The sequence below is a fragment of the Gorilla gorilla genome, chromosome 11 (assembly GCF_029281585.2).
Source record: "Gorilla gorilla gorilla isolate KB3781 chromosome 11, NHGRI_mGorGor1-v2.1_pri, whole genome shotgun sequence".
NCBI lineage: Eukaryota > Metazoa > Chordata > Mammalia > Primates > Hominidae > Gorilla > Gorilla gorilla.
In genome coordinates this window covers 133,766,381-133,888,276 of record NC_073235.2, presented here as the reverse complement: position 1 = coordinate 133,888,276, position 121,896 = coordinate 133,766,381, and the positions used below count along the sequence as shown (strand labels likewise).

Here is a 121,896-nt window from a genome sequence, read left to right as displayed (position 1 = left end):
TGCCCAGGCTGGTCTCAAACTCCTTGGCTCAAGCAATCTGCCCACCTTGGCCTTCCAAAGTGCTGGGATTATAGGCATGAGCCACCCTGCCTGGCCTACCCAGCTAATTTTTCAATTTTTTGTAGAGATGGGGGTCTCACCATGTTGCCCTGGCTGATTAGACCCCATATTAAACAACAACCCACAACCACAACAAAACTGTAGAGAATTCTTGGGGGTGATGAGCAAGGTTTGATTTTTTTCCCTTCCATTATTTTCATGGTCTATAATTTAAGAATAGTTTGACTTTTTCATCAATATGAAAGTCGTGCATACTCATCCTAGCAAATCAAGACTCTGGCTCTTGGGATTTAGGCATTTCATGGTGTGGGGAGGATTAGATACATTTATTAAAAACCCAGGCTGAAAAACAAATGTCTTGTCCATCTGGAGATCTTATATTTATTTGAAAACCAAGTTCTGTGAAAGAGCACACTCAACAGTCATATATCTTCTCTTCAACCAAAGACTTGGAGACAGGGTTCTTCAGGTCAGCGCAGAGGCAACGATACATGCATTGAATAGCAGGTCTCAGCATGAATTTCCTCATAAGCATTCCCAATATGAGCCTGGACAATCTTCTTCAGATAAGCAAGTGAGATCCTGGGAAAGGGAAGAAAGAACAGTAGTAGCTAGGGTCATTCTTAATTTCAAGACATTCTTTTTTTTCTCTTTACTATTAACTGTTGAAATCTAAAACTAGGCCCCAACCCTGCCTCTGAAGTCCTAATATACCAGTTTGTGCCACGACAGATTATAGTTTCCAAACCCTAATGGACTGAATATTTTACCCCTTTGAAAACTAACAAGATTCCAGTTTCCAGCTATAAACCTCTAAGCCATTTTGTAATTAACTGCCTCGAAAGCTGTAATCAAGGGTTTTCCATGAGGTATTGCCAAAGGCTTGATGGGAGCTAACGTGAGTCACCTCAATTCTCAGACAGACTGAGTGATCATGATAGCCTACGCTGTACTGTGCAAGTTGGGTAAAGCTTAGGAAACTATCAAGGCTGAAAGATAATTTTCAAAAGTAAGTTTAGAAAATAGGAAGGTTAGTATAAATCTGCCTTTCTCTAAGGCCCAAACTAATAGTAACAGTCTTCCTGAGGTATAAATATATTTTCCTACTAATGGCAGGTTTCTACCTTAATATTTATCTGAGATTTCTGCAAATCTTTCCTAAATTGCTAGTCAGTATCTAACACACAGCATGCTAGATTTGCAACCAGACCTTTAAATATAACAAATGATACTGTCCTTATTTTTTTTAAAGAGTAGAATGAATTGGCCGGGCGTGGTGGCTCACACCTGTAATCCCAGCACTTTGGGAGGCTGAGGTGGGCGGATCAGCTGAGGTCCAGAACTTGAGACCAGCCTGACCAACATGGAGAAACCCTGTCACTACTAAAAATACAAAATCAGCCGGGTGTGGTGGCGCATGCCTGTAATCCCAGCTACTCGAAAGGCTGAGGCAGGAGAATCGCCTGAACCCAGGAGGCGGAGGTTGCGGTGAGCCAAGTTTGCGCCATTGCACTCCTGTCAAGAGCAACAAGAGCGAAACTCCGTCTCAAAAAAAAAAAAAAATTGTCTGAAAACGTGTTTGTGCTTGGGTGGAATTAGGAAACCTCGATTATGTCTCACAATGTCTTCAAATATGTGATGAACACTCAAAAGAAAATGGGGAAATGAAGAACGACAATTTCATGAAATTAGATTACTCCAAACTTTCCCATCTAAAGACCTCTTTCAACACTGTTAAGACACTGATATAGTAAATGATCTTTGTCAATGGACACAGCCTTGTGGTTAGTCTAACTGACCTCAAAGTCCCTATAAGCACTATGTCTTATACACAGTAGATGTTCAATAGCACCACCATAGAATAAATGAATGTTAAGGCTTCTATGCCAAAAATACTGTCGAAGGAGATGGGGAGAGAGAAAAATCAGTGAGAAGCCTATATTTGTGCTACTCAAAAGTGTCACCTATGGGCCAATGCCAGTCCACAACTATAACTGATCCACAACAAGGAGCTTACATCAGAATGTAAATCAACTCTATCACTAAGCAAACTGCAGTTCAGCTGACGTTTTGGGGAAGACTTTCTTGATGAAAGAAGCGTTGAGCAGACAGATTCTGGAGTAAGCTTCCTATCTCCTTATGGACCTATAAAAATAGTTTGCAGACCAGCCACTTTGAATAACATTAGTAGAGTACGAGTCAAAGAGGAAAGAAAAAGAAATTTGTGGTTATATATGCAGAAAAAGGTTGAAACGGGGAAGTTTTAATACTGTTTAGGTAAATAAGGATTAAACACAAAAGGAAGGAAAAAAGTGAGATGATGTCCTTGCAAAAAACACTTGTGAAGTATTGACAAAGAAGTTTCCCTTCATAATTTTGTTGCACACGCACCTCTGGTCCTTAATCATCAATATACTCAAATGGTTCTGGGGGTTCTGGCTCTTGTTCCTCCTCCTCGATTTTTGGGCCATGTGCTGCCACAGGTTCCACCAGCTCCTCAATGTCTTCACTGGTATCCTTCAGAATGATGATGCCTCCAATAGAGAGCTGAAAACACAGGGGCGTGCAGAAGCATACACTCATATTTCAAGCGTGCTCCACAATCTAGAGTAAATACTTGTTAAATGGTACTTTAAAACTACTTAAATGATTTGGAAGTGAAAAACTGGAGTAGAACTTTACTGGGATAAAGATAACTGTGATCTATATGAAGTATTTGCAAACTTAACCCAGTAGCTCTAGATGGTATAACATGTGATGCTGTTCTACTTGGATGATGCATCCCAATTTAAGAATAGTTATTTCCCAGCCATGGCCTTGACTACCAGCCTCAGTCTCACTGCAGGAAGAATGTTTACTGTCCAAATATAGTATCCTAATTCCTTCCTACTCAAGATATGGTCCTGGGCCAGAAGCATCATTATCATCTGGAGCTTGTTAAAAATGCAGAAAAGCTGGCCCCACCCTAGATCTGCAGAATCTGCATTCTAACAAGATCCCAGTCAATCTGATGCACACTGAAGTTTGAGAAGCAGTCTAATGCATACTGTATGATTTGTGAGATGATAATCATTTTGAACACGAGAGTGTAAAAATTAAAAGACAGTTTTTTCTCCAGCAATTTCGGAATGATGGAGAGAATAACACAGATAGCCCAGATACCTGGGGGTTTTTCACTTTAATCTATAAATCCACGTGATGCAAGCCGATGAAAAAATACATGGGAAACAAAAGGGAAGTAGACTGTAGCAGCAATTCTATTAAGCCCTCTCCCAAACATATTACAGAAGGTAAATTCAAACACTAAACTATTCACCCCTCTCTGGTGTGCTAATCTTATTCTATTTGCTTGCCTGTGTCAAAGGAAATGGAAAGCTGCTCTATGTAATTAAATCAGTCAACAGTGGCAGGGCACATCTGGAAAAAGCATATTTCTACCAAAGCACATTACTGGGAAGGAAAAGAAGCACAAGTACATTAGTTAAATGATTCACATATGTATAAGCATCTCTGCAGTTCAACCTAATCCAATTTTTACTCATCAGAACTCTGCCCTGCCGTGCTATAAAACTGGTGTGCTTCGTGAACTCCAAACTATTTCCCTTCTCCCGACACACACATAGCTATACGTTTTTCTACAACCCCTTCCCTTAAAAAGTTTGCTTTCCTTGAAGAGGATCCATTTTATGAATGGACCCTGCCCTTACTGCCAATACTCCCAGAATGGAGCATAGGGCCACTGTCCTAATCCTCCATAGCCTAAAAGTTTACTTGAACCTAATGGACCAAATGGAGATGAATCTCCTACCAAACAGAAGAAAATATCCACGTTCACATGAGGACTTTCTATTTTTTGGAAAATGTGGATCCAGGTTATGCTATTTCATGCTTAACTGGAATGAAATAATCCAACTTAATCAAAGGAAGGCCTCATCATACAAAAACAACAGTAACACACACACACAAAAATTCCCAAAACTAATAATCCAAATCAACACATGGAAAGGGCTGTTTATAGCTATACATGGTCTAGGTTTGTTAATGCTTTATACGTTGGTGGGAAAGTTCACACCCTCTATGCAGAAGATACATGATTTTCTGTTCTCTGGGGAGGCTGATTACAACTGTAGATACAGGCAATGAAACACTTCCTCTTGCCTCATGGCGGACAGGAAGCAGGGTAGGAATGTTACTTGTTTCCAAAACTACAGCTGCCTCTTTCAAATGCAGTGTCTGAGGAAGGGTCCCATGACCTTGCCACCGAGGGTAGGGGAGTGAGTCACTGCACATACACAGAGGCAGTGTTTTCTTTTTTAAAATGAGATATAGTAACATAAAATTCATTCTCTCAAAGCGTACAATTTAGTACATTCACAAACTTGTGCAGCTATTAATACTTCTGCTATCTAATTCAAAAATATCTGCATCAACCTAAAGAAACTGTGGGCCCATTAGCAGCCACTCTCCATTCTCCCCTTCCCCTGTCCTTGGTAACCAGCAATCTAACTCGTCTCCATAGATTTGCCTTTTCTGAACGTTTCACATAAAGGGAACCATACCATATGCAGTCTTTTACGTCTGGCTTCTTTTACTTAAGATAATGTTTTCAAGGTTCACACACACTGTAGCATATATCAGTAAGTCTTTCCTTTTTATGGTCAAATAATATTCCATTATTATCTCACATTATTCATTCATCAGTTGATAAGACATTTAAGTTGTTTCCGTGTTATGGCTATTATGAATCATGCTGATATGAGCATTAGTGTGTAAGCTTTTGTGTGGGCACAGCTTTCTCTTCTCTTAGGTATGGAATGGAATTGCCGGGTCATATGATAAGACTACATTTAACTTTTTGAGGAACTGCCAAACTCTTTTTTTCCACTGTGGCTGTAACTTTACTTTCCCACTATTACTCTATGAGGGTTCCAATTTCTGCATATTCTTGTCTGTGCGGTCTTTTTGATTACAGCCATCCTGGTGGGTAGAATGTGGTATCTTCTTATGGTTTTGTGTTTCTTTTTAAATTAAGAGATGGGGTCTTGCTATGTTGCCTAAGCTGGTGTCCAGTGGCTGTTCATAGGCACAATCATATTGCACTACAGCCTCGAGCTACTGGGCTCAAGCAATCCTCCTGCCTTGGCCTCCCATGCAGCTGGGACTGTAAGTGGGAACCACTGCACCTGTTATGGTTTTGATTTGCATTTCCTAATGAGTAATGATGTTGAGCATCTTTTCATGTGCTTATTTGCCCATCTGTACATCTTCTTTGGAGAAATGTCTATTCAAATCATTTGCCTGTTTTAAAATTAGGTTGTCTTCTTATTGTTGAGTTGGAGGAGCTCTTCGTATGTTCTATATGTAACTGTCTTATCAGATAAATGATTTGAAAATATTTTCTCCTATAAAGTTTGTATTCCCTGATTTGTGTGTCCACTAAAGTCAATGCTCATTTAACTTAGTAGTCAGCTAACAACTGGACAGGAATTTCCTTAAACACTTTGGAACACAAAGTCTCCCACTCTTTGAAGGAGTGTGTGTGTGTGTGTAGGGCTATACCTTCAACAGGATTCCTCATTTCTTCCTTGCACAGACATAGGCAGTCTTTTAATTCATAGGTGGACCAACTGTTATAGCTATCTCTGACTTAATTTGAGCAAAGGCTTAGCAATCATCTAGTTTTCTACTGTGGTGTACAGTGTGCTCATATGGCCTCATGGCATTGAGCACGTGCCTCACTGTCTTAGTTCATAATTATCAAAAACACTAGTTATTTCACATGCTTAGAGTATGCTCTAGTTGTGTCCTAATACATCCATTCTGGATTCCCATGCTACTGGCAAGATAAGTTTACAGACACAGTTAGAATACGTTCTCTGTAAAACCGCCACCAAGATGAACCAGGTTGCAGATCAGACAGTGACTGCATTAAAGGTATCCATTGATGATTCTGTCCATTCATTTAACACTACACAGCAACTACTACAGATCAGGCAGTGCTACAGATTAGCATTTACCATTGTTTTAGGTGCTTTACATGTAACAACCTATTTAATCTCCACAACATCAACAGGAGGTAGGTAGCATTACCGTATCAGTTTTACAGATGAGGAAACTGAAATACAAAGATTAAATGACTTGTCTTAGTCACACAGCTAACAGTAAAAATAAAAACCCAGTTATGCCAAATTCCAGCTCTAAACCACTACATACACTATCTTGCATCCCTTGGCTTTATCTCTTCTAGCTGATAAATTAGTCAGGTAAGACCCCGACTCACAGTTATAGGTAGGAGTTGCCTTTGACCCACCATCAGGTTGATAAGAATAAGTTTACTCTTGTATAAGGATAAGGATCTAGAAATCGAATCTCTGACATTTTAGACAGATCTAGCATCTGGATGTCTTGGATGGGTCTACTGATGGCGCTCTAGTTATCTACAAGAACCTGGAAGATAAAGGCAGTATCACACTCATATTTCTGATAAGCATTTGTTTTTAACATGAAGCATTCTGTCTTGGAATAAATTAAATTCCATGAAGATCCTTTTCTAACTAAAATGCAATGCATTTATGACAATGGTGTAATGAAATAGAAAAAAAAAAAAAAGACAATGGTGTAATTACCATAGTAATCAATACTTATTGAGCAGTCCCAAGTCTTGTTCTCAGTGCTTGTTCAATCTGTGCCTCATTTCTGAGTCAGGGATGGTAATCTCTGTTTTATAATAAAGAAAACTGAGGCAGAGAGAGATTTAGTACCTGGCCTAAGGTCACTTAGCCTGAGCAGTATACTCAAGATTCAAATCCTGTATGCTTGGCTGTAGAGCCTATATTCCTAATCAAATTGCTGTATTAGGAACTCCTACGTCGTATGTCTGTGGTAGAAGACGGGAGTTTGTAGGGTTACACAGGGAAAAGAAAAATTCTCCCAAATCTATATGAAATGGAAAAGAACATTCTCTCTTTTGTTAAATAATTTCTTAGAACTAGTGAGCTTGCTCCAATGCTTTGGAGATTTACCATTCTCTATCAATATTCTATTGTCCTGTGGATTAATATCCCACTGGTATATACAGCTAAGAGTCACTGGTAACTTACTGGTTTGAAAGGCTGGTATCTACAGGTCTCCGGCATGGTTAGGACCTTAAGCTGGGCAGGCATAACTCGGGCTGGGTTATCCAATAACTGGAAGTTTGGCTCAGGTTCTTTTTTCTTCTCTTTTTCTTCCTTTTTCTCTGCCTCATCCTATAAAATAAAATTTAAAAAAAGTTCAATAGAAGTTCATTTCTGTTCCACAGAACTGATTAACATCTGAAGTTTACTGAGCAGCTATAAGGTACAAGAGGTAGTGGTCGATAGTAATGGAAGTACAACTAAAGTGCTATCAGACTCAGAGGAGGGAAAAGTAACTCTGCTTAGGAATGAGAATGGTATTTGACTTGGTTTCAAAGGATAAAAAGCTTTTTCTACCAGCAGAGATCAGAAAAAGGTCTACCTAAACAAGTGATAATCCCTTTGCTTGAAAGGGTTTTTCTTTCTCCTACCTCATCATCTTGTCTGTGAAAAACCTACTTTGCCCTTCAAAACCTATTTTAGTTGTCATTTGCTCCAGGAACTTTTTACTGATTTGTACCCTTCTATTCTTCCCACAAATGGATATATTTTCTAGAGTCTCTTTCAAGTACAGTCTGATGATTCTACATGCTGGGAACAGGATAATTACTTGAAGGAAGCCAAGAGCAAGGTAGAATAATATTCAACTAAGGAAGAATCTCGACCATGACAGAGACAGAGATACTTCAATCCATATGACCACCAAGTTATACCTACCACTTCCATTTTCTCCTCCTCCTTTTTTTCCTTTTCTTTTTCCTTCTTTTTAGCCTTGGCAGTTATAGATAATACAGCAGTAGAAACCTGGGGAAATGAGCAGGGTAAATTGTTGTAATCCCTTACTGACATACAAACATGCAAGCCCTAGAGAACTCAGTCCTACAACACTATTCTATTTCCTAGCTGTATTACATATATATATATATATATATATATATATATATATATATATATATATATAAATCAAAGAATAAATGGGAAAACTAAGCAGGACATTTACTGAAATAATTTACTACTCTTGTCATCAAGTGAATCTTTAGTTCTTGGAGGCTTGTGTCCAATATAACTCTTCCCTTTTTTTGATCTGTAGCCTACCTTGGATATGAATTTGCTCTCATGTACTTCCAAGATTGAGATTTGGGTGCTATAGCCTTTTTGCTTTACGGGAAAGCAATGGAAAGTAGAACAATTTCCTTCAGCACTGGTTGTAGATATCCTCTCTGGACTACATGTCTTACAATGCTAACACACAGTGGGTGAGTGGTTAGCCTATATTATTCTCCTTCATGGGTCTTGCTGAAAACAAAGGTGAAAAGCTGGGCAATACTGGTGTAAAAGCTGACTTTGTTTCAGACCCAAAGGAGGGTCTGAAACATAGCTGATGAAACAAGATGCTGTCAAGGCTATTCCTTAACTGCTACCCTCAAATTTGGTTAATTATCCTTACTTATACACAAAATTTACAGCAAATAATCAACAACTGGCCAATATGAAAATTATCATGAGAGAAAGAGCCATTTTCCTATATATAAGGTATCAAAAAAAGTATAATTTTACTGAGTAAAACTTTATGGGCAAGTACAACTCTTTAATGTATTATTCTTTAATACAGGAGTGTCCTCATACACAGTTGGTAGGAGTATAAAGTGATTATGTCCATTTTGAAAGGCAAATTAGTTAATAACTATGAACATAATGTGCATTACTTTTGATCAAGTAACCTGACATCCAGGATTCTAACCTACAGATATACTCACACAGTGCACAAATACATGTGTATAAAGACTTTCAATTCCAGGCTCACTTGTGTAGGGCTAACAAATGAGAAATAACCTTAAATGAATATCAAAGAAAAAACTGGTAAAACAAACAGTACTACACATAGTAAAGGCATTGGTTTGCAGCTCTGGGAAAAAATGAGATCTGTATACATTGAAAGTTTTAAAAATAAAAAAAATATAGTTAATGTGAAAACAAGATGCAGAAAGTATGTAGAGAATAATTTTATTCGTGGTATAAAAAGTACTGACATGTGCAGAGAAAACCTTCAGAGGGATTCAGAAGTTGTGACTCCTGTGACATGAGACTTGGACGACCAAGAGACAAAAAGGACTTTCACTTCATATTCTTGTGTAATGTCAAATGTTAGCATAAGAAGTGTTACTTTTAAAACATAAAACATAGTTAAAGAAAAAGTAAAATACTCAGTGGCTCCTATATTTAAGTACAAGTGCTGCTAAAAGGAACAAAGAACCTACCTTTTCCTTTTCTTTTTCTTTTGGTACTTCCAGAGGGGCAGGATATGCAAATGTGGATGGTTTACAGTTCGATTTATACTGAACTTTCGGCATCTGAAGAAATTCCATTAAAATAACATTGGCTTTAAGTACTCTGTGCTCTCCACAGGCATACGGATACAAAAGGAGACCAAAGTTTTAATGCTATATGTTCAACTATGTTATGACTCCTCTCTGAAAGCCATGTCTACTTTTACTGATTTAGTTTTTAGGTTCTTTACAGAATTACCTGCAGTTCTCTATACTTTTCTTAATCTCTGTGCCTTTGAATGGGCATCCCTTTATCTTTATGAACAAACCAACCTGCTTCAATGGGTAAGTCCTATTCATGGTGTGAGCATCAGATCAACTGTTCTCTCCTTTGTAAAGCATTTGATGGTCTATCCTGCAAACAAACTGCCATTTCCCTTCTTTGTACCAGACAAGTAACTTACACTAGCCTGAATACAATTTCCACACCATATATAATCATGCCTTGTAAGAGTGTAACATGAGCCTAATAGAAAGTCAGCTTCACATTACCTAGTGACCAGTTTTAAAGTTCTTTGGTCTGAATTTTTCCTTTCTTTCTTTTTTTTTTTGAGACGGAGTTTCGCTCTGTCGCCCAGGCTCTGGAGTGCAGTGGCGCAAACTCAGCTCACTGCAAGCTCCGCCTCCCGGGTTCACGCCATTCTCCTGCCTCAGCCTCCCGAGTAGCTGGGACTACAGGTGCCCGCCACCATGCCCGGCTAATTTTTTTTGTATTTTTAGTAGAGACGGGGTTTCACTGTGTTAGCCAGGATGGTCTCAATCTCCTGACCTCGTGATCCACCCGCCTCGGCCTCCTTTCTTTCTTTCTTTCTTTTTTTTTGAGACAGAGTTTCACTCTGTTGCTCAGACTGGAGTGCAGTGGTGCAATCTCAGGTCACTGCAACCTCTGACTCCTGGGTTCAAGCGATTCTCCTGCCTCAGCCTCCCAAGTAGCTGGGACTACAGATGTGCACAACCACACCCAGCCTGAATTTTTCTCTATTTACCCAAACTGCATTGATGGAGGATGATAATAAATACCACCATAAGGACAAAGAACCTTATCTCCTCCATCCCATTTTCATTACAAAGAGTAAAAACAGCAGTCATAAAATTGTTTGGCAGAGAATAAAATAGGTTATACAGGATGTTTAATTACAATGTTAAAAGTTGGGGATTGGGAAACCAGGGGATTCTTGTTCTGACAATAAAGCTGCTCAATATTTACAAATGTGAGCAGTTTTAATACCGAAACATTTAACGAAGGATAACTGGCTGTACAGCTATACTGAAAAATCAATACAAAGAAATATTCTATTTTTACCAGTCAGTTTTAAGCCTAAAACTTTTCCACTCTGAAAATTGAGTAGAACATTTCAACAGTGATGACCAGATGTAAGAGTTATTTAAGGGTCAAAAAGCCTTTTGACTTTTAAAGAACAAGAAGATGAATCATCAAGTCACAGGACTAAGAAAGACCTAAACACAAACTCCATTAAAAAAATATGACCACAAATGTGATGACAGGGCATGCAGTGCCTTAAATTTCTGACTTAAGTCAGCAGTTACATTCCATCAGATTCCCTAGCTCCTCACAGTTGGTCTTGTTTCCTGCTTCTACCAAAGGGTCATCCTCCTATTTTGCTTTTTCCCTTTAGTAATAATTCTTTCTTCCATCAACCACTCGAGTATCAGATAACTCTGGAAGATTTAGTTTAGGTTTGCATTCTTCCTTGCCCAGATTACTGCAATAGCATTGTAATGAGTTTCCACTGATACCAGAAAGATCTTTCTAAATGGAAATCTCATGTTCATTTATCATTTGAAATCCTTCGACAGTTCCCAGGCTTTAGTATTAAATAAAATTCATCAGAGTGGTATATAAAGCCTCTTCATATGTTTATATTTAGCCCCCTCTCTCACCATTCTTTCTCAACTAATTACTTGAAGTTACACAGCTAGTAAGGAGATATGATTTTCAAAACTTTCAATGACACACTCCATTCAAAAAGGTGACGATTCAACTTGAAGGGAAAATGTTATTATAAGATGTTAACTCATCTTTAAAATTTAATGGAAATCCTTGCAAGTGGGCGGTAAATATGAATAAGATATGGTGAACAGGAAATACTACAAAGCTGAGGTCTCACAGACATACCTTTAAGTCCTTGTTAAGGCCAATGACACAGGTAGGGGTATAAGCCAATGACAGGAAGTGTGAAAGAGGAAACCAGAACCAAAACTGGGTAAATACAAGGACGCCAACCACAGAAGGCATATGAGTATGCCCAGTCCTGGACTGCAAGGAGATTGTGACATTATGACCACCTGTAGAAAAAGACAGAAACCATGAACAATAATAGTATTGTCCTATTATTATAGTAGGACAATAATAACGATATCTTTCTTTCTTTCTTTCTTTTTTTTTTTTTTAAAGAGATAGGGTCTCACTGTTACCCAAGCTCGGGTGACAGAGTGAAACACTGCACCCAAGTGCAGCGGCACGATCATGGCTCACTGCAGCCTCGACCTCCTGGCCTTAGGGGATCCTCCTCTTTTAGCCTCCCGAGTAGCTAGGACTACATGTGCGCGCCGCCACACCTGGCTGATTTTTAAATTTTTTGTAGAGACGAGGGTCTCACTATGTTGCCCAGGCTAGTCTCAAACTCCTAGCCTCATATGATCCTCCCGACTCAGCCTCCCAAAGTCTTGGGATTATAAGCATGTGAGGCACTACACCCAGGCAATAATAAAGATTTCTAAGTGCTGCAGTAGGGAAACATCTGGTGATGATTTTAAAAGCACAATTCATATGTGCAGTCTAATATGCAGTCCTTGGAATTAGTGAGTTATCCAGGCTCTCCAAAATTGGAAGTGTACTTTTAACTGGATTTAGCACACATCTAGACTTACTTTCTCTATAGGCAGGCGTTTTTCAAAAACTAGGCCTGAAGGGTATCAAAACTGTGATGCTAAATTAAGTATTAATGTGCATTATATATTGGCTTTTCATGTGCTAATAAAAAGCAAAGTTTTAGTATATACTTTTTGCACACCATAGCAGAGGCAAGCATAGATAGTTTGCTTAGTTTTACTCTTTCTGCTTCAATCATATGCAAATACATATTTATAATATACTTACACATTTATAAAAATTTATATAAAACAGTAAAGAATATGTTCTGACTCTTGGTCTTTTAGGTGCTAAGCAGCATAAACATTATTAGAATTTTGAGAAATATCCCTTACAAATTATGAAGATTTATATGCAGCTATATAAAAATCTACGAAAGCATTGAGCATTACCCTACGAATTATTAAGCCACTTAAATTGGTGGGAGGAGCTCTGACATTAACTAGCCCTGTAACCATGGACAAAACACTTTATTTCTAATTCCTTTTCTCCCATTAGCAAAATGAGGGGTTGAATTTGAACACTTGAACGAGAGCACTACCACTTACAAAAGAAAACTTAACCTCTAACCCTTGATTCAACTGAAATTTTTCTAAGGAAACACAATATGTAAAGGAATGAATTCAGAGCTGCTTCTGTTTAATCAGAAGTTTGGACTGCTGGGAGAATATATGGCCTGGAACCAGGGGTCCCCAAATCCTGGGGCTGCAGACCTGTCCATGGCCTGTTAGGAACCAGGCTGCAGAGCAGGAGGTGAGCTGAGGGCAAGTGAGCATTACCACCTGAGCTCTGCCTCCTGTCAAATCAGCAGTGGCATTAGATTCTCATAGGAATGTGAACCTTATTGTGAACCACGCATGCGAGGGATCTAGGCTGAACGCTCCTTATGAGAATCTAATGCCTACTGAACTGAGGTGGAAAAGTTTCATCCTGAAACCATCCCACCCCCGTCGTAGAAAAAAAAATTGTCTTCCATGAAACCTGTCCCTGGTGTCAAAAAGGTTGTGGACTGCTGCCCTAGACTATTCCTCTACAGAGTGCAGATAAAGTTTGAAAGCCAGTGAACTAGAGCTAAGATCCAAGCCATCAGTTGGGGAAAGCTGGTGAGCCCTTGTAAGGCTGAGATTCTAGGAGGCTATGAGGGATTACCAACTCAAATGCCTTTAGGAACAAGTCAAGTAAACAAATAAGGAATAAGTGGGCTGGGAGCAGTGGGGACTGAAGCAAACTGTAAAGTACATGTCCTATTTAAAGGGAGCTTGTTACTGGAGGTGTAGGTCCAGGATTACTAGGTCATTTTGTTTTTAAAACTGAAGCAAACTGGAAAACACATGTTCTATTTAAAGGGAACATCTTACTACAGTGTAGGTCCAGGGTCACTAGGTCATTTTGTTTTTAAAAGTAGACTATGGATTTTGTCCAAAATCTTGCAAATTTTGTTAGGCAGGCAAAACAAAATACACCATTATCAGATTTGGCCCATGCGCTAAATGGTAACAGAGTTAGTGCTGGATCACAGAACTCTGAAATGCAAGAATCTTCATTTAAATAATATATCCTATAAAAATGGGGCTTGTCTGTGCCTAATTAGGGTCTTAATTGGAATTCCAATGCGGATTCCTGTTGCTTACATTTCTCTTCTCTTGATCTCAGTGTTTTATAGGCATCTTCACATTTTGCTTGGAGTCAAGAACCAAACACTGACTTGACTTGACTAAACCAAGCAGCATTTTAATTTTTATAAGAATCAGGGTTCTACTATTCAACCAAATAATCTAGATTTTCTCAATACTCCACTATAGGTATTTAAATTTTTCATCTGAAAAAAAGGCCAGATATACTTTAATCTTGTTTTTCCAACAGAAATGAATTATATACATTTATTGTCCACTTGTACTCTTCCCTACGCTAACCCCCATTCACTGAATGCTAACTATATGTTGAGGATTGCGAATAACATACTGGAAAAGATCCTAAGGAGACTCCAGTCTCACAAAGAAGACAGATAATTCGATAATTAAAATAAGATATGAAAGTATTATGATAGCTATAAACCTGGGTGCTAGTGGGAACATTTCACTAAGACATAGTAACTAACCTGGGATGGAGGCTGGGGAGGGCAGAAGAGAGGAAAACGATGCCTAGCTAACATGCTATTTGATCTAACTTTGAAGCTGAATTTCCTTTTAGTTCAATGAAATCTATCTTCTTCGGACTTAGAAGCTAAATTAGCCTTTTGTTCTAACATTCTGAGATTTAATAAATAAGGTAGAGTTTATCATATTGATAATTTGCAGTTTAACAAACTTCAATCAACTTCTTTATCTTCGGCTTTTCTCCCGGAAGAGACCGAATCACTGAGTGAGTTCTCATAAACTTCAACTTCATTCCTTCCCTTGAAGTTGCCCTCTCTAGATTTTTCTCTACTACCACTAATTTTCTCTTTTCTTTGTTTTGAGATGGAGTCTCATTCTGTCGTCCAGGCTGCAGTGCGGTGGCACAATCTCAGCTCACTGCAACCTTCACCTCCAGGCTCAAGCAATTCTCGTGCTTCAGCCTCCTGAATACCTGGGAATACAGGCATGCACCACCACGCCCAGCTAATGTTTGTATTTTTAGTAGAGACAGGGTCTCACCATGTTGGTCAGGCTGGTCTCAAACTCCTGACCTCAAATGATCCACCCACCTCGGCCTCCCAAAATGCTGGGATTACAGGTGTGAGCCACTAAGCCAGGCCTACTACCACTAATTTTACTGAGAGAAGATCAAGACTGCAAATTTTTCTAACACAGTTGCAGCACAGTGTTCTACGAGGATAGGATATTAAAAAGTGAAAAAGGACGTGAGATTAATTCTATGCTCATAACAGTGAACACTACAGTATAGAACTTTTATGTAGGGTCAGGTGTGGTGGCTCACACCTGTAATCCCAGCACTTTGGGAGGCTGAGGTGGGTGGATTGCCTGAGATCAGGAGTTCGCGACCAGCCTAGGCAACACGGTGAAACCCAGTCTCCACTAAAATACAAAAAATTTGCCGGGCGTGGCGGTGTGCACCTGTAGTCCCAGCTACAGGAGGGACTGAGGCAGGAGAATTGCTTGAACCTGGGAGGTGGAGGTTGCAGTGAGCCGAGATCATGCCACTGCACTCCAGGCTGGGTGACAGAGTTGGCGCCCCCCGCCAAAAAAAGAACTTTTATGTAATAAATGTCTAAAGCAAAAATTGTTATAAATAAAGAGAAACAGAAAGAAGCACCAAAACTTGATTGGTCCACAAGACAAACAGATAAAGTAAAAAAGCCCCAAACGAAAAAAGAAGATATATAAAAAAAAAAAAGAAAAGAAAAAGAAAAGAGAAACAGAGGCTGAAAGAGGAAGGAAGAGAACACAGTGAGATGACTTGTAGTAAATCTGGCAGAGAAGAGGCGAAACATAGAATTATCCTCCCCTAATTCTTTTTTCTTAATATATAATTTTATATTTTTAATTAAAAATTTATTTTTCTTTTTTTGTATTGCTCCTTGCAGAGCAGGGCTACCCTACAGGTAGTGTGCCCAGAGCAGTCTCCCCCAATTCTTAACAAGTAACCCTAATATAGTAAAAACCAGCAAAAAACTGTGGTAGTGGTGAACAAGTGAAGGGGTGTAGTCTAAAATCATACACTTTAAAAAGTGGCAGCTAAAAGAGAAAAAAAAGATTACAGAGCAGTAAAATGTTATCCCTAAATGTTGTTTTAAATACTCACCACCAAAAGAAGTAATCTGAAAAGGCTACATAATGTATTATTCAAACTATATGAAAATCTGGAAAAGGCAAAACTAAAACTGTGGGGACAGTTCAATTAGGATAAGTAGTAAGTTCAGGAGATCTATAGTACAGCATGATGACTACAGCTAATAATAATGTACTGTATATTTGAAAACTGCTTAAGGAGATCTTAAATTTTCTCATAACAAAAAATGATAAGTATGTAAGGTGACAGATATGTTAATTAGCTTGATTTAACTATTTTACTATATATATATATCTCAAAGCACCATGTACACTGTATGTACAATTTCTATTTGTCAACCATACCTTAATAAAATAAATAAAAATAAGTTTTTTAAGAAGAAAAAGAATGAAAAAGGGGATATCACTACAGATTCCACAGACATTGAAAAAGTAAGAGGATATTATAAAAAAACTTTCAATAAATTCGAAACTTTATTAAAACAAAATAAAACTATGGAGACAGTAAAAAGGTCAGGGACTTGTGGGGAGGGCAAGGAGGGATAAATAGGTTAAGCACAGGGAATTTTAGGGTAATGAAACTATTTTGTATCATACTGTTATGGTAGACACATGTCATTAAAGATCTGTCAAAACCCATAAAATGTACAACATAAAGAGTGAACTTTAATGTAAACTAGGGACTTTAGTTAATAATAATGTGTCAATATTGGCTCATTGATTGTAAGCAAATATACCACACTAACACAAGATGCCAATAACAGGGGAAATTGGAGGGGCAAAGGGGACATATGGAAACTCTGCATTTCTTCCTCAATTTTTTCTGTAAATCTAAAAAATTTTAAAAGCCCAATTAAAAAAACTTAATTACTGATAAAATCCAGCCAATTAAGTGTCTAGACTTAGTACAGATAACCTAAGAATGAAAAAGCTGCAATAAAAGAAATGGGCACTGAATCCATTTAAATATGAAACTAAGACCATACAATTGTAAGAATTATGATTTCTGAAGACAATGTAAATATCACAAACTGTTGACAACATAAACATAATATTAAAATATTGGAAGGTAGTGAAGAGTGAGAAGGGAGAAACTATGGAAACCTACATATGTAGCTTGTAAATGGGAGGGAATCAATACCATCTAGAATTGAAATGGTTTACTTTACCTAAAATATTTATAGAATTTTTTTATCTATAAACAGCTGCAAGGAAATATTTTTTAAATTAAAAAGAAAGAGAAAAGTAAACTATGCCTCAGTATTAAAATTTTAACCAGAAAACTCTCAACTTCTTGGAAAATAAAAACCAACCAAACAAAAAACTCCATTAGACAAATAGGTTAAAAGAGAGGAACATTTGCCTCAAAAATTTAGAAAAGAACACCAAAGTTATAAAACAGCAAATAATAAAGATAAGATCAAAAATAAAGAATTTACAAAAAAAGAACAAAGTACATAAATAGAGAAATTACTGGCAAACCTAATAAAGAAAAAAGGATTAATCAAATTAGAAAGGAGATATGGATTTTTTTTAAAGAAAGAGGCCATATGAGGGAGATTATCTAAAATTATAAAAGGACTCTGAAAACTGTGGTATGATTAAAACACTCTCAGCAAGTAGAAAACCCAAAAAGATTAAAAACAAAAATTTATGACAGTTATCAAATTAATAGCAGCTTATTTTCCTCATCTCCTTCACTACAAATATACACACATTCCTGGTTGACTGAGGAAACAATGACTGCAACAAATAAGGCTAACAGTGTTTTTCTTAGAATCCAATGGCTAATAAATGTGAAAAAAAAATGCTCCCTTAATACTAGAACTGCTATAAAAACCTTGAGATGTTATTCCTCACCTTTCAAATTAGCAAAAATAAAAAGGATTATATTCACATGGATAGGGTACATCAAGAAAAAGAATCACATAGTTGAACAATGAAGTATGTATCTGCTCTTCTCCTCTTATCCTATTGAGAGGTCACCAATAATAACGTTAAGGCATATGTCAAATCAACTCCAAGTCTAAGGAACTAAAGCACACCACTCTATCTTTTGAAACAGACTATGGTGTTATGGTGGATGGTGAGAATTCTGGAGCCAGATGGGCACAGTGTGCTCTGCACGCATTTATTAGGTAAATATTCAACTTACCTTATTTTATAAGTGATCTGGCTGCCAGAATTTATTTAAAATATGTTTTCCTCAAAAATGATTCAATGTCAACTTGTTTAAAATTCATATAATACTAAGAAAATTAAAGGAAAAATAAATTGGCTGGGCACAGTGGTTCACAGCTATAATCCCAGCACTTTGGAAGGTTGAGGTGGGAACACTGCTCGAGTCCAGGAGTTCAAGACAAGCCTGAGCAACATAGTGAGATCCTATCTCTACAAGAAGTTTAAACAATTAGTTGGGTGTGGTGACATATGCTTGTAGTCTCAGCTACTGGGGAGGCTGAGGCAAGAGGATTGCCTGAGCCCAGGAGGTTAAGGCTGCAGCAAGCCATGCTCGCGCCACTGCACTCCGGCCTGGGTGACAGAGTGAGACTCTGTCTTAAAAGAAAAATAACAAAAAACCAACCAACAGTCACTTTACTAAGTGACAGGCACTGTCACCACTGTCACTGTCACCCAGACTGGAGTGCAGTGGAGCAATCTCGGTTCACTGCAACCTCAGCCTCTCAGGTTCAAGTGATTCTCCTGCCTCAGCCTCCTGAGTAGCTGGGATTACAGGTGCATGCCACCACACTCCTGGCTAATTTTTTTGTATTTTTAGTAGAGACAGGGTTTCACCTTGTTGGCCAGGCTGGTCTTGAACTCCTGACCTCAGGTAATCCACCTGCCTTGGCCTCCCAAAGTGCTGGGATTACAGACGTGAGCCACCGTGCCTGGCCAACAGCCTGTACTTTTTTTTTGTTTTTTTGTTTTTGGAGACCGAGTTTTGCTCTTGTTGCCCCGGCTGGAGTGCAATGGCGCGATCTCGACTCCCTGCAACCTCCACTTCCTGGGTTCAAGTGATACTCCTGCCTCAGCCTCCCAAGTGGCTAGGATTACAGGTATGTGCCACCACGCCCAGCTAATTTTATATTTTTAGTAGAGACGGGGTTTCTCCATGTTGGTCAGGCTGGTCTCGAACTCCCAACCTCAGGTGATCCACCCACCTCGGCCTCCCAAAGTGCTGGGATTATAGGCATGAACCATCGCGCCCGGCCTGTACTCTTAAATGTACATGATCTCTATGAACTGCAGGCTCCAAATTTTCTCCAGGAATAATGTGCCTCAGACTCAATTTCCATTATGTCATATAGTTAGAGCAGATAGTTATTTTATTAGATTTAGTTTAAATAAATAAATCTTGAAGACTTAAAAACATTTACCTGCATCCAGTATGCCCTGGGCCAGAATAGCGCCAAACTTGGCCATGACATCATCATGCTTATCATTAATGACTTTGGAATACAGCTGTCTGAACTGATTCACCTGAAGGAGCAAGAGAAAGAATTATAGTCTAAGTCTACTCATTTGCGGTACCATTTTAGAACAGGGAATAATATTGCTCCAATGATAATGAGTTAGTTCTGAGTTTCATAATGCTCAAGAGAGGGATATGGACCAGACTTGAAGGCAGAGCAGTTCCGTGGTTGCAATCACGGGTGTTATGACTTTTTAGTGTGGGAGCACCAGCTCTGTCTTGAATCCTCATTCCACAGTGGATGTTTCAAGGTCAAAGGAATGTTGAATGTGATTTCATACATTACCACTGTTAGTCAGCAGGCCTAAAAAGTCCAAGCAAACACTAAGGCTTTCATTGCATTTTGAATTATAGCTATTCTGTTTACCACCAACCTTGAGGGTTTCCTAAAAAGCATAGTCCTTCAGTTCCACCTTAAAGTAAATTACCCTTCACCAAAGCTGTGTGAGGTATCTTTTGCATTAAGTATATTCACATAAAGTAAAGATTTCCATTATCTACTCACATTAATTTTCTGAGGACTTGTCAGAATGTGTACTCGTACCAAAAGGAGCGTATCGGAATGGAAAATGTGCTGACTCACTTAAGGTGGGATTACTGGTAATTCTTTATCCTTTCTGCATTTTCTAAAATTAATATGTATTATTTTTATGATTAGAACATATATTTATAAAATATATTCTGTATGAATAATTAATATTCCTTAAATCTGTTTGGGTGACAATAAGTAAACTATTTTATGCTTCTTCTATGTCTTACACTTCTCTGTTTTCCCAACAGTGCTTTTCAAATGGTAGGCACCCAGGAAGAAGTCGGCTTGTTCAAGAAGCACATAATCATGGAGCTCCCCAAATCTGCCAAAAGCAGAAAATATCAAATTTGAGTTTCCTAATATAATGACTTTATCTGCATTACATATTCTTTCAGAATCTTTTCCCCCTTTTCATTTGTCTTGGTCTGGGAGGCCACAATGTGATACAGTGGCAGAATAATAGAATCACACAACCCTGGCTTATAAGCTGTTCTTATAAGCTGTTTGGGTAAGTTACTACCTTTTATGAACCTCAGTATCTTCATCTCTACAGGGATGTTAGCACCTACCTTACATGGCTATTATAGGATTATATGAGGTAACATATACATCGTGTAATGTATAAAGGGCATTTCATAGTTCAATAAGCATGACTGTTTTACCATATGGGGGAAGAATCCTACCAATCCCTCCTATTATCTCTGCAATCTAAATGCTACTAACAAAATAATATTCCTTGAACATGGTTCTCATTTTTTATTCACAGGCAGCAACAGAATATAGTGGGGAAACAATGAACTAACTCTGCCACTACCCAGCACACAACCACTTAAGTCACTTACTTCTCAGGATTTCTTTAACTATAAAACCTAGCATGATTAAATCATCACTAAATTTCCCCTCTACTTAAAAAAATCCTCATCTGGCCGGGTGAGGTGGGTCATGACTGTAATCCCAGCACTTTGGGGGAGGCCGAGGCAGGTGAATCACCTGAGGTCAGGAGTTTGAGACCAGCCTGCCCAATATGGCGAAGCCCCATCTCTACTAAAAATACAAAAAATGAGCTGGGCATGGTGGCAGGCGCCTATAATCCCAGCTACTCAGGAGGCTGAGGCAGGAGAATCGCTTGAACCCGGGAGGCAAAGGTTGCAGTGAACCGAGATCGTGCCACTGCACTCCAGCCTGGGCGAAAAGAGCAAAACTCCATCTCAAAAAAAAAAAAAAAAATTCTCATGTTTGACGCTTTTATTCTGGTTCGACAAGTCAAGTTCCTTTGATTCCGAACTTATTTTAGATGAACATTTACATTACCTTATACAGTATGGAAATTTTATGTGCTAAAGGCTTAAGAAATATTTCACAAAATTATAAAAAGAAACACAGAACAAAGCACTGAATGTACATTATAGGGAAAATTTAAATTTAAAATTGTACCCAAAACAATAGAAAAGCATTCAGTAAAACTGACAAAGGGATAAAAAAATCAGTCCAACTATACAATAGGCTTATCTAACTAATATTAAATAGAATGCTTTAAAAAGCTAGTTTTAAAATTTTTTTCTCACATTTTATTTCTTATGTATCAGTAACTTAATTTTCATTATTGTAATTCTTGGTAAAGAATTATTTTAGTAGATTAGGACATACATTAAATTTCGAAGTCAGCTTTGAGACCATCTGGTCTACTCCCTCTATTCACATCTAGTTACAGATATGAAGACTAAAAAGACAAGCAAAACAATTGGTTTGCTTGCTATCACAAGCAATTAATGGTAATCAGGGTGAGGATTAAGATTTTCTAACTCAATTTCATTGTTATGAATAGTATGGTCTCCCCCCACCAAAAAAAAAAACAAAAAGTAGAATTTCCAGGAGAAAAATCATATTAGCTTTCCATTTTATATCACAACAATCTCACAAAAAAAAACAATTAAAATTTTATGCAACGCTGTGATCCATGCATTGTACTATGTAGGAGTATTTAAAATCTACCTTCTCAAAAAGCTGCATTTTTAACATTCATCATGTTTTTACTTGTATACCCTATACTGCTGGAAAAAAGCCCACTCTTAGATATCAGGGAGAAAGCAATAAAGTTCCTTAGAGTTGTTTCTGTTGGTACTTATCATCTGAGTGTGACTCCTCCTTTCTATTTTTCTATCTTCCTGGTTATGGAAATGTAGCTGTACATCAAGGATCAGTTTTGGAGGTGTTTTCTGTCTGTGAAATTATATTTGTGCTTATGACTTCAAATATATGTCTGTAATTCCTTCCATGAAATCCTTGAGGTGAGATGTATTTTGGAATTCAGAATTTAGAAGGCTAACATGATACATATCCATATATTACAATACTCCCAATGTAGTACTGCTCAATATATTATGATATCCCATAATCAAATAAATTATTTCTGAAGTAGCACAATATATGAATATTTATACTAAGTAGGATAAATGATAATGAATTAATAATTGCATCCAAATGAGTCTTTAAAAACAAACCTCTGAGTTTTCAGAGCTTTCTGGATTCTGTAATGGTAGATAAAGGGCTATAAACACACACACACATATATATATGTCTATATATGTCTATATATATGTCTCTCTCTCTATATGTCTATATATGTGTATATATATCTGTATATATCTATATAGATATATATACTTTTTTTTTTTCCCTCCTTGAGACAGCCTCACTGTGTCGCCCAAGCTGGAGTGCAGTGGTGTGATATCGGCTCACTGCAACCTCCGCCTCCCAGGTTCAAGTGATTCTCCTGCCTCAGCCTCCCAAGTAGCTGGAACTACAGGCATCCGCCACCACACTCAGCTAATTTTTTTTGTATTTTTAGTAGAGACGGGGTTTCACTATGTTGTCCATGCTGGTCTTGAACTCCTGACTGCGTGATCCACCCACCTTGGCCTCCCAAAGTGCTGTGATTATAGGCGTGAGCCACTGCACCTGGCCTATATAATTTTTTTTATGGCTAGTTCCCAAATCTCTGTATTTAGCGTCTAATTTTTTTCCTATGCTCCCATGTTGTTTCCAATGACATGCTGTCATGTCAAACTCAATATGCCTGAAATGAATATTATCTGTATTCTTCCTTCAAAATATTCTTGTTGATGCTATCATGACTTCCCCATTATCAGGATCCCAAATGAGTTTTCAGCTCCCTCCTCAATTTTATCAGCATTAATTTGCTTATAGTAGTTTCTGTAGCCTTTTTCTTTTTTATTACCACTAACACTGTAAGAGTCCAAGTCCCTATCTTAAAATGACAGTGTGGTAATAGACTACTGCTTACAAATGTGTTATGCTATAAAATCATATATACAGTGATTTATTTTAGAACTGCAGGAGCTTAATTCTACTTCCAAAGAGGGTACTTGTCAATGATAGGAGAAGCTTTCCTGTACCAGGCCTTAGGCCAAGTAATATTGGTAATAGGAACACCAGATTCTATATTTACAGTGTAATATTTTGATGTGAGTTTATACATGATACTTAATATGTACATGTTCAAGTAACTGTTAATGGTGATTTTTCTGTTTGTTTTTTAGAGATAGGGTCTTGGGATGTTGTTCAGGCTGGCCTTGAACTCCCAGGCTCAAGCGAGTCTCCTGCCTCAGCCACTGTGCCCATCTTAATGGTGGATTTCATTTAACAAGAAAAACAAAAGATAGATAATTTAATAAAGAGGAGAGTTGGGTTTTTAGAGCAAAATAGCTCCAAGGACCTAAAAAAGAACATTACCCTTGTTAAATGTGAACCTTTGATCCAGGGATGTGTGCATGTTCCTGGGTTTATGTTTGTGAGCATGAGCTAGCGAGAAACTGAGAGAAGCAAAGCAAAGATGTACTGGAGATAGTTCAACTAAGAGGGCAACGTGTGGAGCTAAGTGTTAGGGATGTGACATATATTAATGGTTACATAAGACACTTCCCTAGGAAATTTCCATTGTGAATTTCACAAAATATCTGAGAAATTTCTCTTTTGAATTCCTTTGAGAGGGGTTTATAACTCTTGATGAAATTCACATTTGATCTTTATTTTTGAGCCATTTCCACTTTATTTCATGGACTGGTTTTGCAATCTTGCAATTAAGATTCTGTAGCCTTGAGAATCTACTCCTCTTCAGAGTTTCTCAACAGATTTTTCTTTTTGGCAACATGCTGTATACCATCCCCAAAATATCAATTTTGTCTTGTTGGCAATTATCAGATAAAGGAAAGATGATATAAACTGTAGTCTATGAAATTCTTTATCACTTGCTTATTAACAGAAAACAACGAAATTAACTTTAAGAATTCTTAAGCTGAGTAACAACTTCGCTCTAAAGAGTAGTGTTTCCTGAAAGAATTTTTGAGTTTCACATGTCAATTTTGCTTTTTTAGTCAGTGGTATATACACTTACATTTATCTACCCAGTTTATATTAATGGCAAAGGCTACTAGCTGTGACTTCACTTTGACATTTTAATCAGTGTCTAAGATTCCGATACAACCTGAAGATGGGAGTGTGCCCCATGTATCTGCACCAGGTAAGACTTGGTTCAACAACAGTTCCTGGAATGATTATCCAGCTCCTAAAGGACTCTGCCATTTTTGGAACAGAGATTATAATTGTAAAATCAATGAAATCCTACAGCAGAGGATGGGAAGACAGAACATTTGTCTTGCTGACAATACAAGTAACATGAAAGCAACATGTGGGGTCAAAGTGAATGTCTATGTATTACTGTTAGAGGAGGTGCATTCCATGACCAAAATTTGTTTCTTTAATGACACTACTCAGTTGGATAACCTCCAAAAGCTCAGTTGAAGATCAAAAGCAGAAATAAAATATGTAAAAGCTACTCATATGATAGCTGCTATATTTAAAAACAAAAAGAAATGTGGTGTTTGGAAAGATGTTTATGTTCTAGAAGGTGTAGTATATTAAGTAATACGTTGTAAAAACAGGATGAGAAGTCAGATTCTATCTTTGTAATAATACAATTTTTGAAAGTCCTGAAAATGATTTTGAGACAGAAATAGAAGCACTAAATAAATGAAGCAAAGATGACAGCAACTGTTTAGAACTTGAAATTTTTTAAATAAAGCTCCATAAAATTAGAATAATCAATGAGTTCTGGAAATTTTTCTTTTCTCTACCTCCTCAAATCTACTTTGCTGAAAATGAGGGTGGTGTGCTATTATTTGCTCGATGAGGCATAAGACACAATGCCAACAGTTTTTTCTGTTGTCAATTTTTTGACTACTTCCCATTATATGAGCAGGATTAATTAATACATGGATACTAAAGTCCCTAGCTTTAAGAATTAGAAGATCTGAAATTGTTGTGTAAGCTACACATGTCTATTTAGTATATCAAGCATGCTAATTTTAGTACATGTATTAAAAATAAGATACATGCATTTTCTGTTTCTTAGTAGAATGAGAAGTTTTGGCTGAAATGACAAGATACATTAGATATCAAACACTAACAACCTGAGGACTGAGAGATTATCATGAGATAATTTTATTTTATTTTTTGAGACAGGGTCTTGCTCTGTCACCCAGGCTGGAGTGCAGTGGCACAACCACAGCTCACTGCAGCCTTGGCCTCCTGGGCTTAAGTGATTCTCCCACCTCAGCTCCCAAATAGCTGGGACTACAGGCACATGCCACCATGCCCAGCTAATTCCGTTTTAATTCTTTGTAGTGATGGGGCCTCCCCCATGTTGCCTAGGCTAGCCTTGAACTCCTGAGCTCAAGTGATCCTCCCACCTCAGCCTCCGGGAGTACTGGGATTATAGGAATGAACCACCATGCTGGGCTCATCAGGGAATTTTAAGACAGGTGTCTCAAAACTATCATGGAGTCACCCACAAGGTGGGTGTGGATCGTGGAGGATATGTGAAGAGCATCTCTTTGGGGCAAGCTGGGTTGTGAGTCTTTCCCCCTCACTCCAAGTTTACAGAATAGGGGTTCAGAGGGTCCACTTGGAGTGTCCAATATGATCAGGGGCTGCTGTGCACTGAGACATTAGCTATTAGCTGAGGTACTAGCACTGACATCCTATTATATTCCTATCCAGAAGGGCAAAATGTACAAGAGTGTTTCTGTGGAGCAGATGTGGGTCAAGTGGAAAAGAAAGCTGTCTTGGAGCCATTTGGAACTCCACCCAAAAAGATCACCTAGAAGGGCAATGACATTCCAAAAGAGAATGTGGATGTACTCATTTCTAAACTAAGATGGTATGTACGATACAAAGTGACTGCAGGCTTTTTAAAAATTACCTTAGAAGGATAGATCAAAAAAGTCATGGACTACCTAAGTTTGCATCCTGTATTATCAGAGGAAAAAGTTATCCCACTGAATACATTTTAAAAGGACAGTGAAAGGCAAAAAAAGAGTTCATTTTACGGTTTTAACACCCCAAGAGTTCTAATTTTTCAAGCACGGTTATATACTTAAATTAACAAAGGGACCATTAAGTCTGTAAAAAATACATTTAAAGAGCATTACATATTTAAAGTTTCCCCATTCTCTTATACTCTAAAATGCTCTCTTTACTTTTACTTTACTTTCAGTGTTTACCATATTTGAACTAAAAAATGTCCTCAAAAGACGATAAGTTACTAAAGAAAAGACCAAACCATCTCTCTTCCAGGGAATTTCTTTGTTTGCTCACCTTTGGACAAGTGATTTCAGTCTGCTGGATCATGATGAGAGCTGAAGCTATGAGTGCCCCTTGCCTCACGTAGTTCACGGGGTCGTTTGTCATTGGTTCTAGCAAATTAATGGCTTCCTGAAAGAATTTAAAAAAACACACAACTTTTAAATAAAGTTGATATGGCTGAACTTTCAATTTATATTCACATGCCATGTAACAACATTCTGGGAAGTGACACACTGCATATATGATGGTAGTCCCATTATAAGGGAGTTGAAAAATTCCTATTGCTTAAGTGACTTATTGATGATACTGGCCCTGGGTAGGCCTAGTATAATGTATGTGTGTCTTAGTTTTTTACAAAAAAGTTTAAAAAATATAAATAAATCATTTTGAAAACAGAAAAAACCTTACAGAACATAAAGAAAAAATATTTTTGTACAGTGGTACAATTTTTTTTTTTTTTTTTGAGATGGAGCTTCACTCTTGTCACCCAGACTGGAGTGCAATGGCGCGATCTTGGCTCACTGCAACCCCTGCCTCCTGGGTTTAAGAAATTCTCCTGACTCAGCCTCCAGAGTAGTTGGGATTACGAGTGCATGCTACCACTCCCGGCTAATTTTTGTATTTTTAGTAGAGATGGGTTTCACCACGTTGGCCAGGCTGGTCTCCACCTCCTGACCTCAGGTGATCCACCCACCTCAGCCTCCCAAAGTGCTGTGATTATAGGCGTGAGCCACTGCGCCCGCCCAGGTTTGTGTTTTAAACCAAGTGTTATTACAAGAGTCAAAAAATTAAAAATAATTAAAAATTTATGAAAAAAGATAAGCTAAGATCAATTATTGAAGAAAAAAATGTATACATTTAGTAGCCAAAGTGTACAGTGTTTATAAGGTCTATTATAGTGACAATAGTGTCCTACGCCCTCACATTCACTCAACACTCACTCACTGACTCACCCAGAGCAAGTTCCAGTCCTACAAGTTCCATTCAGGGTTAAGTGCCCTATATAGTTGTATGATTTTTTATCTTTTATACTGTATTTTTACCATAACTGCCTATTCAGTACAGTAACATGACGTACAGGTATGTATTCTGGAAGCAACAGACCATAACTATCTATGTTTGTGTAAGTATACTCTGTGATGTTTGTACATTCACGGAACTGCCATTTCTCAGAACACATCCCTGTTCTTAAATGATGCACAACTATATCTACTGCCACTCTAAGTCAATAATTTCATCCAACAGTGTAGTAAGAAGTTAATTAACAACTACGTGAATGGAATAGTTTAGAACTGGTTATGCTTTACTTAAATTTCAATATAACTGAGGGTAAGTGAAAAGGAAGCTTTAGAACCTGAGTGCTCTTGTCTTGAGGTAAGAGGTCATAAAAAATTAAGAGAAAATGGGATTAACATTTGATAAACACCTATTACTTTTCAGACACAGTACTAGGGATTTTATGTATTATGCTATATAACCCTCTTACTCCTAAAACAAACAAAATCCAGCACAAAACAATCTTTATAAACAAAGAAACTGAGAGTTAGAAAGGTTAAATAACTTGCCCAAAGTCGAGTAAGTACTGATAGCAAACCCAGGCCAGTCTGAATCCAAAATTTGTATAATTCAACCTCTGTCAGGCTGGGTGGGCATGGTGGCTTGTGCCTGTAATCCCAGCACTTTGTGAGGCCAAAGTGGGTGGATTAATTGAGGCCAGGAGTTTGAGACCAGCCTGGCCAACATGGTAAAACCCCTTCTCTACTAAAAATACAAAAATTAGCTGGGCGTGGTGGCGGATGCCTGTAATCCCAGCACTTTGGGAGGCCAAGGAGGGTGGATCATCTGAGGTCAGGAGATCGTGACCAGCCTGGCCAACATGGTGAAACCCTGTCTCTACCAAAAATACATAAAAAAAAAAAATTAGCTGGGCGTGGTGGCGGGCGCCTGAAGTCCTAGCTACTCGGGAGGCTGAGGCTGGAGAATCGCTTGAACCCAGGAGGCAGAGGTTGCAGTGAGCCAGGATAGTGCCATTGCACTCCGGCCTGGGCAACAAGAGTGAAACTCTGTCTCCAAAAAAAAAAAAAAAAAAAAAAAAAAAAGGAAACAAACCTCTTTCAAATATTAGCGTAAGGTTGGGTGCGATGGCTCATGCCTGTAATCCCAACACTCTGAGAGGCAAGGTGGGAGGACTACTTGATCCCAAGAGTTCAAGACTAGCCTGTGCAACATAGTTGACCCTGTCTCTAATATAAAAAAGAAAAAAGAAAAATAGTAATAAACAAATATTAGAGTAAGGTAACATCTCAGATGATTTTATAAGACCTAATTTTAAAAATTAAATCAAGACAAAAAAATAAACAAACAAAAACCCAAAATTTTCCAAACAAAATATTTTACTAGCTAGTAGAATAGCAAAACAAATGAAATCATAGACTAGAATTGATTTCATGGTTGCACTTCCTAAGACCACAAGTGATGAAATTTTCCAAAATATTTATCAGTATTTCCCCAATATCCTATTCTTCAGAATATCAGTTCTATGAAAAAAGAAGTCCTTTATTAAATAAGTTTGGGAGTTCAGGCATACTGTACATATATCATCTTCTCTTGCAGATACAAAATATATGTATACACTGTATCAAAGGTTCTAGGAATATACATATCATAACAAAAGTTCTAGGATGCCTTATTATAAACCACTCAACTGTTGTTTATACCAGCATTTGTCCAATGTATTTGATCAAAAACTCTTTTGCCCCATATAACTTCTATTCACACTCTGCAGGACTTTTGGGAAGAGCCACTTTAAAACACAATGTCCCCGGTTGGGCACGGTGGCTCACGCCTGTAATCCCAGCACTTTGGGAGGCCGAGGCGGGTGGATCACGAGGTCAGGAGTCCGAGACCAGCCTGTCCAACATGGTGAAACCCCGTCTCTACTAAAGATACAAAAATTAGCTGGGCGTGGTGGTGGGCACCTGTAATCCCAGGTACTGGGGAGGCTGAGGCAGGAGAATCACTTGAACCCAGGAGGTGGAGGTTCCAGTGAGCCGAGATAGCGCCACTGCACTCTAGCCTGGGCAACAGAGCAAGACTCTGTCTTCAAACCAAACCAAACCAAACCAAACCAAACCAAACCAAACCCACAACGTTCCTTTAATCTGTCATTGAGATTAGAGTTAAAAAAAAAATACAAAACAACAAGAAAAACAAACAAAAAACCCCACAACATCCCTTACAAGGTCCTTAGGTAGGTATAAATCTGGGACGAAAAGAGTAATAGGCTTGTAAGATTATCAGATATTTCTTAATTTGGTAGGATGTTTCTCAAGTATCCTTCATTCCAAGACCAAGGAAAAGAATAAACTGAATCCTTTGTTGGAAAGTGACTTTGGATTCCTCTACATGTAAACTTAACATATATGTATTAAAATTAGAGCTATTAACAGATAATACACACAGCAGATATGGGTATCCTTTCTCCCTACATTACTGAAAAATGTAATGACACTGTGCACAGGGAGTATGTTTTTCAAACATATTGTCAATATTCTTTATGAAGTAGTCATGATAAAAATATAACCAAATTTCCATTTTAGAAGGTAAAAGACAGTAACTCGGCCTTTGAGGTACATAATACAACCCCAATGGTGTATTTTAGAATAAACAGATGTTTCAGGTTTTTAAGAAATAATAAAAAAAAAAATCCCAAACCAGTTAGATAGGTACTGATACCTAGATCACATAAATTATCTAGAAATAAATGCTTGTTTAGTATGAGTAATAAAAAAATTTTTCATTGAATTAACTTGTCAGATGCTGTGTTTCAAAGAACATTTGCTCCTAGATATCATATTAAGTTCAGAATAATCTGAAAAGAAAAAAGAATCTAATTTACATTTAACTTATGAGGCCTGACATAAATGTCAACTTAAGACTCGAGGGGGGAAATACTTAGTAAAACATACAACTATATTCTTCCTTTGTTTACAGAACAGATGTGTTGTAGAAAAAAAATAAGGCCAATTTCTATAAATACATTCGATATACCCAATGACATCTCTAGTAAAACTGAAGATACATTCTCATGTAAGAAATTCTTCCCCCCAAATAAATTAAAACATAAATAAATTAATTAAAAATAAAAAAACTGGCCGGGCACAGTGGCTCATGCCTATAATCCCAGCACTTTGGGAAGCTGAGGCGGGTGGACAACCTGAGGTCAGGAGTTCGAGACCAGCCTGGCCAACATGGTGAAACCCCACCTCTACTAAAAATACAAAAATTAGCCGGGTGTGGTGGCACATGCCTGTAATCCCAGCTACTCAGGAAGCTGAGGCAGGAGAATCGTTTGAACCCAGGAGGCGGAGGTTGCAGTGAGCCGAGATTGCACCACTGCAGTCCAGCCTGGGTGACAGAGTGAGACGCCATCTCAAAATAAATAAATAAATAAATAAATAAAAACAAAAATAAAAAAACAAAACTCTGTAATGACAGAGATGATGTCCAACTTGGTCACCATCACATCCTTTAATGATCTTGCCATCCATCATTCATGCAACAAACAAAGCTTTAATTTTAGGTTACAGCAGTGAACATTATATTCTCAGTGATCTTACATTTCGGCAAAGACAAACAATAAATAAGTGTAAAATATATCAGGTGGTGGTAAGTGCTGTGAAGAAAAATAAAGCCCAGGCAACACAGCAAGACCTAGTCTCTATTAAAAATAAAAAAAAAAATTAGCCTGGCATGGTGGTATGCGTTTGCAGTCCCAGCTAATTGGGAGGCTTGCTTAAGACTGGGAGATTGAGGCTGCAGTGAGCTATAATAGCCCCATTGTACTCCAGCCTGGGTGACAGTGACAAGAGTGAGACACTGTCTCAAAAAAAAAAAAAAAAAAAAGTAAACCAGGGTAAGCAGACAGAATAGGATGAAATACTGGAAAGGAGGGATGTCTCTTTACAAATTTTTACACAATTGTTGCCATGTGTAGTGAAAAATAGCTTTTTTTTTTTTTCTTTTGAGACAGAGTCCCACTCTTGTCGCCCAGGCTGGAGTGCAGTGGACCATCTCCACTCACTGCAACCTCTGCCTCCTGGGTTCAAGCAATTCTGCCTCAGCCTCCCGAGTATCTGGGATTACAGGCACCTGCCACCACACTAATTTTTTGCATTTTTAGTAGAGACAGGGTCTTGCCATGTTAGGCAGGCTGGTCTTGAACTCCTGACTTCAGGTGATCCGCCGGCCTCGGCATCCCGAAGTGCTGGGATTACAGGTGTGAGCCACCGCACCTAGCAGGTTAATTTTTGTATTTTTAGTAGAGAAGGGGTTTCACCAAGTTACCCAGGCTGGTCTCAAACTCCTGATCTCAGGTGATCCACCCGCCTCGGTCGCCCAGAGTGCTGGGATTACAGGTGTAAGCCACCACACCTGGCCTTTTTTTTGAGACGGAGTTTCACCCTTGTCCCCCAGGCTAAAGTGCAAGGGCATGATCTTGGCTTACTGGAACCTCCACCTCCTGGGTTCAAGCAATTCTCCTGCCTCAGCTGCCCGAGTAGCTGGCATTACAGGTGCGTGCCACCAGGCCTGGCTAATTTTTGTATTTTTAGTAGAGTTGGGGTTTTGCCATGTTGCCCAGGCTGGTCTTGAACTCCTGACCTCAGGTTATCCAACCGCCTGGGCCTCCCAAAGTGCTGTGATTACAGGTGTGAGCCACTGCACCTGGCCAAAAATAGCTATTTTTATTCCCAGCCTCAATAATCTTTCATGTGACTAGAAAAACTTATTTGTACACAATACCAATACTCTTTTTTTTTTTTTTTTTTTTTTGAGACGGAGTCTTGCTCTGTCACCCAGGCTGAAGTGCAATAGCGGGATTTTGGCTCACTGCAACTTCTGCCTCCTGGGTTCAAGCAATTCTCCTGCCTCAGCCTCCTGAGTGGCTGGGGTTACAGGCGTGTGCCACCATGCCTGTCTAATTTTTGTATTTTTAGTAGAGATGGGGTTTCACACCATGATGGTCAGGCTGATCTCAAACTCCTGACCTCGTGATCTGCCCACCTTGGCCTCCCAAAGTGCTGGGATTACAGGTGTGAGCCACAGCGCCTGGCCCACAATACCAATATTCTTTATTGGAAAAAAATTCAAGGAATCTAAAATTTTTAGATTCCTGGAATCAGTCCATAAACTTACAACTATGTTTTGTTTTGAGTTTGGACAACAGATGATAAAAAAAGTGACTCCTTTCTCTCTGATGTAAAGGCACTGGGAGCAAAGCCTTGCTCTCAGTCTTATACATACACACTTTGTTAAAAGGTTCACTTCTGGGAGGTGGCCAAGGTTTGTGCATATGTGCTATGAGAGGCAAAGTGTCATGATTATGTCACTGCTGTGAATTATGAATACTTGTTATTTATGCAATAGCACATTTCTTTATGAATCTCATGATGAATTATGTTTTCAAATCATCACCTTACCCCATTCAACTCTTTTTTTATAACTTTTGAGGGCTTAACAAATACCAGGTTACCTATTAAGGTTAGATATGAGAAAACAGGTAAATAGCACATCGGTGATTTGCTTAAAACAGAAATGTTATCAAATCAGCCAATTTTGGTGGCTTCGGATGAGAACCTTGTTTTCCAGAATACTAATTATACAAATTAAACATGTAACATAATCATATAAAATAACCGGAGTAGTTATTTAACAACAACAAAAACTATTTTATTTTCTTCTTCTTCTTCTTTTTTTTTTTTTTTTTTTTAAGAAATCAATGGGCCAGGCACAGTGGCTCATGCCTGTAATCTCAGCACTGTGGGAGGCTGAGGCAGGAGGATCACTTGATCCCAGGAGTGTGAGACCAGCCTGGGCAACATAGTGAGACCCCTTCTCCACAAAAAATAAAAAAATTAGCTGAGTGTGTTGGCAGTGGGCAGTGTTCCTGCCACTGTACTTCAGCCCAAGCAACAAAGCAAGACTCAAAAGAAAAAAGCAAGACTCAAAAAAAAAAAAAAAGAAAGAAAAAAAGCCTGGTGCGGTGGCTCATGCCTGTAATCCCAGCACTGTGGGAGGCCAAGGCGGGTGGATCACCTGAGGTCAGGAGTTCGAGACCAGCCTGGCCAACATGGTGAGACTGCGCCACTGCACTCCAGCCTGGATGAAAGAGTGAAATTCCGTTTCAAAACCAATAAACAAACAAAAAAAAACAAAAACAAAAAACCCAGAAATCAATGATTTCAAAATGAAATTCAAAAGCACTGTTTCAGTTACAGCTATCCATGTAATGTGACGATTTATTCTTAAGCAGCTTTGGGCAATCCAGCATCGCAGAATGAGGGAGTACTGGGAAGCTTTGTATGGCAAGTTTAGTCTTACAGATCATACTGCACTTGTATTTTTACAGCTGTTACATAAATTCTGCGGCGAGGGAAAACAGTCTGGCGCCAAGAAAGAACTGACCCCATTGGCTGTGGGCTTTACCTTGTTTCCTGTACCAGCACAGCATATCCCCAAGGCCATTGCAGCTCCGTAGCGCACATGAGGGTTGTAACTCTCTGACAACAAAGAGACAACACTTGGGCACTGTTCAGGGGTTCTGATAAGAAACAGAAAGCGAAGCCACTGTTATAGGTAATGTATTTTAAGTTAAGACAGAAAAGTTTTAACCAAGTTGTTTTTGAAAAAGTTATAGGAAACAATGAGCATTTAAAACATAAACTGCAGAATTAAAAATCTTTCATAGAGTTCTAATTATTGATAGAAGAAATCTGATCTTCAATATTCAGAGAATATATGTACAGAAAGGGGACTCCTTTCTCAGTATAAGTGAGTCCTCAGCCATAGGTCTAGATTCCAGTTATTCTCTGGTACCTCCTCCATGGCAGGAACAGCCATGTGGGGGGGTAGCACACTGCTCTACATCTATTTTCCTATTTCTTGGTTACTTTGCATTTTGTTCCAGAAGACAAAAGTCATTTATAGTAATTCCTGGACATTTCCTAAGTTACATGAAAGATTTAAATCCCCCAGTATCACTTTAGTTGAATAATAAACTGATAAAGAAGCCTTGATAATGAAGAAATTCTGACTTCTGCATTTTTGCTTTAGCAATTATTTTTGTGTTGGTAAGAAGAGAAATTATTTTTCATTCTCTCCATATTTGCAACAAGATAAAAAATAGGACAAACTTGACTAATGGTATACCTGACCCCATCTTTTAAAAGATGATCCTGGCTGGCACAGTGGCTATCCTTGAAGAGCAGCAGGACTAGGGTAATAACTAGAAGAGAATGTAAGAAGAGCTTCTGGAAGGCTGGTAATGTTATGATCTTGAATTGGGTACTGGTTACACAGGTGTATGCAGTTGTGAAAATTCATCAAGCTGTGGGCTAATGATTTTGTGCATGTTTTTTAATGTATATTAAACTTCAATAAAAAGATTTTTCTGCAGCCATGAAGAATGAAATCATGTTTTTTTGCAGCAACATGGATGCAGATGGAGGCCATTATCCTAAGTGAATTAAGGCAGGAACAGAAAACCAAATACTGCATGTTCTCACTTATAAGTGAGAGCTAAACACTGGGTATTCATGGACATAAAGAAGGCAACAACAAACACTGGGAACTGGAGGGAGGAGGGAAGGGTGCTGGGTTGAAAAACTATTGGGTACTGTGCATAATACTTGGGTGACGGGATCTACTGTCCCACAAACTTTAGCATCACACTATATACCCACATAACAAACCTGCAAATGTACCCCCAGAATCTAAGATAAAAGTTGAAATTACAAAAAAAAGAAAGAAAAAAAAGAAACTAGGCTCTTTCCTAGACTTTGAAGCTGCATATACAGCTCTAGATTTTTCACCATCGCCAAACATTTACTGAGACAAAACCAACACACACAAGAATGTGTATTAAAGGCGGGCACAGTGGCTCATGCCTGTAATCCCAGCACTTTGGGAGGCTGAGGTGGGCAGATCAGTTGAGGTCAGGAGTTTGAGACCAGATGGCCAACATGGTGAAACCTCCTCTCTACTAAAAATACAAAAATTAGCCAGGCATGGTGGTAGGCAACTGCAATCCCAGCTACTTGGGAGGCTGAAGCAGGAGAATCCCTTGAACCCGGGAGGCAGAGGTTGCAGTGAGACAATATTGCACCACTGTACTCCAGCCTGGGTGAGACAGCGAGACTCCATCTCAAGGAAAAAAAAAAAAAAAAAAAAAATATATATATATATATATAAAATATAATATATAAAATATATATTATATATAATATATTATACATAAAAATATATATTTATATATTATATAATTATATATGGTATATAAATATATAACACAATATATATTATTTATATATTATAATTATATAATATGATATATATTATATATATAAAAGTGGCAAAGCGGCATAAACTACCTAAGATATGAATGCTAAGGAGAAAAAAATGTCACAGAAAGAGGTAACAGCGGTCAGGAGACGAATTCACAGAGAATGCAGACATAAAGTGACTTGGGAAGTATTGGAAGAATTGGACAAATGATGAAGAGGAATATAGGCATCAGGGTAAGGACAGTAAGTCAGCAAAGGTCTAGAGATTGGAATTCACCTGGCTTGTCTAATTTGAACACAGTCAGTGTTTTTGTAGCACATGTAATAAAAAATAAAAGTGGAGAGGCAATTAAGAGCAAAATGATACAGTGTCTTGAATGTCAGGTTTAGCAATTTGCATTTTATTTTGCAGATAAATGGAATGATGATTTAGAAAGATTAAGGAGATACCTGTGAACAAGACAGGTTAAAAGCACGAAGGTGGAAAAATCAGCAAGAAAACTATTTCAGTAATTCAAATCAATAAAATAAAATTCATAAACTATTGGCCCAAGGGCCCAATCTGGCCCGTAGCAGATGTTATTTGGCCTACATACTTTAAAAAAATTCAAAATAAGTTGTCAACATTTAAGATGGGAATATTTCACATTAAAACCCGAATTTCCAACTTCTCCAGAAAGGCTGTTTCAAGACCTTCATAGTTCCTAGGGCCCAGGCACTGAGTTTTGAGGTCCTGCCCTACTTTCTTTTAAAAATACTAAAGTGAACCGAAATCCTACACTGAATATAATTTATATGTAACTGTATAGAAGTTGACTTGCATTTAATTAATTGACATTTTAGGGTTTTCAGACATTTAATTAAAACATTTATTTATTAAAAAGGCATTTTAAAAAAAGACTATCCTGTTATGAATGAAAACAATTACCACAAACCAACTCAAATCTATAATTCTATGTTGGAACTGTCCTCTAGCCTCAAACTCCAGAGAGTGGTGAATTCAAATTTCAAAGGAGTAGAACGAAGTTTATGAAAACTGTAACTGTTAAAATGAAATTTTGCAATAAGGAAAGGTTAGATTATTTTTCCCTACAATAGAGTCCATCACTCTTTCTTGAGAATGTTCTCAGTTTGCCTAAACTTCCTTGTATGAACAATTTGGAAATAGTACTAATTGTCACTAGTATTATTAGAAACAGTATGGGAAAAACAGTATGGTGGTGTGAAAAAAGCAATATATTAGAAAACTAAAGATTAGGTCCTAGTTCTAGTTTTGCTAAATTTGTTAGTTATGTGACATTAGACAAATCACTTGGGTTTTCTCCTTTATAATTAGAGATAGATTTTCTTGACTGTTTTCCAGGAATAACAAAAACCAGATGAGCAAGTAACTGAAAATATAGTAATAACATATATGCTATCCGTTATTATGTACTGAGAAAAATAACAGTAAGTTATATAAGAGGGAACCATGAAGTCTAAAACTCATGTTCTAGTTCCTGTTTTGTCTCTAAACAGTTGGGCCAATTTAGACAATGTTCAATCAACCAAACATTCCAGGGTCCTTTCCTCATCTGAAAAGAGGAAGAATGGGACTAGAAGTTCTGTAAGTCTGTTCCAACTTTACAATTCTACAGCATTTAAAAATGAACCAATTATTATAGGTTTAAATCAATGCCTATTATTATAGGACAACTTTTCTTCAATGAGTAACATTCCAATGAAATAAAAATAAAATTTAAAATGATATTACACCAAAGAGGCTATTGAAAAGTTATTCTAAAACTTGTAGTTGAAACTACCATTTAACTTCTATTTTCACTCCTATCAGGCTAAGAACTTAAAGCTCTTTCCATAATTTGACACCCAAATCGTCTAACAAACTCACTCAAGTGTTTTGCCACCTAATTAATTACCAATAAAACCACTCTAGACTGCACAAGGGCTGAGACTATATTTTCTGTCTCCCATAATTTGTTAGCACAGTGCCAGGTACTATAGGTAAAATAATTTTTATTACTTAATAAGAGACAAAGAGAGTTAAACTAAATTTACATTTAGAGACTTAGACAGCAAGTATTTTCTACTAAGTTCAAGGCCTAATGGTTAAGCACTAGGAGATACACCAAGCTCTTTCCTGTTCCACTTTTGCTTTCTCCCTTAAATTTATAATTCAGCTAGATAATCAAAACCAGGGAAAACTGACATACCTGTGAGTATTTCTTTCTAAGGCTAATTGAGTCTTGAATGGGCACAATTCTGATAGCAGAGGGATAAATGTTGTTGGAAAGGAATGAACACTGGAATGTGAGAAACAAGCTTGAGGAAAAGTAGGTAGAAAAACCATACTGATTTTGTGTAGAGGAATAATGAAGATAACACTAGAAATAAAAAATCAGGACTACTAGCATAATAACCACTTGGGTGCATGGCAGGAATCAGAGCTTTCTGAAGAACCCTCTCTATCTTTCTTAAGACCTGGTGGCTGGGTCTAGTCAGTCATATTTATTGAGTGATTATTATACACGACACAGTAGGTTTAGGCAATAACAAACATTTGGAAAAACTGGGTCTTGGTTTAGGCTCGCTCAGGACTTAGTTATGTGACTATCCGCCAGTTGTCTGATACAGCGGTTCTAAATCTTTTTTGGATCAGAGTCTCCTTCCTCCTGCCCCTCTAAACACACAGATAACACAGAATTTTGGGAGTCGAATCTTTAAATGTAACATGAGGGAATGTATCCCAAGTCTTTAAAACCTAGTTTATACAATTATCATGTAAAGAAAATGAAGAACAACTTTGTTGCTCTTTAGTATTACTATACTTCTGGTTCATCAGAAGGTATAATATAATAGGCAGCAGTAAGTAAAAACTTTGCTTTAATCCTAAGTACGTAATTCAATTTTTAATGAAAAAAGTTGTAATTTTCTGCTTTAAAAAATGAAACGCACACCAAAATAAGCTAACTACATTCTAATTTGTTGTTTCAATAAAATTTCTTGGTTTGTAACTAACAGTCATCTTGCCAGTGTTACTATTTGTACAAGCCTTCCACAGAGCAGGAATTGTGCAAGGGCATATGCATAAGTCACTGCCATATCATTGGACCATAAACTGCACATATGAATTCCTTTCTTTCAACACACTGGCTTTTAAATACTATTTCTTTATGAATATTTTGTGCAACCTCAACATTAAATCACTAATAAATCAAGATGCTTTCAAGAATATGGTGTCTTTCTTTTCCCCCTCTAATCCATCTTTACTAAAGGAGGAAAAACAGCAACATACATAGATAGGCAGAAACACTATTATAAATGGGGCTATCACAGAGGGAATTCTTCCCCCCTGACCCCAGTAAAAGCAGTCCCCTATCCCCAATACCATAAATTATGCAATCAAATTTTTCACATTTAGACACATCAAGGGGGTCAGCTTATCCAAAGTGCAATGGACAAACTGTGCCCTGGGAAAACCACCTTTGTGGCTATGTGCCTATAATGCTAGGTAAGAATTCAGAGGGAATTTTTGAGGCTTTAAGCCTCAGGATAGTCCCTTAGTAGAATTATGAATTTATAATTCTCATTAGGTAAGTGCCACAGTGTTAGAGGATTAACTCAATACACAGCAATTAAGAATATATCTGCCCCCGTTGCTTGAGTCCAGGATTTCGTGACTAGCCTGGCTAACATGGTGAAACCCCGTCTCTACAAAAACTACAAAAATTAGCCAGGTGTGGTGGCGCGCATCTGTGGTCTCAGCTACTCAGGAGGCTGGGCGACAGAGTGAGACACTGTCTCAAAAAAAGAATGTATCTGTCTCTATTTAATTCCCTTGTACTCTCTAACAACAGATTCCAAATAATCTGAGTAGTAACCTGAAATTCTAAGTGCCTACTGGAAATCTTTAACCAAGTATACCACAAACCTCAATCAACATTTAAAAACCCACAAAGAAAGGAATAAAAAAGGGCATCCCTCTCCAAGTTGCTTCTCTTCCCACCATGACAATTCATTAACATACCTAGGAAACTCGTATCTTTAATCATTCTGTTCCCTCACTCTCCACATATAATCTGCCGCCAAGTCAAGAGAACCCCTTAAATCTTATTTCTGTTTCCAATTGCCTTGTTTCAGTTCCTATCACCTCTCACTGGAAATAACACAGTGATTCCTTAAAGGATCTCTTTTCTTGACCTCTCTTCCATTTGCTGTGGTAGAGAGAACAGAGGCTTAGAATCAGAAAGACCTGGATTCCAATTCTAGTGCTGCCATTTATTAGCAGGGTGACAATCACTAAATTTCTCTGAGCCTTAATTGCCTTATCCATAAAACAATACCTGCTCCTCCTTATGTATGCTGCGGAGAGTTGGTGGAGTGGTAGGGTCAAATACTATACTATCATCATTGAAATCTAGATGCATAACCAGAAACTGGCTTTGGATCAGAACCAGAAATTTGGCTACTAATATTTGATGTCCAAAGGTTTATCAAAATATAAAACAAGCTGAATATTAAACCTAGAAAGCTGGTTATATTTAGGGTTCAGACCTCCAGAATTTCATCATCAACTTGTTAGGGAACTAATGGCATGCAGAATATTTATCAATTTGCCCCTTGGCTGCAAGGGCAGGATACTCCAGGGAAAACTGACTCACAGGAAAGAGCTTATCCTAAAATCTGTCAACATTTCATTTATTTTGTCATTTTTACTTGTTATAAAAGAGTAAATAAAAGATAACATATGTACTATTCTTCAACCAACCACAAAACTCAAGTTCTTTTCTTTAGTAGAAAACTTTTCTGAAAGGGGATAGAAGTTAGACTTAAGTTTTGCTTCCCAAAAGGCACTAACAATTCCATGAGGTTTAGAAAAAATTTTGCCTGAGAACATAAATACCAGGAGCCTAATGCAGAACTTTACCTAGTTGATTGCAATAAAGACTGAAATAGGCTGTGAAGGCTATAAACTCAAAAGTATATAAAAAACCTGACAGTGTCTCAATCTAACAACAGTTCCAACTCTGACACATTCTTTAGAAAAAACAAGTGTTAAGACAAGGAATGACAAATTCTTTATTAAATTAGTTTAGACATTCAATCTTTTCAAGAGTACAGTAAAACCATAATATTCTTATATGTTTATTTCAATGTTTCAGCAGGCAACTCTAAAAGGACAAAAAACTTTCTAAGCAATGATTGGAATGCAAACATTCACTGAAAGCAAAACTCCTGCACATTAATCTTTATATATACACACAGAGATATATGATATAAACTTTTAAAGGAACAGTTAATAAATGATAAAATTGTGTCACCATTTTGTAACATATAATGAATAGATCGCAGCATGATTATTAACAACTGCTAACATCATGAAAATGGAAATAACTGTGTGTACCGCCAGCCCCACCACCCTAAAAAAAATTTGAATGTGATCAAGCTTCTAGATTAAACTGTCAATTTACAGGAAATGTGAAGGACCAAACAACACATTAAACTACATGTAAAGATGCACTCAGCAAAATTCATACCATGGGAAACAAAACAGAGATAACAACCGGTTTCTTCAACAAATAAACTGCAAGGAGGAAGAAAAGAAAGAAAAAGAGGGCAAGGCAAGAGATGAAGAGGGAACCTACAGGTTAAAAGAAAATACATTAAATCATTAGTAACAATCCACTAGGCTTTCTTTCAGTTATTTTCAAGAATTCTGACATTCCCTAAATCTTTCTTCAGTATAAACTTTTGCCTTCTAGATAACATCACGAAATAATTCCTCCAGTTTGTTATAATACCTTGGATCAGCATTTATAACAAAGTATTTAAATGATTAATCCTTAATCAGCAATAAAGCTTATTTCTATGTCTCCATAAACATATTTAGAAAAACTGGCCAAGCACAGTAGCTCATGCCTGTAATCCCAGCATTCTGGGAGGTCGAGGCAGGAGGACTGATTGCATGAACCCTGGAGTTCAAAAGACCAGCCTTGGCATTCCCGCGAAACCCCACCTCTACAAAAAATACAAAAATTAGCCGGGGATGGAGGTGCATGCCTGTAGTCCCAGCTACTCGGGAGGATCACTTGAGCCCAGGAAGTCAAGTCTGCAGTGAGCTGAGATCACACCACTGCACTACAGCCTGGGCAACAGAGTGATGCCTTGTCTCAAAAAACAAAACAAAACAAAACAAAACAATGTATTTAGAAAACTAAATGTTGAGAAATGGTCAAATCACAGGAAAAACACTGGACTTTATTTTAGGGGAGGGCAGTGGAGAGGAAAGAAATCAATACTTGGTAGACCATTTTATTAGCACAGAATGTGTTACCTATAACTTAGCTCTTTCACATGTTTTGATATGTTATTTAAAAGTATATTTACAGAAAAAAGTATATTTACTTAGACAATTATAAATTTGCCAGCTAGCTGCATGTGTACTCAACGGCAGAGCTACATGTTGTGGGAATCTGAGGAACTTTTCTTGTTCTCCTTTATTTTATTCTTTGGCTAGTTCATACAACTTGTAATAATAATAAAAGAAACAACAGTGCCATTGGCCGGGTGTGGTGGCTCACCTGAGGTCAGGAGTTTGAGACCAGCCTGGCCAACACAGTGAAGCCCGTCTCTACTAAAAATATAAAAATTAGCTGGGCGTGCTGGTGGGCGCCTCTAATCCCAGCTGCTTGGGAGGCTGAGACAGGAGAACTGTTTAAACCCGGGAGACAGAGGTTGTAGTGAGCTGACACAGCGCCACTGCACTCCAGCCTGGGTGACAGAGTGAGACTCCGTCTCGAAAACAAACAAACAGTGCCATTACAGGTAAAAAACAAAAAAGTAGGGGAAATATATTATGCTTTTTTGAATTTTGCGGCATAAAACATTTTCAGGGAAAAAGCTGAGAAAGAAAACAATTTTCTTTCCCAAACATACTTTTGTTCTTCATACCTCCATATTCTAACCTACTGCTATTTGTAGCTTTTAACTCTATCAGTTTAGTATATAGTGAATACGTATAACTTACCACAAGGAAAAGCAAAAAACAAAACCACACAGACTGTGCCATAAATGTTACAAATTCAGTGAAAGAGAATTTATTTGTTGTCATCTTCCCGGACTTCAGAAAACTAAAAATTAGTATACTTTTAGGCAAGCTTTTGGTACATTTCCAAAAAGACTAATACTTTTCAGGTGCTGCTAAAATGGGCGAGGGAGGGAATTTTAAAGATGTAAGAAGAGTCACAAGCCTTATTCAAAGAAATTGCTGTGTCACCATAATAAATAGAGCTCTTAAAAATCTCAGATTGCATTCCTGGACCTACAGAAATCTGTAATATTCAAAGTTGCAGCATTATTAGCACACTTGTTTTCATTTCTAATCAGCAAACTAAGAAAAGTTGCAGTATGAGTGAGCTGCCATCAACTTACTGCTATTTATTGAGAACTTTATTGGTATTTCTTTGATTTTTATAATAATCAACATAAATGTACTTTGATTCTCAAAAAGTTTTAATCACTTCTGAGATTTAAACAAGTATTCTAATGATAAAAGTCTATTTCTAATAGCTGATTACTGTGATTACTGAGGACATGCAGAGTTGAGCATATCTACTCCAAAAGATATTTGGGTTATGATCATCAACTATAATTCCAGGTATAGCAGTCTTTTGATTAAAGGACAACACCATTTTATGACATCAGGTTGTACTCCAGAGTTTCGATGACAAAAAAAATCTTATTCTTTTGTTCTGGCAATAACCTGGCAAAAATTGTCTAGATCAACTTTTACACAGGAATCCAGTAAAAAACTTAACCAGGGGAGGGCTTAAAGAAGAAGGTGCTGTATTGTGGTAAGACAGCACTGTGGCATCTTAAACTGTCTGCCTACCACACCCCCACTCCTAGACTAGCTGTGACAGTAGAGATGGCAGCCTATCACACTCCTGGTATAGGCTGCTAATGCCAGAGGAAGCAACACAGACTTCATATACATATGAGATGGGATCAAGAACCTAAGTAGAAGTCAATTGTGGAAAGGAATGATAACATGATCCCAAAGAAGGATAGGATGGATGAAAAGAAAGACATTTTGAGAAGACAGTGAAGGAAGCTTGTTTTTGATTTGTCAAAGTCTTTCATTAAAATAACAGGCAGTCAGAAGAGAATGAAGGAGTCTAACGAGAACAGATTAAGTTTGAAATAGCTATTCTTATAGTTTCAGCTCTTTCACTGATCTTGTCAAAGAGAATGAACATGAGAGGAATGAATAAAAAGAAAGCTGAGAAATACTTGAACTCCACTGTAGGTCCTGTTGAAGTGAGCTAGTCTTAGCTCTACCATATCTGTACTATAGTTACCAATATACTTGTTTGCATCCTCCATAAAATTATAAATTACATCAGGACAGAAAATGTTTACCTTATTCATTAATATATCTCCATGAGCATATGGCACTTAGTAAATACTTCACAAATGAATACGTAGCAGATACAATCCCTTCATGTTAAACATTCCTTAATGGTTACTGTTTAATAGGTATTATGACTGAGAGGTAAAAAAGTGTTCTTGGCTGATATTTAAGCTGTCTTCCTAGACCTATAAAGAATATTAGACTGCCCTTTTCGGTCAAAGACAGAATCTGCTCAATAAATTAAAAAGACATCAGGGAGAAAATTCTATTGTCTTAGAAAAAAATGTGCCAATTAGGTTTTTTTGGTTATTACTGGATTAGAGGCTGAGTCTGACCTTGAAGTTACTTTAGTAAGAGTTACTTTATCTGAAGCTTTTGGGAAAGGAAATATTCTACACAAATGAAACTTCCAGATATTAAAAACTTCACTCTACCATTAAGAATCATACTTTTATATTTCTTATTATTTAGATAGAAATATTTAATAAATTCATTTCACATTTATTTGCTGAATGAACATGATCTAGCCTTTTCTTAAGTACACAGAAGTCATCACTGTGCTATCCATCATTATGCCACATAAAATGTTGTCAAAGGGCGTGGGGTGCGGTGGCTCATGCCTGTAATCCCAGCACTTTGGGAGGCTGAGGCAGGCGATCACTTGAGGTCAAGAGTTCGAGACCATCCTGGTCAACATGGCGAAACCCCGTCTCTGCTAAAAATACAAAAATTAGCCAGGCGTGGTGGCAGGCGCCTGTAATCCCAGCTACTTGGGAGGCTGAGATAGGAGAATTGCTTGAACCTGGGAGGCAGAGGTTGCAGTGAGCTGAGATTGTGCCACTGCACTCCAGCCTGGGTGACAGAGCAAGGCTCTGTCTCAAAAAACAAAACAAAAACAAACACAAAAAAAGGTACACGTCTCTACTTTGAGTAGACCTACATGTTTATACATTTAAATTCTTGTTTTTTTTTTTTTGTTGTTGTTGTTGTTCTTGTTGCTGTTTCAGTTGACCCTATTTGCTATTATCAAAGTGCTTGTCCACCTTTTAACTTGTTACTCAAATCTGGAGTAGGCAGGGAAACATGTTTATTAAAATTGTCTCACATGAATTTATCACTCAACATTCTTTTGTACTATCTACATCTACCACCATGTACAAATGTTATTTTCACTAAAGAAGGGGGAGAGGCAAAGTTTTGTGTGTGTGTATACGTCTGTGCGTGTGTGTGCGTGTATGTGTGTAAAGAGTAAAAAGATATGGAGTGGGGACTTAGAGGCTACTTTCTACTTAAAGTGCTTAGGGTTTTAGAGCACAGGTTTAGTTATTTGCTGAGACTCAACTATCCTTTTATATAATTATTTATTTATTATTATTTTGCTTTTTTCTTGATTCTCAGCTATGCTTCCCATAACTTGAGATTGCCAAATAAGTAGCTGTTCTAACTAGTTACGTTCCTTAGCCATTAAACAGACGTAAAAAAGCAAAAATAAAAAAAATCAGAGTACCAATCTTACTTTTTATAAGTTGAGGCAAAAAATGAGTGAATGTGAGTGAAAGGATTAATACAGGCAAAATACAACGACTGCATTTTTATAATATACTTAATATTTAAAAAATTTTATCTATAAACAAATCAATAAAGGCTTATTTCATACAAGTCTTTTCACTGGATATAAAATGGTGCTGCTATTTTCAATCTGACATTACTTGTTTTGCAGATCCCTACCTGCCTTCATAAGCACAGATGTCAAAGTGTAACTCACAACTAAGCAGTATTTAAAAATATTTTCTTTTCCTTTTTTTTTTTTTAATCTTGGAGACAAGATCTCATTCTGTCACCCCAAGCTGGAGAGCAGTGGTGTGATCTCGGCTCACTGCAGCCTCGACCTCCCCCAGGTTCATGCAATCCTCCTGCCTCAGGTCTCCCCTGACCCCCCAACCCTCAACCCCTCTGCCGCCGCCCAGTAGCTGGGACTACGGGTGTGAACCACCACCCCTGGCTAATTTTTGTGGGTTTTTTTGTAGAGATGGGGTTTTGCCATGTTGCCCAAGCTGGTCTCTTCTAGACTCAAGCAATCCACCTGTCTTGGTCTACCAAAGTGCTGGGATTACAGGCATGAGCCACCGCACCTTGCCTTAAAATATTTTCATATTCCTGAATAGAAATTCTGGTACATTAAAAAACATCTGATTTCTCTTGAATATTATTTCATCTAGAATTCTTTACAAGTATTTTTTCTAATATAGTAAATTTTGAGTTTTTAAAAAAGCAGCAAATACTGAATGAAATCTGAAGTGCTCAGTAGAGCTAAAATGAACTAAGTATTTTCCAATAACATTCAACATGAGCAAAGGAATACAAATTTGAAACAAGAAAAGGGCACAAATGTCATCACTGATTTATAAGTAATTAATTTTAAAATATGCATCTATAATGATCTTTGAAAAGGAAACCTTGAGAATGCTGAGGTTCTAATACTAAGCTAGTCTTATAGTTACAGAAAACTTAAATAGCATAACTATTAAGATTTAAACACCAATTTTCTGAAATAAGGCAAAAACGTAGTTTCATTACTTGTATTTTCTCCAACGTAAAATCTATGGGGAAAAAAAGCTGTGAACCACTCCTAAACCCAGAGATCATCTGTTTAAAAATAAGCAGTAAAAAAGTTTCTGCTAAAACCTATGTATACATGTAGAATTCAGGCCTTTCTGTGCTCTTCTATATAAGGTTGCAACCAGAGCAAATTAATGGTGTTCCACAGCAAAGGCACAAAAGCTAGATAAGAATCTTGTTTCACTGCTAGAAATCAGAACTGTAGAAATCACTATAGGCTTTTAAAAGGGCAGAATCTTCAAAGAATGAAACCTCTAAAATAGCTAGATTATATCTTATTTTTTCTCAAATGTGAAAACCAGCTCAGGCGTAATCCCAAACAAAACTATCTGAAGCTAAAATGATCAAGTTTATTACAGTCCCCCCAAATATTAAAGAGAGCTCTTAAAAATATAACTTGAATAAGGGCCATGAACTGGTTCAACACGCTTAACAGTGGTTTTATGAATTACAATGAATGCTGCTACTCTCTAAAAATGAATGTATCAAAGAGGAAATAACCTCCTTGGCATGCTTGCAGCTATACAACGTATTTGTTTCACTGCTTTCAACCGCCTGTGCTGGAGGCTCAGAATAAGTCAATGGGAGGAGGATTTCAGTCACAGCAGCAAGCAAGTCTAGTGAACAGATAAGATGACATGCTCGGCAAAATAACAACGAAACCAGAGGTAAGCATTTAATAAACACATGTGGAATTAATCTAAAGGTTTTTTTTTAATCTTCAAGAATTCTGCTATCATAATCTTTCATTTCTATTCAGCGGTTTAAAAATCAAAATGAAAAATTTACTAATGCTAAAGGAGAGTTTTTAAAAACGTGATTTGTACATTTGATGAACAAATACATGGTCTAATCTTCCTTTTGGTTTCCCTTTCTTCTCAAGGCAACTGGGAAGGTTAAAAAAATAAACACTACTTAAAACAAAAAAAAGAACTGGTTTGAATTTGGCAAATTTAGTGATTAAATTTAGAACACAGTTGTTGCAAAGACACACCATGAGAGATGAAATTACCAAAAACAATTATTTGGATCCTAGTAATACCTTTTTTTTTCCTTCTCTCAAACTAAAGGAAATCTAAAATAACATTTATATCAGTACTCACAAACCTGATAAGACAAAGCTAATTACATATAAGGATCCCTAGCTGGTAAAACATTTATTTAGACCCTTGTTGGGCTTTGAGTGTTTCTAGGTGGGTGGCCAGCGCATACTAAAAGTTCTATTCTGAACTATTGTGTTTCGACTTCTCTATTCTTCTGTAAGTAAAGGTAAAAAGACATTCAAGGGTAAGGAAACACCTAACTTTTTATTATAACCATTGAAAAAATTAATGTGTCTTCTGTTTCATTAACTGAGCAACGTCGGAAATACAGTATATTTGGAGAATTGGCTGCATTGTCACAAATGCACAACAGACTTACTAAGAAGGGAAGGGCTATGAAGTTCAAGTGTTTTTACCACTTTCAGAAATGAATAAAATAATGCAGTCTATGTATTTTGTATCTAGGGGGAACTCTCTGGCATGCAAGTTCAAACACGACTCTACAACTACGGCAGAAAAAGAGAGAGAGAGAAACTAAAAAATATATATATCCTATTTTTTTCACAGCTATCAGTTTCTTTCACTGAGCTTTCCTAAATTTAAGCCTCTAGAAATAATAAATACTTGGATATCTTACCTACAAACATGGACAGATGTGTGTACGCGCTCATTTTAGAGAACTTGAATTTTTTTTTTTTAAAGGAAGGTGTCAACTTTGGCTTTTGAGTGTTTGGCATGGGTACAATGCCTTAAAAAAACAGATGAGCAGCTTAGCTACTAACCATGCTGACCACTGTTCGGAACGGGATTGAATCACAGAAAAACAGCAAATGGCTCTCTCTTACAGAGTGTCTGAACTTCAAAGCACAATTCCTGAGCACATTTTGCAGAGCACCTTTGTTCACGTTATCTCTTCTAACTGGTCTGGATTACAGACAGAATCAATACCAGAGGAAATGAAACAGATTGTTGAGGAACAGGGAAATAAACTGCACTGGGCAGCTCTTCTGATACTCATGGTGATAATACCCACAATTGGTGGAAATACCCTTGTTATTCTGGCTGTTTCGCTGGAGAAAAAGCTGCAGTATGCTACTAATTACTTTCTAATGTCCTTGGCGGTGGCTGATTTGCTGGTTGGATTGTTTGTGATGCCAATTGCCCTCTTGACAATAATGTTTGGTAAGTATTTCACTTTGTTTGTGCCATCAAACCACAGAACTATGATATACTATTAGAGAATGGACACTCATTTAATCTTTACTTTTCTTGAAATAAAAGATGAACTGGGACTATTTAAAGACACAGCAAGTAAACAGTCCCTTGTTTTATATCATTCTCTATGGTTGATCATCAGTTTTAAAGAGCAAAAAATATTTTTTGTAAACTATTTTTCTCCCTCCTAAGCTATCTAATAAAATCATTTAAAAAGTCATTCAAGTTAGTGATATTTATAGATTCTGAATATATTATCTATAAATTATAGTAAATAGGCCTATACTTTAACTTTTCTACACTGATACTTTTTTTCCTCAAAGTGATAACTAGGACACTTCTGGGACAGATACGCGCTGGGTTAACGATAAGGTCTTTGAATTACTAAATCCCAATTTAAATTGCTAAACCCCAGTTTAAAATTGGAACTGTCCAAAAATTCTTATTATAGCTCTTAATAGTTTGTATATTATAAACTTGAACACAATTCCTACATATGTGTCATGTTAAGAAAAATTATGTTTAGTTGCTGAAGGAAATGGTTTGGCTCAGAGTGTCCAAAGAGATGGTCTATCGATTTAAGTTTTTTATGATATATGGGCATCTGTGTTCCTGATAGGCCTCTAAGTTGGTAAGTGGATTAAAACCTAGTTATTGCAACAATAAAAGGTATAGTTTGACACTGAAATCTTAGTTTGCTATAATAAAAAAATAGATATAAGTAGTTCCAGATTTCTGCATATCATCTCTAGTTATAAAATTTGGATAAACACAAATAATTCTGCTGATGAATTATGAGGGCTCCTAGACCCTTGGAATCAGCATTAAAAGGATATTTAACTTATTCAATGCTTGGTATAAACTGATATTCCATTCATAAACTGCCTAAGCAAAATGATTACTTGTGGCAGATATAGTTTCTTAGAATTATATTTACTTATATGAAGATAAAAATATTTTAAGTTACAGAAGTAAAATTTATTAAACTAGAATCCATATTAGAAGGTAAAAAACCCTTGCTATTCCAACTATTATACCCAGGTTTTACACATTACAATTCTATAAGTAATAACAGAAAGATATCTAAAACTATTATCAGATAGTAACAGGTTTACACCTTCCATTTTAAATCAACATTTACCTGGGCTTTAAAATAAATCAAGAAAATTATGTGGCAGGACAAGCAGTAATGAGTAAAGTTCTACTGCTTTAATTAGACTTTCTAATAATTAACAGTCTTTCTATCTCCCTGTTTTATAAATTTGTAATCTTTTAAGTAATCTAATGCTGCATGAAACCATGAAAAATAATTAAGAAATCTTACTATAATAGAGAACATAACCCTAATTCTGAATAAAGCTTAAAAGAAAGTATTATGTAGAAATATATATGCATATTTGATAAATACTGTACAGGCATATGATTCTAGCTCTCATCTCCATGTGCATAATAGTAGATTAAGATGTAAAATCCTACTCTTCAAACTGTGCTTTGCTAGGCATACAGAAAATGTCAAAATGCTTATTTCAGACTACTATAAAATTTAATACGTCATTCAATACATGAAATTGAAAGAATTATGCAGAAGTGAATTTTAGCTTTAAAATCTTTGAGTCCATAAATATCAAACATCTATTATATGCAAAGTACCATGGTAGATACTTAAATTATCAGCTAAATAGTTAAGGAATCTTAAAAGGCAAAGTACCATAGAATTAAAGTGAGCTAATAAACAAAATACAAAAACAGGTAACAAAGATAATTCCATGTATTCTATAGAAAAATAGGTATCCAGCAGCTGAAAACTTTAAGTGTACATTTAAAATGCTGGTACCCAACACATCCTTAGCAATACAAGTTAGCAGAAAACCCAACAGATGTTAACATAAAATATGTGAAATGTCTTCATATTTATGTCTTAAATAATTGATAGACATTTTAATAGTATTTCATTCTTCCAAATGTTAACTTTAAATTTATTTTTATTTATTTATTTTAATAGAGATGGAGTCTGGCAATGTTGCCTGGGCTGGCCTCAAACTCCTGGGTTCAAGTGATCCTCTGGCTTCAGCCTCTTAAGTAGCTAGGATTACAGGCACATTCCACCATGCCTGGCTCATGTTTGTTAATTTCTGATTACAAAATAAAATATTTTATAGCCCCAAACACTTTTACTATCAGAAATAAGTTGTATAGTGGGGTTTGTAGATTTTTAAAAAATGAACAAATCTGTGAACCACTATCTACTACATTATTGCATTATTTAAAGCATAATTCAATTTCTATGAAAAAATGTAGGAAAAAAACACATGTTGCCCTCTAACAAACTTCAAAGGATGAATTCATAAATTGGGAACTGCATGTATTACAAATGGAAACCTGACTTCAAATACTAAGATATTTTTATAACCTTTTGCAAGTTAATAAACACAAAGATTTTTCTAAACTAAAGCATTTATAAGAACTTCTGATAACTTTAAAAGGCAGAATTAGGGCCGGGCGCGGTGGCTCACGCCTGTAATCCCAGCACTTTGGGAGGCTGAAACGGATGAATCACCTGAGGTCAGGAGTTCGAGACCAGCCTGGCCAACATGGCGAAACCCTGTCCCTACTAAAAATACAAAAATTAGCTGGGCATGGTGGTACGCGCCTGTAGTCCCAGCTACTCGGGAGACTGAGGCAGGAGAATAGCTTGAACCCGGAAGACAGAGTTGCAGTGAGCTGAGATGGTGCCACTGCACTCCAGCCTGGGTGACGGGGTGAGGCTCTGTCTCGGGGAAAAAAAAAAAAAAAAGTAACACGGGAAAATATGGCATCTGGCCATCCACTGGGTGTTATTGGTTTATTTATAAGTTGTTTTTTTTTTTTTTTTTTTTTGCGACGGAGTCTCGTTCTGTTGCCCAGACTGCAGGGCAGTGGCATGATCTCAGTTTACTGCAACCTCCACCCACAGGTTCAAACGATTCTCCTGCCTCAGCCTCCCGAGTAGCTGGGACTACAGGCGCAGGCCACCACACCTGGCTAAGTTTTGTATTTTTAGTAGAGATGGGGTTTTGCCACGTTGGCCAGGCTGGTCTTGAACTCCTGACCTCAGGTGATCCACCTGCCTCGGCCTCCCAAAGTGTTGGGATTACAGACATGAGCCACCAAACCTGGCTATAACTTAAGTTTCAATTGATGCCTCCTGATCTATAAGTTCAAACAGTATCCGTGGTATAGTTGAAAGAGTATATAAAATGGCTGAAAGATGGCTGTTTGAAGCAAGACATCCCAGGGTCTGAATCCTGGTTCTCCTGTGTTGGATCAGGCAAGTCACTTATTATTTCAGAGTTCAATCAGTTATTATTTCAGAGCTCAATCACCTTGTCAAGCAGGGCCCAGCATCTTATAAGCACTAATAGTAACTGGTAGAGTACTGCATGCAAATTAAATATGATTTAGTTGAGATGCAAGTCTAATCAGAGATGAAACAAATGTATAGCAGTAAGAGAAAAATGGCAGTTATTCATTTATGCAGTAAAATGTTAGCCTACCCAATTCTGAAATGGAGGAGAAAAGCAATGAATTAAAGGCACTTCTTTTTGTAAAGTGGAAATTTTAAAAACCAGGAAAAAATTTTGTAAGCATTAAAATGCTTAAAACATTTAAAACACTATCATATTAGACACTGAACCCCAGGATAACTCATATGCTCAAATGTAGTGAAAAAAGGAAAAACAAAACAGAAACTTTTAAACAATAATTTGAACTGAACTATGTCTTTCTTTTCTGGAAGATAAAGACAGAAGCATTAGAATTTCTGAGATAAATGTATATTTGAAAATCATGTTCTTTTTGGACATAAGAACTACTTATGATTTGTCCTGCTGCAATAAGTTCATGAACTGAGTACCTCTGTAAACTATAGGAACAGCCCACTTGGAATGCCTTTAAAAATAGTCTTTTACATCCTCCAAAGGGAAACATTTTATGTCCCAGATTTATGGACTGATGCTAATTATTTTCCGGACAAATAGTGTAACCTGACTTTCCAAACTAAAAAGCTGTCCAAAGGTTAAGCAGGTTTCAGATAAAATAAGTCTGCCTCCTCAAGATACAGGGTTTCTAGTAAAACTCCTCAGGTTTTTGTACTAATTCAAAAGAAAGCAAAAACAAACAAAAAAATACCCAAACCAACAAAAAACCCAGGCATGCAATGCATACAGGTTATTTTCCTGTACCGTATATAAAATAAACAGCAGTTAAAATTCAACGTTAGTAAAAAACATACTTTTATGACAAATTTAATTCAAAGTTAAACAGAGTTAAACTGGTCTCAGCCCATCCTCCCTCACCCCCGGAAAGTACAGCTTAAAGTTTTAAGCTGAATCAGATGCATGCACTTTTGCTACAGCAGGTAGAAAGACAAACACTCTTATTTCATACTGATGATTTGGCTTGTTTCTATGTAGGAGTGTTTTCATGGTTGAGTTAGTTGGCTAGTTTCTGTTAAACAATAGTAATAAGCACTAACATTTATTGAGTGTTTTCTTTATGCCAGGAACTGTTCTAAACACTTCACATGTATTTAATCATCATCCATATAAACTCTATTAAAGAAATCCTATAAAACAGGTACTATTATCCCCATTTTACAGAGGACAGAGAAGCAGAGGGATAAGTAATCTGTTCAAGATTACAAAGTAAGTGGCAGAGACATGATTTAAACCCAGGAGGACTGATTCTAGAATTCACACTCTTAACCTTTATTATTCCGCTTTCTCAAATGTCAATGAGAAATCTGACCAGCCAAAACTGTCATATTTGGCATACAGAACCAACATTTATACCTTAAATAACCCCATGTAACTGTTAAGAGGATCACAGAATTTTTTCCCCCCTAGGGACAAGTTAGAACTCAGTATTCTTTTCAGTTAAAGTTATATTTCATATTAAGTGGAAAAGAATACTTGAGCGTCAACCTATACTTGTACAAATCCTTCAGATGACTGCAAGATCTCTTTTCTGTGGAAGGTATTAGACCTAGGCCCATACCTGTGAAGTTGTTGAACCTTGTCTGGGAGACAAATAAAAATTTATATAACTGAATGACAACTCCTACCATCCCTCATGTATGGCAGAATTTAAAGCAGTCTTCATTTTAACAATAAAATATTTGTGCTACTGATATTCTTTAGATAATTAAACAATTGTCTATAAGACAAGACCCATCTAGGACTTGTTTTGTTGCTTTAATATTCAGTCTGTAATTATTTCAGGCATTGACAGAAATGCTATTATTCTTTCTTAATTTTAATGAAAGAGTCTAATTTAGAGCCCCAGAATAACAGTAATTTAGTTGAAGAACCTAGTAACTTATTTCCCTCAGACTGACCCTTAGATACACATTTCTTTCTTTCCATTTAAGTATGTAACTGTTTCACTTCATTATTTCAAATTTTCAACGTCTTAAGTCTTTGTGGAAGTACATTGGACAGAATACATTATAACAAATAAATGTAATTAGAAATTCTTAAAACCAAAACTCCTAAAATAAACGTTTTGAAATAAAGTATTTCACCATGCCAACTTAACCTTTAATTTAGTTATTCTAAACAGAAATAAACTTTTCTGACTTTGAGCTAACTAAATTAATACTAACTAAAAAATGATTTTAGAATGAAAGTCTCTAGACTAGGAAAAGCCCCTTTATAAAACAAGTGTGTCTAGAACTGTTTTTAATTTCTATAAATTCTTAGATTACCCAAATCTATTAGGCATTTAAAAAAGCCTCTTTTTCTTTTTTGTGTTGTATATAAGGTTTCTATTAATTTAATGCAGTCATCTTTTTCTTTTATGTTAGTTTCATTAAAACTATCCACCAGTGTTTCACGAAACTTGAAATCAGAAAGGCTTGGAATTGTAAAGATTCATCTCTCTTAATCTTAAATTTCAGTCTCATTCTTTCTTAAAGAAAATTCTGTATCACATCTCAATATTTCTGTTAACAATAAAGCACTAACTGTAGTAAGAAAATTCTAGTGAATTTTAAGTGGGAATGAGTTTATAAATTCTGTTTAAAGTGAGGCTAACAGGGCTTCATAGGGTTACTTAAATCAGCACTAAAAAAACTTTCCTTCTTAGCCCACAATTAGGAGTATGTGGATCAGATGGTCAAATTCCAAAGACACATACTTTTTATATGAATTTTCTTATGGCTTCCTGCTTATGGCAACTAGATTTATGACTAGAATTTTCCAAACCTTAATCTTCAGAAGTATAATCCATAACTAGAATAGCTAAATAGACAGGTTTAAACAGTTAGCAAACCATTTTAAAAGATGTTACAGAGAGAGAAAGGACTTCAAGGAAGGAAATCTAAGATACAACACAATAATTACCTGCCTTTTAAATCCTTAACTGCAATCAATATCTCTGATTATAGCTCTAGACGAGTATTTTTCTACCACCCTACTTACAGTCCTAAATCTAGAACTTCAGCTCAGGATGTACCCTCATTTTTAGTAGTTTCCACTGCAAACTCTAAAATGATTCTTTTCACTATACTTAGACTGTTAGTTCGCTTTGAAGCTGCCTGTGTCCAAGGTCCTTTTCCACTAAATGACAACAAATCTGAATGCTATGGCTAAGAGTGAGAAAATCCAATTGATTAGATTTTCTCCAAACACCAGTTTCTCTGACTTAATTTATTCTGAGAGGCCTCCCATTAGTTCCTTTCCATGAGACATTCCAAGTGCCTATAACCAACCCTACAACAGGAAACTTAGGTGCATCTTTTAAGACTCAGACACAAACCTTACCAGAAAGTCTTCCAAAGCACTGCTTCTCAAATGTTAATTTGCATATGAATCACCTGGAAACCTTATTTAACTGCAGAGTCTGATACAGTAGGTCTGAGATGAGACCCAAGAGCCTGCAATATCTAAGTACCCAGGTGATGCCGATCCTCACTCTCCATCTTAAGAGCAAACTCTGAGTGGCAGTTCTAAATAACACTTTCAAATAACATTTACATTTCAATAAATAAATGCCTCCCCTCCTTACCTCTATATTCAGACTTAATTATACCTGAATTTATTCATCTGCAAGACCAATGGTAATCTCTAAGGTTCCTTCCAGCTCAATAAATCTAAAATTTACCACCTCTATCCCTTCCTACCCCCAATTCAACAAGCAGGCAAAGTTTATTTACAGTAATACACTGAAAAGTATGAATGACCCTTCCCACTTGATGCTTTAATCCCTTTTTAAGAAGCTGCTGCACATAGAACTAAGTCCCAATCATTTATTCTTTTTGAGTAAAAGTTTGTGCTGATTTTGTTATTTTGTTCCTAGGAAGAAATATTTTAATATTCTTATTCAGAATGCCACATACCAACTCTGGAAACAGAAGGCACCAAAAAGTAGATGTGTCAGCCTTGCTACCTTTTGGATACTTTGTCAAGTGCCCAAATATTTTTCACTGAAATCCTACATGACTTTAAAAAAATCTCCTACTTGATGCTTGAAAATAACAGCCAAATCTATCTAAAAACTCTGCCCCTAAATTATGCTATTTTTTTTTTTTTTGGTCTGAGATTTTAATCTCTCTCCACCCCCAGGCTCCTTAAATTTTAAACAGTTAACAATAGAAGTCTCTTGTTGTTCTGTAATCCTGAGATGATTATTCTGGTTTTCCTTCAATTATGACAATCACTTTATACCTGTCAAAGTCAGATATACCTGCAATAGCCAGAAGAAAAGTAGATTACATTTTATCAGTGGACGTATAACAATCAAATCCTAAAAGAGACTTAGATAATCTCACATGCATGACATCTGTTCTCTACAGGAGGAAACTGGATTCTAATGGAAATATTCCAGGGGGAATTCTAAAATTTTAGTTGTTTTGAAACTGTAAACATGTAAGTGGTGGGTGTAATACATAATGCATAATATATTAAATTCACATATGTATGAACATCTGTGTAAGTAAATTTATTAGAAAACTATGCAGAATATTCAATATCACATCCACACCTAAAATTTTTTTAAGGTTAATATTTCTAAAGTGCTTAAGACTATATGAAGTATGCAGTGTTTTATGAGAGTTTGTTAAATAAATTAAGTACTACGTCTAACCCTGAGATTTTCTTTTCAAATCAAAAGTCTGTACTAATTATTTTATCTCCAGTTTTTGGAGTGAATGATGAAATATAGAAGGGGAAACAATCTACTTTTCTTCCGGATAATCTGAAGCCATTCCTTTTGCAATCTTTATTTGAGAACTATTTTCTGTCAAAAAAATCACTCCACTATTTCACCAAACTAGAGTATGCTATAAACAAGGATCTTGCTGCTAGTTATCGCTAGAAGTGAGCCCAAAACCCAGGTGTCACAGAGACTCCCATTCTAATATGCTTTTTGTCATACTGTTTCCTCTACATGGTAAAATGTTTTCTTTTTATACAACAGCTACTTAAAAATAAATTTTATTTAAATACCAAGGTTAAGTTCCAGTCACAATACTACATAAATTTTAAAAAGATCACAAATGGAATCGACAAAAGAGCAAAGGTCATAATAATGCTAAAAAGTTAAACTGCTGCTGACTTAGAAAAAAGGCACAATTATTATGCAAAATAGAAAATGTATTTAAAAGTTACCATCCACAGAAATATTGAATTTAATGTTGTCTCCATTATCTGAAGTTAAACATTATGTTGTTAAAGTTATAAAATTTCAGATGAGTAACAAAAAAGACAAAAGATGTATCACCTGAAAAACTGTAGACTGAAGGTTGCCATTTTATAGAAGAAAATGTTTGTCTTGTTTTTGTTTCTTTCAGAGGCTATGTGGCCCCTCCCACTTGTTCTATGTCCTGCCTGGTTATTTCTTGACGTTCTCTTTTCAACTGCATCCATCATGCATCTCTGTGCCATTTCAGTGGATCGTTACATAGCCATCAAAAAGCCAATCCAGGCCAATCAATATAACTCACGGGCTACAGCATTCATCAAGATTACAGTGGTGTGGTTAATTTCAATAGGTATGTAGAGAATGCCAGAGTGTGGGTGGTATACAAAATCTTTGGTTCCACTTGGCTAGGAGAATACCAAGTCTGGTAGGCAATGAAACTCAGCATGAGAGGTCAAGCCAGCCTACTGATACATTAACATAAGCTCCTTATGTCACTGCATTTATCATACGGCTTCTAAACCATACTGTTGGTAAAAAGTGTGACAAGTAACAAAACTCATGTCCTCAGAAAGAACCATCTGCACAGTGTTTATTGAGATTTCTTTCTGCTTAGATTTCTATATGCAGAAAGGTTAAGTTTGAGAACAGTCTTCATATTTCCCAACAGATAATTATGGTCTAGCTAGCATTTGGAATCCTGTAATTACATTAAAATAACAAGAAATGCACCTTAAATCACATTTTAAAAGATTAATAAGAGAAAAAACAAAAATAACAACTCAAACATTTTGTAGGCAGGTATCAAAGAACACAAATTCATCTTGGAAGCCAACATTTCTGTACATATGTGTACAGATTAAAGGCAGTTAAATGTCTGCTTCAGTGGGTTTTTTTGATTTGTTTTTTCTTTTTTGGAGACAGGGTCTTGCTCTGTTACCCAGGCTAGAGTGCAATGGCACAATCATGGTTCACTGCTGCCTCGACTTCCCGGGCTCAAGCGATCCTCCCACCTCAGCCTCCCAAGTAGCTGGGACTACAGACACACCCCCCATGCCTGGCTAATTTTTGTATTTTTGGTAGAGGTGGGGTTTTGTCATGTTGCCCAGGCTGGTCTCAAACTCTTGAGCTCTGGCGATCCCCCTGCCCCAGCCTCCCAAAGTGCTGGGATTACAGGCGTGAGTCACTGCACTTAAGTGTTTTGAGTAAGTTTAATTCAAAGTTTTAAGAGAGATGCAAAGAAAACATACTGATGTTCAGAAATTATTTATAAAAGAAATCCTTTTTCTTCTAAATCGTCTTACGGCCCTGTACTCACCTATAATATTCAAAGCTATACTTCTTATCATGAAGTATGCGTAAATCATTCAAAGCTCTTATATGTTAGTATCAGAAAAACAAATAGATTTGCAAAAATTACAAAGGTTTGACCAGCAGATTCGCTTCTTCCTTGTAAAAATATTTCAGAGGCAAAAAATTAAGAGACCTGGAATACTTAAATTACTCCTCCCTAATCTGAGTAGGAGCACTGGGGCAAAAATAGCAAGAAAGCAAAACAATGAAATTGACCTTTATATTCCTGAAATGATGATATAAGGGCTTGATCTCTTTGAAAAAGTTTGGAGGTAAAAGCAAGCTGTGTTACTCCTCTGGTATGGGAAGAAAACAGGGTCAAGAAAAAGTCTATTCAGAATGAAGAGATTTAAAAACAGTGAGAAAAGGCTAGATGAGGGGGCAGATGCCGACAGAGCAGAACCAGCCCCCCAAAAGCAGCTACAGAAAGGGAATGGGAGACAATGGGTGAAAATTAAAATTTGAAGTGGAGAGGAGGAAAACTATAATAAAGTCATTTATGCCAGATGACTCACATTTGGTAAGCTCACTGCAATGAGGGAGAGGGCAAGGGAGAGTGTGAGGTATGTGTATATTGGGGTGGGGTGGGAGAGTTGGACAGAGAAAGGGAAAAAAAGTTGAAGAAATGGATCCTTAAGAATAATTAAAATATTTGAAACTGTGAAATGTGATCAAGCTAATAAGGTAAGCAGCCTGCTGGTATAAATGGCATCTAGATTAAGGCTGGATACCATCAATTTATAAATTGACCACATTTTTATTGAGTGTTTATAATGTGCTAGGTACTAAGAATACACAGATGATCAAGAAAAAGAATCTTTGCACTCAACAAAGGCGGACATATAAACAAATTACACTAACACAAAGTGATGAGTGATGCAGGAGAAAAAAGATTAAAAGGAAGACTCATGATACATAGACTTAGAAATCCACTTCTTCCTTTTATAGGTAAGAAAAAAGAAACCTAGAGGTTTTAATCAGTTGGCTTAAGAACCTTACAGCTTTTCAGCACCAAGGCCAAGATCAATGCTCTTTCACTTCATTGCACTTTGTCTTGTAGAACTGATCACAAATTAATAACTTTGAAAAAATGAAAATGCAGATGACAATAAGCTCAGTTTTGAAATTCTACAAAATGCTGAAGAGAGCTCACTCTCTTCTTTTGGATTTACAGTTATTCTAGGTAATACCTGGCAACAGAAAGTATAATAATATAACAGGGTAAGGGCATAAAAAGTACCAGTGAAAACTTTTACAGTTATTGACCAACAAGCTGGATAGGAAAGTAGTGTGAGACCTGATATTAACAGAATGTAAAAACTGAGACGAATGAAGTCTCATTAATAGAATGAGTTAATAGAATGTGAAAACTGAGATGAATGAATGAACTAGAGATAAAAACAACAGGAAACAGAAGTTCTCTAGGAGTGAGGGGTAGCAGGACAAGGAAGGGAAGTATTAGAGTTCATAATCTTAGGGATTGTTCTAAGTAGACTTGTAGATGGCTTTAGTGCAAATAATAATAATTAGAGTCAAAGAGTTCAAGAAATATAAAATTAAGGTCTTAGAAGGGTCACGAATGGGATGAAGTTGTGGAAAATGCTGGCACTGGAACAGTGGAGAGAAGACTATAGCAGGTACTGAAGCCATTGATGAAGATGAACAAATGTCATGGAGGTTAACAGAAAAGCAAGATGGAGAAGAAAGTATTAAGTAGATAAAATAAACTTCAAAAGGCAAGTGTTTTGGGGGAGAAATAAACAGTGGAATGGTGATCTGAAAGTAACAGGGTAAAGCAGGGGTCAGCAAACTTTTTCTATAAAGGGTAAGACAGCAAATATTTTGGGCTTGCAGGGCGTATATGGTTTCTGTCACAGCTCCTCCATTCTGCTGCAGTAGAACAAAAGCAGCCAGACAATATGTTATTAACAAATGGGAGTGGCAGTATGCCAATAAAACTTTAACAAAAATAGAATGTGGGCCAATGGTCCTCAAACTGTAGTATAATGACCCCTGGTGTAGAACAAGTATACAGAATCCTCTTTCTGGTAGGGTACATGAGGAAAAGTAGAGAAAGTAATGACCTCTGTTAGAAAGGGTTTGAGGAACATATTCTTGTCAATGGCTCTTTAGCTACCATAAAAAGGGTGTGTAGATGAGGGGTGCTCTTGGATTCACAAAACAACACAAGGATTCCAGAGGTTTCTAAAGATCAATTAATTCAGACATTTAAAAAATATCTGCTGTTTCAAAGGAAAAAGATTCAGGTTAACCCCCGTTATTATTTGTCTTTCTAATAAGCTACTTCACTAAGAAACATCATATTTAAATACTTCATGGTATTTAAAGATCAGAAAACTAACATGAGGTATATTTCTTTCCCAGGTCACAAAAGAACTTTTTTTTTTTTTTTTTTTTTGAGACAGAGTCTTACTTTGTCGCTGAGCGTGGAGGGCAGTGGTGTGATCTCGGCTCACTGCAACCTTGGCCTCCTAGGTTCAAGTGATTCTCCCACCTTAGCCTCCTGAGTAGCTGGGAGTACAGGCACGTGCCACCGTGCCTGGCTAATTTTCATATTTTTAGTAGAGATGGGGTTTCGCCATGTTGGCCAGGCTGGTCTCAAACTCCTGACCTCAAGTAATCCACCCCCACTTGGCCTCCCAAAGTGCTGGAATTACAGGCGTGAGCGCCACTGTGCCCAGGCTTCTACAGAAGAAGAAAGATTAAGAACTCATAATCTTTCAACATCATGATTCACACACACTCAAATTTTAAGTAGCACTTTTTAATGAACTTTAGTTTTCCCTAAGAAGTTAGACGGAAAGGATTAAAAGACATTCACACATATCAAAAGGAAAAACTGTTAAATGAAACTGTAACCTCAAAGACAAAACTGAGTAAAGATATTGAATAAATGTACTCTGAGGTGCCTCTAGATCAACTGCACTGGATAATAAGAAAAAAGCAGGTTCTCTTCTGAATTTCTCTTCCTTAATCTGAGATAGCTTAAAAAACAAAAATAGATTATGAGAAATGTAGAATAAATGAAGACATTCTCCACTGTATCATGGATATACTATAGCTTTAGGGGAGCTTTCATTATAAATCTGAAATTACTAACCAATCTCTGTTTAAAAACAGATTTGCTCACTTAGGTTCTGTTTGTCAAATCTTCACTGATGAATGCTTTGACAAATCCTGCATTGTGGGTCCCAGGAATTATAATGCACCAACAAGCATAAAGTTATAAGGATACAATCCAAAAGGATCTAATCGAAGAGTTACAGATCATAAAATCACTCAATTTATCTTGTTTTCCTCTTCCTTAGGCATTGCCATTCCAGTCCCTATTAAAGGGATAGAGACTGATGTGGACAACCCAAACAATATCACTTGTGTGCTGACAAAGGAACGTTTTGGCAATTTCATGCTCTTTGGCTCACTGGCTGCCTTCTTCACACCTCTTGCAATTATGATTGTCACCTACTTTCTCACTATCCACGCTTTACAGAAGAAGGCTTACTTAGTCAAAAACAAGCCACCTCAACGCCTAACATGGTTGACTGTGTCTACAGTTTTCCAAAGGGATGAAACACCTTGCTCGTCACCGGAAAAAGTGGCAATGCTGGATGGTTCTCGAAAGGACAAGGCTCTGCCCAACTCAGGTGATGAAACACTTATGCGAAGAACATCCACAATTGGGAAAAAGTCAGTGCAGACCATTTCCAACGAACAGAGAGCCTCAAAGGTCCTAGGGATTGTGTTTTTCCTCTTTTTGCTTATGTGGTGTCCCTTCTTTATTACAAATATAACTTTAGTTTTATGTGATTCCTGTAACCAAACTACTCTCCAAATGCTCCTGGAGATATTTGTGTGGATAGGCTATGTTTCCTCAGGAGTGAATCCTTTGGTCTACACCCTCTTCAATAAGACATTTCGGGACGCATTTGGCCGATATATCACCTGCAATTACCGGGCCACAAAGTCAGTAAAAACTCTCAGAAAACGCTCCAGTAAGATCTACTTCCGGAATCCAATGGCAGAGAACTCTAAGTTTTTCAAGAAACATGGAATTCGAAATGGGATTAATCCTGCCATGTACCAGAGTCCAATGAGGCTCCGAAGTTCAACCATTCAGTCTTCATCAATCATTCTACTAGATACACTTCTCCTCACTGAAAATGAAGGTGACAAAACTGAAGAGCAAGTTAGTTATGTATAGCAGAACTGGCAGTTGTCATCAAACATAATGATGAGTAAGAAGATGAATGAGATGTAAATGTGCCAAGAATATATTATATAAAGAATTTTATGTCATATATCAAATCATCTCTTTAACCTAAGACGTAAGTATTAAGAATATCTAATTTTCCTAATTTGGACAAGATTATTCCATGAGGAAAATAATTTTATATGGCTACAAATGAAAACAATCCAGCACTCTGGTTAAATTTTAAGGTATTCGAATGAAATAAAGTCAAATCAATAAATTTCAGGCTTTAAAAAGAACCACTGTCATCATAAAATTTATTTGGTTTCTAATTATATGCAAAGTTGTGCTAAGAATGAAATAAAACAAAACAAACATTAGCCTTGCCTTCCAGGTCTTAAATGCATAAGGCATGATACAGAACAAAAGGAACACAGAGCTAAAAATAAGTGTGATCACATCTGGAGGTGAGTTAAGATTGCCATTTATAGTCTGATTTAGTTGAATGCAGTCATAATTTTCCTTTGATCAGGAAACTGTTTTGATGGAAGGGATAGGGAGGATAGTAGCTGGATATCACACAAAATAACAAGAACTTGGAACTAGACCTGTTTGTTAAATGAATGATATTGAGCTTCTACTCAGCACAGGTAGGTCTATTGGAGAAGGAGGAAAAAGCAAATAAAATCACTCTTGGGTACCTGAACCACATTAGGTTTCTTAGAGATATTAACTAACGTGCACAAGCATGGGATCTTAATCAGGGATACAAACTTTAAGTGAGATCATGCCTGCCTATCTATGCTTGTCCAGTGACTCAAGTGAACTTCCAGCATAAAATTTTTTATTCATCCTTTCAGTATATTATTTTGCACTGTTAGATCTCAGAATGAGTCCAACCTGTGCCACTTACCAGACAGCTGATTAAATTTAGGAAAAATACTTAATTTCTTCAAGCCCCAGTATTCTCATCTGCATTTTATACAATTCTTATGAGGATGAGTACATAGAAGGCACTAAGTAAATGGTAGACAATTCAATCTACTTTTGATATATATTTTAATGCTCTTGTTATAAGTGCAAATTTAGACTAAGGGGGTCTGCTGTGAAGACAACCCATATCTTAGCTTTTCCTTTTCAGGTTCACCCATATTTGTCCCTCGACCTATGACTCTATTGCTGTCCTTCTGCAGGCAACTCAGTTTAGGATAATTGCCTCAAGAAATGTATTGGCTACGGAGAATCTCAGTGTATAAGTGAACAAGGCATATATTTTCACAGTGGCAGAATCCTTTGCTAGAATGCGGCTCTAATACATAAATCCTGGTCTATTATGATTCCTTACTGGCTATATATAATCTGCTGGGAAGAGTATATCATACACATTTAATTCCTAAATCATCAAAGCTTTAGGTATGTTTCCCTACTACTAGTCTAAGATTTTCCAGCAGCATTAGGGATGGTTATCTCACATAAGAGGCAAAATAATTTACATTCCTTAAAAAAAAATCATTCTCTATTTTGGTTTTTGGTTCTGGTCTCTAATATGATGGATTTGGCATATGTTAAGATTTATATTCTTGCCAAGGTATGTTGAGATTAAGTTTTCAGTTATCACTATGACAGTATTCCAAATTCTGTATTTTATGCATCTGAAGGCATACATAATTGTTTCAGGAAATCTATACACCAGAGTTGGCAGGCAATCACATTGCCAAAACTCTACCCATAGATAACAACCTAGATCAAAAGAACTATCTTCTCACATGCTTTGTACTGCCTCCAAATTTGTGTGCTTAAATATACGCACACCTACAGAATTAGCCACAACACCTATAAACTGTTTCATGTCAAACCCTTAAGAAAAATTTCCTTGCTTACAATTTTTTTTTTCTTTTTTTGAGACAGATTCTCACTCTGTTACCCAGGCTGGAGTGCAGTGGCGCAATCTTGGCTCACTGCAACCTCCGCCTCCTGACTTCAAGTGATTCTCGTGCCTCAGCCTCCTGAGTAGCTGGCATTACAGGTGCCCGCCCCCACACCTGGCTAACTTTTGTATTTTTAGTACAGACGGGGTTTCGCTGTGTTGGTCAGCCTGGTCTCCACTCCTGGCCCCAAGCTATCTGCCTGCCTTGGCCTCCCAAAGTGCTGGGATGACAGGTGTGAGTCACCATGTCTAGCTCTTGCTTACAATTAACCCAGAGATTTTTCTATAGTTAATGAGAGACCTTTCTACTATTTCCAGAATATTCTAGAAAGTGAAACATAACTCCAATATTGACTATTTCTGAAAAGTACAACAAAGCCACAAACTCTTACCACTTTGATGCAGAACTGGTATTTCCATTTTATGAATACTTTAAAGAGATGTATAATTTGAAAGCAAATCTCAGCAGTTAAACACCCTTATGTAACAAAAGAACTCCAGTTAATAGTCTTATCTTAGAAGAAAAGGAACAGATTATAACTATTTAGAATAATTTTGAAAAAAAAAAAAAGCTTTTTATTCCATGTTACTGCCAATTAATGGAGAGAAGAAAAACAAAGATGTAGAAAAAAAATGAAAATGACAAAAAGTAAGGAAAAGTCACAGCACCCAGACAGAAACACAAAGATACTGGGGCAAAAACAGAGAACAGTATACAGAGAATATGTATCAAACTGATATAGAATTGTGAATGGAGATGTTGTAAAGATGATCACGAATTTAGTGATAACTGGTTCACTATGAGGGTTTCTTCAAATTATAAGGATCAATGATGATGTAACATTTTTATATTCAAGGAATCACTTTGTGTGGTCTAAAAAAGTTGCACAAAGAATCTGTTGTTCACCTTGCAAGATCCGTATCTAAAAGCTTATGAATCTATACACTGAGAAACATTTAATGCCATATTATAACAGCCTAAGTCATAGCACTCTGCAAGGGACCACCAAGACTGTCTGATTTTAAGAAATGTCCATATCAGATTATCAATTTGTTCATTATAGAAACTTAATTTCAACAGATATACAAAGACCAATTCTTTTGACTTTCTTCATTTTCCTTTCCAGTGTCAAGTTAAAATAATTCAGATTCTACTCACTTCCAAATGAGTTTTCAGAAGTCAATGACATGAACAGTACTGCATAAGTTGTTATAATAATAAAATCTGCCTTTGAAAGTACTAACAATGGGCCCAACAATCACTTATTTATTAGATGTTCCACTAGAGAACATTTATTTAGATAAAAAATTAATGTACTATGTTCATTTCAATTAAGCAAGAATAGTTATCAAATTAATTTTTTACTTTTATTACAAGCATTATGAACAAATAACAATCTACAAATATCAGAAGGAAGAAATAAAATACTGTAACACCCTGGACTATCCTAAGAATAAAGGAGATAATATACATAAGAATTTTACACAAAGACAATTTTATCTTAGTTGTTGAAGTACAAATATGTGTTTACTAACATGTTTTTAGTATTCATATCCAATAAGTATACTTAAATAGAAGTTTTTAAATATTATGAAGAAATAAACTCTTAAAACATGGTATAAGACCAAATGTCCACAAATTCATTTTAAAAGGGAAATCTAAAGGGGGGAAAAAAAAGATGGAGAGCATGCTAAGACAGTAAATGATGTCACTTCAGAAAACATGTACCAGTCTTAGGAGATAGGACAGACACTTCTCAAATATTAAAGTTAATAAGGAAAATTGAGAATAAAGCTGTTTTATCACAGCCACTCAAAAAGATGGTGCTCTGACTGAAAGCAAGGTGGAGAAAGCACTGGTCTATCATGAAGCCTGTTTAGAATCTCAGTATTTAGCTTTATGACAGTGGGGAAATTTGTTAAACATTTTGGAATTCAATTTCCTTATCTTTAAAAAAAATGTGAATACTGGTTTCTTCTACTTTAAAAAATTCTCACTCTAGGGAAATGGCAGTAAACTAAAACTTAGAGAACATAGAGAGGATTTTTAATTCCAGCTCTTTAAACAGGTCAATTATATTTAATTTTCATTTATAAAATAAATTTTAGACAAAATTTTTCCAGTTCCCACTTCTTAAAGATTCGTTTTATGAAAAGAGAACCAAGAATGGTCCCTTAGAAGTAGCAAGCACATAAATAACTTATTTGACTATCCTATGTAGTAAAAAACTCAGCAAAACCCAAGCAGCTCACGGGAGACATCTGCTGCTGAAACTGGGAACTTAACCTGTGTTAGCTACAGGAAATAAAAGGGCAGACATGAATTTTGTTAACTAGAGAGCAAAGCACCATCAGGTTAAAAATGGAAGAAAAACAGTTTTATATGACCGTCAACTTCCTATGTGGCAGAATATAAACACCAAGCCACTGATTTATATTGTTATAAAATATAAAGTCACTGACAATACAAAACATTAACAACTGACAGTTAGGAAACAAAACAACCTAAGAGTCAAACATGAGTAGGATGCTTTACACAACCCAAGAGATACTAAGGGTATACCTGGAAGAATATACTTTCCATACTAAAATTATCTAGTTCTCTGATAATTCACACAAAGAACCCACTCTAGATGGCCATGACAGACCATTTTCTCATTTTTTAATTGTGTCTAATCTCTACAGCAAGACTAGGGAAAGGTTAGGGTCACAGCTTGGCTACATGATATGCTAAGATAACAGGAAGGAAACAGAAGTAATTAAATTTTATTTTGCTTCCATCTTTTCTCTCAAGGAGAATAATTTTTAGACAGAAAGACCGATCAAACACAAAACAGATAAAGAGTCTAGTTGCCTTAGATGAGTTCCAGTCACAAAGCTAAATGAATCACCTCCTAGAAATAGAACAAATTTGTGTATGTAATTATGAAACCAAATTTTGGAAGAAAAACAGAAAACTGCAAAGTACAAAAAGAATGTAAACGATGAAGTATTCCAATATTTTAAAAGAGAAAAGAAGAGATAGGGTTCAAGAAGTTCAAAGTGTGGAGTCTGTGGCAGATCTTTTGACAAAATGCAGAATAGCTTAATACGCATAGGTTTTGCCAGATCTCAGAAGAGGCCTCGAAGAACACTGGACACTTCTATGAAAAGTGTAACTTAAGAAACAATCAGGCCCAATAAGTCACATAACCCGTTTAGAGGTGCCAGACTAGTAGACTTGGGCAAATATTATGTCATAAGGATTTTGTGAAAATTGTCTAGAGTCTTTATAAAAAGTTGGCAAAATGAGAGTTAGAGGATAACACAGTGAAGACCAGTATTTGATTAACAATCATATTCAAGAAAACTGGTGTAAGAAGAAATACCATGCTATATGGGTCTGTGTTTTGTTCTGTTTCATTCAACGTTTCCATCCACGATAGGAAAAAAATATTTTACAGTTTGTAGATGGATGACTTCCTATCTGGGATATTATGGAGAAGACTGTACCTAGTTCATAATGGATGTTCAAGAAATTATGTGTTGGATTTGCATACAATTTTTTATAACAAAGATTCACTCCCAGGGAACCTGGGGTAGAAAATCTCTTCTAAAGTTTAAAAGGACATAAGAGGTATGACTCATCTAACACGCACTTTAGCAACTTACTGTGTAATTTCGTAACAAATAAGCTATAACAAATATAACAAATAAGCTATAACAAATATAACAAGCTATAACAGGCAGTATCCATATAACAGTGAGCCTTGAACAATATGGGCTTGAACTGTGTGGGCCCACTAATATGCAATTTTTTTTTCACTAAAAATTACACTGAGTGTACCTACTTCTTCTGCCTCCCCTTCTACCTCCTCCACCTCTTCCACCACTGAGACAGCAAGACCAACCTCTCCTCTTCCTCCTCCACCAACCCAATGTGAAGACAACGGGGTAAAGACCTTTCTGATGATCCGCTTGCACTTAATAGTGAAGACGAGTGTTTTCTCTTCCTTATGATTTTCTTAATAACATTTTCTTTTCTCTAGCTTGCCTTACTGTAAGAATATAGTATATAATACATATAACATAAAAATTATATGTTAATTGACTATGTATGTTATCCATAAGGCTTCTGATCAATAATAGGCTATGAGTAGCTAAGTTTTGGGGGAGTCAAAAGTTATACGTGAATTTTCGACAGTGTAAGAGTTGTGGGGTCAGTGATGCTAACTCCCGTATTGTTCAAGGGTCAACTGTATTTTAACTTTATTCTTTAATAAAATACCTCAAGGCATTGTGGGTTTGGTTCTAGACTACTACAATAAAGAGAGTATAGCAGTAAAGTGAGTCACACGAACTTTTTGGTTTCCCAGGGCATATAAAAGTTATGTTTACACTATACTATAGCCTATTAAGTGTGCAACATCATTATGTCCAAAAAAATGTATATACCTCAGTTAAAAAACATAGCCAGACCCAATGGGTGGCTCATGCCTGTAATCCCAGCACTTTGGGAGGTGGAAACAGGAGGATCTCCTAAGGCCAGAGGTCAAGATGAGCCTGGGCAACACAGTGAGACACTGTCTTCACAAAACAAACAAACCAAAATTAGCCAGGGATGGTGGTGAGTGCCTGTAGTCTCTGCTATTCTACAGTTTTGCCTCAACCCAAGCTCCATAAGCTCAGGTTTGCCTCTGAGCAATGATCACACCACTGCACTCCAGCCTGGGCAGCAGAGCAAGACCCTCTGTATTTAAAAAACAAACAACCCAACAACCTTTATAGCTAAAAAGTGCCACCGACCATCTGAGCCCTCAGTGCATATTCATCTTTATGCTGGCAGAATGTCTTCTCCTGATGTTGGTGGCTTCTGACTGGTCAGGGTGGTGGTTGCTGAAAGCTGGGATGGGTGTGGCAATTTCTTTAAACAAGACAATGAAGTCTGCCACATTAGCTTTTCCTTTCACAAAAGATTTCTCTGTAGCATAAGATGCTGTTTGATGCTATTCTACCCACAACAGAATTTCTTTCAAAAGTGTAGTCAATCCTCTCTAACTCTGCTGCTACTCTATCAACTAACTTTACTAAATATTCCCAATTCTTTGTTGTAATTTCAACTATGTTTCTTTTCATTAATTTTTTTCTACAGCCTAATCTTGGAAGTGATTGTAGGAGAATGGTCAGGGTGGTGGGAAAAGTTATAAAAATTATAGGGAAAGATGCAAACCTTTCCAGAAGGCCGGGAGGTTTTGCAAAAGCTTCAAAAGAGGATTTAGCTAAAGGCAGTTAAATTCTCTTAAGAGCAAGGGTTAGATAACAAGGGAATGTAAAGGAACTTATCTAGATAAATTTGTTTATTCCTGTCTCCAGAAACTAACCGTTGATCACTCGTGTGCAGGACTGCTCTCTACTTGGGGGTCAACAATGTTAATTACCCACAAATTGTGTTTGCCCCAAGCCTTTCTCATTAAATCTGTGCTAAACAAATGCAAGCATCTCTGGTTTATCGGGGTGGCTAACTCTCTTCAGCCCCTAGTGCCGGCAGCTCCCTAGCCTGCTCTTTCACTGGATATCCATGTCTGAGAACTTCTTCCATCCATTGCTTGGCCAGAATCTGCAGGACAGACTTGGCAGGTGGTGCCCCCGCGTGAGGAACGCTGCAACAGATTGCGAGGGAACCCTCGAAAATGAAGGTGAAGAAACTGCGCAGTCAGTAAGTCATTGGTGCCCACTGTGGATTTCCAAGTTCGAGGGGATTGTTCAGGCTAGGGTTTCATCATGGGACAACAGTTATCAGCTCAATGGCAACAGTATATAAAAGTATTGAAACAGCTGCTTAAAGCTAGCGGAGCCTTGGTTTTGCAGGCTCAATTAAGGGACCTAATGCAAACTGTTGTGTTAGATATGAGTTCTAAATTTCTTTCCAAATAATTAATATGTCAGTATGTTCAATTCTTTGCCTTCTACTTTTAAACTTAACTTCCTCATAAAGCAACCTTTTTTGATTACCTACTCCACCCTAACTCATTCCAATTACCTGCTCTATGCTGACTCATTCCAATGACCTGCTCCACCCTAACTCATTCTGATCACCTGGTCCACCCTAACTCATTCCAATTACCTGCTACCTGCTCTGCCCTGACTCCCGCCAAAGCACTCACCCCATCATTCTCTTTAAATTAGCCAATCAGAATTAGTTTAGCCTGTGCGTCTAACCCTCGCCAACAGGGGAATGACACAGCAGCAGGGGCCATGTGCGTCAGGGATAAGAACCCCTTCCCCTCCCTTGTCCAAGTGTGTGTTCACCATTGCTCCATCTGTAAGGGCACACTCTTCTATAGAAGTAACTTGCCTTGCTGAGAATTAAAAACAAAATTTTATATTTGAGTGCTATTCCTTTTGTAGCACCGAAACTTTATATGTAACAATTTGGGGGCTCGCCCACGATTGCACTCCCCTCCCGGGATGGTCTCTGGTTCTCTCTCGTGAGAAGGCTTGCCCCGCCCCCTTGTGGCGGCCTCAGGGGTGAGAAATCAAGACCCACCCAGTGCGAGGAATAACCCGAGCTCTCAGCAATGCAGAAAAAAATAAAAAATAAAAAACTGGCCAGCAACCTAGCTTAAAGGATCTTCACATACTGCAGCGATGACTCTGTGCACAGACCAAGGAAGGAGAAGCCGTGGGAGCCAGTAAAGTATTTCCTTGGTGGTCAGGACCAAGGTAAGAAAGCCGCAAGGGGGAGGGGGGCAGTGAAGTACTCCTTGGTCGGGGTGGCTTAGAGGTTAAAAAGAGGCGAGCCATCCCCATTTCGGGGGATTGAACCTCACATAAACCTCCAGTAGTAGAAAAGGCAGAAATTTCCAGTGGGGAAACTGAGCCTCACACCCCAAAAGGCAAGACATTTCCAGTGGGGAAATTGAGCCTCACCCCAAAAGGTGAGAAATTTCCAGTAAGGGAAATTGAACCTTGAACCTTACCCCAAAACCATCAAGATGGGAAATACCCCAAGCAAGACAGGGAGCAAGGGAGATAAAGATGGTAACAAAGATATCCCCCTGGATAGCTCCCTAGGTCTCATGCTAAAACACTGGAAGGATAATGAAAGGACTAAACTTAGGAAAAAGCAACAAATGATAACAATATTGCTGTTTTATTTGGACTCAGGGACCCACCTTCAAACCCTCAATCTTCTGACCAAAGTTTGGGTCGAATGAGGATGTAACGTGTCAGCTTCTAATCCGATATGTTAATGGTAAAAGTCCAGTGTCTCAGGAAGAACTGGGCTATGCCCTTTATTGGAGGCAAAGACCTGCCCTCCTTTTTCCTTTAAAAACAAATAGGGAAGAACCCAATCTGGTACCTCAAAATGAAAAGTCAGAGGAGCCAGCTCTCATGCCTAAAAATTCCAGCGCATGGGATCCCTTAGACTATCTAACCCTGTTCAGTGTCCCCAATCTTTCCGCTCAGACAGCCACTGCTGCCTCAGATCCCGTTCCAAATTCCCTCTCTACTCAACGTTATCCTTCCTCCTTATAACCCTGACTCTTAGGAATTACCATCCCATCAGCCTGTTCCCTCCCAACCTAAATACCCCTCTCTAAAAGGACTCCAGTGTGAAGTAGAACAATGTAAAAAAGATATTCAGAATTTCCCATTTCCCTCTATACCTAAGAGATCAGCCCCGACTTTCTTTCCTTTGAAAGAGGTACCACAAGGAAGGAGGGGCCATTGGCTTTGTAAATGCTCCCCTAACCAGTTCAGAAATCCAGAATTTTAAAAAGGCGCTTAAACCGCTACTGGATGACCTTTACGGAATGGGCAGACCAAATTGACCAATTCTTAGGACCTCAGTTGTACACTTGGGTCGAGTTAATGTCCATCTTGGGCATCCTCTTTTCAGGGGAAGAAAGAGAAGCTCTACTCCCGCTGGTCCCTCCCCTAGAGGAAGGGGAAGGAGAGGGGAGAACAACAGCGTAAGAGGCTGGCAGAGGCAGGGAAAGAAGAGCAGAGAGGGGAGAGAGAGAGAGAGAGAGAGAGAAGAGAAAGGGGAAAGAGAGGCAGAGAGAGAAAGAGAAGAAGAGACAGAAAAAGAGGGAGACAGAGAGAGAGAGAGACAGAGAGAGAGAGAAAGAGACAGAGAGACAGAGGGAGTCAGAGAAAGAGAGAAAACAGAAACTCAGAGAGAGAGATAGAAGTAGTAAAGAGAAAACAGTGTACCCTATTCCTTTAAAAGCCAGGATAAATTAAAAACCTATAATTGATAATTGAAGGTCTTCTCCGTGACCCTATAACACTCCAATACCACCTTGTTGTCAGTGTAAACAAGGGTGTAGCCGGAAAGCACTGAAGCCACTTACAACCTGTAGCTTTCCTATCAAAAATCCTTAACCCAGTAACCCGTGGATGGCCCAAATGCATTTAATCTGTAGTGGCAACTGCTTTGCTAGCAGAAGAAAGTAGTCCAGCACCCTGCGGGTCAGCCCCCGAGGGCCATCCAGCTTCTGTCTCCCAACACTAAGTTCACTTCATGTCTCTCACGACAGGGAGGAAACTTAGCATTCCTTGGAGACCTGAAGGGATGCAGTGAGCTTAAGAATTTTCAACAGCTTATCAATCAGTCAGCCCTTGTTCATCCCCAAGCAGATGTGTGGTGGTATTGTGGTGGACCTTTGCTGGACACTCTGCCAAATAACTGGAGTGGCACTTGTGCTTTAGTCCAATTGGCTATCCCTTTCACCCTGGCATTTCATCAACCAGAGGAAGGAAAAATAAGACACTGTAAAGCAAGAGAAGCCCCTTATGGGTCTTTCGACTCTCACATCTATTTAGACACAATTAGAGTCCCACAGGGAATATTAGATCAATTTAAAACCCAAAATCAAATAGCTGCAGGATTTGAGTCAATATTTTGGTGGGTGACAATAAAAATGTAGACTGTATAAACTACATCTATTACAACCAGCAGCGATTTATTAACTACACTAGAGATGCTGTTAAAGGAATAGCTGAACAATTAGGGGCTACTAGTCAGATGGCTTGGGAAAATAAGATAGCCTTAGGCTATCTTATTTATTAGCAGAAAGAGCAGGAGTTTGTGTCATGATTAAAACTCAATGTTGCACCTTTATCCCAAACAACACTGTTCCTAATGGAAGTATAACAAAGGCACTGCAAGGTCTGACTGCTCTATCCAATGAGTTAGCCAGCAACTCAAGGGTAAATGACCCCTTTACAGGATGGCTAGAAAAGTAGTTCAGCAAATGGAAAGGAATAATAGCCTCAATTCTTATTTCCCTTACTGCCGTAATAGGTAATTATTCTTGTTGGGTGCTGTGTCATACCATGCATCTGTAAGTTGATGCAGAGGCTCATAAAAACAGCACTTACTAAAACCTCCCTCAACTATCCTCCATCTTATCCAGAGAAGCTTCTTCTTTTGGAAAATCAAGCAAAACAACTAAGCCAAGACTTGTAAAAAAGTTTGAAAAGAAAGCTGTAAGGAAATACAAGGGGAGGGATTGTTAGATATGAGTTCTAAATTTGTTTTCAAAGAATTAATATGTCAGTATGTTCAATTCTTTGCCTTCTACTTTTAAACTTAACTTCGTCATAAAGCAACCTTTTTCGATTTCCTACTCCACCCTGACTCATTCCGATCATCTGCTCCACCCTAACTCATTCCAATTACCTGCTACCTGCTCTGCCCTGACTCCCGCCAAAGTGCTCACCCCGTCATTCTCTTTAAGTTAGCCAATCAGAATTAGTTTAGCCTGTGTGGTCTAACCCTAGCCAATAGGGAAATGACACAGCAGCAGGGGCCACGTGCGTCAGGGATAAGAACCCTTTCCCCTCCCTTGTCCAAGTGTGCGCTCACGACTACTCCATCTGTAAGGGCGCACCCTTCTATAGAAGTAACTTGCCTTGCTGAGAATTAAAAAGAAAATTTTATATTTGAGTGCTATTTCTTTTGTGGCACCGAAACTTTATATGCAACAGTTGTTTCCCATAACCCGTGGTTCCCCGAAGAAGGTACATTAGACATAGAGCTCTGGAAACCAGTTGGGAGAAATCTTAAACAACATCATGCAGAAGGGCAATGGGTCCCAGTAACATCTCTAATGTTATGGGCCTTAGTCAGGGCTGCTTTGGTCCTGCTATACACAGAAGTGCCTAAAAAGGGTAGGGAAGAGGAACCATCACCTACCTTACCAACTCCATCTCCCTCAGCCCCGCCATTAACAGAAAAAAATAACAAAAAGGAAATGGAGGTTTTGCCTGAGTCCCCTCCTCCAATAAATTGGAAAAAAGACAAGGGATATCCTACAGCTATGGGATTCTGTCTTAGGCAAGCAGCATTAGAAGGGGAGCTCTTAGCCTGCCCGGTAATGCAAGATCAACAAGGCAATCAGGTACATGAACCCATTTATTTTAAAGCTTATAAAGAGATAAGAAAAAGCATTAGAAAGAATGGAGCCGCTAGCCCATTTACAAGAGGTTTGAGGTCACTCTGCAGACCTCTTTCTAATAATGGCCACTGTTATTATTCCTCCCCTACCCTTAACATGGCTCTCTCAAGATCCAACTTGGGTAGAACAGTGGCCTTTAAAGGGAGAGAAATTACAAAGAGCCCATGAATTAGTTGAGGAGCAATTAAAAGCTGGCCATATAGAACTGTCAAAGAGCCCTCGGAATTCACCCATTTTCATCATTCCCAAAAGGTCTGGCAAATGGAGACTTCTGCATGACTTACAGGCTATTAATGCTAATTTGCAACCCATGGGGCCTCAACAGGGCCTCCCTTCCCCCGCAGCGATTCCTCAAGATTGGCCTTTAGCCGTTATTGACTTAAAAGACCGCTTTTATACTATTCCCCTTGCAGAACAGGACAGAGAAAAATTTGCATTTACCATACCAGCTATCAATAATGAAAGGTCAGCTAGCTGATTTCATTGGAAAGTGTTTCCTCAAGGCATGCTAAATAGTCCTACCATGTGTCAGTATCATGTCAATCAAGCTTTGCTCCCCAGTAGAAAAAAAGTTCCTACTTGCAAGATTATTCATTTTATGGATGATACTTTACTAGCAGCCCCAACAAAGGCATTTAAGTTTATATGCCTCTGTCATAAAGAATACACAGCTAAGAGGTTTAAACATAGCACCTAAAAATGTGCAAATGTCCTCTCCTTGGAAATATCTTGGATACATGCTAATTTCCTGGTCAATAAGACTTCAAAAGGTTAAATTAAATACTAGCAACTTATACACCTTAAATGATTATCAAAAATTATTGGGCAATATTAATTGGCTTCGTCCCACCTTGGGCATGACTACTGATAAGCTGCAAAACCTGTTTTCCATCCTAAAGGGCAATACAGCCCCAGACTCTCCCAGGTATTTAACTCCTGCAGCAAAAAGGGGAATTGAGGAAATAGAGCAAGCTATTTCTCAGAGGCAACTAAATCGCATAGACCCAAACTATTCAGTTCAATTGTTTGTTTTTCCTACTAAACACTCCCCGACAGCGTTAATAGGACAAATGGCCCCAGGGCTACGCTTCCTAGAATGGGTTTTTTGCTCACATACCTGGACTAAAACACTATCTCCCTATATCCAGCTAGTTAATAAAGTCAACTATACAAGCTGCAGACAATGCAATCAGTCGCTAGCTTATGACCCTGATGTCATAGAATTCCTTCAAGTAAAAAGCAATTCAAAGCAGTATTGCCCTTATCTGTAGACCTGCAAATAGCACTTTCTGATTATACAGGCCATATAGAGCATGCCCTTCCTGCTGACAAACTTAATTCAGTTCTTATCTCATACTCCTGTAGTTGTGCCTATAAAAGTATAAAAGTAGTTCACTCCCCCATACCCAACGCTTTAATGCTTTTTACTGACGGTTCTGGTAAAAATGGAAAAGTGGCAATTTGGTAGAAACCACATAATTCCCTTACTCATTCTGGATTTACTAGCACTCAGACAGCTAAGGTTGGAGCCTTAATACTGGCACTGGAAACTTTTTCTGCTCAGCCCATCAATATTGTTAGTGACCCTGCTTACTCTGTTTATTGCAGAACCTTGAAACAGCCCTCAAGTCCATTCTCGAGCCCACCCTGTGTGCACTTTTTCTTTGACTTCAGCAATTGCTGGATCAACGTACACATCCTATTTCTAATCACACATATTGGAGCCCACAGCTCACTGCCTGGCCCATTGGCTTATGGCAATGAACAAGCAGATCTGCAAGTCATGACATCACTGCTTGACCAAGCCACCCAATTGCACCAATTTTTCCACCAAAATTGGAGTAATTTAACTAAACAATTTAAACTCACCCAAAGGCTAGCTAAAGAAATTATCCTGCAATGCCCAGATTGCCAGCTCACAGGCACCTCCCCTTCTTCAACACGTGTTAACCCTAGAGGATGGTACCGCCCCTCCTTCAACAGGTGTTAACCCTAGAGGACTAGAACCTAATCAGTTATGGCAAACAGATGTTACTCACATCCCTAAATTTAGAAAACAAAGATATGTACATGTATCCATTGATGCCAATTCTCACTTAATTAGTGCACATACTTTTCCTGGAGAGTGCACCCAATATATTATTAAACATCTACTCTTAACTTTTGCATTTATAGGGCGGCCCACAAAAATTAAAACTGATAATGGTCTGGCTTATGCCAGCTCACAATTTCAACAATTTTGTCACACGTGGAACATCCAACATTCTACAGGCATCTCGTATAACCCCCAAGGACAGTAGAACGTACCCATTCCACTCTTAAAAATATGCTCGAAAAAACAAAAAAGGGGGAATATGGGTAAGAACCTGGCAACACTACTGGCACAAGCCTTATTTACCCTTAATTTTTAAAATTTAGATGATAAATTTCAATCAGCCATAGAAAAGCACTTTGTTAAAACCTCTCAAGACATAAAACCTGCAGTTTAATGGAAAAATGTAAATAGTAATGTATGGTGTGGTCCAAATGATTTGCTTACATGGGAAAGAGGATATGCTTGTGTTCACACCCCCTCAGGTCCTCTCTGGATTCTAGCACGACACATCAAATCATACCATGGTGTGGCTAGGACCCAACCCAGTACCAGAAATGAAGGAAATGTCCCTGCAGGACCCGCAGCCCCGGATGACGCGGCTTCCTAGCATGACACAAGCCCCGGACTTTACCTGGGGGATGCTGAAGAAGACAACTCAGGAGGCTGAGCGAATCCTGCTCCAGACACAGACACCATTCACTCCACATAATCTGTTCCTTGCTATGCCTTCTGTTGTACATTGCAACTCTCGTAGGGTATTAACCCTTCTTAATCTCTCACTCTGCCTGCAACCTGCACCTGCTACTCTCTATTGGGCTCATCTCTTAGATCTGCTTTTCTTTTGCCCTGTTACTTGAGCAGACACCCACTTCCCAACCTCTAATAACATAATTGCTTGGCTTAGATCTGCTTTTCTTTTGCCCTGTTACTTGGGCAAACACCCCCTTCCCAACCTCTAATAACATAACTGCTTGGCTAGGATGGATTGACTTACCCCCAGTGGGGCCCCTCATTAATGGCACACATTGGATTAAGATGCCAGGTAATACTATATATCACTCCACTATCCTCCCACTGTGCATTAGTTATAAAAGTTCCAATCCTTACTGTGTACCTGCCCAAACTCAAGTATGGCTATATCATGGCAAAGGAAATGCCTTAACATTCTTGGTTGCAGATAGCCTCAAACCGGGCAATGCAACCAACGCCACTTTCCCCAACATTCCTTCCCGTGCTAAAGAACATAGCCAGGAAAGTAATGGATTCCACTTTGGCTGGGAGGTCTGTCATGGAGGACAAGCCCGTAGACTCCATTTAGGCTATTATCACATCTTAGACTAGAGCCTCCACTGACACTTGCAGAGCAAGCATACTGATGTCCTCATCCATCGTGGCATCAATCACAGTTTTGTAGCCACGTCTCATTCCCCTACAATTTGGGCTGATGGAGGGACGGGATATCCCAGATCCCAAGTAGAGTCCATGCCACCTCAAGACACTTTATGGTGCCTGGGACATCTTAGCATCTCCCTTTACACCTGGTATGGGACATACCATAATTCCAGTAACAACTATACTGTGACCTTTATTCATAATCACACAGATCAGTGCCTGATTTGCACTACCCATCCATATGTTTTCCTTATGGGAACCAATATTTCCATTACACCCCAAAACTCCACGTTTGTGACCCGAGTGCAGGGACAGGTTTGGTTTGCCTCATGCATCACTAATTATAATATATCTAATTTAAATATTACTAGTATCATGGTATTAAGGAGACAATCTGAAGCATTCCTACCAATTTGACACGTGATTGGCAAGGTTCCTCTGCTCTTGCCACCTGAGAACATGCCCCGTCCCAGGTCAGACCCAAAAGATTCATAGGCACACTTATAAAACCTTTATAGTCTCAGCCATAGTCATCTTAGCAACTGCTAGTATTGCTGTGGCCTCTATTACTGAATCTGTAAAAACAGCTACCTTTGTAGATAACTTGGCCAAAAATGTGTCTAATGAACTTCTCTTAGAGCAGGGTACAGATCAAAAGATTCTTGCACGCCTGCAAGCCCCTGAGGCTGCCTTAGAATATACAGGGGAGCAGCAAGATGCGCTGGCATTCCGACAGCACTTAAACTGTGACTGGGAGCATAAGTGTATCTGTGTCACCTCTCTACCTTGGAATCAATCAATACATAGTTGGGATGAGGTGAAACAACACCCCTGGGGAACCTTATATGATAATTTAACAGCAGACGTAAGGCAACTTAAAACTAAAATTCTAGAATCCCTAAACACCGTAGATCTACACGCCCAACAAACAGCCATATGGAAGGATGTGAGATAACATCTCTCCTGGATAGACCCCCACTCCTGGGGGTCACTCCTTGCTTGGAGAAGAATGTTACTGATTATACTCATGTTTGTCTTATGTTATTTACTAATTCTAGGATGCAAAGCCAGAAAACGAATTATAACCACTATGCCTAACAAATCTGCTGCTGCACACTTCTGTACTCTTCAATTAACAAAACCTGATGTAAAAAGCAGAAAAGGAAGGGGGAGATGTAGGAGATCAGTCAGGGTGGTGGGAAAAGTTATAAAAATTATAGGGAAAGATGCAAACCTTATTGGAAGGCCGGGAGGTTTTGCAAAAGCTTCAAGAGGATTTAGCTGAAGGCAGTTAAATTCTCTTAAGAGCAAGGGTTACATAACAAGAGAATGTAAAGGAACTTATCTAGATAAACTTGTTTACTCTTGTCTCCAGAAACTAATCTGTGATCATTCGTGTGCAGGACTGCTCTCTATTTGGTGGGTCGACAATGTTAATTACCCACAAATTGTGTTTGCTCCAAGCCTTTCTCATTAAATCTGTACTAAATAAACACGAGCATCTCTGGCTTATCGAGGCGGCTAACTCTCTTCGGCCCTAGTGCCAGCAGCCCCCCAGCCCACTCCTTCACTGGATATCCATGTCTGAGAACTTCTTTCATCTATCACTCGGCCAGGGTCTGCAGGTCAGACCCAACAAGTGATTACTTCTTTTTTATTTTTTCCTACACCTAACATTTCAACAATGTCGACAGCATCTTCAGGAGTAGATTCCAAATCAAGAAACTACTTTCTTTGCTCATCCCAAGAAACAACTCCTCAGCCACTGATGTTTTATCATGAGACTGCAGCAATTCAGTCACATCTTCAGACTCCATTTCTAATTCTAGTTCTCTTGTTATTTTCACCAATTCTGCAATTCCTTCTTCCACTAAAGCCTTGAACCCCTCAAAGTTATCCATGAGGGATGGAATCAACTTCTTCTAGACTGCTGCTAATGTTGATATTTTGACTTCCTCCTGTGAATCATGAATGTTCTTATGGCATCTGGAATGGTGACTGCTTTCCAGAAGGTATTCAATTTACTTTGCTCAGAGCCATCAGAGGAATCACGTTTTATGGCAGCTAGTCTTTTTTATTTATTATTTATTTTTTTGAGATGGAGTCTTGCTTTGTCGCCCAGGATGGAGTGCAATGGTGTGATCTCAGCTCACTGCAACCTCCGCCCCCCAGGTTCAAGTGATTTTCCTGCCTCAGCCTACTGAGTAGCTGGGATTACAGGCACCTGCCACCATGTCCAGCTAATGTTCGTATTTTTAGTAGAGACAAGGTTTCACCGCAGACAGGGTTTCACCATGTCGGCCAGGCTGGTCTCGAACTCCTGACCTTGGGTGATCTGCCGCGTTGGCTTCCCAAAGTGCTGGGATTACAGGTGTGAGCCACCACACCCAGCCTATGGCAGCTATAGTCTTAAGAAATGACTTAAATAATACGACTTGAAAGTAAAAAATTACTCCTCGATCCACGGGCTGCAGAATGGTTATTGTGTTAGCAGGCATAAAAATAACATTAATCTCCTTGTACAACTCCTTCAGAACTTCATGGGGGACCAAGTGCATTGTCTATGAGCAATAATATTTTGAAAAGAATCATTTTTCTGACCAGTAATTCTCAACAGTGGGCTTCAAATATTTAGCATACCACATAAACAGATGTGCTGTGTGATGGTTAATACTGAGTGTCAACTTGACTGGATTGAAGGATGAAAAGTATTGATCCTGGGTGTGTCTGTGAGGGTGCTGCCAAAGGAGATTAACATTTGAGTCAGTGGGTGGGGAAGGCAGATCCACCCTTAATCTGAGTGGGCATAATCTAATCAGCTCTCAGGGAATATAAAGCAGGCAGAAAAACGTGAAAAGGAGAGACTGGACTAGCCTCCCAGCCAACGTCCTTCTCCTGTGCTGGATGCTTCCTGCCTTCAAACATTGGACTCCAAGTTCTTCAGTTTTGAGACTCAAACTGGCTCTCCTTGCTCCTTAAGCTTGCAGACAGCCTATTGTGGGACCTTGTGATTGTTTAAGTTAATACTTAATAAACTCCCATATATATATATCCTATTAATTCTGTCCCTCTAGGGAACCCTGACTAATACATGCTGTCATCCAGGCTTTGTTGTTTCATTTCTAGAACACGTAGAACAGCTTTAGCATAATTCTTAAGGGCCCCAGCATTTTCAGAATGATACAAGAGCATTGGCTTCAACTTAAAGTCACCCACTGCATTAGCTTCTGACAAGAACAGCCTGTCCTCTGAAGCTGTGAAACCAGGAATTGACTTCTCCTCTCTAGGCTATGAAAGTCCTAGATGGCATCTTCTTCAAATAGAAGGCTATTCTGTCTACATGGAAAATCTGTTGTTTAGGATAGACACCTTCATCAATGATCTTAGCTAGATCTTCTGGGTAACTTGCTGCAGCTTCTGCATCAGCACTTGTTGCCTCTCCTTGCACCTCCATGTTATGGAGACAGCTTCTTTCCCCAAACTTCATGAACCAAGCTCTCTGCTAGCTTCAAGCTTTTCTTCTGCAGCTTCCTCACCTCTCTCAGCCTTTCCAGAACTGAAGAGTTAACGTCTTGCTCTGTATTGGGCTTTGGCTTAAGGGAAGGTTGTGGCTGCTTTGATCTTCTCTCCAGAGCACTACAACTTTTTCCTTATCAGCAATAAGGCTGTTGCACTTCCTTATCATTTGCGTGTCCACTGGAGTAGCACTGTTAATTTTCTCCAAGAACTTTTTCTTTGCATTCACAACTTGGCTATCTGTGATGCAAGAGGCCTACCTTTGGTCTATCTCGGCTTTCGACATGTCTTCCTCACTAAGCTTTATCATTTCTAGTTTTTGATTTAAAGTGAGAAATGTGGGACTCTCTCTTTCACTTAAGCACTCAGAGGCCATGTAGGGTTATTAACTGGCCTAATTTCAATATTATTGTGTCTCAGGGAATAGGGAGTTCCAAGGAGAGGGAGAGAGATGGAGGAATGATCGGTGTGTGGAGCAGTCAGAACACACATTTATTGATTGAGTTTGCTGTTTTACATGGGTGTGGTTCGTGGTGTCCCAAAACAACTACAATGGTAACATCAAAAATCACTGATGACAGATTACCATAACAGATAAAACAACGAAAAAGTCTGGAATATTGTGAGGATTACCAAAATGTGACACAGAGAAATGAAATGAGCACACATTGTTAGAAAAATGGTTTTGATAGACTTGCTTGATGCAGGGTTGTCACAAACCTTCAATTTTTAAACAAATGCAGTATCTGCAAAGCTTAATAAAGCAAAGTGCAGTAAAACAAGGTATGCTTGTATCTTAGCTAAGAGAAACACTGATGTCTGAGACTGAATCTAAGTAGACAGTAATGAACTACTGGAAGAACTACTATTACATCTATTAATACTACCACCAACTCCACAACTACAACTACTACAATTACCATTATTAATACACACTTAGTTCTTACTAGTACCAGACACCACTCTAAGGGCATTGTATATATATATTAATTCACTTGTCAAAAACATCTTCTCAGATGGGTATTATGATTATACTCATTTTAAAGACAAGGAAACTGAGGCACAAAGACGTTGAGCAACTTACTCAAAGTCATTCAGCTAGTAAGAAGCTGAGTCAGGAGTCAAACCAGGCAGATGGGTTCAGAGTGTGACTTCTTTATTTTTTTTTTTGAGAGGGAGTCTCACTCTGTCACCCCAGGCTGGAGTGCAGTGGCGCGATCTCGGCTCACTGCAACTTCTGCCTCCCAGATTCAAGCGATTCTCGTGCCTCAGCCTCCCGAGTAGCTGAGATTACAGGTGCGTGCCACCACGCGTGGCTGATTTTTTGTATTTTTAGTAGAGACAGGGTTTCACCGTGTTAGTCAGGGTGATCTCGAACTCCTGACTTCGTGATCCGCCTTCCTCGGCCTCCCAAAGTGCTGGGATTACAGGCGTGAGCTACCGCGCCCAGCCAAGAGTATGACTTCTTAAACACAACTATATCATACTGCCAAGGACATCTCAATGACTACAAGTAAAAGATAATCTGTAAAAATTTTCACTCTGGCATTTAAACAAAACCTATTACCTTTCACTTTCATTAAAGACCTTCAAAAACTTTACAAACCTGTGTAAGAGATAATATCCATTTGAACTACCAATATACAAGAAGAGGAGTACTGGATGTGTTATTTGGATTTAAAAAGTTAAATGAATAAGCAGAATGCTACCAAAAAATGAACAGAAATAACTACTTCTAAAAGAGGTTCTCAGAATCCCATGATATGCTTTGTTCTTTTTCAGATGAACAGTACTAATCTTGCTATTAAATGGTCCTCACTCTGAACCCAGATATACTCCTCAGGTATTTAGTTTTTGTTTAGTGACTAACTACTGTTTGGTAGTTTTGGCAGTGACTACTACATTTCCAAAAAAAAAATGAAATATAAATAGTATAAGAAGTTTGAAGTTATTACCTGAATAGAATGAACCCAAGTGATTCTACTGCTGCCCTCCTGACATCATCATTAACATCACTTACCTAGGGGGAAAAGTTTAAGATTATATTATACCATGTAGTCTACCACTAGACCAAACTGACATGAGAGGTCAGCATCATTCAACAGTGAGTGTATACCTCACTACTGATAGGTATATCAAAACATTATGTTGCACACCTCTAAACATATACAATAAATGAATACATTCAAAAAATAGACACATGTATTTTTATTTTTATAGAGACAGGGTCTCCCTATGTTGCCCAGTCTGGTCTCAAACTTCTGGGGCTCAGGAGATCCTCCCACCTTGGCCTCACAAAGTGCTGGGATTACAGGCATAAGCCATTGCACCTGGCCACATGTATTTTTGAAGAATAAATTTCTGTCCCCAGCTTAGAAAAAGTTATTGAAAAATTTCAATTCAGGGGCTTAGAAGTCTTCACAGCTTGATAAAGTTTAAGATTCAGGGTTACTTTTCTCTCTCTCTCTTTTTTTTTTTTTTTTTTTTATAGAGAGTCTCACTCTGTCGCCCAGGCTGGAGTGCAGTGGCACAGTCTTGGCTCACTGCAACCTCTGCCTCCCGGGTTCAAGTGTTTCTCCTGCTGCAGGCTCCCAAGTAGCTGGGACTACAGGCATGTGCCACCACGCCCAGCTAATTTTTCTATTTTTTGTGGAGATGGGGTTTCACCATGTTGGACAGGCTAGTCATAAACTCCTGACCAGAGGTGATCTGCCCACCACTGCCTCCCAAAGTGCTGGGATTACTGGTGTATGCCACCATGCCCGGCCCCAGGGCTACTTCTTAAGACCATTTCAACTGGCCAGACACAGTGGCTCACATCTGTAATCCTAGCACTTTTGAGAGGCCAAAACAGGAGGATCGCTTGAGCCCAGGAGTTCGAGATCTGCCTAGGCAACACAGCGAGACCCTGTCTCCACAAAAAGTTAAAAAATTAGGCAGGCACGGTGGTGTGTGCCTGTAGTTCTAGCTACATGGGAAGCTGAGGTAGGAGGAGGATCACTTGAGCCCAGTAGTCTGAGGCTGCAATGAGCTGTGATTGTGCTACTGCGCTCCAGCCTGGGTGATAGAGCGAAACCCTGTCTCAAAGTCGCTAAAAAGAAAAAAGAAAAAGACTATTTCAGCTGCATTATGGCTTTTGCAAAATATGAACATTTAGAACATACTGCACTGCTAAAAAAATTATTTATTAATTACTAATAAATACTGTCGAAAATATTATCTCTGGGAAAAAGGAGTTAACAATAGTTCTAAGTCTTTCTGCATAGAAAGGTACCCTTGGTTTACCTTTTCCCAGCACCACGATGATAAAAACCTATTAAGACACGTGGAATGTCCACTGTGTGACCAGGCAATATTACTTATTGCTGATAACTACATTTCGATTAGGAGAACTATGAGTGGAAAGCCTTTTGGAAAACATGGGCATTGGTTTTCCTGTGCAGTACATCTCTTGTAATAGATCATGTTCCTTAGGGGTCCCGGGGTGTGGGGGTGGGGGATTGTTTGTTTGTTTTTTAGAGATAGGGTCTTGCCCTGTCACACAGGCTAGAGTACGGTGGCATAATTATAGCTCACTGTCCACTTCACTTTCCAGAGTACCTGGGATTACAGGCATGAGCCACTGCACCCATTAGGGGTATGTGGAAGCTAACTCTACCGGCTGTAAAAAGAAATAAATGGTTCCTGTTCTTCACTGAATTTCTCTATCCTAGGGTGGCCACACATATTCACAAGGTCTTATCCCTTACAAATGAGGGTGCTCCTTGCAGTAGGATTTTAGAAGTTGCACCTGAATGGCTTTAAGGACTTCCATTTATATGGGACTGTTATCCCATCCCATATCCTTCTGAAAAGCTAAGTGAATCTAGTGCTAGGTTATGGCCTGTTGGGTCCAGTAAATGAGAATCACAACCTAAGACCACTGGTGGTGGTCATGCGCTGTGGATGCTGGAGTCACCTAGACACTTATTGTCCATCTGCAAGCTTTTCTGTCCACCCCATTCCCAAGAAAGGTCAGAGTACTTACAGCAACATGTAGCAGGCGTCGAATTGCTTTGTTGTTACCAGAGCCACAATAAGCCATGGCTACAGTATACATTCCAGACCTTCGAAGAATTGGGTCCTAAGAAAAATAATTTAACATTAATCATCAACTTATTTCAAACAGTAACTTCTACAGTCTAACAGGCACAGTGGCATCCACCAAGTAAGCTGGTCTCAGATAGGAAATGATGAGCTCAATAACTCTTTTGTGGTTGGTAGTTTTTGAAATAAATGGGGCAATAAAACACATAAATACAGAAGGAGGTAGCTGCTCTTAATTCCCAATACACTATGCAATATGCCTGCCCTGCTTCATACTTTTTAGGAAGTATAAAGTCAAGTCAACAGCAACAGCCACTCCTATGGCAGTCCACTTCCTTTTATCAATCAAGCAAGGAAGTTGGCTTCTAATTCTACATTTTTACCTTATTTAAATTCCTGGGTACTGAGTGCTGAGTGGAAGAAAGATGGAGCCTGGTAACTGAACAAATTAATTAATAATTTTATCAATAAACTATAGCAGTGGTTCTTATTGATTACAGAGGACAGTATTACCTGCCACTAACTACCCACCATATACAACACCATTATAAAAACTAAACAAAACGCAATGGAAAAAAAACCTCACCCAAATAAACAAGTATAGAGATTGGTACTGTTTTCTGATAAAAGAATAATGAAGTAAACTTTGTATCTTATTAAATGACTATCAAATCATTCCAAAAATATATATATATATATTTTTGAGATGGAGTCTTGCTCTGTCACCCAGGCTGGAGTGCAGTGGTTCAATCCCTGCTCACTGTAACCTTTGTCTCCCAGGCTCAAGCAATTCTCATGCCTCAGGCTCCCAAGTAGCTGGGATTACAGGTGTCCGCCACCAAGCCTGGCTAATTTTTTTTCTATGTTTAGTAGAGACAGGGTTTCACCATGTTGGCCAGGCTAGTTTTGAACTCCTGACCTCAAGTGATCCACCTGCCTCGGCCTCCCAAAATGCTAGGACTACAGGTGTGAGCCACCACGCCTGGCCCAAAAATTATTATTTCTAAAAGAAATCAACTCGTGAATTCCTAAAGAACTACGCTGAATCTGCTTAAGAGTATCACCGATCTGAAGCTATAGCAAAATTTAAAATCCTCAAATTACTCCCATGTACCTTTTCTAATCAGTGCTTTTATTTCTTAAATTCTATTAGGCTTCATATACATTGCCAGAAGTTTTATGAATAAGTGTACCTACACGTTCTGATGGGAACAGAGTTAATTTCCAGTGAAGTTAAGTGTTTTTTACATGCTGCAGATAAATGCACAGTGAGGGATGTATGTGATCTCACCTTGTCACGACAGAGAGATTCAATGAGAGCATCAGCCTCTTCCATCCTCCCATACATTACTAAAGCAATGCCAACTGCAAGACCACGCAGAATCTTCTCATGTTGAGTTTCTTGTGCATAACCAACCATGTCCTCAATAGCCTGAGCATTTTTAGAGCCCAACATAACCAAACCTAGGGCCAGGCCAGCTGCTTCCCCTGGCAAGTAATGAGTAAAATGTTAACAAAGAGTTATGTTTTTAAAGTCAGTAAAACATCCAACTGAAAGTAGCACTCTTTTTGCATAAACTATCAAAAAAAACCATTAGCTTCTGATAGCATTTTTTTAAACCACCTGGTAAAAAGGATACTTTATGTGGAAGCACATTCATACATTTAGGGTTTGCACATTCATATTTAGGGTTGTTTTCCTTTTAAACTTTGACAGAATGTACCATCAAATCCTACAGTGATTTCAAAGGAGACATTTAGATAACATTTTTTCTATATTATCACCAAGCAGTATGGAGTAAGTAGATCACCCTAATAAATTCCTATTTGCAAAAGTCAGTTTTGAAAGTGGACACACAGGATATACCATTTTAGAAAGCCTATATATCACAAAACTTGTTTTAAGAGATAACTTTGACAAATGGAGCAAAATTCACTTCCTCTTCAACTAGAGAAATCCATCGGAATTTTAAGAGGCTACAAAATATAGGTAGAAACTAATGTAATTACATTTACATTAATTAATACTTAAGCTTGTTAGCTTTAGAAAGAAATGCTTACCTGTTACTGCATCATCCTGATAAAGGTTTGTTTTTAGCAAATCATAAACATCTTGACGTGCAGTTCCCATGGCTGCCAAACCAAGGCCCAGACTGCCACCATGTCTAACGATCTAAGGAAAAAACATAGATTCCATTGATTTGGTACACTGTACTTAACATACAAGTTTTTATTCTAATTTCAAAATACAATTTCACATTAAATATGCAGAGGTTGGCTCAGTAAGAATGATCAAAGGATGTGATAATCAAAGGGTCAGTGATAAACTCAGCAATTTCAGTTTTTGTTTCAGACGTAGTTTCGCTCTTGTCGCCCAGGCTGGAGTGCAATGGCGCGATCTGGGCTCACTGCAAACTCCACCTCCTGGGTTCAAGTGATTCTCCTGCCTTAGCCTCTCAAGTAGCTGGGATTACAGGTGGCTGCCACCATGCCTGCCTAATTTTTGTATTTTTAGTAGAGATGGGGTTTCACCATGTTGGCCAGGCTGGTCTGGAACTCCTGACCTCAGGTGATCCACCCACCTTGGCCTCCCAAAGTTCTGGGATTACAGGTGTGAGCCACCGTGTCCAGCCCAGCAATTTCATTTTTAATAGAATGATATTTGCTGATGCCAAAAAATAGTGAGCTGAGGCTGGACTGGTGGCTCATGCCTGTAATCCCGGCACTTTAGGAGGCTGAGGTGGGAAGATCACTTGAGCCCAGAAGTTTGAGACCAGCCTGGGCAACATAGGGAGACTCGGTCTGTACAAAAAAATAAACATAAATTAGCTGGGCGTGGTGGTGCATGCCTGTGATCCCAGCTACTCGGGAGGCTGAGGTGGGAGAACGGCCTGAGCCCAGGAAGCTGAAGCTGCAGTGAGCCATCATTGTGCCACTGCACTCCAGCCTGGGTAACACAGCAAGAACTGTCTCAAAAAATAATGATAATAAATTAAAAACAGTGAGTCGTGAAATGAACGTGAGAAAACAAAGTGGGCAGAGAGGACAACTCTCTTTCAGTAGGTTTACATGAGAAGGGGAGGAAAAAGACTGAACAACTAAGAGGGAGATGTCAAGAAAAGAATTTTGTTTAGGATAGATGAGAGTATGTTCATGGGTTGAGGGAAAGGAGGCAGTACAGAGTGAGAGGCTAAAGACAGAGGAGAAAAAGGTATCTAATGGAACGTGGTTGTGAAGAAAGTGGTTGAAAATGAGGTTAGAGTACCTCTGAAATATACACATTTGAAAGAGGAAACTTTAGTGGTCATCTGTCATTTCTGAATGCACAGCATGCTTCTATTAGTGACAGCATCCCAACATTCCTTTGGTAATACTCCTCCCCACTGGTTAGAGTCCTGGTGGGACTGTCATTTAAGAATCTCCCACCTTCCCCTAGCCAAAGTGTGACCCAAGCCAGAGCAATACAATGCTCCTTCTTTGCAATTTTCATCTTTAAGTGGAATAACCCAATGGCCAAAAATGTTCCAAGTTCATTCATCCTGAAGGTAGGGTCCTTAAAAGGCTATTTCATTAGTTCCTGTTATCTAGCATCTGTGGTGTTGCTCTGGCTCTTTAACCTTTGTGAGAACTAGTTCATCAGCCTTTCTATTAATTATATAAGCTATTTCCAATAAACTTCTTATTCAAGTTAGTTAGAAATGGTTTTTAATGCTGTCTATTGCTGTTTTTGTTTTTTTTTTTTGTAACCATAAACCCTATCTGATAAGAAAGTTTTTACCTGAGACCAGGGGAAATAAGGTAAAAATGTGTGTATCTGCACACACGATTTGTGGCTAAGGGGCTTATTAATTGAGACATCATCCTATTGGCTTCAATCTTTTTTTTTTTTTTTTTTTTTAGACGGAGTTTCTGTCTTGTCGCCCAGGCTGGAGTGCAGTGGCACCATCTTGGCCTCACTGCAGCCTCCGCCTCCCGGGTTCAAGTGATTCTCCCGCCTCAGCCTCCAGAGTAGCTGGGATTACAGGTGCCCACCACCATGCCCGGCTAACTTTTTGTATTTTTAGTAGAGATGGGGTTTCACCATGTTGGCCAGGCTGGTCTCAAACTCCTCACTTCAGGTGATCCACCCGCCTCGGCCTTCCAAAGTGCTGGAATTACAGGCATGAGCCACCGTGCCCAGCCCTGGCTTCAATCTTTTCACTTATGCATGAGGGCAAGGTTTTCTGGCTCACTTAACTACTCTCCTGATGGCCCTCACTCCAATATAGAAGTTAGTCTAAAATTACATTTTAAGGTTCCTTAAAATAAGAACAGGGCTACTTAGTAAGCTTTTCCAAAAGATTTACATTTTAAACAATTATCAAAGATCAAAACAAGCAAGGATTCTAACTTCTGAGAGACTGCAACTTCTTTAGGCCTTAATTTCCAGTGAAATGTTAGGGCCTAGACTAGATGATAACTAAGGTCACTTGTAGTTGTAACATTTTAAGATGAAAGTGTGGGAAAACAACATGTTTTACAAATACACGCAGTGTTTAAAGGAGTGAGAAACACAATTTTAGCTTATCAAGAAGGAAATGAAATTACCTAAAAAAAAAAAATCCAAGATAACAGTTGTTTTGGGTATTCCCAAATTCTACAAAATCTCCAGTCACTAAAATAATGTGGCAAATATGTTATCCTGGATTCTTGAGTTTTGGAAATTTAGTTTTCCATTTTAATACTTACATCATTGCTGGCGTTCTTAAGCTGATTAAGCAGATAGTCAATTATATCACCACCATGATTGGCATGAATAAGACCTAGTGCATAGAGACCTCCACCTTCCTGATAGGCTGATCCTGGAGAAGTATCCTTGGGAAGGTATGTTGCCATTAACTGTAATGCTTCTTTTTCATGACCCTGTAAAGGTAAGTCATAACAAAGACATCAAAAAGAGAAAGTAAGAAGAAAAAAGACAATGTTTTCTATGATTACTGCCTTTTCCCCAGAATGTTCACTTGCTAAGAGAGAAGGAGGTAGTGGGGCTCTCTCTCATATAATTGTATCACTCAAACAAGAGGACAAGCCTTTAAAGAGACCCAGTTACACTCTGGTTAGAAAAAAAAAATCACAAATGCTTCAATTTTTTTCCCTTTGTTTTATAACATTTGCCCAAATCCATCTCAGACTATGCAAATAACATTTCAATTTATCCTTTCAATGGCTTATACAGTCTTTATAGAAACAAATTTCCACTTTTTATTAAAAACAAACACACATATAAATACTTTAGTATCTTATTTACTTTAGCCTTCTCCACAAAATGACTTATCTGACTTAACAAAGTGTACTTGTTAATGAATTATAATAAACTGTTATTTTTTCTTAACCCCAGAAAAATTTACTTCTTTTCTGATGCCTGTATACACTGACCAATATATATTACCTTATGAATTACACCCAAACTGGCTGTAGCAGTAAATTTTGCCCAGTTAGTGGCTCTGGCTAACCATTCCAAGTTATCTCTGTAAAAAAAGATGATGTATTTTAATTAGTGTTAAAACAAATGAATTCCTTAAAGCTTTTTAACACTAAGGTTAAAAGCATTAAAATTTTACCTTGAACCCTTCCAAATTACTTTGTCGATCTCAAGTTACTACTGATTCTATTTTAACTCTTAAGTTGTTCTTAGTATTTTAAGGATTTTTAAAATGCACGATATGTAATTCTACTATAAATAAAAACAAAATTATATAAAATTTTAGAGCTTAATATATTTCCTTCAAGAGCCTATAATCAAGCCAAGTAATAAAAGGAATTAATTTTACCTTAAAACAAGTAGAAATACACAACAAAAAATACATAAAATAGCAAAAATGTAATTTAGAATTAAGGACTGGTTAACAAGAAAGTCCTCAACATCTCTACAACAATGTTAACACAGTGTCTGTTAAAAAGGATTTTAGGCCGGGTGCGGTGGCTCACGTCTGTAATCCCAGCACTTTGGGAGGCCGAGGTGGGCGGATCACCTGAAGTCAGGAGTTCAAGACCAGCCTGGCCAACATGGCAAAAGCCTGTCTCTACTAAAAATATAAAAATTAGCCAGGCATAGTGGCGTGCGCCTGTAATCCCAGCTACTTGGGAGGCTGAGGCAGGAGAATCGCCTGAACCCAGGAGATAGAAGTTCCAGGGAGCTGAGATCGCGTCACTGCCCTCCGGCCTGGGCCACAGAGTAAGACTGCACAACAACAACAAAAAAAAAAAAAAAAAAAAGATTTTGAACCGAAGTGAAAATCAACAAGCATATTTACCTAAGAAACTGGTCACTGGTTGTCCCACAGTGCATAAAAGAGTTTGCTATAACGGTTGCTGTATGACATACAGAATTCCGTACTGCATCCTGCAACAACAAATACAGAATTGTTTCATCACTGGCAAAGTATTCATATATGCACACCCTCACACACACAGTCAGAGGTCCTATTTTGTGGTAAAAGCATGAACAAACTGAACTGAGATTTAAAATATGGATCTTGGGTATTTCTTTTATAAAGACTAAATAGCTAGTTTATACAAACAAGCAAGTCAAAGTTTTATTTGCAGTTTTAACAGAGCTCAACGACAGATTTTAGGTGGGGAATTTGGACAGCAGATTTTCTATTCTTTGGTTTAATTAAACTTGCTTTTTCTCTTCTCCATCTTGCCCAAGGTCTCCAAGGTGTTGAGATAACCTGAGGAGCAGTGCTGCACCTCTGACAGTTACCAAATAATTTTGTTTATTTTTGGTTTTTGAGACAGAGTGTTGCTTGGTTGCCCAGGCTGGAGTGCAGTGGTACGATCTCAGCTCACTGCAGCCTCCACCTCCAGGGTTCAAGCGATTCTCCTGCCTCAGTCTCGCGAGTAGCTGGGATTACAGGTATGTACCACCATGCCCGGCTAATTTTTGTATTTTAAGTAGAGACGGGGTTTCACCATGTTGGCCAAGCTGGTCTTGAACTCCTGACCTCAGGTGATCCGCCTGCCTTGGCCTCCCAGAGTGCTAGGATTACAGGCGTAAGCCATCGTGCCTGGTCAAATTTTGTTTATTTTTAATGAGACTATATTACAAAGACTAGCTTTAAATTGTCATGAATGGAGACTATATGATTCTCCATATTTTTTGCTATTTGCAAAAATTGTATTAAAAGTTTCAAAGAGCATTATTACACATGCTTTAATCAAACAACTGTTTAATCATTCAATAATATATAGCTATAAAAAAATGACTTTGCGAAGGGGTACTGGATAAATAAGAGAGCGAGAAGGAAGATTTTTCATGTTATATATCTTTTTATATTAAAATATTTTGAATCAAATATATTACTTGCTAAAAAATTAAAATCAGTATTAATAACTGTTAAGAGCAATATCTCAACAAACATTGCAACAAGGTAAGAATCGCTGCTCTCAAGGAGATCATAGTTCAATGGGAAATACAGACACAAAACCTATATTCTTTTTTTTTTGTAATAAAAGAAAAGCACAGATTTAAATGAAAGTACACTCCACAGAGTTGGAGCAGGCTGAAGCAAGCAGCTCAAGAGCCTATCTTAATATTCTGATTGTGCTATTTGTCTAACTGCTCCATGTATACATTAAAAATGAAAAATGAGTTAACTAAGCTCTCCAATAAGAGATAAGCATAAAAACAAGAGCTCAATCATTGCTCATTTTCTTCCTTTCCAACAACTCCAAGAAGATAATTGATTGCTATTTTTTCAAAACTTAAATACTTTTTCCTTAATTGGAAATAAAATAAAGAAAGTATCCAACAATAAATAATATACTTATATGCAACAAAGAACTAAATATTTTTAAAAATCCTCTATTATTGATGAATTTCTTACCTTTGTGTTTTTTAGAATCATGAGGTCTGTATTATTGTTTCGTATTAAGAACTGCAGATGTAACTCAATAGCCATTTCACCACTTAAAATTTTAATCATTTTCAAAGTCTGGTCCTTAGGCTCTGGACTCTGCCAAAACAAACAAAAAAAATGAAAACTCATAAATAGTATTACTATAATCCAGTAACCCAATTTTATTTCATCAGTCCTAAACCAGTGAAATTCAGTCCATTTTAAGAGAAAGGATAATTTATTTCTTTCTTTATTAGATGCTACTGAGATATGATACTAGCTTGATGGAAGAATACAATTCATCCCCAGCTAGCTTTCGATGTAAAATATTTAAATATTTTTTAAAAACTGGGAAAGAATAATTACTGATAACATGCAGGAAAATTACTTTTTGTTAAATGAGTCAATTTATATTTTAATTGAGAAACTTCCTACTTGAAACTGAGAAAACCGAAAATACCTTTAATCAACATATATATATGATTTTTTTTTTTGAGGCAGAGTTTCTCTCTGTTGCCCCAGCTGGGGTGCAGTGGCGCAATCTTGGCTCACTGCAACCTCCACTTCCCAAGCTCAAGCAATTCTCCCAAGTACCTGGGATTAAAGGCGCGTGCCACCACGCTCAGCTAATTTTTGTATTTTTAGTAGAGACGGGGTTTTGCCATGTTGGCCAGGCTAGTTTCGAACTCCTGACCTCAGGTGATCCACCCACCTTGGCCTCCCAAAGTGCTGGGATTACATGCATGAACCACAGCGCCCAGCCTTGATCTTATAAACTACCATGCCACCAACACAACTTTCCAACCAGGTGAAGAACAGCTGAAGTTTACACACCTGAGCATCAGGAACCAAAAGTCCAACAGACCACTGTTGTAATATTTACCCTACCCTTCTAATATGCCGCAAACATTAAAAACAACAAAAACAATTAGCCTCCCTCCCATATATGTTGCCATTTGCTAGAGACCATACCTTTTTTTCACCCTGTGATAGGTAATTTGAAGTTATTTCAGACAGAAATAACTTCTGCCTGAAGAAAGGATCTAAGGATTTGATTTCTTCTAAATGTTTTCTTCGGATCAATTTTTAAAACTTTAATCTTTACAGAAAATTCATTTTTATAAAATGACTTTGGTATCAAACTTAACAGTAAACTTTAATAAAAGCATGTATAGAATATATACTTGAAAGAATTTACAATATCCTGTGGAAATATTTATTAAGTAACAATCTCAACTTCAAAAACCACACTCGCTGGGCATGGTGGCTCGGCTCGGTGGCTCATGCCTGTAATCCCAGCACTCTGGGAGGCCAAGGCAAACGGATTGCTTGAGCTCAGGAGTTCATGACCAGCCTGGGCAACACAGCGAACCCTGTCTCTACAAAAAATACAAAAGGCGTGGTGGTACATGCCTGCAATCCCAGCTATTTACTTGGGAGGCTAAGGTGGGAGGACAGCTTGAGCCTGGGAGGCAGAGGTTGTAGTGAGCCGAGACCGCGCCACTGCGTTCTAGCCTGGGTGACAGATCAAGACCCTGTCTCAAAGGAAAAAAAAAAAAAGCACACTCACGGCTTCTGGTGTCTTTCCTACAAATGCACTGCCTGTCTTTTCTTCTGTTTCCATCGAGTCACTGAAATGAAAAGAACCAACAATCAATAATTTTTTCTGAAGAGAAGTACAATTTGTTTATACCACAGATCTGAACCATGTCCAAATTGAATATTTTGCAAGAAAATAATGTTTACTAAAGTATTACCATTAAGAAATAAAAAATTCTACACATCTCTAAGATGGATGCAATCCAGTTATTAAATTTCCTCCAAATAATAAAAACATACAAAGCAGCTAGGTTAGCAAAACCATGGACAACAAATACAACAAGAACAGGCGACAAAATATCTCCTTCATTCACAAAACACAGTCAGGTAAAGCAAAATCACCACCAGCTACAAAATGGGCTTGAAAAGAAGGGGCTGGGACCCCAACTACTCTTAAATCTAATCAGCCAACAGTCCCTTGTAGGTCAAAGCACCATATTGAGGAAAAAGTGCTGGGCAGAGAATCCAAATTTAAAAGGCAGGGACAAAGATAAAGAAGGTACCAATAAGCCTGGGCAACAAAATGAGACCCTTGTCTCCACAAAAAAATTTAAATAATGAACTAGGTATAGTGGTGCGTGCCTGTAGTCCCAGCTACTCCGGAGGCTGAAGTGGGAAGATTGCTTGAACCTAGGAGTTCGAGGTTGCAGTGAGCTATGATCGCACCACTGCACCCTAGCCTGGGCAATGGAGAAAGGAAACAGAGTCAGGAGATCCCAAAACAAAAGCCATTATTTTGTATAGTACTACATAAATGCAACAGAAGAGGAAATACTAGAGGGCAGTAAAATTGGAAAAACTATCCTAAACAAGCCTCCTTTGGAAAAGTTTAGAAAAACTAATTTCAGTAAAAATAAGCTACAGAAAAGCATCAAAGTAAAATCTCATAAAATATTAGAAAAAAGTTATTTCAAAACAAGAGAAATTAGGAAAATTACATAAAATATACAAGACTATTACATATTAGAATTACAAAAACTCAGAAATTAACATGATAGAACTAGAGAAAATCAGAAATAAAAGAGAAAAAATAATAATTTCAGAAATGAAGATTAACTCAGAAGGAACTTGTAACCACCACACATAAGCCTTAAGAAAAGGAGAAGGCAAGAAGAAAGAAAACTTGTTAAATCAAAAATAAATAAATAGGCCGGGTGTGGTGGCTCACACCTATAATCCCAGAAGTTTGGGAGGCTGAGGCAAGCGGATCACCTGAGGTCAGGAGTTCGAGACCAGCCTGGACAATATGGTGAAACTCCATCTCTACTAACAATATAAAAATTAGCCGGGCATGGTGGCCTGCGCCTGTAGTCCCAGCTACTCAGGAGGCTGAGGCAGGAGAATTGCTTGAACCCAGGAAGGTGGAGGATGCAGTGAGCTGAGATCGTGCCACTGTACTACAGACTAGGTGACAAGACTGAAACTCTTGTCTTGAAAATAAATAAATAAATTCTATCCCCCTAAGATTGAAAAAAATTAAAGATGCTGCCTCTTATCACTTCTATAAGTATTGGGAATTCTAGCCAATATAGAAAAAAAAGAGAGGGAAAAGGTATAAAGATTACAAAAGAAGGAGTAAAATGGTCTCTAACTGCAGATGACCAAGATGCCAATAAACAGAATTCTGTAAAAGGATCTACTTTAAAAAATTTACTTAAAAAAATCATTTATAAAGCTATAAATGATTTTATCAAGGTCATAGGATTCAATGTTAGTATATAAAAATCAATTATATTTCTATATACTACCAACAAAAAAAATAGAAATTTAAAAATACCACTTCACAACAGCATCAAAAAACAAATTATACTTAGGGATATAAGAACAATAATTTAAGAAAAGATGTGCAAAACCTCTGCACTGAATCTACAAAACACTACTGAGAAAAAAATAAAAAACCTAAGTAAATGAAAAAGATCACCATATTCCTGGATTACAAGATTCAATATTATCAGGATTTCAATGTGCCCCAAATTGAAGATATTCAATACAATCCCAATCAGAACACCCACAGACTTATATAATGCAAAAAATCTACAATAGCCCAAAGAATCTTAAAAAAGAAAAAAGAATCAAAACTGTAGGTCTTACAATACCTGATTGCAAGACTTAGCATAGTTTTAGTAATAAGGAAAGAGGTAGTGATATAAAGAAAAATATAGGCATACCTTTGTTTTACTGCCCTTCAAGGAAGTCTATTGGAGCCACTTTTCCAATAGTATGTGATCACTTTGTCCTTGTGTTACATTTTAGTTATCCTTGCAATATTTAAAACTTTTTAATTATCGTTATATCTGTTATGGTAATCTTTCATCAGTGATCTTTGATATTACCATTGTAGTTGTTTTGGGACACCACGAACCACACCCATATAAAACAGCAAACTCAATCAATAAATGTGTGTGTTCTGGCTGCTCCACACACCGGTCATTCCCCCATCTCTCTCCTTCTCCTTGGGACTCCCTATTCCCTGAGACACAACAATATTGAAATTAGGCCAATTAATAACCCTACAATGGCCTCTGAGTGCTTAAGTGAAAGAGAGAGTCCCACATTTCTCAGACACAGATATCCAGTGAAAGAGCGGGCTAGGGGGCTGCCGGCATATACAGGCACAACTAAGACACACAAATGTTTTTAGTAAGTGATCTAAACGTGTAAAATACAGAAAAATAAAATTTTAATACCATATCAATTTGTACAGAATGCAAATTTCTAATACTATAGAAATTTGTGTATTTAGTTCTAATAAAAGCACAAAAAGCTGAGAATGTTCCTTACTTTCTAAATATCTAACCCAGATATATCTAACCCAAATATCTAAAAGGTAGCCCCGACCTATCCCCACCTGTTTTTTTAAATTTACTTGATTAAATAGTACACATGTTGTCTGGCAGGCCCTCCCTATGAGATAATCACTTCTATTTCTTTCCAGAAGGGTCAATTTCTTCGGTTTTCCTTACTACACCCAGCACAGTACAAAACAGAGCAACAGCCTAATAAGACTTTACAATCTATGAAAGCTAGTGGCAAAATTTATTCTTAGAATATGCTTCCTATAAATATTCTACCTGTCCCCAAAATGAAATAAAGATTATTCAATTAGTTTTGATGCAGAAAAAGGTACTTATACCTGTCTTTATCTGATCCCGGAACAGTACCCGTATTAGTGGATCCAGGCACAGAAGCAATAGGGGTGCCAACAGTTCGAAGATTCTGGATTACAGATGACAAAAACTGCTGGCTAGCACTTTCATACAAATCAAAACAAATCTGATATGCCATCAGGAGGTTGTCTTCCTTTACCAGTTTCTCTAAGATATCACTCACAGCCTGAGGATCATCTAAGAAAATTAAGCACTGAAATGGAGATAAAGAACAATTATACAATAATTAAAAACTTCATCTACAAGGTACTTAAGGAGACAAAATCAACATTATAGAAAACCTTAAAATACAAGCACAGGCAAACTAGGGCAGACTATCCAGTCTAGCACTCTATTTCTAAACCCAGCACTAGATGAAATTTTTCTAAACATGGCATCTGTCTTCCATAAAAAAATTCATACAAATTATATTTATAACTCTTAATGCTGTGCCTGGTAATCAGCAGTATTCAACATTGGTTGTTGAATGAATCTTGGCTTCTTTAAATCTTATCCATAAGTTATACCTAAGTGCTCCTTAATTTGTTATTTTCTCCCTTACCATATGTTATGGAAGTTACTCATTCATTTAACACACATTGTGTTGTGTTGGGCCAGGACAAGAGACATTAAAATTACCATTTTGAAGCATTTCTCTTACTACTCTTATGATCTGCCATTGTTTTAACAAAATTATCCAACAAAGTTAGAATTTTTCTTTTAAAAACTCAATTTAAATTTTCTTGTTCCCTTAGGCAGCAAGTAACTGAACTTCAAAATAAACACATTAATCAAAGTTATTATAAATTAAGAACACGAAATAACACAAACAAAATAAGTGGTCAACAATAGGGGAATGATTAAGTAGGGCAAAGTACATACACTGAATGATTACAACAATGAAGACTCTATGAAGAGTTAGAACATGGAAAAATGTTAAAGACTGTATACAATTAACACTGTTTATCCACAGAGAAAAGAACTTGGTAGCTGGAGCCAAGTAATAGGAAGACTTCATTGTATACCCCATCATTCTTTTTGAATTTTAAATCACATGAACATATTATCTGCTCAAAAAGATATTATTTTAAAAATGAACAATAAAGTTTTTAAAAATAATAAAAAGATAAGGAATAAAACAGCTGAAAGAAATAAAATTGCCTCTAAGGAATAAAACTGAAATACAGACAGGAAGAGGGCAGGGAACTACTATTTTTCATGTCAGTTTTTAAAAAAACTATGAAAAATATTTACAAACAACAAAACTCCGAAAACCTATGTAGAGAAAACTGAAAGGAAATACACTATTAAATACTAAATTGACTTTGGGTGATGTAAAAAATCAAGTTAGAATAGTAAGTTGACTTTGGGTGATTTAAACATGGATATTTTTTCTTCTAGTATTTTGTTTCAAACTTGCTTTAAAAGGGATTGTAAAAAACAGTGTTTTAATCTAAATTTTTAAAGTCTAGAGGATTAAAATACACAGGAGCACATTTTAATGAAGAAACAACAAAATGTGCAATAAAATGCTATGCCCTGAGCAGAATACAAAAAATGTATACAACATAGCAATTGTTAAAAAGTAAACCCATGCACACCTCCAGCCAATGAAATACAATATAGTCATTAAAAGAATGCAGTAGATCCACATGTGCGAATAAGTGGGGAAAAACATCTATGTCTTACCTTTGGGAAAAAGCCCAAATGATGGGAAAGAGAAGCCTTACTTTTCATTTTATATATTTTCTGTACCATCTGAATTTTTTTTTATGTGCAAGCAAATTTATATATAGAAAGAGATAAAGAAAAGATACCCAATTGTTTTGGTGTGTATGGGTAATGAAACCATATATAATTTATATACTTTGAATTCTCTTTAGAATGATATAGTATAGCATAGGCACTGTTTTAGTCTTCTAGCTTTTTAAAAAACCTTCGTTATTTCTAAAAATTTCCTTAAATTATTGGATTATTTTCAAAATGAAAAAAGAATACAAAGAAAGAATGTGTTACAACAAAATAGCTTTTTAGTGTTGTGAGATTTAGTTTCTTATTAATAAAAAGGAATATAAAGCACATACCTTATTTTCACAGGGCTGCTGTGAAGATCAGCTGAGATACATGTATAAAGCCATTATAGTAATACAAAGTAATAAAATGTGAAGTGGTATAACATAGCACAGTACAGCGTGGAGCAGTGTAATGAAACATAATTTAATGTCATTACCTGACAAACATTGATGAAATCAGGTTTCTCCAAGTTCATGTAGATTTTAACTAGAACTCTTAGTACTTTATTCCGAAACTGTTTATTCTGCATTAAAGACATGCAGAGCTTAAGGCTATAAGCTAACATTCCTGGGACATCATTCTGAAAGAGATAGTTTAAAGATATAACGTTATCTGGTTATTGCAGCATTATGTTTATTTAGAAATTGAATTATTTTAATCTTGCTTCTTTAGCCAATCTAGGAAGCCAATTATTTAAACCTCTTAAGCAATACAAACTTAAGAATTTTAAACCATTTTAGATGAAAATCTTCAAAGAATTACATATTTCCACATCATCATAAAAAATGGATTAAAAATAATATTTAGTGGTACTCAGAATCACTATTACATGAACATAGTATACTATAATAAAGTGATGCTGTTAATTATTATAAAAGATATACAACTGTCCATACACTAAGTAGCTATGTTTTCCAAATGTGTCTGCTGAAGTCTTTCTGCTTCTTATCTTGCTACTAGACTCCCTCATGACTTACTGCCTACACTCACTTGCTGGCCAGGAAACACAACACAGCTCTCAGTGACTCAAGCATTGAGTACTGCCACATCTGTCTGGTGCTCTCCCTACAAGAAAACTTTGATCCAAGCTCTATGTGTTTACTTGGTGATTCTCAAAAGTATCCCCAATATTTGAGACTTCACCCTGTAAAAGGCCTTCAACATAAATTAGCACACTGAAAGCTACAGGAGTGTTTCTCAAAAAGTGAGTTGTGACTTTCCACTGTGTAATAAAATCAATGTAATAAAGTGTGACTAGCAAATTAAAAAAATAAAAAATACAATTTAAAAATAACAGTTATATCACAAGTAGTAAGGGTAGGTATTAGTTTCATAAAGCTTAAATTACATCTATATGTATATGTGCACTGGGATACAAAGAAAGATGCATTTGTTACTCTGCTTTTTTTTTTTAAAAAACATTTTTCATTCTTTTACTTTATATATTTATTTGTTTGACTGCTTGTTCCCCTTCTAGATTCCCCAGTGAAGTGTTTGCTTTGGGCAGGAACTTTGTTGGTCTTGTTTGCTACTACAGTAGGTGCTCCTTTATCTGAGAGGACTATGTTCCAGCACCCCCAGCAAATGCCTGAAACCACAAACAGTACCAAACTCTATATAAATTATGCACAAATTTCTGTTTTCTTCTTCACAATTTTATGGATGGAAGATTCATTCTTATGTACATCTTAGCGCAGCCTCAGCACAATTTTTTTTCTTTCCTTATTAAGTTGGGAATTTTCACTTTTTCAATTAAAGGAAGCAGTTTAAGGCTTCTCTTTAGCATATCTAAATTGCCAACATCACTATTTTTGTGCTTTGAGGCCATTACTGAGTAGAATAAGGGTTATCTGAACACAAGCACTGTGATATTGCGACAGTCAATCTGATAAGCAAGGTGGCCACTAAAGTGACTAATAGGCAGTGTACACAGCATAGATCTACTAGGATGATTCACATCCCATGCGGGATGGAAAGAGATGGTGAGAGATTTCATTGTGCTAGTCAGAATGGTGCACAATTTAAGACATGAATTGTTTATTTCCGGAATTTTCTATTTAATATTTTCAGTCTGTAGTTGACTGCAGGTAACTGAAACCACAGAGAGCAAAACCATGGATGAGTGGGGACAATGCACATCTCCAATGCCTAGAACAGTATCTGGCAAACAGTAAGCACTGAAAAAATATTTGTTAAATAAATGAAAGCCAAAAATGTAATCTTACACACGTGAAGACAAGGATGGGCTAAAACTGCACAAAAATGAAATTGAGAGGGAAACAAGGGCCATTATATCACATTAGGCCATTCATTCATTCACTCATTTAAACAAATCGTATTATTGATGCTAAACACTGTGTTAGGTTTTGGGGATACGGTGGTGAAAAAGGCACAAATACCTGTCCCGATATAGCTTATGATCTAGTGGGGAAGACAGCTATTAACTATCTACTAATACAATTATCAAGGGATAAACACCATGAAAAAATGTATAGGGCTCCATAAGATTAACAACAGAACTGGACCTAGTCTTTGCTTAGGGGCTGAGGAAGGCATGGGTATTGGGATCAAAGTTCTGCAAACAAGGAATAGTTGAGCTAAGTTTTGAATTGTGAGGAGAAATAAAGCAGGCAAAGAAAGGAATGGAGGGCAGGTGTGGTGGCTCATGCCTATAATCCCAGCACTTTGGGCGGCTGAGACGGGTGGATCACTTGAGGTCAGGAGTTTGAGACCAGCTTGGTCAACATGGTGAAACCCCAACTCTACTAAAAATACAAAAATTAGCTGGGTGTGGTGGCACACGCCTGTAATCCCAGCTATTCAGGAAGCTGAGATGGGAGGATTGCTTGAACCCCGGAGGCAGAGGTTGCAGTGAGCCAAGATTGTGCCACCGCACTCCAGCCTGGTTGACAGAGCGAGACTCCATCTCAAAAAAAAAAAAGAAAGAAAAAAGAAATGTAAAAAATACTTTTGGAAGGGGGAACGAGGCAGGATTCATCTAGATGAGAAGATACCAAAATGGCTAGTGTACAGAGAGCTAGCTCATGGAAAGAAATGGCTGGTGAGGCAAAGTAAGCCTGCAGATCAATGTCCATTTTACTCAGCTTTGTACCTTTCTGACCACTTCGGTTGGTGACTTAAATTGTCTTAATTATTGCAAACACTGCAAACCAGGAATCTAGCTGAGTAGTTTTAACCCTAATAAATGCATTAAAATAGCAGTTTATTGTCTTCTTAAAAAGGGCAGAGTAATTAATACAACTTCCCCATGCAAGACTTCAAAGGATTATGTGGTAAGATAAAAGCAGATATTCCATGAACACAAAACACAACCAAGGTTCATACATAAATATGAAAATAAAATATTTGGCAAAAGATCACCTGCTATTTCTAAACTAGATTTTCTTTTCACTGCCTATGAAAGTTTCAGTTTGAATAACTTGCTTTGCTGATTCCCTATCAACAATAATTTCTAAAATAACATCATCTACCTACCGACTCCAGTATGGTCTTTTCAAAGACGTCCAGTCTTCGTGTCTCCAGAGCAATGCCAATAGCCTGTTTATACTTGTGATCATCTAGACATCGCTGGAACATTTTATTTACGATGCCTTCCAATCTCTGGTCAATTGGTTTTTTTTCTCCTTCAGGCAAATCTGCATTTTCCACACATTGTTTGGTGTAGTGATCAATGCATTTTGCTGTTGAGGAAATAAAATAACTGATTATCTTGTAAATTGGGCTAAACTATCAGAAAGGGCAATGCTTATATTTATAATCATATATACTTATGGGATGACTATAAAGCAATAAGCAAATTTTGAAATGCTAGAACTTATGCATTTGAATACTGTTCTCCCATAAAATTTACACTGGAGAACTACACATTAATTCCAATCCAGTTGACACTATTCAAAACATTTCTATCTGCCAGGTGTGGTAGTGCTCACCCACAGTCCCAGCTACTTGGCAGGCTGAGGCAGGAGGATCACATGAGCCCAGGAGTTCAAGGCCAGCCTGAGCACCACAATGGGACCCTGTCTCTTATTGAATTTATTTTTACAGTTTCTATCTTGTTACCCCATTTTGATCAAAATTCTATTACTCTACCCAATTAAGCTGCTTATTCAAAAGAATCGGCTACAAATAGCTGCTGCTTCACTTTCAAAAAACAAACATTTGCCATTGCTGAAGATATTTTAAAAGGCCTATTATAGCAATTATCACATAGTAGTATATCGGACTTCTTTGCATTAATGAAACTATTAGCAACCTGAGAGTAAGAACTATGTCTAAATCGTCTCTGTAGGGTAATGGGGAAATGATTCAGTGCCATAAGTTTAAAAGGCAGTTCCAAAGATTTCCAAAAACTTTTCCAGCAACTGTAGCAGATCCTTTGAGAAACAGTCCTGTGTCGCTTAATGACAGTAATACATTCTGGAAAACACATCTTTAGGTGATTTCATCATTGTGCAAACATCATGGAGTGAACTTACACAAACCTAGATGTTATATAACCTACTACATACCTAGGCTATATGGTATGGCCTAGTGTTTCTAGGCTGCAAACCTGTATAGCATATTACTGTATTGAATACTATAGGCAATAGCATTTGTGTCTAAACACAGAAAAGGTACAGTAAAAATATGGTATTGTACTCTTATGGGACATCTGTTGTCTATGCAGTCTGTCATTATGTGATTCCTGACTCTATTTATTGTCTCAATGTGAGGTAGGTGGAACCTATTTCTCCCAAGAAGGTGTCTGAAAATTCATGCAAAAGTGTTTGTGCCCAATTTAGCTTCCATATTTCACAATGATTTGGGTGCATGGAGGGGAGGGTGTGACATACTGAAGGATATCAATAGCACACCTGATAAGAAACATTTGTTTGCAATTTAGTTATATTTCTTTGCAATCACACCTTAAACTTTCTAAGTACAACCAAAAGAAGGACATTTCCCTAAGCCTTCCACCTTCATAAGGAAGATAAAACAGTCACCCTGGCTGGGCGCGGTGGCCCACGCCTGTAATCCCAGCACTTTGGGAGGCCGAGGCGGGTGGATCACGAGGTCAGGAGATCGAGATCATCCTGGCTAACACGGTGAAACCCTGTCTCTACTAAAAATACAAAAAAAAAAAAAAAAATTAGCTGGGTGTGGTGGCCGGTGCCTGTAGTCCCAGCTACTCGGGAGGCTGAGGCAGGAGAATGGCGTGAACCCGGGAGGTGGAGGTTCCAGTGAGCCGAGATCGCACCACTGCACTCCAGCCTGGGCGACAGAGCGAGACTCCGTCTCAAAACAGAAAACAAAAAACAAAAAAACAAAACAACAACAACAAAAAAAAACAAAACCCAGTCACCCAAGAGGAATGACATATACATTAATTATCCTCTCCATAATTCATTGGCTTGTTTCTTTCCCTTTCAAAGATAAGTAAGAAGATGAGGGCAAGATTTATTAGTTACAAACCATAGCCCCAAGAAATAAAAATAATTTTAACTAGCATAAATGATTGTTGGCCTACTAGATGACCCGGGTTAAATGGGTCTATATCTTGAAGGAAGCAGAGGACTTTTATAAATTGGAATATACTACATTCAAGATTCAGGTGGAACCATGAAGGTTCGGGTACAGTTAATAAGAACATAGTGGGTTGGGTCAGTGGCTCACATCTGTAATCCCAAAATCTTGGGAAGCCGAGACAAGTGGATCACTTGAGGCCAGGAGTTTAAGACCAGCCTGGCCAACATGGCAAAACCCCATTTCTACAATACAAAAATTAGCCAGGTGTGATAGTGTGCACCTGTCATCCCAGCTACTTGGGAGGCTGAGGCACGAGAATCACTTGAACCAGGGAGGTGGAGGTTGCAGTGAGCCAAGATCGTGCCATTGCACTCCAGCCCGGGCAACAGAGAAAAACTGCCAAAAACCAAACAGACAAACAAAAAAACACAGTGGATGTTATAATGCAAAATAGACCTTAAAGAATTCCAGGTGTTGAAAATGTCCACCAGGCCCTAATGTGAGCTTTTTGAACCAACTGTAGCTAAGTGAGGAAACATTGCCCCTACCCCATCAGAGAGGAACCTCAAAATTAGAACATTTGGGGTATTTTCCTTAGATTATATAACTGAAGGGGAAAAATATATGTCCCAGGTTTCAAATGAGATTCATGTTCTCATTCACCAGGTTTGCATATATGTCATAAATATATCCCAGGTTTATGTTATAACTAAAACTCAGCCTCATTTCCTGCTAAAGCCTTGTCATAACTTGGAGATTTATGAGTCCTGGATTTTCTGGAGGTACTGTTTACGATATTCATTAAGATGCTAGGAAGCCTTATCCAAATTCTATTTTGTATACCCCCTCATGAATCTCACTGACATCTTAAAAAATGTGCCCTACAAAACTAGAGGAAGGGTGAACCCCACTTTTAAATAAATAAATGCAAACAGAACTGGTCTACTGATCAAAACTCACCTTCCAAAGGTAAAATGATACAGTGTTTAGAAGGCATCTACCATGCCATAACACTTCATACCAACAGTCCAGTTTAAAAGCACAATTTGTACAATGGTGGCATTTTAAGCATTTGTAGATCACTGTTGTAAAAAACCATAAACCTTCATTAAAGGAAAAAAAAAGGCTGGCTGTGGTGGCTCACACCTGTTAATTCCAACACTTTGGGAGGCCAAAGCAGGAGAACTGCTTGAGGCCAGGAGTTTGAGACCACCCTGGTCAACACAGTGAGATCCTGCCCTGCTTTCAAAAAAAAAAATCCATCAAATAAAAGAGATAAGTAAGGTATTTCACCCCCTGCTTCTAGCTTAAAGTGAAGAAAGTAGTCTAGTTTCAAATAATATGGTCCATCCTTTTAAGCCATCAGTTCTTACCACTGGATTCACAGATGACAGCTCAATTCAATGAGCCTCCAACAGCAATAAAGTAACTTGCAAAATTTTCATATCATCATAGCCAAAACTTTAAAAACATGAACACAGAATCCCAAGGACAGTTGATGGTACCTCTATCAACCCCCTTGTGCAGCACTTCCCAATTTCTAAAAGAGAATACCAACTTCCTCCTTGTAAGTGTTCAAGTGAATAATACAGACCTTCTACTAATCAGCAATGTGAAATATCTACACTGCACAATCCTGACAGAACATGCCCTTGAGCTCTCTGTACTATGAATCCAAAGTTTGATAAACACACGTCTGAAGGGTATGCAGTCCCTTCTTTCATTTACTACATCAAGAGTTTTCAAGCATTTTTTTACGCTATAAAATCTTTGTATCAAATCTTACATAACTAGTTGAATTTACAACTCTGGTTGAAATATGTGTCAGAGAATTCAAAGCCTTGCCTGTGTGTTATCCCCTTCCTTCAAAAATAAGGAAACAAGTAAGAAAACAACGGTTACAAATAGAAACAGCATGGGTTTTGGAGTGAGTAAAACCAGGTTTTAAATTTTATCCTTCTATTTAATAACCATGTCTTTATCATCTCAAAATCCAAGTTGTCTCATCTGTAAAACGGCTAGCTCCTTCCTCATGGGGTAGCTGTGGAATAAACCATGGTATGCAGAGTGACTAGCACGGTGCCTAGCACAATGCAGATACTAAATAATGGTTTCCTGTATTCGAAAAAACTACATAAACTGGTACCACTTGTTACTCATAGTAATCTGATTTAATCTTTTCCTCTAACAGTAGGCTCACTGGACTGGTGATCATCATAACCACTGAGAACCAGCACTCAGTTGAAGGGCAGATCTAAAAACTCAGCCTGCATAAAATTATTATAGAAAGATTAGGAACTTCCAATTAAAACGAAATTTGGCAACATCAAATTCAGGAAAAAAGCTTCTATGTGCACTACAGCAAGAAAGAAGCCGACAAGATAAAGCCTTACCAGATAGACGATAATTACCTATAATAGTTTCCACATATTCAGAGTTATCATTGACATTGAAGAGGTCCCCTGCTCCAAGAGCATAATTCAGAGACTCCTCAAAAGCCCCCAGGTGATAAAATACTTTAGATGCCACTAAGGCTGCAAACTGCCGACTCCGGAAACCTTCATCTTCGTATAAAACCTCTCTGAAAGAAATTAGGAAGTACAGGTCTAGTTCAAACTGTGGTTTTCCCTAAAAATCCCAAATCTAAATATTCAAGCCACAATTCAGTTAACAGCAAATTTCTAAATGAATCAATAAGCCACAAGACCCATATTCACAATTAAATTTGATCCATCTTATTCTGATTTATAAAAATAATTTCTTACATTTTGTCTACGGACTCGGAAATTTCTGCCCAGAAGTCATTAACAACTGCATTCAATTTGTGTAGTGCAAATTCCTGTAAAAGATAACCAAAATCCTATTTTGAGATAGACTTATCATTATACTTCCTTAAAAAATTCTTTTCAGCAAATCAATGATCAAATCCTCAGTAATATTTACTCAAACTTTGACAAATATAAAAATTTACCAACTTACACTTTTTCTTGAGTTTACACATTTCTGTTTTCAATCATCAACATTTTTCTTCTTTGAATATAAACAATTAACTCCAGGTTGCTGGTTTAGATGTAAAGGAATCAAGTATCTAGAGCCACCAGAAGGACATTCCAAATTTTCATCAAATAAAAAACTTTAAATATGTGAAACAGAAGCAACAACTTTTTGTGTTTTCTGTTGATAATGAAACTGGGGCAGGGGAAGCGGAAGGTGTGGTGGCTCAGACCCGTAATCCCAGTACTTTGGGAGGTCAAGGCGGGGGGGGGATCACTTGAGCCCAGGAGCAGGAGTTTGAGATCAACCTGGACAACACAGTGAGACTCCATCACAACAAAAAATTTAAAAATTAGTTGAGTGTGGTGGTGCATGCCTACAGTCCTAGCTACTTGGGAGGCTGAGGTGGGAGGATCATTTGAGTGTAGGAGGTCAAGGCTGCAGTGAACCATGACCACACAGTGCACTCTAGCCTGGGTGATAAAGCGAGACTCTGTCTCAAAAAAGGAAAAAGATTAAAAAAAGAAAAAAAAGAAAGAAATTAGGGGGCTATTCAAGTGTCGTAACGAGGTTTATTTGTCTTAGCTTTGTTAAACTCAAGGGAAACCAACTGCTGTGGCCAAAATACTGTCCTCTCTGGCTAGGTTACAATAACTGGGTACAAGCCAGCTAGGACAGCAACTTTAAATGATGGAAGATTACAGATATCACTAAATTCAAAAGGCTTCACGGTATTCACACTAAGCCTAGTTACTTATTCTTCAATTCATACCTTAAGCTGTGGTTCATCTTCATCCAGAAGAGAAATAATTCCAGCTATGAGAAAAAAGATGTAACATGATTATGAAACACATTCTCACTAAAGTGGAAATTAACACCTGGTCAAAAATACATGATGGCTGAAAAACAATTTTTTTGAGGTGTAACTTCTCCAGGGGAATGATTATTTTTCTTTGAAAGTGTAAAGGTTTATATCTCAAGTTTAAGACTTAACTATATTATCAAACCCTCATGGCACCACATATATTACATCATTTGCCTAATTCAATGGTTTTCAGTGTGGTCCCTGGACTAACAGCATTGCCTGGGAACCTGTTAGAAATACACATTCTCGGCCCCATTCCAGACCTACTGAATCACAAATTATGAGGATGGGGCCCAGTACTGTGATTCTTTTGCTCACTATAGTTTGAGAACCATTGGCCTAATTTACTGATTAAAATGGGAAACTTTCCTATACAATTTTAGAATAAAATTATTCATACAAAATAAATCAACAGTTATAAGATTATTTACAAAAATGGGAGCATTTAGTCATCAACTCAACAAGGTAAAATACTTCAATTATTTCAAGGTGTGTATATTATGTCACCTCTTTCCTATCACACGTAACCTGGGTTTTACCAAATGATGAACAATCATACTCATTCTGAATTCAATTACCCAAGCACAGTGTTCTCCATATGGCTTCTCTTAGCCTCAAGGTATTACCACTAACATAGGAGAGTAAAAGGAATAATTGTCCTCTCCAAAAGAACACACCTTGAAATAGTCAAAGGTCAAGGGATTATTGGAAAAATGATATGGGAAATTACTGTACTAAGACCACAAAGGAAACCACTCTCAAATGTTTTCCATGTGGGTTTTAAAATCATTCCAGAACACCGAGTTGAAACTGTGGTTTGATTAAAAAGTGTCAAGGCAACTTAGTTAGATGTAGCCATTTCTAATTGACAAGTATAGGTTTGCCAAATAGCTTAAGCAATCTTTAGGAAGCCACACAGGAAAAGATACAAAATTTACCAAGCAAAACTAAAGTAGCATAAAAGCAGATATAAAGAACCTCTTGGTACTCTAGGTTGGTATGACAAGTCCAGAACAGAGATTCTGAATGGACAGCACAGGGAACAGATAAATTTCAAAATTCAATCAGTGAAAAAGAAAAAATTGCAAACTAGTGATGTGGAGTAAGATGACAGGCCAGAATGCTTTAAATGTAGAACAGATCTTAAATAACAGAACACTTAATACTAAAACTGCTACCTATCCTCAATCAATGTATTTGAATGGCTTTTACCAAAAAGGGAGATGGATTTTTATATTCTCTGGTTTGGTTTCACTTATGACTAACTGGTCACATGGTTGTCCTGGCTTGGAAACTCAGCCTCTGGCCATGGACCAGAACTAAATCAAATACTCTACACTCCATACATTAGTATTTCCCATCTTAAAAACAAAACAGAACCCTCTTCTGGAGAGGGGAGAGAATGGGAAAGGCCTAAGGATGCTAAAAGCCTCTTATGCCGTTATAGGAACTGAGCAGATATTGGTCTAAAACTGTTCAATCAATTGACAGAAATATTTGGATATTTATTTACAAATACGGAGGTATGTTCCAGAAGACACAGCTTAAAAGTTGGGAATACCTGCCTCTGGGGATCAGGAAAGGGAAAGTGAGGTGGGGGACTATTGTTTTAAAGCTTTTTAGCACAACCTTCCTTTATGTGTCTGTGTTATGTTTAAAAAAGAAAACACCAACCCACTCAATTTCACATCTCCCGCCTGGAAGCACCTCTCTCTCTCTCTCCATTCCCCTGCATAGTCAAACCTCTTGAAAAAAACTAATAGAACATGTTGCCCTCTTATTCACCACTGTATGGTGGTGCCTAGCAACTGCCTGGTCAATAAATGAATGAACAAACTGACTAATCCACACCAGAACCATGAGACTAGCCTGTTTAGCACCTGGGACAAATTCTAAGCCAACATGAGCCATAGGACAGAAAACAAAGTGACAAAAGATTTGGAACAGAAGTTGACAAGTAATCCAATAAACTTAAATGGCAGTAATAAATATACACTATGTGATCATCACAGAATCTCAGGATAGGACCTCAAAAATTATTAGTTTTGCCACCTTAAAGAGGCTTAAAGTCTATTATATTGTCACCAAGTGCTTTTTCCACCTCTACTTTAAAAACTCAAGGGACTGATTAATCGCTTTGACTGGCTGACTGAGCTCTTCAGTCAAGACATACTTTTGAATTTCTGCCATGCTCTCAGCAGTATTCTAAGAATTGTGAAAACAAGCTTCCTGCTCAAAATTCTACCAGAGAGAGAGAGAGACAGTGATCAGGCAAGTAAACAAACAAGGCAATTACAGAGCTGTGGTGGAGGGAGAGTAAGCGTGTTTTAATAGAATGATCAGGGAAGGATAACATTTGAGTTGAGACGAAAGACTGAGAAGCTAAGAGAAAATCTGAGGAAGAGAAGACTAGAAAGGAACAGAATGTGCCAGGGCCCCAAGATAGGAGAGAAACTGACATATTCAAGGAACAAAAAGTCCAGTGTGATTAGGATCTATTGAGTGAAGACAGTACTACAAGACAAGGCGGGAATCAGATCATGTGGGTCCTTGGTTAAGAGTCTGGATTTTACTGAATGCCAGGGGTGTCCAACCTTTTGGCTCCCCTGGGCCACAATGGAAGAAGTGTCTTGGGGCATACATAAAATACACTAACATTAACGATAGCTAATGAGCTAAAAAAAAAAAAAAAAAAAAAAAAAAGTTTGTATATAATTTTCACGATGTCCACCACCACAGTAAGAAAAAAAGTCCTCGAATTCAAAGGGTTGGACACGGCTGCTCTAAACACAATGGAAGCACTGGTGGATTGTAAGCAAAGAAGTATTATGTGATTAAAGTTTTAAAAAGCATAGTCCACAAGAAAAACGGGCTGTACAGAGGTAATGGTCGAAAACAAAGCCTTAAGGCTGATATAGTAACCCAGACAAGAGATGAAGGTGGTTTGGGCCAAGTTAGAAGAAACATTGGTAATGGATGGATTTGAAATAGAATGAGGCCTATAGGTGGCAAGAAACTGAGTGTTTATTTGATCTTTACAAAGCTCCGACTGGAAAAACTTCCTGATACTGAACTAAAATTCATCTCGCGATCACTTGTATCTCTTGGGGACAAAAAGTCTTATTTCAGGTACAAGTGACAGCTCTTCAAATGTCTGAAAGTAACTACGTCTCCCAGTATCTCCAACGATCTCCTTAACCAATCCTCATAAAAATAAAGTTTTGATCGCCTTACCATTCATATTACTGTCTTCTGCTCACCAGTTTGTTTACAATAAAATGCTTTTCTTGTGGGTCAAGCATAGAGTAAGAAAACGAGAAAAGGGTATGTAAATAGGCAACGGAAAAAAGCACCAAGGCTCTGGACAGCTACATGCAAGTCAACCTGTAACGGGGAGCTTAAGTCTCCAAGTGAAACTTGATCTCTGTAACTTACTCCATTGCAAATGTCACTACGTGAATCTACCTATGCAATGGTTTGCGCGTATGAAACCTGCTCCGTAGATCCATCCATTCTTTCTTGAATGTACAGTCAACAGACTGAGCACATAACCTCGAAAGGGTATAAGTAGGCTCTCAGTATAAAGGTATCTCCAGGGCGTCTTTAGGGTCTTCGCCGAACCCAAAAGTTCTCTGGGTGTTTTGAATGAACACCCTTGGATCGGACCCAGAAATGACCCACCTCAAACCTAATTCCGGGTTTCATTCTAAGGCGAATGGAGCTCGGCCACGTCCAGAAACACTTCTGTAGCAGTTAGGCTGCCTGATCAGGGGGGTTTGCCTTACTGTTCAATGGCACAGGGGCCCATCCCACCCCGGCCCCCTGCGGGCAAGAACTGGGGCTGGACGACCTCACACGGCCAAGAATGGGAGGCACAGAAAAAAGGGAAACCCTTCTGGGGTCAGGGGAAGGCCCAGGAAGCCCCTCGGGTCCTGGCGCTGGGGTGTGGTTGGGGAGGGATGCCGAGGCGGTCGACCCGGCTCGATTCCCTCAAGCCAGAGAAGCACGCAGTGACCTGATCAGACTCCCAGCCCCCCGGCCCGGGGGTGGGCCTTGGGCAGCAAGAAGCTGTCCAGGCCGGCGTTCCGCCGGGAGGCGCCCAGTCACCGGCCCTGACTCAGCTAAAAGCCGGCGCGGCGGCGGCTCCTCCCTCCAGGCGCTGGCTACGGGCCGCACTCACCGGCCGAGGTGATCATGGCTGAGCCCCTCACTCGCCCGTCGGCTCGCTCGCCGTTCCAGCTGCGCAGTGTATCTGTCAGCTCAGGGCCCGCTCAGTTCACCGCGCCTCCTTGCTCCCCGGGTGCGCTGCTCAGTCAGTCGCCTCCTCAGGCCGCCGGCTCGCTTCTCGCCAGGACCCCGCCCGCCCAGGGGCTGCCCGCCGCCCCGCCTGCCGCCCGGCGCGAATTCTCCCCGGCCTGCGTCTTCTGCGCTGCGGTCTACTCCCCAGCCCTCGCGGAAGGGTACACGGAGAACACCATTGTTTTCTCTAAACCTCCTCGAGGTCAGCAGTCCCGCGCAATGGAACACTGGTCTGCACCTGAGGTCAGGCATTAGAATGGCCAGCCCTGCAAAGAGAGGACCCCACCATCACCCGCCATTGCTGAGAGAAAGGGTGTTGAGGGGAGGTGCGAGCATTGCGCGCAGTGCCACCTACTGGTGGGAGGTCTCGCTGCAACACATCTCCCACCAGATAATGCTTAGGGAATTGGGGCTGCCGCAAACAGCGTTTTTTTTTTGTTTTGTTTTGTTTTGTTTTGTTTTCAGAAAAGTGGCTTTCAATTGTTTTCTAAAGCAAAACCTATCATAAAAAAAGAAAATCCCCATAGAAGTGCTTTATTATCATAATGAATCCACAAGTAATCATTGGCTTATTATAAAGTTGAACAATGAAGGTTTTTACTTACTTTTGGAAAAATGTCCAGTGTTGTCAATATATTAAAATGTGCAGTAGTTATATGGCGAAAGCCTTTCCAAGGGAGAAAAAATGTCTTCCATTCTGTCCTTCTATCTGCCCAGGTCCTCTTTACCCCCGACGGCAGTGGGTTCTTCGTTTCTAATACATCTTCAGAAATTTGAAATGGCAGTTGCAATGGCCATTTGCAGTCTTATGCTAGCTTCAAGAAGTCAATTTATTTCAAGAGTCAGTACTGAGAAAGTCTTGACAAGGAATAGTGGCAAACGGTAGCATTTTTTTCAGCCACCGGCCTTGCACTATCAAGCTAAACTCTTCAATCGCACAGCGATGGCCAGTTCATTTCTATGGCCTTCTATGTAACCTAGGGGCACAATCAATGTCTTGTGGTTGCCAGTGAATTAAATGTGCTTGATAACACATTTTGTTGTATCTGTGAGTTTTTTTGTTTAAATTAGAATTCTTAAACTGTGGTTGTTTAAAATATATTAAATATAATTATTGAACATTTTTGAAGAGCCTGTGGCTCAGATTGAAAGGCAGGGCTCGAGAAGATGTGCATGCAAAGTAAACAGATTACTTGGGGTGTCATTCTACAGAGGCACTTCTTTTTTTTTTTTTTTTGAGATGGAGTGTCCCTCTGCCACCGAGGCTGTAGGGCAATGGCGCGATCTCGGCTCACTGCAACCTCCGCCTCCTGGGTTCAAGCGATTCTCCTGCCTCAGTCTCCCAAGTAGCTGGGACTACAGGTGTATGCCACCACACCCGGCTAATTTTTGTATTTTTAGTAGAGACGGGGTTTCACCATGTTAGCTAGGATGGTCTCGATCTCCTGACCTCATGATCCGCCCGCCTCGGCCTCCCAAAGTGCTGGGATTAAAGATGTGAGTCACCGCACCCGGCTCTACAGAGGCACTTCTACCAAGCCCTCACATGAAGACAGTTGTATTCCCCAAAGCCCTAGAGGAGTCACAAACAAATGCCAACAGGTAATGAAAATGAGTAAAGCAGGCCCAGTGAAAGAAAATACAAGCTCCACAGGATGGTGAATGGCAACTAACAGTGTCAAGGAGGCACTAGGGGGTGGTGGGGACAGTGATGAAGAGTGAATTCCTGGCCGGGCGTGGTGGCTCACGCCTGTAATCCCAGCACTTTGGGAGGCCGAGGTGGGCGGATCACCTGAGGTCAGGAGTTCGAGACCAAAGCCTGGCCAACATGATGAAACCCCGTCTCTACCAAAAACAAAAATTAGCCAGGTGTGGTGGCGGGCACCTGTAGTCCCAGCTACTCAGAAGGCTGAGGCAGAAGAATCGCTTGAACCCAGGAGGTGGAGGTTGCAGTGAGCCAAGATCACACCATTGCACTCCAGCCTGGCGACAGAGTGGGACTCCATCTAAAAAGAAAAAAAAAAAAAAAGTGAGTGCCCCATCTAAAGAGAGCAACTGCTAAAGAGAGCAACTGCTACTCAGTTCCTGCCAAGAATGCAGGGTGACTGTTGGAAGACATGTTTTTTCTAAGAGAAGCCAGAAATCAGAATTTCATGCAACATCTCCAGAATTTTAAATGTTGGCTACTAATTCAACATGTTTTAAAACAGACAGGTGGTCAACATGCCACCTCTGCTCTTCAAGGAGAAGGCATTCTGTATGAGAGGACAATCCTGTCTTCCACTTGGATGCTGTGTGTGTCATTGCCACAACCCCATGTGAGCTTCACGTGAACCTGTGAGATGGGCAAAAGGTAAGTAGCTTGGACACAGACATCAGGCTTCTCCCCCCGGGAGGATTCTGTTCTCCCTTCTGAGTGACTGGCCCATGCCTGTGGCTTCTCCCTCTCCAGTCCATTCTGCATTCTTTAGCCAGAGCAATCTTTTCGAAACTCAACTCTGATTACTTCTGCTCCTTCAAATCTTCAGTCCCCATCTTGGATTCTATTTTTTTATGTGTCTTTCTTCTGTGTTTCTGTCCATGGCCTTCTTCTCGCTCCCTGCATCCCCTGTAAGAGTGAAATGCCATTGGCTGCTGTGCACAAGGTGGTGGCTCATAAAATGTGTCTCTACTGCCCTGCCCTTTCTCCTGAGCACAGACTCACACACTTCCTGGGCATCTCTGCTTGGCAGAGTCATAGGCTCCTTCAACTCAGTGACCTCAAAGTTGTGCACGCTGTTGTCGTCCCACAGTTGTGTGTTTCCTTCCTTGACCTCAGTGTGGGTGAAGGACATCCATCAGCCACTGCAACAAATCTGACTGTTCTCTTCTCCCACAACAGTCAGCACCAGATCTCCTCTTTAATCTCTCACACCGGCCTCTCCCATCCTCACTCCATTACCCAATAGTTGCCTCTCCTTCTTCTTTCCAGACCACGACAGCCTCCTACAGCCTTGACTTCCTGCTTACAGTCCCAGAAGGCTTCAGTCCACTCTTCACAGCCAGCCAGGAGCATGATCAGAACCAACAGGAGCACGACTTTCTCCTCCAGGATGGTGGGACTGTCTTCATGTGGCTGGAGTGTGGCTCTGGCATGCCACACTCCAGCCATCCTGAACCCCTGAAGCTCCCAGAGTGGCCACGTGGCCATGTACCTTTTCACTGCCCTTTGTACCTGCTCGTGTCTCTGTGGTCAAGGCTCTCTCCCCCACACTCCAGGCTAACACCACTTGTTTTGAGTCTCAGGCGGCACCTCCTCCAGGAAGCCTTTCTTGGCCCAGCCCACCATGGGTTCCCTTAAAGCCTTTGCCCTACCCAGCTGGCATCACATCTCCTTGCCCCAGTCCCAACTAGACAAGGAACTACTCAAGAGCAACGCCACATCTTGAGTAGTTCATCTCACTGTCCGCTAGAGTAACTAGCACAGTATTGGGCACATAATAGGTGCTCAATAAACGTTTCTCAGATGATCGGATGAACACCCGGTCGTTTAGTTATTGGCACAGGGCTAGAACTCAGACCTACGGCTCTGAAACCCCTGCCCTGTCCAAGACTCTAAAATGAGCTCTATTTTTTAGGACATAGTGAAATCACGGAAAAAATTCTTAGGATGTGCTCGGTTTAGAAACAACCTCCCTCCAAAGTTGAGTGACACAAAACTTCTCAAAGCCCAATCGAGGTCAGCTGTGGCCTCACACAGGTATCGGCTGGGCTGGGGGCCGTGTCAGGGTGAAGGAAATCGTGGCGGTGCCTGGCCCTGGGTTAGGCGCTCTCTCTCCCGGCGAGGCCACCGTGGTTTCCGAGCTGCCCAGAGCATCTCCCCGCGGCGCCCGCTAGTGGGCGCAATGCCTTCTAGGAGGCGGGCGCTCCGGAGGAAGCTGTGACCGCCCCTAGCGCACCGCGCAGCCTGCAGGCATTCAAATCCCCGGGTTTTAGAAGGGCTCCGTTCTCCCGTCAAGACTCGAGCTCGACTGCCTCTTGGGCTGCACGGAGATAAGGTGGAAAAGGCAGGCCCGTGGAGCCTGGGAGCCCGGGAATCAAATCTCTGCTCTGCCACTTCGCAGCGCAGCGCTGTGGCCGCGGGCGTCCCCCGAGCCCAGCCTCTCCCGCCAAAGGGAAAGGGATAGCTGGATCCACCTACCTGGCAGGGCCGCCGGGACACGCAGCGCAGCGCTCAATACACCACAGATTTTACGGCTACTCAGCACGAGGCTGGTGGCTGTGTCACGTACAACACACGTGCCACACGTTTTTAGAGTAAATGCATTTATTCATGGGAGCAGAGATGCGAAACGCAGCCGGGTGACACGGGCCTCCCATGGGTGGGTGATTGGTCAGGGGGAAACGCCTCACCAAGGCTGGAATTGGTCTGGGTGGACTGAGGCACGAAAGGATCGGTAAGGAACTAGGTTCTCTTCCAAGGATGGTGTCCGGGAGGGCGCATATTTTGGGCAATTGGAAGGCTGCCCTGCACAAGCCGACTGCTGGACGCTGCTGTCTTGCCCTTGCCCAAGGGTCTGGGATGACCAGCAAGCTCTGGGTGACTGGGGAGGCAACTGCCGCAGGAATCACAATGAACCCCCAAGACAGGCCTCTCACCTGTTTCCTCTGTTTTTTGTTTGTTTTTGATACGGAGTCTCGTTCTGGCGCCCAGGCTGGAGTGCAGTGGCGCAATCTTGGCTCACTGCAACCTCTGCCTCCCAGATTCAAGCGATTCTCTGCCTCAGCCTCCCAAGTAGCTGGGACTACAGGTGCCCGCTATCACGCCGGGCTAATTTTTGTATTTTTAATAGAGATGGGGTTTCACCATCTTGGCCAAGCTGGTGTTGAACTCCTGACCTCAGGTGATCCACCCGTCTTGGCCTCCCAAAGTGCTGTGATTACAGGCATGAGCCACTGCGCGAGGCCTCCCCTGTTCTTGAGGGGTGCTGTCCAATACAGTAGCCACCAGCCATAGGTGCTATTGAGCAGCTGCAATGTGGCTAGTGCAACTGAGGAAATGTATTCTAAACTTTAATTAATTGAAATTTAAAAATAGATAGAAATTCCATAACTGCAAAACCTTTGAGTATTTCTGAAACAATTTGAGGATGTGAATGTTTACGACTGTACATTTAATTAAATCTAAATACAGATCAAGTTTTTCTGATGAAAATGTAGTATCTGAATTGGGCTCTAAGTGTAAACTCATGGGATTCAAAGACAATATGCAAAACAGAATGCAGAATGTCTCGATAATTTACAGTTGAAATGATATTTTAGATATATTGGGCTAAATGAAATGTATGCTTAAAATTAATTTTATCTATTTCTTTTTACTTTTTTCTAATGTGGCCACCATAGAAAGCTACCTATGTGCCTGCGTTAGATTCCTCTTAGACAGGGCTGGCTTAGACCATCTCCTGGGCCTTCTTCCCTCTGACCTCCCATTCAGGCCTGGCCCTTTGGCTTTGCTTCAAGGTTTTGTCCGCTCTTCGGAGCTGCCATGTGCTGGGTCAGACCAGAACCGGGGGCAGAGGCTAAAGGTGAGACCCACTCCCTCCTGTCCGGGAGCAAGGGGCTGGGGGCGGGGGCTACCCTGGCAGCCAGGAGTTTTGGAGCCGGTGATATACCTGGGACAGTGGTGGTCAGGGTGAGCTTAGGCTGGGGTTATGGTAATGATTCAGGACAACACGCTTCTTTGAGATATTGTTAACTGGTGAGGAAGAGGAGGAGCTCAGGGCTACAAGACACAGGCTAAGTTTCTGTAACCACGACTCAGAATCAGGCTTGGTCACAGGACTAAGTGAGGCACCTAATTACTCTTAAGTGCAGATGAGGACAGCAACTTAAGTGCAATTACTCTAAGTGCAGATGAGGACAGCAAATTCAGAGACCCTCAAGCCTTCCTTGAGGGTCTCTGAATTTCACTGGTCAAAGAACAGGCAGTCCCCGGTCTGCATTTGTGGCAGGAGCCCCGGCTGGGGCTGGGGAGCCCAGGAAGGACACCAGAGAGGGTTCTCACCCTTGCCAAAACCACAGCCCCACAGTGGCTTCAGCACCCAGCCCCGGTTTGGACCTGAGCTACCCCACATCCTGAGCCCCCACTACAGTGTGAACCATGGCATGTCCCAGGAGGGCCATCTCTGCCTCCAGTCCCAATTAGGCAGCCCCAATATAAGGGATCCAGAGGGCTCTGGCTCAGACCAAAGGCATCTGAAGGGTCCATGTGGGATCCTGGCTATCCACCCTCTCCCTTGCACCTCATTTTTTCCTGAGCTCCAAGGTTACACAAGTGGCAGGCTGCCCAGGCCAAATTCCACGTCTGTCCCAATCCTCGATCCACTAACACACAAAACCAGGTCAGAAGCGGTTATGCAGCCCTTGGGTACAAACAGCCAGCTTCCTGCACTCACTCACTGGGCTGGCTGTGTTTGCCATACAAACAGGACAAAGTCCAGGCCTCCTGTCCCCAGGGAATAAAGCCTGCAGCTTTGCTTTGCTACACTTTAAAGTACAGGCTGCTTTCAAGTTAACCAGGCAGTCCTTCGTCTTCTCCAGCAAGGCTGAATCCATGGTTCTCTGCTAGGGTAAGCGGGGCTCGTTCAGTTCAAAGGTTTGGGGCCTCAGCTCCTGGCCCCTTTGCAG

The 121,896-nt window shown here is 38.6% G+C and overlaps 2 protein-coding genes across 2 annotated transcripts; one reads left to right on the top strand and one right to left on the bottom strand.

The window, feature by feature from the left end:
* Window positions 1-416: 416 nt before the first annotated feature.
* Window positions 417-115,518, bottom strand: PSMD1 (proteasome 26S subunit, non-ATPase 1). Its single transcript, XM_004033340.5, has 25 exons — window positions 115,112-115,518; window positions 110,839-110,882; window positions 109,838-109,911; window positions 109,484-109,653; window positions 105,042-105,247; window positions 101,983-102,126; window positions 99,740-99,966; window positions 96,578-96,638; window positions 94,996-95,124; window positions 93,421-93,509; window positions 92,556-92,634; window positions 91,856-92,029; window positions 89,189-89,300; window positions 88,419-88,615; window positions 87,069-87,164; window positions 84,997-85,061; window positions 34,282-34,396; window positions 26,809-26,925; window positions 19,507-19,609; window positions 11,640-11,809; window positions 9,434-9,526; window positions 7,893-7,979; window positions 7,161-7,307; window positions 2,452-2,607; window positions 417-642 (listed from the first exon to the last, which is right to left on the bottom strand). The coding sequence occupies exons 1-24, from the start codon at window positions 115,125-115,127 to the stop codon at window positions 2,461-2,463; spliced, it is 2,862 nt and encodes a 953-aa protein (XP_004033388.1). The 5' UTR covers window positions 115,128-115,518; the 3' UTR covers window positions 417-642; window positions 2,452-2,460.
* Window positions 47,617-63,962, top strand: HTR2B (5-hydroxytryptamine receptor 2B). Its single transcript, XM_004033342.5, has 4 exons — window positions 47,617-47,834; window positions 48,675-49,391; window positions 58,252-58,452; window positions 62,783-63,962. The coding sequence occupies exons 2-4, from the start codon at window positions 49,040-49,042 to the stop codon at window positions 63,673-63,675; spliced, it is 1,446 nt and encodes a 481-aa protein (XP_004033390.1). The 5' UTR covers window positions 47,617-47,834; window positions 48,675-49,039; the 3' UTR covers window positions 63,676-63,962.
* Window positions 115,519-121,896: the final 6,378 nt, after the last annotated feature.

What these genes read in the sequence shown, in the direction of transcription:
- HTR2B (XM_004033342.5), top strand. Translation starts at nt 49,040, where the DNA reads ATGGCTCTCTCTTACAGAGTGTCTGAACTTCAAAGCACAATTCCTGAG. An exon ending in CCTCTTGACAATAATGTTTG is followed by an intron (nt 49,392 to 58,251) that starts GTAAGTATTTCA and finishes TGTTTCTTTCAG; the next exon opens with AGGCTATGTGGCCCCTCCCA. An exon ending in GGTGTGGTTAATTTCAATAG is followed by an intron (nt 58,453 to 62,782) that starts GTATGTAGAGAA and finishes CCTCTTCCTTAG; the next exon opens with GCATTGCCATTCCAGTCCCT.
- PSMD1 (XM_004033340.5), bottom strand. An exon ending in AAGATGAACCACAGCTTAAG is followed by an intron (nt 109,912 to 110,838) that starts GTATGAATTGAA and finishes TATCTTTTACAG; the next exon opens with GAATTTGCACTACACAAATT. An exon ending in CCAGGGCATACTGGATGCAG is followed by an intron (nt 11,810 to 19,506) that starts GTAAATGTTTTT and finishes CTTTTTCTACAG; the next exon opens with GTGGTCATAATGTCACAATC.